Genomic DNA, 144179 nt, shown 5'->3' with positions numbered 1-144179 from the left:
CAAACACGTTTAAGGCTCTCATTGGCGTGGCACCAAATGGTCTTCTTACGTTCGCATCAGAACTTTTCATGGGGTCGCTCTCCGACCGCGAAATAGTGATCAGAAGTGGTTTTCTGGACTTAAACTTTGCTCCCGGCGACACTGTCATGGCCGACAAGGGCTTTAAGATCAAGGATCTACTTCAAGAAAAAGGGGTCGGCCTGAATCTGCCACCTTTCTTGACACAAAAACAATTTGAGGAGGATGACGTGCAGCGGACACAAGAAATCGCTTCACTCCGAATTCACGTCGAAAGGAGAATACAACGAATCAAGTGCTACCACATCTTTGATAAGGCAGTACCACTTTCCCTGGGTCCGCTGATTAATCAGGTATGGTCAGTGTGTGCCGTGCTGAGCAATATGCAAAGCCCTTTGATCACCGAAAGCGAGTGACTGGTGGGAAAAACTGCTTTATTGCTGCTAACTCTTACAAATAGATTTGTTTATTACAAAAGCTCACTTGTCTTTATTGCATAAATGTTTAGCTCTTCATGCAATATTCATGTTTTCACCTGCTGTACGAAGAATGGGAGCAGAGTGTCAAAATAAAAATTGTCTAGCACATGAACCATGTCGTTCCACTCTTTTTCGGCGAAACGCACGCGCTGCACTATAATAAAGTGCGGTCCGAAGACAACGAAGTCTGCCCACTGTGTGCGAGTTATCCCCATCTGTCCAATCACCTGCTTGTAGTGTTCATGGGAAACTTTCAGTTCAGGTTGGCAATCTTCATCAAATGCAACGAAGAAGTCTTCTGAAAAGAGAACCTCTCTCGTGGCATGTCTGAGGGAGTATGGGCATTTCACCTCTACTGTACCCCATGGAAAAGGTTCACAAGGGTCAAAGGTTAGGGCGTCAGGCGATGCTCCAAGCCATGGCCTGGACGGGTCGACAAAAAGGCCACAGTTGAATACTTCAACAGGATGTCCCGCAGTTGTCAAGGTATCCTTGTACCTCAGGAGGGCGTCTTTCTCGTTGGCTATGCCGTACCTGGAAAAGGAATTTAGTGAAGCTTCAGGAATTCGAGTGTACGCCCAGGACACAAGTGCATTTGCAATATGTTGCAAAACTGCGAGTCGGCCTAGTTGGAACATATTCATATTGAAAATTTTGTGCGCAAACAAACAGGGACGAAGAATAGGGGCAACACAAGGACAAGCGCTCGTCCTTGTGTTGCCCCTATTCTTCGTCCCTGTTTGTTTGCGCACAAAATTTTCAATATGCAATATGTTTTCAGTAACACCATGCCTGAACGTACCTGACGGGCTGAACGCGTGACAGGTCCTTCGGAGTCGTCAGGTTAATCAAGCCTTTTTTTGTCCACTTCTTCCGGTTCAGGACCAAACCGAAGTTGGATGCAGTAAGGCGGTGAAGGCGTCCTTGATGCCATGTTAGGCTGTTTCGTTGCCTCCTAGACGTCCTTTCTAGGTCCTGCGCCTCCGCTGGGGTGATGCATATACTCTGAAATGAATTTCAATGGCACATACCTCATGTGTTAGTGTGCAGGGACTGAAACAATTGATTGTTCGAGCCTACATTAAGGCAATGTTGCATGAATATAGAATATAAAACTATTACCTTAAGAAATGCTGCAGATGCTCCATCAAACGTGTCGGGTATTTTCCATTGTGGAACAGTGAAAGCGCCCGTAAACAGCTCCGCACTTGCCCATATTTGCGGCCGAGGCACTTCTAGCTCTTTGGATATGAAGACTGCAAATCCATGAGGAACCACAGACTGTTGGTAGTCGAGAAGGCAGCCCTTTAAACGTGTCCCAAATTTTGTTTCAGTGACGTCTGAGCTGTCTGCAGCGTTGAGGAAGCTGGCGAACTCCTGCATACCATTAATTTCTTTCAGTGCATCGGCGAAGGCCTTTATGTCTTCCTCCTGTTGCTTCGGGTCTTCGTTAGCAACAATGCCTTTATAGAGGCGAGAGGTGCGGGGCAAATCTTGCCCGCCCTCCCCTACTCTCCGCCAGTCTACCTGCTGCAGACTTGTTCCGCGAAGGGGATTGGTCCTTGGCACTCTCCACTGCTGCGGCAAATCTGTCGATGAGAGATGCTCTGGCGCTTCATTGTATCCTTTAACTTGAAGTAATGCCACTAACTTCAGCACAGCTTGCAAATGGTTACATGCGTGCTTGCCAGCAGCGCACTCACAAAGGCCGCCAAGTATGTCTCCCTGAAGCGACAACGCTGCCTTGACTGTATATGGTGAGAGGGTTTTTCGTTGGCTTCTGTAGCAGCTGGCCTTCACAAAGATGGTATTAGCCCTGAAACGAAGTGAATAGAAATGTAGAACAGTCCCGGTTTATGCTGGATTGCCACGCGAAATTCTTTATATCTTTCAACTGCGATGAGAAGCACGCGACCTTTTGTTACCAATCGGGGGGGGGGGGCGTTACCCCTTACATACGCAATGGACCGTGGCTCGTTGGGAAATACGCAATTTTTTCAGTGTGGGCGTGTGATGTAGCATGGCTTTTCAACTGCGAGCTTATGCAATCATGTGCACTATCACATTTACGTCCAACAGGAAGCCGATAGGTCTGCTTCGCTGCAGGGCAGATGAATGACACAGAAGTGCTTCTGAGGGGGCAAAGTTGATTAACATAGTCGGACACACGCTGTGACATCAAGCAATGCTGTAAAACGTGATACCTGAATTCTGCAATGGCCCGGCGCCCACCACATTTTTCGAGTAAAATCAGACGCTGGGTTTCTTACCCCTCTTTAGAGATTTCCATCATTCAACTGCGTTATGGCGAAGCAGAAACGCGAGCATTTATTAGTGCAGATTCACGAAGAAAAGCCCAAAATTTTTGAACAGGTGGTAGCGGGACAACGCCTTTTTTTTTCGGGAGATAAAGTATTTTACGGATTAGTAATCAGCAAGCGGCTCAACAGTTCCACGAGCGTAAAACCCTGGTGAGCGATTCACCTCAACAAAGTGGTTCTTTTCCGTTCGAGCCTGCGTTCACACCGTGTATAAAGCTACAAGTACTACAACAACTAACTTTATTGCCACATTGAAAACATTCAATGACCAAATTCGGTTAAATTAATCGCCTTTCATTCAGATAGCCTACTACATGGCTCCGAACAAGCGCGCGGGGTGCAGGAGCTATTAAGCGCTTCCCAACATGCCCAATCCATGCGCGCACAAATGTATTGGCCTTGCAAGCTTTCTCAGCGCTGTTACTAATGTTATCTATGAAATTGGCATCACTAAGCCGCAAAAACTTACGTTTTGCAGGAGTAGTTCGCGGAGACTGTAGAGGCAACAACGTAGCTCTCTGTCACCAACTTGTACGCCTTTCGTCGGCCCTTCGTAGTCTTCGTCGAAACAAAACTGCTGATTGCCGTCTCCCGGAGTGGCGGAAGGCACGACAAGTCACTCTCCCAACCGTGTACCGGGTAAACGACGTCGCTCATGTCGAAATCAGCGTCCAAGTAACACCTGACAACTCCAACTTACAGCAGCACCTCGTCATAGAACAAAGAACCAACAACGGCGGCTACTACGCTCCCGCAGTGCCCGCGCTCCCCCGCAACATGGCGAATTCATTCCCAGGATGCTTTTCGCAACCGAAACCGAAACACGATTTACTCGGCAGGTGGCGTACTTTTGCAAAGGGTCTATTCTACATTCTTACTTCGGGAACGTCGCAAATGTACGTACTTGTTGACATTCCAACAGCTGCGCTGTAGATGCTGACTGCACCTAATGTCAGCTGTAGAAAAAAGGCAAAATGTATTAACCAAACCCGACTGCAATTGACATTTACGTATTGCGAAGCATGCTTGAATTACATATAATAGTTATGAATTATAAATGTATTCTGCAGCAAAACCCTTAGTGCTCTTGTGACGTGTGTATTTTATGGGTTCTCGATAAATGTACCCATTGTTAGATACGGGACCTTTTCCTGAGCCTCCTTCAAGTTAACCAGACCACATTGAATCGCGCCACAGCTAATTAAGAAGCGCAGAAGCACGTATACCACATTCCCGAGGCGCGGCACGTGCAAACAAGTTGGCGGCCCCCACCTCGTACGCCGCATCTGGAGCTATTCAAAGCTTGACTATTCCCGAAAGTGTAGCGGGAGCCTGGCACGGTTCCAGGTAACGCAGGTCCCGAAAGTATAGCGGGAGCTTGGCACAGTTCCAGGTAACGCAGGTCCCGAAAGTGTAGCGAGAGCCAGGCACTGTTCCATGTAACATGGGTCCCGAAGCAAGACGGCTGTAATGCACCTTGAAGGCCTGGCAGCTATCCCCGATCCGCCTTTGTGAAGGCATTTGCAAGCCAGCGAGGTAATACCGCAGGGAGAAGAAAGCCCTCCGACAATTGGGGCCCAAGGAGCGACCCTCCTCGCCTTGGTGACGGTAGTTGCAGACCTTAACGGCAATACAGCAGAGAGAAGTAAGCACTCGGACAACTGGCGACCATAGAGCGACCTTCTCCGCCAGGTGTGGCACAATCGCACGGGCGCCTACCATTGGCCGAAAATGACGACACATGAGCGGGCTCACCGATTGGCTGAAAATGGCGTCACCTGAGCGGACTGGCCAATTGGCCGAACGGGACGTGACTTCGAGACCCCGAAGGGCTCAAAAGCCAGAGACCGGGAGCATTCCTAGAGCATTCCTTTGCTCATCTCTTTCGAGCTTCCTGCCCCGTGGCGCAGCATCCGTGTTGCTGCCGGCCCGTAGTGACCTTATGACTGTTAATTTCTTTGTACTGCCACTGTACATAGTGTGAATAAACCTCCAGTTTTTCACCCCGACGTCCTCCTCAACTCTTACAATTGGCTGACAGTGGTGAGATGGACTTTGCGACGTGGTGCTGTGACTGCAGTGAGTGCATGGTTCCTGCTTTGACTCTCTAGGCTTCATTTTGTGGATGTTCTGTTTAGAACAGTAGGAAAGCTAGAGTGTTGAGTGTTAGCTAGATTGTTTTTTCCTAGCTAGATTTAGCGAGCAGGATCAAGGCAGTAACGCAGCAATCATGGAGTACTGAGAGACGAATTGTTGATTGTTGGTGAGGAACTGGGCCTAGATGTACGCAAGGAAATGCTAAAATCGGAATTATTGCAGCTAATTTCCGAACAGGCCAGTGAGGAAGAAATTGAAATGGGGTTGGAACTTCTGAAAAAAAAGAGAAGAATGGGACAGAGAGAGAGAGGAACGTGAGTCAAGAAAAACGCAACTTTAAGTTGAAAGCAAACGTTTGGAGTTGTCTCAAGGTAATGAAGGGGCTCTTGGACGATCAAGTGAGGCAGAATATACCGCATGGACAGACTTTTAAAGCCACTTGAGGTCGGGACCGACATACGCTTTTTCCTAAGCAATTTCGAAAGGATTTGCGAGAAGATGAACTTCGGCCCGAGTACATGGCCACAGCGGTTGCTGTCTATGTTGCCGTGTGAGGCGGTGGAAGTAATCGCCAGACTGAGTGCACAGGATGCATATGATTATGCAAAAGCTAAGGCTACTCTCCTGAAGAAATACTGCCTTTCAGCCGAAGCTTTTCGGCAAAGGTTTAGAAGCACAGTTAAGAAAGATAGCGAGGGGTATCTGGAGTTTGCATATGGCTTAAAGGCCAACCTAGTCGAGTGGCTGAAAAGCGCGGAAGCGTACGACAGCGGAGACATGATCATTGAATGCATGTGTCTAGAGCAGTTTTACAAAACCATCCCCCAAGCTGTGAAACTGTGGGTGCAAGAAAGAGGGCACGCGTAAGTGCACGTAAGGAACTTTTACCTTACGCGTCTGCGCACTCAAAGACTGTGAAACGCGCCATTGCTTTGATGTGTTTAGAATCTTCCTTAATGAAATCTTGTCATCACTCTGCGAACATGAGTTTCATTGCACAGTTAAATAGGCTGCAGGCTGCTGGTTACCCAAGTGTGGTGGTGACGACAGTCTCGGAGGTATTGCTTCAGAAACTGAAAGGGAAGCGGCACTATAGTAACTGCATCACACAAAAGAAGAGGCCTGAAGTTGTGCCATGTTGCCACAGAGTGGCTCTCACTCTAAAGAATGTCGCCACTAGATACCAAATTCCGGTAGTGTTTTCTGCTCCTCAGATACTGTCACTGTTGTGCAGCCGTATTTCTAAAACAAATAAAAAACCTGATTGTGAAAAGAGCCACGTGAAGTTTGTAGATTGCAGCGTCGGTGTGGTTTATAAGATTTCCTTGTCATGTGGCAAAGTGTATGTAGGGCAGTCAAGCCGCTGTGTTAACGAGCGCCTTAGAGAGCATGAGCGATCCATACCAACAGGCACAGGTTCCCATTTGGCTCAGCATTGTAAAACATGCAAATGCAAACCCATGTTTCGTGATACCACGATTTTGAAAAAGAGCCGTGACACCACCGCCCGAGAGTTATCGGAAGCATTTTTCATTCAGTCACTGGGGTCACAGTGCATTCCTGTGCCTTCTTTAACCTTGTACAGCGCTGAATTTGGTTTTTTGGATTCTGTCGCATGAGTGCGCTCTTGGGATCGATTGTTGTTGGTGGCTCCACCGCATGGTGCTCACTGCGCATGGTCCTCTGGTTTGAGCGGTCTATAAGGAGTGACGCAATAAAATGATGTCAGTTGAGAGTAGCGCCTTGTCCTGTCGTCTTTCTTGTGTGTGTCATTTTGCGCTAAACAAAGTATTCATACATTCGGGGGCCTAGAGACCGAGGCTGCAGTTTCTAAATTTTTGTCGCTGCAGTACCCTTACATCTTTTCGAATCGTTCAAATCAGTTACTGCGTGAAAAAGAGCTTAAACTGGGAGAGGGCGTAGCACAGGCATTGACACGAAGTCAAGGTCGTAAATCGTGTCGCTTTCAGCCAAAAATGCACAAGCTGCTCTAGCGGAAGTAGCAAACGACATAACTGCAATAACCGAATCCGAGCTAGGCTCGAGTGATGAAAAAACAGCTGAGGAAAGCCTGCCAGCTGACCAGTTCAATGAGAGCGTAGCACTAGAGTGTCAAAGTTCAAGCCTGCAGGAAGAGCAAGCTGACGCACTCACAAGTGAGACAGGGTCGTTATTATCACCGGCCTCAAAGAACTTCGGTCAGCTCTTACGTGTGGATAGAGAGTCATTGGCAGCCGAGCAAAAGATTGATGAGAGCTTAGCTAAATTACATCACACAGCCAAAGAAGGCATTGCTAGGCGCAACGTGACGATACAGGGGAGAGGAGGATTGTTGTATCCTCACCACAGAGATCGAAAGGGTAGGATTTTAGATCAGTTAGTCGTACCTACTAAGTATAGGGAGGACCTTTTGAGTCTCTGTCATGTAAATGGGTTGTCCAGCCACGTAGGCATAAACAAATCAAAGGAAAGATTCCTTATGGAATACTACTGACCTGGCTGTTTCAAAAACCTAGAAAACTTTATAAGATCATGCGACGCCTGCCAGCACTCTGGTAAACCAGGAGAGACATGGAAAGCCCCACTAAAGGTAGTGGCCTAATAACAGAACCCTTCAGACGAAAGAGGTATTGCCTGTGAGATTAGCGGCGCCTTCATAGGCGAAGGGAAAAGGCTAGCTGCTAACGATGCCTTAGTGGCTACAGAGGCCAAAAAAGGCCGTCGTGAAAGCGACGAGGTGCTGTGCCAACAGAGCACTGTAGAGACAGCTCGGCCAGCTGTGAATGAATTGTCACAGTCACCGCGCGTGTGCGTCGCAGCTAATGTGAACGAGTTAGTTAACGAAGTAGAGAGTACCGCTGACCCGATAGACACGAGCCCCCATGTCGAGATGACTGTCGAGTGGGATCTGCGTGCCGAAGTGCAGTGCCAGCTGGACGATGCAGTTGACGGCAGCTCTCAGGAATGCGAGCTACGTAGCTAAAGAGCAGACAACTGCATTGTTCAGGTATCGGTGCAGTTCTCCGCCAGTCTAGGTATAGAAGCGTCTGTGCGCCTGTGTCGTGTGGTTCTTTCTCTGTCTTGTTCTTTTTTGCGCAGTTTTTCTTTGTTCTCATAATGACAGTCTAGGTAGCCAAGGGAGAGTAGATTTAAATGAAAATCACTCACACTGTGCGGTAAGAGACGGATCCGGGCCGACAAAATGTGTACCGGCCAGCACGAGGCGCCAGAGGACGGCATAAAAGGGAATTCCAAGAGAAAGTGCCACAGAAAGAAGCGCCCTAAAGATCGGAATGCGGTGGCTAATGTAGCGAAGCCAAAAACGGCGACGGGCGCGAGGAAAAAAAAAGGGGCGGTCGTCGTTGACGATGTTGACGCTTCCAACACGTTTGACCCACCGGTAAAAGAGAGACCGGGAAGCACGTTCTACACGGACGCGGACAAAGGACACGGGGCAGTTATGTTCCTTGTCGGTCCGTCGTTCTTTTCGAAGTTCAGCGTGTAGTACGAAGAAGCGCAAGGTGGCAGGACGAGACGAAGTGATAAGGAGTCGCGACGCGGTCAATCGAGTTAGTGAAGACAGCATGGCGCCAGGACACAAATTAGCAGGAGACTGTAACGTCTTGGGGGAGCTGATAGTGAGTAAGCCCTTTTGTTATTCCTCGGTAGCCAGAGTAGCTTTCGAACCGTGACCACCTCGAGCACGGCTCAAAAGTGAGTCAGTCGAAAACGCTTGGAACGGGAGGCAAACATAGCTCCCGTAGAAGTGCAACGTTCTGTTTTGTTTTATTTTTGAGCACTTCAAAATTTTCGCGATTTGAGACTAGGATTTCTTTGAGTATGTAAAGTAGGAGCTTTGTGTTTTTGTTCGAGAAGCTCCGAGATTGGAAAGATGTGTTCTATGTAAACATGTACTTTCGCGAGTCGTTCATTAATCAGTAGATAGGCTCTTTTTTGTGTGTGTGTGTGAGTACCCTGAGTGTCAAAGTTATCGGTGAGAGGCCTATCGTAACGCGTGTGTGTATTAGCTAACCTTCCTATTTTTAAGTGTTTTTTTATTTTCTAAGGTTATGCGCATAGGTTGCGCATGTTCAATGCCATGAATGTTGCGATCATGATGCTGCTCTGTTTCGGTGCTGGATCTGTGAGAGTGGTTCTCGCAGTGTGGTGTGGAATACTTCCATGTTGGTGAGCGGCAGACGAAATGGCTGCCCGGTCTTTATCCTGTCGACTTTTGTTACGGGAGGAGGAGGTTGCGGACGTAGAAACACATGGTCTCCTGAACACTACTTTTACTCTTTGTCTTTCTTCACTTCGATCTACTGTCAATCTGTACACCGTTCGATTGGTATAATGTAATTCAATGGTACACCGTTACCACTGAATTACATTGGTTCACTCTAGTGAAGTTTGAAAGATAGCAGAAGCGGCGATATTCCAAATGTCTAAACATGGTTGCGACAATTTTCCGGAAGCGCTAAATTCGTACAATAAATATGTCCACTTTAGTAGCTCTCGCGGATGTAGTTTACTGAACTGTGATTACCGGATCGGGTACAGATGTACACATAATAGACATCGCACTTCGACTTTTTTGCACTGTTTCCTTTTTACAAATTTCTATTGAAAATTGCAGGTTGTCAATAAAGGCTTTGCTTTGCAGTCCCTATACTGTTTCTCTGAAATGCGATGAATCTCATTTGGTCCAGTCTTCTTGTAAGAAAATTATTATATTTACATGCATCTTCCCCTTAAAGCTATTAGCTGGCGGTGAAAGGCAGAGGCATTCAAGAGCTTAACTGGGATGTAAATTAAACATGACAGGGATCTCGGCAGACAGCCACCAGCAGAATGCGACAGGAGCAACTGTAAGCAAGCCTAGAATCACGTGATACGCACCCAGAGCCTTCTTACATCGCAGAAAGTTGGCATTTGACATTTACTTGTGCGCAGAAAAGTAACACTAAGCATGCGTTGTCTTTCTTTTTCTATAATGTCTAGACATTTAGAAAAGTTAAGTTCGGTTCTTCTAACAGCATTGTATATTCACAATGTATCCGCAAAGCAAGGTGTTGTAGGAGAGATACTCACACTGAAGAAGAAGTAGATGACGCAAGCCGATATTCCTGTTGCATTCCCAAAGCGCATCCTCAGATACTGCAGAACAAAAAGTGGAAATAAAAAAAAGATCACGGTAAAAAAGTAATTGTTCCTTGAGATGGCTCTTGAAGATCACAAGACGAGAATTTATGAGCTAACGATAAGGTCTTAGCTTGAAAAGATCTGACTTCTCGAAGGCAACACTATCACGGCAATATTACATAAATACGACCCCCCCCCCCTCCCCAACATTATAATTGGATTTTGGCATCGATGGTAGTGCCCGAAGCTCAAAACACCCATGCGACACGAGCGAGAGCTTTAGCTTGGCGAATGTGAATCTTCTCGGCTCCACTTTGCTGCAAATACAGATTGGATTCAAGTTTAAAAGGTTAGGTAACTTTGTTGTGCGGGTTGCGCACTGTAGGTTTTCTTCACATGAAGAATGGTTTACAGTGACGATTAGATCATGAAAGTTTCCTGACCAAAAATTGTTCAGCGCATTTTGGCTAAGCCAATGTAGAAATAATGTTGTAGAATATTATAGGCTCCTGCATGTAAAAGATTTGCAAGATACGGAGAACTTGTGCACTAATTTAGATTAATTAAGAATAACTTCTTAACTACTGTTGAAGGATGCTGTTGTTGGATGGTGAAGATTTGTTGAAGGATGGTGGGCAGATTGTTCTAGAAAAACTGTCCACCCTGTATACACAGTGCCTCCTGACCTCGACCGTGCCGGAATCTTGGAAGGACGCTAACATAATCCTAATCCATAAGAAAGGGAACGCTGAAAACTTGTAAAATTATAGGCCGATCAGCTTGCTGTCCGTGGCTTACAAAGCAGGTAAGGTAATCGCAAACAGAATCAGGAACACCTTAGACTTCTGTCAACCGAAGGACCAGGCAGGATTCCGTAAAGGCTACAATAGACCATATTCACACTATCAACCAAGTGATAGAGAAATGTGCCGAATATAACCAACCCTTTTATATAGCTTTATTGATTACGAAGAAGCATTTCATTTAGTCGAAACCTCAGCAGTCATGGAGGCATTAGGGAATCAGGGTGTAGACGAGCCGTATGTAAAAATACTGAAAGATATCTGTAGCGCCTCCACCGCCACCGTTGTCCTCCGTAGAGAAAGCAAAGAAAATCTTAATAAAGAAAGGCATCAGGCAGGGAGATACGATATCTCCAATGCTATTCACAGCGTGTTTACAGGAGGTATTCAGAGACCTGGATTGGGAAGAATTGGGGATGAGGGTTAATGGAGAATACCTTAGTAACTTACGATTCGCTGATGATATTGCTTTGCTTAGTAACTCAGGGGACCATTGCAATGCATGCTTACTGACCTGGAGAGGCAAAGTAGAAGGGTGGGTCTAAAAATTAATCTCGAGAACATTAAAATAATGTCTAACAGTCTCGTAAGAGAACAGCAGTTTACGTTAGGTAGAGAGGCACAGGAAGTGGTAAGGGAATACATGTACTTAGGGCAGGCAGTGACCGCGGATTCAAATCATGAGACTGAAATAATCAGAAGAATAAAAATGGGCTGGGGTGCGTTTGGCAGGCATTCTCAGATCATGAACAGCAGGTGGCCAATATCCACCGAGAGAAAAGTGTATAAAACCTGTGTCTTACCAGTACTGACGTACGGTGCAGAAACCAGGAGGCTTACGAAAAGGGTTCTACTGGAATTGAGGACGACGCAACGAGCTATGGAAAGAAGAATGGTGGGTGTAACGTTAAGGGATGAGAAAAGAGCAGATTGAGTGAGCGAACAAACTCGAGGTAATGACATGTAAGTTGAAATCAAGAAAATGAAATGGGCATGGGCAGGACATGTAATGAGAAGGGACGATAACAGATGGTCATTAAGGGTTACGGACTGGGTTTCAAAGGAAGGGAAGCGTAGCAGGGGCTGGCAAAAAGTTAGTCGCGTGGAAGAGATTATTAAGTTTGCAGGGACAACATGGCCATAATTAGTACCTGACCGGGGTATTTGGAGAAGTATCATCATCATCATCATCATCAGCCTGGTTACGCCCACTGCAGGGCAAAGGCCTCTCCCATACTCCTCCAACAGTTCTGGTGCAGAGCGCCGAGGAGTCGGCGATCGTGAACAGCGTGAGAAGTTGCTGTGGCGAGAAGTTGCGTTCCCTGTGGGCGGGCAAATGTTGGGGGCTGGGGGGGGGGGGGGGGGTTGCGCAGGAGGTGCTGCGTTGTTGGCTGCACAAACTTCAACCTTCGCCATCTGCACAAACAGCTTGTGCCGATGCCGATCGCGTTTAGCAGCGATAAAGCCTATACGTCAAAGTAGCGCAGTTTGCGCGTATACTACTGGCGGACCTAAACGACTGCCCTGAAGTTAAATAGGCCATTACGATGAAGACAACTGCTTCTGTAGTTCAGTATTGACCGCACGGATTTAAAATAAACCAGCCTCATTTTGTACATCGAGAAGCGACGACACGCGGCAGTATCGACATCAGTACGTTGCAGTTTTTGACGGAAAGCTGTCAGCCGCACTCGTCGGCACTTCCCTCAATTTAATGCGACTACGATCACGGGTGTATTTTTACCAGACTCATTATTTAGCTTCCGAGGTTTGCTGTTTTCCTCGCATACCGAATGGACAGCAAGCCTAAGCCTCTTCAATACAACAGCCTAAATAACCACCTCGTTCAGCTGCCAGTGGTGTCAATACAGGCATCGGTGTTTCTGCGATAAAAGTACGCGTTCTCTAAATGAGCGGTCATACGCGCAAAGCGCTGATCTGTGTCTACTTTACGCCAAATATTGTGCCCACAAAGTGAATACGACGAACGATAAGTAGCCAGCATAACACTTTTGCCCTTTTTTTCTTATTTAAAATTTTTCTAATTTGCGACACAATTCTACTAGCAGCAGCAGCAGCAGGAGCAGTAACAGGAAAGTCGTAGGAAGAGCCAAAGAAAGCTTCGTTTTAAAATTATGTCTTCATCTAGCCTACATGAAGAAGTGATCCATGGTCATATCACATCTGCTCAAATTCCTTCGAAAAGAAATGTGGAGCCTATGAGTTCGCCAACAGCAGCATGCCAGGCCTGTCACAAGGTTAACTTCTCCCAATATACTTTCAAACTCTCCCTCTCCACATCTCCCTTCGGTGGACAGTTTTAGTTCCCAGCAGACATAGTTCTCACATCTCGAGCACTCTTATTAGTATAGCGCTGAGCTAAGTTAATTGAACTTCTTCCGTTTACACTGACTAGTTAAACTCTAAACGCATAGGTATTATCACACAAAAATTCGGATTACTAATGAAAAATTATTTGCAAATTAACTCAATATCAAGATATCAACGAAAGAACGCCGCAGCATCATGCTGTACTCGAAGAGTATACGTGCATAGACAATACCTAATACAGATCGAAGACTACGTGCATACTATACACGATTGGAACGCTTTCAACATGAACGCTGTTAACAGTTCATCACTAACTGCCGTTATCACGCTTGTTGAAAATGATCTACTTACATCTCAGTTTTTCTTTTTGTTTATTCTCAGTATCGCTTTGTTATTACCTTTGTTTTGCATTTTGTGGCACAATTATCTGTCGAACCCAAATCTTGCAGCATTGAACCTCATTATATATATTTTTACTCCTGCTGATGTATAAGTTTATTCTATGTATTAATGTGTATTTCTAAACCGTTTCTCATTGCCATGTTTGTATGCCAGTGTACATTTTGAATGCACTTTCTGCTACGATCCCTCACAGGATTGACAGTATTGCATAAATAAAATAAATACCTGTCAAAGTGCGCAATGAAGATGCACGTGACAGACCATGACTTCATTGAACAGCTGAAATAATTCAGCTGTTCCCTAGATAGGCCTCCTGAAAAACTTCCGTAATGAACATATGTAACCTTTTGTAGCGAGAAAGATAGCTTCACATGTGCGTTAAACAACATGACCAATAGGCATGCCCACAAAACGTACTTCCAACGTGATATTCTTTTCGCTTACTTCAAACCTATGTAATGTTTAAAGAATATCGATTTGTTGTGGAGCGACAGGTCTGTAAACGAATTTTTGCATGTTATGTCAATTTCTAATTTCCATAATTTTTTTCTATAATCTGTTTTGTAAATTAAAAGTTTGATACTAAGAGACACTGCATTGGAATGCGCTGTAACCTTATTTGAATTTGTGCAATTGGCTCGTAAACATCTGGTTTTGAAACAATTATGATCCTTTTAGGGGTATTTTACCAGAAAATTGTGGTTTGGCCACAAGTACAATCGCATTGATCATTAAAAATGTGGGAGAACCGGGGATCCAAAATTAAATTGTTGTAAGGTTTTTCATATACCTGTATACCTATGGTCTGAGACACGGCGAAGTGGAGGACTCCTGAATATTTTATTTAGCTGTGGTTCTTTAACGTGCACCCACTATATGGAACATGAACGCTTCTGCACTCCGTGGCCCCATCCAATGGAACGAGACCACCGCCGCCCAGATCGCACCCGCGACCTTGCGGTGAGCGCCGCAACCCCGTAACCACTCAGTTACCACGGCAGGTAACTAGGGTGCAGCGCTTCTTTAAAACACGACCGACCGTCTTCTTACCTGGAATACCGACGTAACCTTCAATCGATAAACAACTGGCAGGAAGACGTAGACGATGAAGGGTGTGGTGAATGCCATGGCAACAATGTTCCAAACAAAGTGCATGCCATATGCATACTGATGCGCCTACAAGCTGACTACGCCGACACTCGTTGCCACCGAGGCCAGCAGAGACACAGCGAGAGACCACGCAGGGAGGGTGTGGCCTCCCAGGAAGACTTCTTGCTGAAGTCCAGAGTGGGTGGAAGCAGGACTCTTTGGGCCAGCCCTTCTCACGGAGAAGTACAGGCCAAGGACAAAGCTGAACGCCGTGAGAAGGCAGAACACTGCGTAGTCAGCTGGCTGAAACCCCATTGCAGGTGACCCGCTTTTGGGGTAGAACTCGAACCTCGTGGATTGGGCGTTCTCGAAACCCTACGGAATAGCAATGGATAGTGGTATATAAGCGATTTGAAAAGGTTTATCCCGAAAAAATAAAAAAAGGCACTAAACACGAGCAAAATGTCTCAGATCAATAAAGCTGAATGCGAATTACCTGTGCGCCTGTAGTATCAATCAGCAGAGCCTAATAGTTGGACGTAATAATTCTGCGGAAACCCGCAAGTTGGAGAAAAGTAATTAGGAAGGGTAAAATGAGACATCCACCCAAACGTAGTTAAGTGCTGCAAAGGAAACCTATAGGGGTTCCTCGAAAGAAAATATTCGCACTTGAAGGAAAATTCGTCCTGGTCCGAGGCCACTGCCTTTCCGGGGCAGCCGCTCTGCCATCTGAGCTAACCAGGCTGGTAGCAGATGGCAGGCGAAGTCATATTTCTCAACAACTCGGAAGCAAAGGCAAGAGTTGAACGTAATATTTCTGCGGAAACCCGCAAGGTGGAGAGAAGTAATCAATGATTACATTAAAGCTTAATTAAATACTTGCGGGTTTGCGCAGAACTATTACGTCCAACTCTTGCCTCTGCTGTTGCGTTGATAAATGTGACTTCGCCTAGTATCTGCTGGCCGCCATATTAGAGCGAGTGCCCCAGGAAGGCGATGGTCCTGGGTTCGAGTCCCGGACCAGGACGAATTTTTCATCAACTGCGAAGCTTTTCTTCGAGGAACCCGTATGGGTTTCCATTGTAGCACTTAGGTATGTTTGTGTGGATGTCTCATTTTCCCTTTATTAAACCTTTCAGGCGCCACATTATTTAGTTGATTGAAATGTTGCTCTCTTGCATCTTCAGAATCATAGAAAGTGTACAGCTGCAGAAAATATTAAGAATTTTCAATTTCTTAGCGAGCTTTGTGAAGCTTACAAAATTTCGACTCCATGCGAAAACTCACTACAGGAACACAAATTATGAGAACATGTACTATTTCGTGTTTTGAAAAGCTTGAAAAGCGCTTATCCAGCCACTTTAAAACTATACCTGGTGCATGACATTGCAAAAAGCAATGAAAGAAGTGAACCCGCTATATACAAAATACTGACACAGAGTAAAAACACCCAGCCGTCTACCTTCCCACTTATTTTGCTAAAACATTCTGCACGTGATTCAATATTGCAGCACAGTTACAATAATAAGTGTTTCAAGATGTATAAAACACATTTCAAATACCATTACTTTAATCAGTGCTTTTGCTATGGATGCACTCTCCTGCTGTGCATAATTGTGCAGACAGCGTCTCAAAGGGTTAAGAGCCTAATAGCCAAGTCACTGTCGATGGCTCTAATTTTTTGCGTCTGGTGTTCTCTCATTTTCAACAAGTCGATGTAACCAGGAATTACCTGCCTCAGATCACTATGTTCCACTTCTTCAAGAGGGCGACTTCCAGTAGTGCACATCAATTGGATGAAAAATTACTATAATTAAACGCTATGAAAATGGCAAGCAATTAAAAATTAGTATAAATGTGTTACTTACTGAGTGACAACGTTTGGCTCGTTGTTACCTAACTTGTTTACGAGGATGCATTGCGACCAAGTTATCTTATTGCAGGAATAGTATATATTGAAAGTGGGAACCACTTTTTAATGGAAATGTTCAAACTGTGTATTACTCTTTTTAGTGTTTTAGTTTATTTAAGCATCTGTCTGAAGTGTACTTACAAGGAAGTAGTCTGCATATGCTAAGGCAGTACATGTGTGCGTTTGTGTTTATTTATTTTTTCAGCTGGATCATCATGTTTGTTTAAAAACTACATACGCGCAATACCTGCATACTTGTGATCGCAACTTTTTAGGCCTGTATACCTGCATCTACCTCATTACGTTGCCTGCGCATTGAATCCATTGATTTTTGCAAAGCGCACTACGCAAGCCACTGCAAATGTTAAGGTGGCGGTCCCACTCCGGCGGCAGGCGCTTCTCATTTTAGTCATTGCTTACGGAAGCAGTGTGCTTTCTGCGCTTATTGGACGGATGTGAATTGCATTGTGTTATAAGCTTGCTTTTAGCGCTCTCCAATGACTACTAGTATTATCGCATGGACTGACTCGTTACCAGACGGCAATCAAAGCAGTGTCAGCAAAAAACGGAATTTTTGATGTGCCAGACTGTTTGAACTGCGTTTCCGGCAATGCTATTCAACATAACAATATGGACTTTACTGTATCTTTAAATGAATTCTTGTGCAAGGTTTCCATGAGGAGATATTGTATATAGAGCAATTATAACTTTATATAGACGCTAGTTAAAATGTGCCAAAGAATAAAAGTTGATGAATTATTATATTTTGTCTTTTTCAAGGTTGAACAACAATTTTTAGTGGTGTTTTCTAGTCCTCAATGCACTTATCATCTATGTGAGGTTGTATTGTGCTAAGAGAAGATACTGTATATAAAGCAATTAGAACTTTATATAGATGCTAGTTAAAATGTGCAAAAGAATAAAAGTTCATGAATTATTATATTTTGTCTTTTTCAAGGGTAGAACAACCATTTTTAGTGGTTTTCGAGGCCTCAATGCACTTATCGTCTATGTGAAGTTATATTGTGTTTTGATGAAAAGTGCGCGAGTTATTATTAATTTAGTTTGGCAATTAATGGCTATACTTGGTCGCGCATTACCGAAGATTGTGCAAAAGTATTCAAGCTGAAACTTTTGCCAGGAAACGACTCTCTCGGAAGCCTGTCCTTACCGCCCACGAGTGCCTGCTTCAGCTTACACACAGACATGTGTGCCAACTTGACGTCATAACTGTGCAGAAATGAGGCAGCAGCAGTCATAATCGAACCCGCGACCTAGAGCAGTGCCATAGCCGCAAAGTTGCCGCGACAGGCCCAGAGGTGTTGATCTAACGTGCGACAAGTTGATTTGACTGATTCGACAAGCTGTTTACTTTCGTGCGAACCTGCACTATATAGCTGAGTAGACCGTAAATATGTTCTCATTGGCTTGAACAAGGAAGGACGCAAGTGACAAAGGGGAGCGCCATTCCTTTCCGTCCTTTCTAGTTTGCGCCAAAACGATCATATCTAGGGCCTCCTAAATGATATGAACTGACTCGTCTAGCAACATGTACATGTGTACTATGCAAGTTGTAATTACCGGAACCGGTGCTATTATATACATCAGGCAGAGCGGTACGATGAGGCTAATGGAACAGTTTCACACTTTTAATGCTGCTAATGAATTGAATGAATAATGAAGAATAACTAGTAGGTTTCAGTTATTTTTTCTTTCATTAGAGTTTAAGGCACTTAGGGTAGGGAGTATGATGCGCGCCATGGTTAAGGCAGACTTGACGAAAAAGTGAGCTCGCCTAAGCGATGTTCTGTTTGATAATTATGTTGGTACTGTCTTGCAGACATTTGACGCGGAAAACTTAGCAAAAAGAACAATGGTCAAGCGAAGAAAGAAATCTTTCTGGGGCCTGTTCTGAAAATTGAGGCTAGCATATTCACCATGCAACAGGGATATATCATAACTTTTCCTGCGCGAGCTTCCTGAAAGAGCTCTCGCATTGCCCACAATGTGTGGTTTGAGAGAACCAAAGCAATAAAAAACTACCACTCAGCAAATAAAACAGTTACCTGATCACTTACTTTTCACTAAGAATGGCTGAATGGTGTGGCACTCTTTGGCTATTATATTGGAGTCGCTACTACGCATTTCGTTGAAGCCAGAATTCAGCCAAAAACGAACATATCGACCCTACACGCAACTGCACAATGTTTCCTCTGTCCCTATTGAGGGCACACACTTTTCTGCATCCTACTGTAGGCCTCCCGTGGGGGTTCTTGCGCAGCTGGTGTTTTGACGCTCAAAACGCATCCGCTGAGAATTTATTCCAGCAGCTTCACTCTATGGTGACTCAACCTCAAGCTTTAGTTCTGAGGTAAAAAAATGCAAGTATGTAACCTAAGCTCGTATGCAGGAGGCAGCTGGTATTAAACAGGCGCTCTGGAAATCATATTTTGCAGTGCTGCGTCAGAGCTGAGTGAATTCGTTGCTTGTATATTACAGGCTAAACGTCCACGGCATGTACTTTACCTGACTGGGCTGGTACGCTCTAAACTATGATAGCATTCTTAAATTTTTTTTGAGGTGAGGTCGTTACACACGTCTTTTTTATTGACGTTTTATCCTCGTGGCATGCTTAGTCACCGTCAATGCGAAGTTGCAAAGTAAAGAGAATAAATTGACGCCAACACTTGGCAGCAGTACTAAAACATGACCCTAAGGCTCGTTTAATAAAAGTTACTCCTTTCTGTACTCCAGCAAGCCGTGTTTCCCACTCTGTTTCTATTGAAACAACGCTTCAGATAGCTTTCACTGCCGCTATGTATAAACCTACTATTTTCATAAAATATTCCTTACCATTATAAGCTATGCGCACATTATATCTGCTAGATTAAACAATTGCTATTAGGTTCTTTCACAGACGGTGACAACCGAGCAACCATAGATATGCACGAGCTTGCTTGTTGAGTAAAGTAAAACTGCCCTAAACATAGCCTTCTTAGTATTTGTTTTTTTTTTAACGCATTTCGCGTTCGTCGACGCCGCCCAAAACGGTGTGTCCGACCGGTTCCCGGCGGCCGTGGTGGTTCACAAAGCCAACCTCCTTACCGCCGCCTCCGTGCCGGGCTGCGCATTTACATTCGCTCGCCTGTGCAGCCGGTCGACTGCAGCGCCGCCCCCGCGGCACCAACGGGAACTATATATCTAGGTAACTTTTCGCTCTAGGGGAGTCTAGGTCCCTGGTCGTCGTGTAAAAAACGCGCCTAGCTCCTGAAATACCCTAATCCCCATGCGCGCAGCGCGCGCGGGGCCCATAGAAATATGCGCTAGCGCAGGGTTTGTGCTAACTCACCGGAGAAACAGGGTGGGAGGTTCATTGCGCGTGCACGCAAGCAGCACGACCACGAACGAAGCGATACAAGGTGGAACAGCGGGTTTTACGGCAGTCGAAGCTGTGTGTGTGTGTGTGACGCGCTTGGTGTGCGCAAAGAGCAATTAAGTTCCGTGTGTGACGAATGTGTATGCGCAAAATAGCACGACCACGAACGAAGGTGGAACATCGCGTTTTGGCGTTTGGTGTGCGCAGAGCAATCGAGGTGCGTGTGTGACGCGTTTGTTCGCGCAAACAGCACGACCACGAACGAAGCGATGCAAGGTGGAACAGCGCGTGTTGCACAGTCGAGTTGTGTGTGTCCGTGTGTGGGACGCTTTTGTGATGCGCAAACAGCACGACGACGATCGTCTTCTAAAACTGCGCCAAAGCAAGCCGATTGTTGAGTACTACATACGTATTGCGCGGGCGTTAAAATTAGAGAAATACGGGTTTGCGACGCGACCAGCCGCAGTGTATAGGACTGTACGTACGTACGTACGTTTTTGTAATGTGGTCAATCTTAAAAGGACGATGGCATTTCTGCACCGGCGGAGAAGTGGGAAATCGTGATTAAATTCGGCCGATCATTGTCAAAAGCAAAAGCTTGCCCTTAATTAGGGGTTATCCCCTACCTTCTACTGAAACTGCAGCCTCTATTAGTCTTCATGCACTATTGTAATCATGACACCATACGACGATACCCTCTGGCGTGGGGCCCAGACTACTGGAGAGCTGGTTGATCAACCTTGCTCAATAAACTTGACCTTTTGTTCTTTGATTATGCTACAGTGCTAGAGCGTAGTTTCTTGCTATTAGAAAACAGGCTAAACAACAAAGCAATGCTACTCTACTCCTGTTGTGGCTCTTCAGTCAATGACACTAGAGGGGAAAGGAATCGAGATCCAAGCCAAGGGGCAAATTGTGTTTAGTCAGTCTTAAACAACCTTAACTCAATGTTTTAAATGCCTGTGTGGTTGATACTTTGTCTAGTGGAACTTCTTGCCATCCCCAAAATGTGCATAGCACCAGAGGTATAGTCTCACAGCTGTAAGCAGTGCAATTAAGGGAGTGCAGTACCTGTATTGCAGCTTTACACCGGCTAAGATATTGAAGCATGGGAATATGTTCATATTTCTCATCTATAGTGGGGCAAGAACTTGTAATCCGCCCTCAAGTTCTGCTGGAGCACAAGCTACTGTTGCTCTTTTGTGCAGCTAGTGTCAGCAGACAAGCTTGCAGTATTGCTAGGTAGAAAAGCACTTAGCCTTGATGATGATGATGTATGGGGTTTTGTGGCGCAAGGGCCAGGTATGCCAAAGAGCGCCATGTCTGTGCTAATGAGTTTGCGATGTAACTATGATTACTATGAAGTTCGTGTGAGGTGGCTGTAAAGAGGCCTTAAAATAGACGCTCTAAAGTGCATAAAATCTGTATGATAAATTTATGGCGATGACTTATGACTTGTACTATGAACATTTAGATGCATTTAAAAAGAATGATACTATAGCTAAAATGTATCTGATTGTAAAAAATCCTAGAGCACTACTGCCTCCTTAGAGCCCTTGAAACACAAGGGCCTGGAGGCATGTGCTATGCAAAACAATTATCGCAGTGGCATCCTCTCGAGAGAGGAGGCGCTACGAATTCATGGGACTAATAACATGTAAGACCACATCTTTCAGAAAACCTAGCACCGTGTCTGTATTAAAAAGCAGTTCTGGACCAAGAAGCATTGCAGGATGAAGAGGAATGTGCTGTCGGTATGCTAATGAAGAATGTCTTTTTCTCCCAGATTCGGCTTCCCGACACTCCAGGAGGACGTGGAGTACGGTCAGCCTCTCCCCGCATCTACCACAGGTTGGAGGCTCACTTCCGGTGAGTAGAAAATTATGGGTGCCAAATGTGTGTCCTATTCTGAGACGACAGAATAGGACATCTGTTCGGCGCGATTATGTAGTAGAGGGACAAAATCCTGGCAGTGATTTTATCAGGTGGAGCTTATTATCCGTTTCCGCATCCCACGTGTGTTGCCAGTGATCACGCAGCCTCCTTCGCAAGAAAGACCTCAGATCTGGGACAGGCACCGCAGCGGTAGGGTTAACAGCTTGCAATGTGATTGACGTGGCCGTCTCGTCCGCGAGAACGTTACCTTTGATTCCCCTATGGCCAGGGACCCAGCATATTATGATATTCTGATTTGATGAGTACGCTTTGCACAAGACCGAATATAGTTCATTAAATATGGGATTTTTATGTTTGCTGAGTGACATTAAGGCCTTCACGACGCTGAGAGAGTCTGTATAGATCGCGGCTTTTGGAAGTTTCGATTTTCTTATGTGCTTTACAGCAGAGAGTAATGCGTAGGCCTCGGCCGTAAAGATACTTGTTTCCGGATGCAGTACATCGGATTCCGAAAACGATGGGCCGACGGCTGCATAGGATACCCCGGCATTTGACTTCAAAGCGTCTGTGTAGAACTCTGCGCAGGAGTGCTTGTGCTGGAGTTCTAGGAAATGCATTCGGATTTCGGCCTCAGGAGCGTGCTTTGTAACTTTTAAAAAGGATATGTCACATTGTATCACCTGCCACTCCCAAGGAGGTAGGAGCTTGGTTTGGTACATTATGCGATGCTCGAGGAGTGGGACATGCATTTCATCGCTAAGCTGCTTCACACTCAGCGAGAAAGCCTGTCTTATGGAGGGACGATTGCTGAAAAGTGTAGCACATGTCATATCGGTAACGGTATCAAAACATGGATGTTCAGGATTAGAGCGTATTTGAAGGAAATATGTAAAGCTGATGTATGATCTCTGTAGGTGGAGAGACCATTCATTTGATTCCACATATAGACTTTGTATGGGACTCGTTCTGAAAGCGCCAGTGCCCAGTCGGATTCCTAGATGGTGGACTGGGTCTAGCATCTTTACCGCGCTCGGGGCGGCAGAGTTATATACCACGGCACCATAATCCAATCGAGACCGAATTAGGCTCTTGTATAGGTTCATTAAACACTTCCTATCACTACCCCATGTAGTCTGGGATAGGAGTTTCATTAAGTTCATTGTTTTCATACACTTTTCTTTAAGATGTTTTTGTTGTGTGGGACGAAAGTAAGTTGATTGTCGAGTATAACACCTAGAAATTTGTGCTCTTTGTTTACAGGTATCTGATGTCCACACATTTCCAAGCAACGATCCGGAACCAGGCCTCCCTTCCTTGTAAACAGCACACAAGAACTCTTTTGAGGATTGATTTTAAAACCATTTTTCTCGGCCCACCCTGACACCTTGTTCAAACCCACTGTAGCTGTCGCTCGCATACTGCGAGGTTACAGAATTTGAAGCCTATTTGAATATCGTCCAAATAGACGGAATACAAAATGGCCGAGGGTAAGGAAGCACGAACCGCTGTCATCTTAACAATAAAAAGTGTGTAACTGAGCACGCCTCCCTGGGGTACACCAGTTTCTTGTGTAAAAGGACGTAACAGCACATTGCCGACTTTCACCCGGAAGGTACGATTGGACAAGTAGCTTTTTATTACGTTGAGCATATTGCCATGAATGCCCATTTCCGATAAGTCTCGCAAGATCCCGTATCTCCACGTTGTGTCATATGCCTTTTCCATATCGAGAAATATCGAGAGGAAGAACTGTTTATGTATAATTGCGCCCCGGATATTTCCTTCAATACGTACAAGATGATCGGTTGTGGCGCGCCCTTCTCGGAAGCCACACTGATAGGGATCAAGCATTTTGTTCTGCTCAAGGAAATGGATCAGTCGCCGATTTATCATTCTTTCAAATACCTTACACATGCAACTTGTGAGGGCTATCGGGCAGTAGGTTGCGACTGAAGAAGGGTCTTCGCCTTGTTTTAGAACAGGGACCACAATGGCTTCTTTCCATGCCGTTGGAAGGTACCCTGCGTCCCAGATAGGGCTGAAAAGTGTAAGTAGTGTCACTTGCGTGTCACTTACACTTAAGTGTTTGAGCATTTCATACATGATTCTATCGGATCCCGGTGCAGAGCTCTTGCATGCGCTCAAGGCAGCTTTCAACTCGGCAGCACTAAAAGGGCAATTGTACGGTTCATTCTGTCGGCATTTATTGATGAGTGGCTTGCATTCTTCTATTTGTTTATATTTTAGGAAGGATTGCGAATAGTGATTTGAGCTTGATACACTCTCAAAGTGCTCCCCAAGTGACTCGGCCTGATCTTTCAGTGTATCGCCCTGTGTATTCACTAGAGTTAGTGAATATGTTTGCCGCCCTCTAATCATATTAACCCTGTTCCAGGCTTTGGCCTCATCTCTAAACGAGTTAATAATGGATAAAAACTTGTGCCAGCTTTTTCTTCTGGCCTGCCGGCGGGTTCTCCTACCTTGGGATTTTATTTCTTTAAAGTTGACAAGATTCTCAGTGGTGGGAGAAGCTCGCAGCAACCCCCACGCCTTGTTCTGATTCTTACGGGCAGTCCGACATTCACTGTTCCACCACGGTACACGTGGTTTGCATGCCAAACCACTTACTTCGGATATGCATTTCGATGCGGCATCTATTATGAATGCTGTAAGATAATCCACAGCAGCATCAATTTCTAAAGAAGACAGGTCAGCCCATGAGATGCTAGAGAGTGTTCGAAATTTCTGCCAGTCGGCTGTGTCTATCTCCCACCTAGGAGCTTGTGGAGGATATTCGTTTTCTTTAGATGTTTTTGTCAGTATGGGGAAGTTGTCGCTTCCCATACTTCCCATTCGAGTTCAGGCAGTATACACGGGGAAACTAGGCTGAGGTCAAGTGAGGAAAATGTTCTGTTGGCGAGAGAATAATATGTGGGCGCCTTCTTATTCAGGAGGCATGCACCACAAGAGAAGAGGAACTGTTCAACAAGACGACCTCGCGCATCTATACGAGAGTCGCCCCAGAGGCTGTTGTGCACATTGAAATCCCCAAGTACAAAGCAAGGTTCTGGCAATTCATCTATGAAGGACTGAAATTCATGTTTGCTTAGTTTGTAGTGTGGGGGTATATAAATCGAGCAAATAGTGATAAGTTTGTTTAGCAAAACAATTCGAACCACCACTGCTTCAAGGGCCGTTCGTAGCTGTAAATGTTGATAGGCTATACTTTTATGAGTGAGAATCGCAACACCACCGGATGATGCGACGGCATCATCGCGATCTTTGCGAAACGTAACATACGTTCGGAGGAAGTTTGTGTGTTTGGATTTTAGGTGTGTTTCCTGTAAACACAGCACCTTTGGATTATGTTTGTGGATGAGTTCTTGCAAGTCATCGAGGTTTCTAAGGAGTCCTCTGATGTTCCATTGAATAATTTGTGTATGCATATTTAATGTAAATAAGTGCTGTGTGTACGGAAAGGGAGGTGATGCCTTAGGTTACAGAGCTCTTTCGAGGCCCTATAACGAGGGTTCTGCCCTTTCTGGAGCGTTCGAGGGAGCCTCGCCGCTCCTTAGGCGCTTGGCGCGCCGTGGGGATAGGTGTAGTGTCCATTGCCTCTTGTGAGGCGCCGGACACGTGCTCTTGCGAGCGAGAAGTTTTTCAGAGAGGGTCCCGCCTTGGAGCGCAAGACCCCTGCGCCGACCAGCCCGGAGGTCGATGGGGCTCCCTGAGGGATCTGGCTGCGCCGGTTGTTGCCAGCGCTGGATGGGGCCGGGGAGGTTGGGGTAGCCTCGGCGGCGCCCACCTTCGGGGTCAATGGCCCCGTCTGCTGTTTTGGCGCAGCAGCATTAGCTGCACCCGCCGAGGGGGCGCATGGCGTCACTGCCGCCTAACTGGGTGTGGGTCGGACAGCAGCCGGAGGACTTTGTGGCGCTGCCCCCTGACGCGCCACTTAGGCATATGTGTTCTTAGGCAGGTATGCGACCCGCCTGCGCGCCTCCTTGAATGATATATTTTCTTTCACTTTGATCGTGACAATTTCTTTTTCTTTTTTCCAAGATGGGCACGACCGCGAGTACGCGGCGTGCTCTCCATCACAGTTTACACAATGCAAAGAGTTCGCACAAGCTTCAGACGTGTGTTCATGGGTACTGCATTTTGCACACGTTTGGTGGCCTCGGCAGCTCTGCGAGCTGTGGCCGAAACGTTGGCATTTGAAACATCTCAGGGGGATTGGCACGTATGGCCTAACACGGAGCTTAATGTACCCTGCCTCGATTGACTCTGGCAGGACACTCGAACCGAAGGTGATTATCAAGTGTATCGTTTGGAGTTCTTTTCCATCTCGCCTTATCCTAATTCTTTTGACGTTTATAACATTCTGCTCACTGAAGCCCTCCAAGAGCTCAGCCTCAGTGAGCTACAGCAAATCATCGTCCGAGAAAACACCGCGGGTGGTGTTCATAGTACAGTGCGGGGTCACTGTTAGTTGGTTATCCCCAAATGACACAAGCTTAGACAGTTTCTCGAATTGTTTCTTATCGCGGAACTCAAGGAGGAGATCACCGCTTGCCATCCTTGTCGCCTTATAACCGGCTCCAAAAACATCAGTCAAAGTCTTTGATACAAGGAATGGTGAAATAGTGCGCACTGGTTTGCCGGGTTTTTCCGAGTGAACTACATGGAAACGTGGGAAGTTGTGGACTTGGCGTCCGAAAAACTGAAAAACTTCATCGGTGCACCCTCTTTTCTGAGGGCGATCAGGGAATGGAGGAAAGGAGCTATCCATAAATATATGTGAAATTTCGGCAGCAGCGCTAGCCACCCACCATGGAGTCCAACAAGGGGACGCTGCAGGGCCTGTAAAACAGGGCCTGCAAACGCCAGCCATACGTTGCCGCTATAACCCAATATGATATAACCAAGGTTGGCTGCTCACACAAGGTTAACCCTTGCTGCCAGGAAGGTCGGAAGTAATAAAGAATTGAGAAGGAGACAGGAAAGGTGGGAAGTAAGGAAAAGACGAAGGTTGTAGGGAGAGAGAGACAGGAAAAGGCAACTACCGATTTGCCCCGGGTGGGTGAGTCCGGAGGTGCCGTCTATGCGAAGCAGATGCCAAAGAGGTGTTTTGCCTCCGCCGGGGGGCCTTAAAGGTCCAAACACCCAGCTTCGGCTCAACCCCCAGGATCCCCTTTCCCCAGACACGGCTAAGCCGCGCACGGCTACACGCGGGAGGGTCCAACCCTCGTGTGCTCGGGTACGTGTTGTCGCAACACACCAAACGCCTGCTGACGCAGACGCCCCTGCGGGGAGCACTTAGCCTTCACGACCATCCAAGTCATAAATGAATAAGTGCATGGCTAGAAGTTGTAAATTGCAAGAAAGATTTCAAATGCTATTGAGCATAGTTGCGCTATTGCAATGTATCCTTCGGAGCATTGTACGAGCCATGGTAGTTCCCACATTGTGTTGAAGTGCCACGCCAGTGACATATGATAATGATGCTAGTGTGATCCAATGTGGCTGTACTTTGTTCTATATAAACTTTTCATGTGTTTCAGATTATATTTAGTGCAGTATCTGAAAGTTTATGCGCAGAAGATGATAGTTGACCTTACAGCCATTTTTTTTCTATCCAGTCCTTCACTTTCCATCAAGTTCAGCAAATCATTGAAGCCCCAAAATAACACATGTAATATTGGTACTCAGATTGAACAGTTTCAGTTCTATGTGTATGTTTCAGAGAACTGGACCAAACATCAAGAATGAAAATTTAGCTACCTATTGATGCTGTAGCTTTAAGCTCTGCAGGAACCATTTACCCGCAGCACCCAACTTATCCCGTATTTGACGGATCATGATAGATGTGTGAAGAAGCACGAGTGTTATGCAGAACAGTTTTCAAGAGGCAATGAACCTCCACCATATATTTCACAAATACCTGGAAAGCTTCTCCTAAGGAAATGTTCGTGCTCTGCACTGTAACATTGACAAGTCCTTCCCTAGGATAAGGTGATAAAGAGAGCTGGTTTTATGAATCTGTTGTATTTTCACGATTTTAACATGGTATAAGTGAGGCCCAAGGCATAAATGGGACTGCGTGCTGTTCTGTATGCGTGCTGCGCTTATTGTACAGATCAATAGTAGCCAATCAATAGCCATTTTATTGAAGATGCAAACTGGATCATATCCTAGGGCCAACTTACTGTAAATGAAAACTGTTATACTGGCTTCCTGCACTGTTTATTGATCATGAACGTCTTTTTGAGGTGCGAATAAAGTCCCTCAATATCTTAATCGATGAATTGCATCTGGGAGAACGTGTCCATCCATTAGGAGAACACTTTTTGCATTTAGCTCTCATCGTTGTAAACAGCTTCATAATGAGAGGAACCTCAGACGAAATGCTTATTTTTTCCTGGCATCCTTCTTGTGCCTTCTTTGTAAGCACTAACTATGGACATATAAACAAGGTAATCTTGCATTTATCCTGCCTACAAGTGCCTCTTTAGCATTCATGCCTGTATTGCCTTGTCAGTGCCACTGAAGAGGCAATACTGGCCACTGAACCACGGAACAGTAATAAATCTGAACAGTAATGACGAAAGCATTGTGCGGAAATATGCAAGGCGATCAGGAAATGTAAAATGAGTCATACACCCGACTGTAGCAAACTGTTACAGAGAAAACCCATGCAGCTTTCTCAGAAAGTCTTCACAAACCTACCACATGCTTCAGACTGCTCCTGTGATTCATATGTCTGCGATAAGACGTAAAAGTAGGTTCTCACGGGCCCATCTATTCTCTAGTTCATGAAGTCTTCATTCCAGAGAGCCTCACCATGCCGTAACACGAACCCCCGTATTCATAAATACATCTTAACTTGAAGTCCATGCTTGACTCGATTTAAATGACGCCTGTCGTGAACACACCAAAAATAACGCAGTGAGCATCTTGGGCGCGTTCACACCATGCGTCATTTATATCAAGTCAAGCATGAACATCAAGATGTATTGCTGAATACGGCGGTAAGACTTGATAAAGGTTGCTATTAATTATTTGTCCAATGTTTCAGTTTTCTCATAAAGAATATCTAGCTTTTTCTGAATGCTACCGATTTTTGCTTCATTCTCCTTTTCACGACATGTGGTTCATGGCAATATCTTTCATCTTTCCATCCCTTCTCCTTTCCCATGCTGTTCGCCAACGTGCAGGTGTCGTCTATGCGCTAGACTGTTACGATGTGGTCAGCAGGCTTTGGATTTATCTGTCAACCAATTTCTCTTTTTGCTTTTGTGATCAAGTCCGCCTGACCCTTAGATTACTGTATACAATGAAAGCAAAGCCTTTTTTTCATGAAATGGGCAAGCACTTGCATCTCTTGCAAAGGATCTTCCAGTAAAGTTTCTCGTTCCTGCAATCACACTGAACATGCACGTCCATCATTATTCTTATGTATCTAAAACGCACGGCCAGAAAGAGTAACAAAAATGAGCTATATTTTCCGATAACACTTGTGGCTAAGAAAGCGAACCAAGACCAATTATGGATGGTCTCCATTTTTTTTGCAACCTGCAAGGAGCATTGTGCACACACCTCTCAAGCATAAAGGCAGCACGTATGAGCCATGATGCCTCAATGGCTCCCATGTATTATCACCCAAAGAAGGCAAGCCAAACATATAATTTGTTTTTGTAAATTCCGTTTATTATAGCTAAAATGTTATCTTGAAAACACAAAAAGTAGTCTTCATTTCAAGACCGTGCAACCTCTGGCTGTATTTTGCAGAGCATGAAAACATGAAAATATACTAAATTGAAATGGCAACAGCAAAGAAACACTGGCTTCCATCTTCTGGAACGCAGAAGAGAGTGACACTGTACACGGTAATCCAAAGTATGGACCCAGCTTGGTCGTAGCATCGTAGCATACATGCTCTGTGCTGATGTAACTTTAATTAGAACTGAAGTGTGGAAATCCACTACTCGCCTGTGTCGTCAAAGGCCATTTCATGTTGCCACACATTCTTTATCCGCTATCTGAAAAGATTGCATTACACCATGAAGATGACAAAGCTCACATGCATTAAAGGAAAATTGGTTGGCTATCTTGTCTCCCATACAACTCCGCCAAATACCTGCAATTAGTGTAAGTATGCTAGTTCCTTGCACTGTTTTCCATAGCATCTTTGTTGAAGGTACTGGGTAACAATATCTCAATCACTTCACAAGCTATGGAGATAATTGTTAATTTTTAAAGCGAACAGCTTTATTTGCCTTTGCCTCCGACAGCACATGGCATAATTTGTTTAACGTAAAAGGTTGAAGCAATTCATTGGCATGTGCTTCACAATGTACCTTGCAGAGATTCCTCATTAACGAATATACTGTTTCGAGAGTTTTCATTTCAGTTTGCTGGCACAATGACAAGAGACAGGAGGGAAGCTATGAAGCTGCTTGTCTCTCCACACCAAAAGCCAGCACCTATAGACTCTGCTAAAGATGTACTTCTGAAAATCTGGCTACTCCTTGACCAATCTGTGCAAAAATGTTAAATACGTGAGCCAGAAGTTATGTCAATCAGGCTGCTGCCACTCAGAGGGAAAGCTCCTTGAAACAGCAAAGCTCAAAAAAGAAGGAAAGAAGAGCACGCGTGAATGTTTCATGCTTTATAATGTAGAATAAAGATTTCACCAACGCCAGGAATGACACGCATCAGTGCCAGTGGGAACATCGTCTTGAGAATCGCTCCTTGATTTGGATTACATATTTCAACTAACAATTCTGCTGTATTGATTTACAGGTTGTATTTATGAAATCAGCAGCACTTCTGCTCGTACAGTTTGAGAAATACGCCAAAATTGATGCATGGCTCTTTCACATAAGAATTTGAAGGATAAATTCTAGGAAGCGTTACAAAGGGAGAAACAGTGTTCGAAGGTGTCAGAATGAGGGCCATGAAATGAGGTCCTTGACTAACCGAACAGTGCCGCTGTTGCAGACATTTTAAGCATGAAATGCTTTTAGCTCCTGTTGTCAGCCACCTTCAGTGAACCAAAAGCCAGCGCCATTATCCTGGCACTCAAACCAGCTCATCCGGGCAAGAAGTCAAGACTGCAATACATATGCTAGTTACTTCCCAAACATGTTACAAAAAATATTGCTTCCGAGTTTTAAATATTTGCTCACAATATCACTCAAGCTGTAACTTCTAGTACGTTGAAGTTTTATTTGTCACTTCTAATAGCGACGTTAAGAGGCAGATACAAGGCACTGTACACTTGATTGTCATTTTTTGGCACTGACGCACAGTTGCTTGTGCTCTTTTCAATGCCAGCAGTCCGCGATGTCCACGGCCCATATGGTGGACCGAGACGAGACTTGCAATGGGCTTTTGTCTTTGACAGGAAATTTGCTTCCATATGGACAAGTGTAGAGTTGCGTGATGCAGTGGGGTGGGGTGTGCCGTTGCGAATGTGCGCTACACCCATTTTAAGATTGTGGCTAGTATCATCTACAATCAATTTGCGTTGTCGGCAGCCATTTCATGCTTACATCTACTCTCGATTACAGGAGAGCCAGTATTTTTTAGTGTCACCAGAACTGCCTGAAAATACTCATACAGATTTCTCCAAAGAGTGCAAGCGCTTCCGAGATTTTTTAGTCTGTACATTCCAGCTATCTGAAATGAATCCGAGAAAGTAGTGGATGTTAAGGATATGATCATAGAGCTATGGCCTATTACTTCGAGCTAGATGAAGTGGTACACGAAGATGTCCTGTGTATTCTATTTCAGTGATAACATCATAGTACTGTTGGATAGTGTTCAGGAGAGATTCCGCGCTACTGCAGCCAGCATCAAGTGCAATCAAAATGTGGCTTTGCTGTTGTTCAAAGCAGATATTGCATTCGCCCTACAGCAGAAAGGAAACGAAGCAACACCTTCAAGAAAGCAGTCCCCAAACAGCGAAAAAACAAGGTTGGAGGACACTTAAGCTGCGCCTTTAAGAGTCCTGGTTGCTTCTCACGCTTCCGAGCAGCTGCAGCTTATGCTTCTGTAATGTTTCCCTGGAAATGCTGGTGGCAAACGCTATGCACGAAGGCGAGCTTTCTGGGGCGTGCCACTCCTAAGACAGACCTGAAATGGCAGCTGGAAAAGGGGTTTGTGTTTGAGTTTCCACGCAACAGAATTATGTTTTCTCGCATATTGAAATTACAATCCAACGCTATCATGTCTCAAAGTTGTGTGCAAGTCACACTTTATGAATTTTTGACACATCCCACTTTGAGAATTTTAATTAGTTCAGTAACGCCTATGTGCCACGTGGAGGGCCTGCGTAAATCGGGATGCATGGTTCGGGATTAATTTTCTCATATGGAAAAGGTCGCCAACACCACTGCTGGATTTTCAGCGACACGGGGCCCTGAACGCTATGGCTGTTAATGCTATTGTGAATCAGTTCCAGGCCAACAGAACATGTGCCATGCACAAAAAAATTAAAGCAGATGCACGTGGGCACTTCCGAAACATTTTTACAATAAAAGCAGAGCAAAAACCTTCCCTGCTAAGGCATCAGATGAGTAATGTGTAAAACATGTAATATAAAGCTTAATTGTACACCCGACAACGACTACATTGTAACGTAGATTTAAGACAGAGTCTTGCGAAATATACGCTTCTCTTTAGTGGCGGGCCAGAACAAGAGCGTGCAGCTTACGCACTTCATCGTCTTTAGTGGCACCGACCTTTGCGCGCGCAGTCCTGCGGTGCGGGAGCCCCACAGCTTTGTGTCAATTACCTGCCATGAAAAGAGTGACCGTCTCGGTTGCGTCAAAAAGTTCTTTCAGCTAAATAAGAAATGGAGCTCCTCAGGTGCATCTCAGCATTCAGGTACGCGCATAGTATGGTCTCATGCACGCTACACGAACAACTTCAGCGGGAGGACGACGACGGAGTGAACTCGGGTCAGAACGGCAGGGGACCACTTCGTAGGTCACGTCACTGAGGCTGCGTGCAACCTTGTAGGGACCAAAATACCGGCGGATCAACTTTTCTGAGAGTCCACGGTGGCGGATGGGCGTCCAGACCCACACGCAGCCGGCGGTATTGTAATGGATGTCGCGTCGACCCTGGTTGTATCGAACGGTGGCGGTATGCTGGTGGCTCCGGATAGGATGCCGAGCAAGCTCGCGTGCCTCTTCGGCTCTTTGTACGAACTTTTCTACGTGTTCGCTTGTCGCACTATTATCAGCCATATGCACCATGGCGTCAAGTGTTGACCTGACGTAGCGCCCATATACAAGTTCGAACAGCGTAAACTGTGCAGTCTCCTGTACAGCAGCGTTATACCCGAAATTCTCATAGGGTAAGATCGCGGCCCACGTCTTGTGCTCTACGTCGACATACGTGGAGAGCATATCAGCCAGTGTTCTGTTCAGACGTTCCATTATTCCATTGGTTTGAGGGTGATATGCAGTGTTCTTGCAGTGAGAGCTATGCATCAGCTGGAGAACATCCTGCATAAGTTCCGCTGTAAATGCTGTACCGGGGTCAGTAATGAGAACAGACGGTGCACCATGTCGTAGGACGATGTGGCGTACAAAGAACTTGGCCACTTCATATAAATTTACTTGCGAATTAGCTTCGGTTTCGGCGTACCAGGTTAAGTAGTCGTAGCGACGAATATCCATCTGTTGCGCGAAGAGGTCACTGGGAATGGCCCAAGTAGATGCATTCCTATTTGTTGGAATGGTGCTTGAGGAAGGTCCGCAGGATGGAGAAAGCCAGTCGGTTTAACTGGTGTTTTCTTGCGGTGCTGACAATCATGGCAGGTCTTCATGTACCGTTGCACAGAATAATAAAGCCGAGGTCAGTAATACTTCTGTCGTATCCTTGCCTAATGTCTTGGCGAATCCCAGGTGTCCCGCACATGGCTCGTGATGGCAGGCTCGCAAAATGTCGTGGCGTAGCGCCGATGGCACGACAAGGAGGTATGTATTGAGGCTACTTCCGCCATTTTTCCTGTAAAGGACGTTGTTGTGCAAGTAGTATGATGATAAGCCGCGCATGAGCAAGCAGGGTAAAACACCTTCAACTCCTTGGAGGTGTTCGATCCGCGGCAGCAGCTCAGCGTCAGTGCGCTGGTGCTCAGCCATCATTAATGTTGAATTCCAATGGCGGAGTCGGAGCAAGTTTTTCTGCACGTTTCGGAGCAAGTTTGTTCCAATGACAGAGTGAGGGCGGGAGTAAGGTGTTCCAATGAGAGAGTCGGAGGGGACTTAGAGCGGGAGTCACTCCGTGGAGCAGAAAAAGCTGCTCCGCCAAAATCGGCGGAGTGGACCGGAACTCTGCGTGACGTATTTCCTTTACCACGTTTGCCTGCTGGGAGGCGCCACCGGTCACGACTCGCGAGGAAGCAAAGGCTGCTGCACGCTTGGCGAGATCTACTTTTAAAAAAACAACAGGTGAACGGTGCTGAAGAGACAAGTGACCGGTGCGGCGGTGCTGGGAGCAAACAGCGGAATGAAATCACAAAACGCAAGGTATCCTGGGTAACTCGGTGATAGCACTTCCGCTTCCGCCTTGGTCCGGCGGCGCAGGTTGTGTTCCACTCGCGGACCTGGAGGCGTTGCTCTGCGCCAGAGTCGAGTGCTCGCTCGCGGAGTCCGTCGGCTGCTCCGACTCCGCCATTGGAATTCAACATAAGGTGTCGATAACTAATGCGGCGACAAATGGCAAGTCATGGTCAGGGTCCAATGAGGTCGTAGGGAGTGGTGCACGTGACAAACAGTCAGCGTCACTGTGCTTCCTGCCTGATCGGTAGACAACTGTAATATCATACTCTTGTAAGCGAATGCTCCAGTGGGCTAGTTTGCCTGAAGGATACTTGAGGTTGGCAAGCCAGCACAGGGCGTGGTTGATCGCTGACAGCGTTAAAGGGTCTACCGCACAAGTAGGGTCGGAATTTACCAATTGCCCACACAACCGCTAAGCATTCTTTTTCAGTGGTTGAGTAGTTTTTCTCAACCTTGGTGATACTGCGGCTTGCATAAGCAACGGGGCGTTCCGCACCAGCTTGCCACTGCACAAGCGCCGAGACTCGCATTGCTGGCATCAGTATGTATTTCAGTGTCAGCGTCTTCGTTGAAATGAGCAAGTATCGGGGCCTGTTGCAAACGCTTGCGCAATTCATTGAACGACTGCTGCTTCTCGTCCGCCCAAATGAAAGGCGCATCATCGCATGTAAGCCCTGTCAGAGGCTCAGCAATTCTAGAGAAGCTTTTGACCAAGCGCCCATGATATGCGCACAAACTAAGGAAGCGTTGGACAGCCTTCTTGTCTGTGGGTGGTGAAAACTCAGCCACGGCAGCTAACTTGTCGGGGTCTAGTCGGACGCCTTAAGGACCAACGACATGGCCAAAAAATTTGAGCTCTTGGAAGCCGAAGTAGCATTTTTCAGGCTTGATGGTGAGGCCGGCAATAGGAGTCGCAGTGAGGACACCCTCGAGTCATGCAAAATGTTCGTCAAACGTGCTCGAGAACACACCGACATCGTCCAAGTATACGAGGCAGGTTTGCCATTTGAGTTCAGCAAGCACGGTATCCATCGTCCGCTGAAAGGTGGCATGTGCGGAACAGACACCGAAGGGGAGAACTTTTAACTCATAAAGCCCATCAGGTGTCACAAATGCTGTTTTTTCACGACCGTGTTCATCAACTTCGATTTGCCAAAATCCTGATTTAAGATCCAACGAAGAAAAAAACTTGGCATGTTGTAGACGATCCAATGCGTCGTTGATGCGTGGCAATGAATAAACATCACGCTTGATGACATGGTTCAACTTTCTGCAATCTCCACATAAGCATAGTGTGTTGTCTTTCTAACACTACAGGGGAGGCCCACGGGCTGGTGGATGGCTGGATCACGTCGTCTTGGAGCATGTGTTTCACCTGATGCTTGATAGCTTCCCTTTCCACTGGAGACCCTCTGTAAGGATGCTGATGGACAGGACGTGCAGACTCGTCTGTTATAATGCGGTGCTTTGTGATGGACTTGCACCGCACTTTGGATGACGTTGAAAAACAGTCCACAAATTCATTCACGAGACTCAGTAGACGGTCTTTCTGATGGTCTGGCAGAGCGGCGCTAACGTGAATCCGTTCTTTTAGGCTGGGGAACCCAGATTGCTGAGACGATGCGGTTTCCAATGTGGCAATGTCATAATCTTAGTGATTTCGTGAAGAAATGAGCTCAGTTCAGGCATGTCGTTCCTCGCGGTACATGCCGATACTCGTTGCTAACGTTTTTAGCAAAACAAGTGAACTTTGTTTTGCACCTGAAGAAGCCCTCTGGCTATACAAATGTGGTGCTCAAGAAGCAGGGGCATGTTTGCCACAGCAATTCCTTCGGCGGCGTCCTCCATGTCGCATTGGACAAGGGTAAGCACGCTGCTCTTGGGTGTCAACATGATGTGATCGTCAGTTACGCGAAGCGCGATGTAACGGTCGTTGTCATTACTGTTCACTATGGCTTGCGAAGTAGTGAACCTGACTCTAGACTCTTGCAGGTCGATGATGGCACCGTTCGCCTGAAGGAAATCCACGCCGAGTATAAGGTCCTTTGAACATTCAGGAAGATTGACGAAGTCGCCGATGTACGTGAATCCCCGAATGTTGACTTGTGCCGTGCACCGGCCCATTGGAGTTATGAGATGCCCTCCTGCAGTACGAATCTGAGTTTCGGTCCATTGCATTGAAACTTTGTTCAGTATACGCGCGAGATTCTGGCTCATAACAGACGTGTCTGCACCCATGTCGATTAACGCCATGACCTCGTGGTTATCTGTGGTAACTGGCACGTCGCAGGATACTGACACGGAACTACACTGCTGTCTGCGTCTGATTAATGTCATATAGCGGTCGTTGCAGTGGAGGATCTTCAGCGTTCGCAACATCAGCGACCTCACCTCCGCAAGTCGCTGGACTCAGTTTTCCCGGGAGGCTGGGCTGAGTAAGCGACGTCTCGTTGCTCTCAGCTTGAATAGGGGCTGGAAGACCGATTTCGGGCGGCTGACGCTGACAGGGGTTCACGAAATCGTGGGGCAAACGAGGTCCAGGCATCCGCGAGGTATGCTTCAATCTCCAGGGCGCATTCACAATTGCGCGGGCACGGCGCATTCGGTGAAAATTTACGGAGCCCAGCTCGTTGGTAGGGACACACCCTGTAGAGGTGATCGGCTTCACCGCAATGAAAACACAAGGGCCTCCGGTGTGCGGAGCGCCATACGTCGCTCTTGCGAGGTGGGTGTGTTTCAGCCATGAATGGCGTGCAATGAGGCGAGTGGCTTGTTCAACAGCGCGCACACCAAGAAGGTCCAGGACGTCGCTCACATCACGAAAAATTGGGGACAACGAACTTCGTGCAGCTTCCGTATACGACATGTGAGGTTGTGGCTGCCGTACCTTGTGCTGTGGTGTCTCGCTTCGCTCTGGGACTTGGACCACCTGCCTCATTTCTTCCCGGACGACCTCAGCCAGAGCAGGTCGCTGTACCGATGCTGGAGCCACCTGAAGCTTTTGAAGCTCTTCTCGAACGATAAATCTAATGAGCTCCCACACGGCATTGATATTGTCCAGGGATCTAGCGAGAGAGTCACGCGCTAGGGTCGACACGTCGCGGTTCTGCCTTGTTCGCTGCTGCAGTGCCTTTTGCATCGATACGGCTTCCGCGAGAAACTGTGCAACAAAAGATGGCTGTGGCTTAGCTAAGGTTAAGCCCAGGATGCGAAGCATACTAGCCTTTCTTTTAACGCGACAGCGTTAAGGAGCTCATGTCGCAGAAAAGCCGGTGTCGTCGGCGTCGGCTCAGGCGTGCGGCGCTTGCCCAGGCGCACATTTCGTTGTCGCGCCGAACGCTGCGTTGCTCGACGCTCACCGCGTCCGATGCGGGGCGCGTAGTCGCTGCGCCGTAGTAAAGCCACCTAGAAACAGTCTCTGTAGCACGCCGCAACCTTCGCTTCTCATTCCAACGAGCAGCTCTGTCTCCAGGAGGCATCTCACCTCGTGAGTGTCTAGCAGAGGCAAGCGCAGCTGCTTATATACCGCCGCGACGCCGCGAGCGACGGCGCGAGTTGGAGCCCCGTTTCTCCTCTGTCGTGACGTCACGGTGTCACGTGGTGAGCCTTGAAGGCGACGCCGCGAGCGACGGCGCGAGTTGGAGCCCCGTTTCTCCTCTGTCATGACGTCACGGTGTCACGTGGTATTGAAGGCGACACCGCCGCGCCTGAGGAGCTGGGTTGAACTCTAGTAATATGCTTCGCATAATATTTGGTGGGTTGCGTATTAGGGCACCGAATAACTCTTGCTCGACACTGCGCATCACGTTCCTTAGCTTCTTTTCTTCCGGCATGGACGGATCCGCGCGTCGGGAAAGTCGGCACATATCTTTGAGAAACATTGCGACGCTTTCGTTCGGCCTCTGTACTCTCGCCTGAATTGCAGATTCAGCTCGCTCCTTGCGATCGAGGCTGGCGTATTAGCTGCCATCAGAATCCGTCCCATGTCAATAGGGCCCTGCCTCGCGGTTCTCAAACCAGGTCCGTGCATAGTCATTGAGGGCAAAGTAGGCGTTGCGTAGCTTGCGCTCTGTAGTCCAGCCGTTGAATTCTGCGACACGCTCAAAGTGATCGAGCCAGTCCTCTACATCCTCAAAGGTCTCCCCATGGAAGTACATGGGGATTCACGGCTGGTTCAGGACGACTTCGGTCGGGGCGGTCGAGGAATAAGGTGGAACCGATGTATTCATCCTTCTGACTTGATTGCCTAGAGGCTGGTGCTCAGGCGGCAGTCCTTGAAGTCGGCAGCTTTCCGTACCTGCACAGGGGTCAGCTCGACGGGTCTTCGTACTGGGCTTGTAGACGGTGTTCGATCTGGGAGTGGTAGCACGTACCCCACACCTCCATCAGAAAAATGTAACGTAGATTGGAGACGGAGTCTTGCAAAATGTATGCTTCTGTTTAATGGCGGGGCAGAAGAAGTGCGTGCAGCTGACGCACTTCATCGTCTTTCGTGGCGCCGACCTTTGTGCGCGCTAATCTGCAGTGCAGGAGCCCCACACCTTTGTGCCAATATGTACAAATTGCACACAGAATTCACGTCGACTTGGGGTGAAGGTCGCTTTCCGAGTTCTGCCTGGTGTTGTCTACAGGCAACAAACGCATTGGTGAAGAAGCTTACACAAACATTTTTCGTTGTCCCTCACGGTCTTTAGTCTCTGTGTATTTTCTACATATCCACAAAACCTAAATATTTTTCTTAGGGTTTTTCATGTTTCATCCCTAACAGTTAGTGCCCATTACAGTGTTGAAGATGTTTGCATGCTTTTTTCTTCTACGCAAAGCACTTAAAGAAGAGCCATCCTGTCAGTCACCTAGGTCTACTCCTTTTGCTCAACTACATTTTTAGCCCAATGATGAGAAAGACTTCTCTAGCATACCTGAAGGTCCTGAAGAAGTAGAACAGGATTACCGGCTGCGTGAGATAACTGAAGACATACTAATGATTTTTTTTCAGATAAGATTCAAAACATGAGTTGCAAATTTATTAGCTTTCTTTTACCATTTTTATAAGGCTATTGAGTAAAACCATCTTCATCCTCAATTACTGACTGAATTCATCTTTGATAGCAGCAACGTTCTTGTATCATATAGCGTGTGTTGATGTTGGGCAGTGCTTCCACAATACCAGCCTTTAGAGAGTTTTTATCTATGTGTAGCTGTTCGTTAGTCGCCTTCCCAGTAACCCCCACCATACATAGTGGCATGCAGATTGAAGTATTTGCAATTAGGGATGCTACATCGAGGTTGATGTGGCTTCAGAAATTTACTGCCGGACCCTCATGAGCCATGCAGATGTGGAAGCAAATAAGTTATATAGGGTGGTGCCTAATGATATTTTGCCCAAAATGCTTTAATATGTCACCTGGGACTGCTTGGCTAAGGCCATAATTGGCTTCTCAGGGTTCTCACTCGTATCACCCCCTACCTCCTGGAGGAACTCCACCACTTGAATGGCACCTTACCACAGGCATCAGTTATCTCTTTTTGTCACAGATGATAATTAGACACTATTTCTTGTCTCATCCTGAAAACAATGTGTTTCGTGACATTTCGAGAAGGTGGTGATCTCCAAGTTACTGTGGTCAGTGTGTAAGGCGACTAGCGCAACATAAAGTTCCATCTCGTGCATCAGGCAGAATGCTGCTATTTCCAAATAAATTTGCTAAATAGGTCACAGAGGTGATTGTGAAGCTGAAGTCGAGTGCTTAGACAGATTGAGAATGTTAATGGTTGTGGCGATTCAAAGCCGCATCCTCAAATACTTTGCACAGCTTGCATGACAATGTTGAAACTGGCGCCTGTGTCCTGTGCACTAATATTTCACTGTTTTGTATGGCTACTTTTGCAGAAGACGAAAGCCAAACTTCTCCAGGTTTAAGACTGGTTTTACGACAGCTATGACAGAGCCAACTCCTTGGTGCATGCTTATGGTAGTAGTGACTAAGCCATCAGGAGCACTCCACACTTTTATGGATTACACAAAAACTGCACAAGCAAGCCCTATGAGCATCATATCCAATTCCTGCAGTATAGCATACCCTTCAGATACTACGAGTCACAGCTTGGTATATGAAAAATTGATGCCCAAATTCAGGGTTTTGGCACATCCCTGAGAAATTACAGAAAGTAATTATCACCATTATCAAATTACCACCTTTACAGCACCGTTCCGTTGGTTTCGCTTTAACTGCTCATGCGATTTGGTATCTGGTGTGCCCCGGATCAAACACAGTGTTATATGAATTATATTCATCCAGACCTTATATGTATTGCTTGTCATATGGTCGAGGTTATCAGTTGGTGCTCAACTAAACAGCAACACAACGAACTCTGCAGTACATTTGAGGGTACCCACTGTGCAAGAGCTGCCATCCACAAAGAGAAATGTAAGTTTGGCATCACAATAATACCCTACTTGTGGCACATGAACGAAAACAAGCTCAAAGCTGTCACAGACATGCCAAGACCATCCCCCAGAACTACTGCTGCTAATGGGCATGACCACCTATCTAGGTTTATTCGCTCCTAACATGACAAACACTACACCCATTGTCCAGCATGCTGTTTTCAAAGCATGGTTTGTCTGGAACCCACACAGGTTCCAAAATTCTCAAAATGGAAAGAAATACTTTCTTCAGATTCAGTGCTTGGCTGGTGCTCCTCAAAATGAGAGACCAGCTGCTAATCACAGCTGATTCTTTGTGCTGTTGTCTAGTAGCAGTGCTCGGCCAAAAGCAAGACGATGGGCGACATGTTACTAGATGCGCCTCAATATATTTTGCAGAGACAGAATGCCTGACTATGCCCAGATATAGAAAGAAGTGCTTTCTTTCTTGCAAGCTCGAGATAAATTCTATAAATGGGGCAATAATCTGTTTCCCAATTTATAAAGTGTGCACATGATTGATGCATTATGAGGCATAATGTACATCTTAGGCAAAGACTTTCCCGCAGCTGATACACTGTGAAGATCTCATGTGCAGGAGAATAACAGGCACCACAAGGGCCTACCAAGTTTGAAGGCTATGCACGCTGCCTCTATCCACCTTTTTTACAAGAACTGAAGAAAGAACAAGTGCTAGAATAATGCTTGTTCCAACTTTGCATTTTCATTCGAAAGAGCTGGACAAGGTGTTGCAAACTCTGAAAGAATTCTGGCTTTACAAGCACAATGTAGTCCAAGACATGTTGATATTTTGGCAATAAAACCATCGCGCCCAAGAAGCTACAGGAGCTTACCCACCCAGCACTTCTCACTTGAAGGCCACTTTGGTATCAATAAATGCCTAGCAAGACGACAAAGTACTGCATCATAAACACATACAAGCAGCAAATGTCTTCAAGTTATGTCGTACGTGCTAGCACCACAGGAATAAGAGAAGGGTGACACTCCTGCAATTGGGATTCTGCGAAAAGCTGTTACAGAAGTTCACTGTGGACATATTTTCTATTGGAGGGGTGTGGTGGCTCATCGTCACAAAATACTAGTAAGGGTATCCTGAGCTAGTACTGGCTAGTTTCACAGGGCCTGTGGTTGCGACTCAATGCCTCTTTGTTTTCACAAGGCGTGCAATAGTGTAGTGGTCGTGAACCGCAACAAACTGTAGCTTGCAAAAGGGCGCAGCTCGCTGTTTGCAGAATTCATAGGAATTCCAGCAAATGGCGTGCAGTCCACGCTACCAACAGCGCAATGATTTCACAGAAGCCACCATAAACATATCGAAGAACTCCCTTGAGACGTCAGGTGATGCCTACAAGACACCCGATTATAGACTGAGCCTTCTGAAAAATAGCTCCTCGCTAATGCAAATGCTTACGAGCCAAAGGCTTAGGACTACACTTCCAGCTACTGCAGACAGCTTCTTTCCACAACTCCTACAACGGAGAAAAATGAAAGTGCATGAGCAAAAGTGCTGACAGAAACAGAAAACTTACTCTGATGTTGGGCATGGCATACATGATCTACCCAATTTGTATCCAGACATTAATGTCCGAGTAGTTGACCTGGAAAATGCAGGCATACTTCAGCAGCCTGGACACAATCCCTGGTGATAGTGGATAGACACGGACAAAAAGACCATTCATCTCAAACAGGACACAACGAGTGCCACTGCCTCTGGCTGCATAATCGAGGATTCGGTGAAAGTTCGGCTTGTCAGGCATGGAAACGAAAAAAATGTGATCTAAGAATAGTCACACGACTATTATTTGCCGAGCATGCGCAGGAACATAATTGACTGGGACAATGCCACTGTTGACTGGGACAATGACTGGGACAATGCCTGAGACAATGCCACTGTTGTTGCCAAAGAATAGAACATGTCATCCCAGCGGCTGCTAGAATCGCTGATCGTTCAATTGACGCCAGCTACGATGAACCGGACACCAGGGACTATGCCTGCCATTTACGCATGTTTATTACATCACATGCTGGCTACATAAGTGACGACGTTTTCCTGTCCAACTCAGTGAACGAGGAACCCGTGTGTAGTTCCGAAACGTCGGGTTATACATCATACTTGGTCAGTGACCGTGAACCCCCCTTCACGCCTCTGGCTAGGGGAGAAGAACACAAGCAGCCACACGACTGTACCGAAGAGGTTCCGTTTTGTAGAGATCCTGTGCATCAACACCATAGAAGTGGACAATGCCTAACACGAGCTAAGCAGTAAGCAACATGACCCTTTTTATACAGGGAAGGATGTGCTACAAAGATGCTCGTACTACTGTAACGCTAATGTGCTTGCCTGTAGAAAATGACCACAATAAAAAACTCACCTCTTGCCTTGTGCTCAATGTTGACGTTACCATTCTGAATCACAATTACTTTATCCCACCTAGCTAACCGTTTGTAAAATCTCAACGAGGTTTTAATAATAATCTTGTCTCGACTACCCGAAACGCCAGTCTGTGTAGTAGTGTTACACATTGTTGGGTGCAAATCTGCCATAATCATGAATCCGAATGAACTTGCCCAATTTCAGTTATTCTGCAAAAGTATTTGGCATCACATCGTTGCTTTTATATGCACTGAGGCAATCACAGCTGTTAAACACATTTAGGTCGTACTGAAGATGTCAAAGACCAGGTAACATATGTGCTGAAAGGAGCAATGACAACTTACGACATTGGCAGATGCCATTCAGATGAGCGTTGCTGTGCCAGTCGAAATTCCTGCTTTTACAATGGCTAAACTAGAGACAGAATACCATGAGGCAAAGTGAAAAGAGAACAAAGGTGCATTTTTCAGCTACATCACCTCATTGCTCCAATGCCCATGCATTTGATAATTCATTCATACAATGCGACGGCCTAGGCAAAGCCACGTTTGGATGAACCAATGTCTGCTTTTAAACATCACAAAATTCCACTTTTTCAGGCACTAACGAACAACTGGCAGGTTTGAAGATTTACGAGTGTCAAGAATTATTGAATCTGTCATTCATGTGTTTACACTTTGTCTCATTATCTTCGTATGATCAAGTGTATGCTTGAAAGCGCAGACACTACTGCTGGCTTGCTAGCTAAACGCACTTTCAAGTGGCAGCTGGTGATAAAAATCTTCGAGCATTTGTCTATAAAAACCCTCGCGTAGATTTCGCGGTATGCTCATGCGCTTTCAGTGCAACGCACTGCGTGACACCTGCCTGTGAGGCCGAGCAGGAGAGCGCCAAGGGACGAAACATCAAATTGTTCATTTGGCACTGTGAATACGTATGTCTCTATTATAGTGTGCCTGTATATACACTTCGACGACGGCAATGATGCCACCGCTTGCAACAGTCGGCCAATTTAAAGAATGTGTCACAGCGTTCGCTTTCCATGTGTACAATCTAACAGGGTGAGTCTCTTTCTTATGCGAAAGCAGCCTTCTGGATCTAAAAGCATTGATATCGCGAGCGCAACAGAACAAACGGGTGGTAGTGCGCATGAGGTTAAAATCGTAGTCCGCAAAATATTGGCTATAAATACCGGCTCAAACACGTTACAGATGGGTGTCAATTTAAGGCGTGCAGTGCATTTAAAGCGTACTTTCAGCGAAAACTTCAGGCGGCGTGAAAAATGATGCCTAAGCATGCATAAATAACACACGCAAATTATGTACGTCCCAGATGAGCTAAAGTGGTCGCGAACAGCTACCTTACCTGTCTATGTGAATGACAAGTGCAGCCTCCGAGCTTCTATACGATCCCTATTCGGTATTGTATTGGGTACAAGAAAGAGTTATTACGCGGAAATATAAGGAACAGGTGGGGATAACCAAAAAATCAGAGATGTACGATTGAAGCTCCCATGCTACGCTCACATCCAATTGACAGGAAGCCGCCATGGCACATTTTGATTACCGGAAATAGGTGGCGCTTAGAGCCTTAGAACTAGAGTTGCATTAAAGAATGTTGAAACAGTTTTTCTTTTAACATATTCTACGTGTTGCTTACTTTAACTGCCAGTTTTAGTTTTCGTCTCTTGTCCAGAGAATCGTCAACAAAAAGCGCAATTTGCGAACTGTTTATTATCACGAATAGCAGCGAGAACCGAAACCGAAACCAGGGCGACGCGGTCGTTGCGGGTGCAGTTTTATTAACCTTGATCAATGCCTCGATGATAGTGCGCCGAAGCCAGCACATGCGTAAAAAGGCGATGGATGCTACATTCATGAGGACAATATCTCGACATCGGTCAATGCTGCATAACATAAGCTTGCAGCTGTAGTTTTCACACATTTTTTACACATGGTACGCTTCGGTTCTTTTCGCATTTACTCTTCGACACATTTTAAACCGTGCCACTACGCACATGCCAACATTTCGTCACAATTTCTTCAAAGCGGCATTTAGTTCATCGAGTACACCGACTAAACATGCGTGGAAACGCTTTCGAGCACCTGTCTCAGCAATCCCCGCCGCCCTCCGCCCCCCCCCTTTTTTTTTCTATACCGCCGCTAATTATTGCACCTATGAGTTAACCTCCACATACAAATCACTCGTGGCGCGTCCCTTATTCACTCGGAATTAAAAGTCGGTGCTGTAAACTTACGTACGTACAGTGCTATACATCGCGGCTAGTCGCGTCGCAATCCCGTGTTTCTCTAGGTTTAACGCCCGTTCAATACCTATGTAGAATCCAACAATCGGTTTGCTCTGGCGCAGTTAGAAGACGATCGTCATCGTGCTCTTTGCACACCACAAACGCGCCACGCACACACACTGAACTAGATTGCGCAAAACGCGCTGTTCCACCTTGAATCGCTTCGTTCGTGGTTGTGCTGTTTGCGCGAACGAACGCATCACACACGCAACTCGATTGCTGCTTGCGCACGCCTAAACGCGATTTTCCACCTTCGTTCGTGGTCGTGCTATTTGCGCATACACATTCGTCACACGCGCAACTAAATTGCTCTTTGCACAAACCAAGCGCGTCACACACAGAAAACTTCAATTGCCGTAAAACGAGCTGTTCCACCTTGTATCGCTTCGTTCGTGGTCGTGCCGCTTGCGTGCACGCATAATGAACCGCCTACCCTGCTACTCCGGCGAGTTGGCCCAAACAATGCTACCACATACTATCTGCGCTATGGTATATTTATATGGGCCCCGCGCGCGCGCGCATGGGGACTCGGGCGTTTCAGGAGCTAGGTGCGTTTTTTACATGACACCTAGGGACCTACGCTCCCCTAGGGCGAAAAGTTACCTAGATATATAGTTCCCATTAGTGCCGCGGGCGCGGCGCTGCAGTCGATCGGCTGCACAGGCGAGCGAATGTAAATGCGCTGCCGGGCTCGTCCCTGGCACTGGCGGAACAGGTCGCGGTGGCCCTCGCCCTCCGGAACGGGATCAGACCGCAGGTGGAAACAGATACCCGGGCGGCGGTCAGGGCCTTCACCGCGGTTTCGTTCTTGAGGGAGGCGGTGGGCCTGGTTTGCGTCCCAACGTCAACGAGCTGGCCCACGCCCGCGCGCGCGAACTCACCTACCGCGCCGGAAAGGCGCCGCTCGCTGGCGCGGATGCGGACCCGCGGCTCCACAAGGACGTGCTCCACAAGTTCAACGAGATTACAAAGCACTATCAGCTTGGCAGGAGCGCCTATCCCCCACCCCACGCCTAGCCCTCTAGACTTTAGTCTTTCCACCCATCGCATTCTGCATACCGGGTCCTGTCCAGGCCTAGCCAGGGTCAGGCGGTACGCGGACTCGTTCGAGCCCGATCGTCTGGATTGCTGAGATCCCTTCTGCACTTTAGAACACATGCTCTGGCGGTGTCCCTCGTTACTGGACCACAATCATCTTACCACGGAAGAGTGGGAGGAGGTGTTTAAAAGCTACAACCTCGCCGCGCAGCTACGAGCCGTCCAGAGCGCATGGCCTGCCCGTTCTGAGGTGGGAGCGGCCCGCGGCAGCTCCTGCCTCGTAGAGGGGGGGGGGGGGGGGCTCTGACGTCGCTCCTCAGGACCCTAATGAAGTTAACTACCTGCCTGCCAGCGCTTCGAGTACATAGGTTTCTCGCCAAGCCAACCGTGCCGCTCCAGGAAGCGATGCAATCAAATCTGGACCAATTTAATAGTAAAAGCACTTGACGGCACTGCATGGCGGGTATGACCAAACTTTACAGCTAGCTCCATTCAACACACTGCTGGAAACAGCATCATCAAATGCGATGAAATGGCGGAATACTCGTGATAGCAGTGCAATATGTGTATTCTAGTAAGGGTTTTGAAGCAGCATGTAATCCGGGCACACCTTGGAGCCCGTGCAATCTGACTGGGTGGACCGAAGTTGATGACTGTCGTGTTTACAGAGGCTTGGAATCTATCAGTATACGGACCTATTGCTTCGCTGCCTTCTCCACGTTTGGCATCAGTGCCCCGCGGAGTGTACGCAGACGAAGGGCCTTGGCACAGCTGCCGCCTTCACATGGGAACGGCGGAACAAAAGCATTTCCGTCGAGAAGCGCAGATTGACGGGAAGAGGTAAAAACCTGTGCCGTAGAGCATTGCTATGAAGAACAGCTCGGACGTTAGCGGGGCTGAGTTAGGAGCGAAGCGCTTGCATAGTATTGGTGTGTAGTACGTAACATATTGCGTTCGTATAGTTCGTAATCATATATCATGATCATCAATATTTTACTTTTAATTCCACCTCAGGACGAAAGTCTCTCACAGCTATCTCCAATTAGTCCTGTCTTGCGCTAGGTTTCTCCTGTAAATTTCTTAACTTTATCGCCCGATATAGTTTTCTGCCGTCCTCGACTGCGCTTCCTTTCCCTTGGCACCCATTCTGTCACTCTAATGGTCCACCTGTTATCTTCCCAACGCTCTATTTTTTTTCTCTTAATTTCGGTCGAATAGAATATCGGCTATCCCCCTTTTCTCTCTCATCCGCACCGCTCGCTTCCTTTGTCTTAACGTTGCCACCTCATTTGTTTCGTTCCAATGTTTTTTGCATGGTCATTAACTTGTTCTAGAGCTCCTGTGCTAACCTTCACGTTTCTGGTGCATTTGTTAGCACTAGCAGAATGCAATGATTGCAAACTTTTCTTTTCAACAACCCTGTGGTGATTCATCTAGATACACATACTCATGTACTGACTCAAGAGGCTCACTGGCGATTTTGTAGTCTTGTTCCCTTTCCAGGCTAATGAGCATTATCTTTGTGTTCTACATATTAAACTTCGATCCTGCTCTTACAATTTCTCGAATAAGGTCCTCAATAATTTGTGGTAATTTGTACCCAGCGTCGTTGAGCCGGCAAATGCGATCTGCAAACCGCAGGTCGCTGAGATATTCACCGTGGCTACTCAGTCCTTAGCCTTCCCAGTCTAATAGCTTGACTACGTCTAAGTTTGCAGTTAATAGCTTTGGATCGATTGTGTCTCTTTGCCTGACCTCTTTCTTGATAGTAACTTTCTACTTTTCTTGTGGAGAACCAGTGTAGCTGAGGTATATTTGTAGATATTTCCAGATATTTGCGTATCTCTCCTGTACTCATTGATTACGCATTGCTTCCATGTCTGTTGGTATCCCTGCAGAATTAAATCCCCTTTCATAATTTATGAAAGCCATGAAGAGAGATTCATTGTACTCTGTAGATTTCTCAGTTACCTGACTGATGATACGGACGTGATTCATTGTAGAATATACGTTCCCGATGGTAGCCTGTTCTCTTGGTTGATTATTTGGTTGAGTGAAGGCAAGTGCTGCTCAGATTGTGTAGGAAATTATCTTGATGAAAATTTAAACAATACTGAAAGCAAGAAAATGCGCCTTCAATTCTTCAATTATTTAACGTGTCGCTTGTCACAGATATTGTCATGTTGGCGTTCAGCCAGCAATGTGGTACATTTGAAGTCTTGAGGCATCGCGTACAAAAAGACGCAAGCTTTTCAAGCGTGAAATCTCCTTCAAATTTGAATAAATTCATTCCCATTCCATTTTTTTCTGCCGCTTTCCCCCGGGTCTTGCATGTCTTGCAAGACATGCAAGAATGGGCCTGAAGTGTCCATATAGCTCCTCTCATAGTGAAAATTCTGGAGCATGACTGCAGAAGATGATGAATGGTGCTGAGTGATTTCACAAAAAAATTGTGGAATATTTACACTGACGATATTACAATCTACTGTCGCACATGCAATGAAGGCCAGAAACACCTATTACGCGACCTGTAAGCATTGAGGAAATGAAAATTGAAGATTAACAAAAGAAAAAGTAGGTTTTTCAAGAAGGAAGTTCTTGTCGGGACAATATTCGACTCTCAAACCAAAACTACGAAGGAAAAGTCTACGCAGAATAATATGAATCCCACGAAAGTTCACCTTTTGTATTCGCTTAATCTTACTCGGGCTAGCGGGCCATATTTGCACTTAAAAAAAAGACTACGCTTCTAAGAGCCGGCCTCCCTCCATGCTTAGTCAGAAAGACATACCCTTTACATTGAGCAAGGATTGTGAGGCAGCTTACCAGCACTAAGTCCAGAGCATTATTCCGGATCGAGTCCTCGTGCTGGCTGACGTCAGCAAGTCTTTTGATTTATGCACCGGTGCTTCACACTATGTAGCTAGCGCTGTCCTGTACTCATGCGAGAAAGAAGGGCGGAAGTTACAAGTCATCATCATCATCAGCCTGGTCACGCCCACTGCAGGGCAAAGGCCTCTCCCATATTTCTCCAACAACCCCGGTCATGTACTAATTGTGGCCATGCGGTCCCTGCAAACTTCTTAATCTCATCCGCCCACTTAACTTTCTGCCGCACCCTGCTACGCTTCCCTTCCCTTGGAATCGAGTCCGTAACCCTTAATGACCATCGGTTATCTTCCCTCCTCATTACGTGTCCTGCCCATGCCCATTTCTTTTTCTTGATTTCAACTAAGATGTCACTAACGTTACAAGTAACTGGTTATTATTTGTACGCGTTCTCAAAGGCGCAGTAACACTATATGACGACCGAGAAACAAGTAATGGCAGTTCTCACGGGACTGAAGTATGTTGAAGCTATCCGGAAGGCCGCCGCTTTAGACTATTTACCGACACTCTGGCACTGATTTACCTCTTAGGGCTAAATCAGCTAAAAGGAAGGCTCGTGCACTGAATATGATACACCAGTTTACGTTGCACGTTAATCACAAGCCCGGCGATAAATTCCATTTGCCGATGCGGCCTCGAGGCCTCAGTTCAAAACATTCAATGACGGATTGCACAGCGAGTAAAAATCTTACGGGAAAGCACTGACGATATGAAATTAGAGAGTAAAATTTATTGTTTCAGAAAATCTTGTTCCGGAAATTCTGCACATGAGACATGATAGCCTCGACTGAGGAGGGTGTGGGGATGCTCTGGAATACTTACTAAAAAATTAAGACCTGGCTTCATTGGAGAAATATGAAGATATATATGGCAGTAAGTTCAAACGTGCCGTCATTGTCAAGTTACTAAGGTTGAGTACTGCACGAGAGGACAGCAGGTGGCTATTCCTGCTTATTTCCAAGTCCCCTACGAAATTATGCACCTCGACTTTGATGTGATGAAAAAGTGCGAAGCGGGAACGCACAACTCAAGCCTTCTTAGTGGCTATACACGTGTGTACTATCGTGAGCAATATGAGCAGGAACACGTGAGCGCGTGGGAAATAGCCTCGAAACCGACGTGGGGCGGTGCGTTGCGGCCGCTGTAGGAAACAAAGTGGAAAGGGCGCCGCGGTTCCGCCGACTGTCGGCACTCCCGCCTCACTAGCGTTACTGCGTAATGGCAGCTGATTGCGTGTCACCGGGCGCTAGCGATGATAAGGCGGTTATGTCATGCAGAGCGTGGACCGTGCTGTCTGTAGTTGAGCGCAAAATATCTCTAGCTTTCTTTTTATCATACTTGCGGATCGTATCGCAATGATACCGGCGTGATACTGTGGCGCCTGTAATAGCGCTCGCACGCAGGAAAAAGGAGGGCTGTTTTGTTATGCGTGTTTTTCTATGTCTCGGTTATTGTGAACAAAGAAAAGTTGTACGCAGCAGTGAATTTAAAGGTTTTATTAGACGATTGCTTAATGGTAACAAAATTTTCATCCACACAAAAAGTATCCCAATACATCAGTGTTACAGCTTGACCTTTCCTTGCAGGCTTCATGCGTTAATAACGGGTCATGGCTCCGCCTGCTTGAATGACGGCCTCCATTCTTTTTGGCAGAGACACGTAGAGAGCCTCGATGAAGGCTTTGTCATCTTGAAGATGTTTCCACTCGCGCTTTATGGCTTCCCACAGTTCATCACTGGTCGTCGAGTCCAAGGAGAGTCTTGAAAGGTTAGGCTTCATACGTGCCCAAACATGTTCTATGATGTTCATGTCTGCACCCTTCGCACACCACTCCAAGCTCCTTACCTCTAGTTCGCCTAAAAGACGTGCCACGACCTTTGCTGTGTGAACGGGAGACAAGTCCTGCTGGAATAGATAATACCCATCCGGGTGTGGACCATTCAGTGCATAGGGGATCATCTCGTGCTCCAACAATGTGCAATATGCAGATCTCGTAAATCTCCCAGGGATTCTTACAATGGGACTTAGGCCATCCCGCGAAATAGCCGCCCACACGTTTACTGACGAGCGTCCACTTGCAGCCACCTGCTTGACGTGCTGCGGAGAGAAGCGCGTATTCTCCATGCGCCATACTCTTCTCTGCTGGTCCCAGCGGCTTGAGAACGTAGATTCATCAGAGAAGATGACATATTGCCAATCCTCGACCTTCCAGCTGCGGTGATCTACAGCGAACTTTAGGCGAGCAGTCTTGTTGGCAACTGTGAGAAGGGGCTTCTGAGCAGCGATACGACTACGGAGGGCGGCTTCCCTTAGCCTTCGCCGCACCGTGCTGTCGCTTACATGTTCCAGGGCAAGAGTACTGCGCACCTCCTTCGCATTTAGAGATGGCTTCTCGTTGACTGCAGCAACAATTTGTAGGTCTTGATCCGCCGACGTGGCGCGAGGTCGCCTCTCGTGCGGCGCATCCTTAATGCGTCCTTCATCTCGGTACGCCTGCACTATCCTGTTGACTATGTTTAACCGGCAGCCCGTCAAGGCAGCAATGTTTCGCTGCGAGTAAGCTTTCTTCGACAACTCAACGACTTCTTCCCGCTTATACAACGGCACTCAAGACATCGCAGGACGCTGAAACGCACTTCTAACCGCGGGCAGTCGTGGTCTCCCTTATAAGCATTTGCCACGAAAAAGAAATTAAAGATGCGCGTCGGCCGTGACGTAGCGTTTTTACTTCTTTTCTTGTACATCAAAGATTCGAACGTTTTCATGAAAGGTGCGACTGGCCTTACGATAGACCTTTTAAGAAGTCGGCCAGAAAATATTCTCTGTCGCATGCTTGCAAATATCTAAGAGTCGGATCTGACCGCTCCACATACGCACACTCAGGCAAAGAAAAAAGGAACAAAAAAGGTTAGCAGCGGTATTTTGCGCTGAACTACAGACAGCGCGGTCCACGCTCTGCATGCCATAACCGCCTTATCATCGCTAGCGCCCGGTGACATGCAATCCGGTGCCGTTACGCAGCAACGCTAGTGAGGCGGGAGTGCCGACAGTTGGCGGAACCGCGGCGTCCTTTCCACTTTGTTTCCTACAGCGGCCGCAACGCATCGCCCCACGCCAGTTTCGAGGCTATTTCCCACGCGCTCGCGTGTTCCTGCTCATATTGCTCACGATAGTACATGCATGGCATTCAGCGCACACAGGAACCGAAGATGGGAAGTTCGTCATCTCGATTTTGGAATTACGCTTATTGAAGAAAACGAGCGTTAAGGTATTGGAAAACGGAACAGGGTTTCCGCATGTAACTCAAGCAATGTGCTTACGACAAAGGCATCAGATTTAAATTATCTGCTCTGTGTCACCCTGAAAAATAAAGACAAGCCTAGAGGCTAACGAGGGGCCTAGAAACGTTCATCACATTGTTGCCATCATACCATTGCGAGCAGAAGTGCACGTCAGCAGCTGCTATCAAACATCATAATCACTCCTACCTGGCTGCCTAACATGCGTTCACTATTTGCCGTATGAAGTCAGGTCACACTGCTGCCGGTCCTTGAGAGCCGTTAACCGATTATACCAAATCACAGCCGCCACATTAAACCGTCATTTCGGGAATAGTCTACTCGTCGGAATAATGGAAAGCAGAGGAGCAACTCGCACGCCACAAATCCGCCACGAAAGAAAGTACTGGTCAGCGGTCCTATTCTAATTTGCCATGTAGTGATCTAAACAGAAAGTTTTGTCAGGAATAGTTTATGTGGACCAATATCTGCATTTGTTTGAACATCTGCAGTCATAAAACAGTTACCCACCGTGGTTGCTCAGTGGCTATGGTGTTGGCTCAGTGGCTCAGTGGCTAAAGACGGTCGCGGGTTCGAATCCCGGCTACGGCGGCCACATTTCGATGGGGGCGAAAATACGCGTGTACTTAGATTCAGGTGCACGTTAAAGAACCCCAGGTGGTCGAAATTTCCGGAGTCCTCCACTACGGCGTGTCTCATAATCAGAAAGTGGTTTTGGCACGTAAAACCCCATAATTTAATTTTTAATAAAAACGGTTTTCAAACGCGGTATAAGGCAGGCAATTCACTTTTTTAGACAATACGGCGACCCAGAAATACCAACTCTTGGAACCATTGTGCATTATTATCTCAGACTAGATAACAATGGGAGCCCTGTGAAATGTGAGGTTTCGCACAGAAAAAGGGAATGATATGGGTCGCATATAGAAGTGGAATAAGACGGGATGGGTAGTAATCAGATTTGTCTGTAAATAATTGATGTAATGACAATTCATTCTACAATTGAAAAGCGCCCTCAGCTGCCGGGTTCATTTATTCAAGAAGAACCATTAAACACTCGCTATACAGATGTGAACTGTGTACGGCGTGACGTATACGCCACACGGCAGCTATTTTCAAATAGGTGAAGGTGAAGCCAATATGAAAAACTCAGGCCACAACGAAATTATTACGGAGCCCTCCAGCATGTGCATTTCGCACGGTGTTGCTTTGTGGTTAAATCACGGCAGTTAGTTCTGATTCTAAGCTTCGCAATAATCCTATGGTTTCGACAAAACAAAAATCTAACGAGTCAAAATACTTCCTAATAAACTCTTAGGCGTCTCCTTGTCTGTGTGTTTAAGAACAATGGCTGTTATTGACCCTAAATGGGCTGAGAATTCTGACGACGTTGTTATAATTCTTATAAAAAATCCTCGTATTTATCAAGATATTCATCAACAACAGCCAATTTTTGTCCACACTAAAATCAAGGCATCTGTCACTGATTTGTGATGATTCCGGGCTTGGGACCACTGAGACCATAGTTTGTGGGATTATTTCTTAATTTAGTCTTGCTACCTAGCTAACCATCATTTGTTGTCATTGCTGCCACTGTTTATCTGCCCTGCGCATAATATGATGTGCGCAAATCCACCTAATCATCTTAATATCAATCGGAATGTCAGTTCTTATTCGAACGCTAATTACCCTCACCGTCCTCCTCTATTAATACGCTTTTTGTTTCCACTGCACGGTTTTTTTTGTTACCCTCCAATTTTCCGTATGATATGTTAGTACTGTGTCAAGAATTGGCGATTAAGTATTTTACACTGTCCGAAATGGACGTATGAGGCGGCAACAAACCCACCCCGCGTGCATTTAGGGGTGATGCGATTGCTAACTGGCGATAAGGTTCACGCCTGACCGACCATGGACCAGAGGCATGAGACGGGACGAGACGAGAAAATAGATCCATCAGTTTAATAAAGTCATGTCATAGGCATAAAAAAAAAGATCCGCAAACTACACGCAGACGGTGGCACGCTTCACTGATGGCGTACGAGTCACAAACAAAAAAATCTTGACCTGACGCGCAACACAAAGTTGACTATCGTCAAATAATATAAAAATACAGTAAAAAAGACACGTGACAATAAAAGCGCCAAAAAATTTACTAATAGAATATTCAAAAAGGAACCTGCGATGATTAAATAAATGAAAGATGAAACGCCATTAAAATCTTAGTCACTGAAGTATCCTTACGTAATTGAATGCAAATGCACAATGGCTTCTCTAAGCTATCACCTTGCGTTAAAACTCCACCTTAAACCACATTGATCCACCCTAATGCAGTTCAATCTACCTTAATTCCCTTATTACACTATAATCAACGTTAATGCACATTAATGTACCTTAATACACTTTAATTCACCTTAATCCTATTTTAGAGAGTCGGCTAGCTCAGTTCTTTAGCTGTGGGCCATGGCGTGTGTCTGACGTCGTAGCTGTTCAGCGTGGGATTTCACAGTGCGAGGCAGAGCAGGTTCAGCGCCAGGAACGTGACGCCATCGCTTGGTCATTTGGGTTTTGGTACCATCGGATGTTAACGCCGGGTGGACGCCGGATTTTTTGCTTCATAGCGCGTATAAGGCTTTTGAATTAAAAGTGTCCGGCTAGAAGTTTTTAGAGCAGGTTGAAACACGAGCCTTATGTGTGGCGTACTCGACAAGATCCAAATCTGACAGGCATCGGGCTGTGGATACCTCGCTGCCGAAGGTCCTGACAGATTGTACCATCTGTCGATCTACGCGGCAAACTTCGCCCTGAGGTTTCAGCCTGCCGACCACATCTTCAGCTATCTCTCGATGCACCACCACTCCGCTCTGCCCTCCAAACCGCTCTGTCTGGACGCCTCGGCTATCCTGTCCCTCTTCACGCGCCGGCCGCTCACAAGACGAACAGGTCCGGTGAATTCATTAAAAATTGGGCGCTTCCCTGCCTTCCGTCACGTAATGCGCTGCGGCGGCTGCGGCAATGGTGGCCATGTCGTGAGTGACAGGGACAAGAACTTTATAACGTTTTGACATAGTGACATGATTGTACCAAATGTTATGTTAAAGTGAAACCACAGTGATTTCGCAATGTAACACAACACTGTGTACATATTGCTGTTCTGGAAAAAAGCATATTTGGCAGTATTAGGCGCTCTCCAACATTTCGCCGTGTTAAAGGTTTGCGTGTTTTATCAACAAAACCCATTTGACTGCGTGCCTAGTGGTCATATGCTACGGCCGTACTTATGCAACCTATGTCGTCTATGACGTCCTAATCGCCCAAAGCGCCAAATATCACGCAGCACTCTGCTATTTCTTCGCAGTGTCTGTCCTAGAAGGATATAAATATATGCCCATGATGACTTCACGGTAATGTTAGTAATTTAGTAAGACAGTTGAAATTTTCGTCGTAAAACACGTTGTGGGGCAAGTTGGTGCATGGCTTTCAATAGGTGAAGCGCCAATAGTGACGACACACAAGAAGGAATACAGACAGGACAAGGTGCTACTTGAACTGTTTATTGAAGTCACAGGTGGCTGATTATATAGCCATGAGGTGAGGGGAACGAAAAAAGAGGGACACTGACCATGTGAATGCGCACGTGCGAGAACACTGTAGATATGTATGAAGGGAATCACGCTTAATCTAAATCTAAAACTTATCTAAAAACATGCTTTCATTCGTGTATATATTCACAGACGGGGTCTGACGGGATCGTGTATATATTCAGAGAAGGGGTGCTGACACATTTGTCCCCTCTTTTCTTAATCTCGTTGGCCTCCAACAATTCACGCGCCACAGAATCTTTACTTTTAAACATGATTGTTGTGTCATAAAGCCTTGCTTGACATACTTGTTCATTCTCATTCCCACAGGCCTTCCAATGAAGCGACAAGCTTGAACCTTATCCATTTTTCAATGAAAGCTTATGTTCCCGCAAGCGTTCATTATTACATCGGCCAGTTTGGCCAATATACTCTTTTCCACACTCCAGCGGTATGTGGTATACGACCACATTCTTCACACTTAACAAAAGGGTTCGTATGTTTAATAGAACACCCTACTTTCTTCTTGTGTGTGGTCACTATTGGCGCTTCACCTATCGGATTTTTTGTGTTTTAGTCCTTTTAACTATTTTTGTTTATGGACTCTTAAGGCCTTTTTGTTACGTTTTTAGCAGCGCACCAATTCAGTATATGAATTTGTGAAGTATCTCATGGGGCTTGCGCTAAATTAAAGGTCTCGGCCCATTTTATTTCCCTCCTTGTATGTTTTTGCATTATTTTCGTCGTGCCGAAATTCCCCGTGGACTCCCTTAACGAAACGATACTATACTTCCACGACAACATGTAGACAGTGTCCCTTTAACGGCATTAACTTATACTGTAACCCAGGTGTTCATAATGAGTGGTTACCTGGTTATGGACGCCATCAATCAGTAGTCGACTCCTGAAGGTACTGACACCTGCTACTACGCAAGCCACATGCGTCACCGATGAAAGCGCTGTTGACGTCCCTACAATGTTCAAGTCAGTTGGGTCAGTTGGTCCGACATGTTTAAAGAGGAAAAGAACCGCGATTTCAGACGGGACGTAAGACAAAGAAGTGGACAGGACGAATCGTATACCGCTCGTCCTGTCCACTTCTTTGTCTTACGTCCCGCCTGAAGTCGCAGTTCTTTTCCTCCCTATAATGTGTACTGCTCATATAAACATCGCCGAACGCAACGTTCGACTTCTTTTTACGTAGTTGACCCATTTCCCCTATGGCTAGACTTCCTTACGGCAGATTCCGCTCTGATCGACCCTTACGCCGGTACCCACTGCCTCAAACTTCCTCTTTTCCCGGATATTTGGGCAGAACTACCCAACAGCTTCAATACTGCCACCTGCATCTTCCTGCAGCCAAAAGCCTTACCTTTCACAGATTTTCTGTCTCCTCTTCCCGTGCCCAATAGTTATTACGCCGTTCCACCTATCCCTGATATCCTTTTCATGCGATCTATCACTGTGCCTCACTCAGTCAGTACCGTTGCCGATAACATGAAAGGCTTCGCCGTTGTCGATTTTGGTGTGACAAAGAAAGATCTAGCAGAAGTAATATCGGCTGCCAAGCTGCGTGCAATAGCAGATGACGTTTTCAGTAGACGTCTGCTCTGAGCTTTCAGCATGTCCGCAGGATGCAATTTACCTCCAGACCACATTTAGTCCCATAATTGCTGCAGACCTATCGTATGAGCAAGCAGCAGCTTTATGCCACCATTTCGCTTGCTACAGCGACAACTTCAACCTCAACAATCAAAAGTTGGGTGAGGCTTCACTGATTAATCTTGACATAAATAGTTGTGGTGCTAGTCCCATTCATCGCTAGCCCTTACAGTTGTCTGCATCAGAGCGCAGGGTTTTCAAGATGCCGTGAACAAGATGCTTGCCAAATACATTGATGAACCTCGTCTAGCCTTTGGGCGTCGCCCGTTGCGCTTGTTAGTACGTGGTGTATTTGCGTCAATATTACCATCTAAACCAAATTACAAAAGAGCCCATTTACGCCTTACCTCGCATTGATGAGGTAATGCACCGTGGTTGTCTACACGGTGCCAAGTCTATTCATCAATAGACGTTCGATCAGGTTATAGGCAGATCCCTTTGCATGAAGAGGACCACGGGAAGACCGCGTCTTTTACCCCTGACGGTTTATATGAATTCAATGTTATGCTATTTAGTCTATGCAAGGCCCCAGCAGCGTTCAAGTGTATGATGGACACTTCTTTCAAGTGTTCAAATGGTTATCATGCCTTTGCAACCTAGACGACGTACTCTTGTTTACCCCAACATTTGAGACACACCTTAAGCGCTTATCAGTTATTCCAGTCTTCCAGAAGGCTGTGCTCCAAATAAATTCAACAAAGTGCCACTTCAGCCGTCTCATCGACGCTTGCGGTATTCAACTACGCCAGGAGAAAATTCATGCCGCCGCGTCTTATCATGTACCTCAGTCTGCAAAAGACGTCAGAAGTTTTGTAAGGCTGAGCTGTCAGTGCTGACGGTCCGCGAAAATTTCGCAGTGATTTCCAGACCACTTGTAGTGAAAGACGCGCCCTTTACGCGGGGAGACACTCAAGCCTGCCCCCACCTCCCCACCATTCTCACTGCGCCGCCTATACTGAGACAGTTCCTGCCGTCATCTCCTACGGATGTCCGTACTGATGCCAGTGGTCACGGGATCGGAGCCGTCTTAGTCAAATGCAAACTAAAAGAAGACTGTGCGGTCGTGTACATCAGCGGCCTCAACCCAGCTGCGGAGTGCAACTATTTGATTAGAGAGCGCGAATGGCTTTCTCTGGTCTGGGCGGTTTCCAAATGCCACCCGCATTTAGACGGCACGCCCTTCTCTGTAGTGTCGGACCATCACTCACTGGGCTTGGTTTCGTAATGCAAGGGTCCTGCCGAAGGCTTGGCCGCTGGGACTCAGCTGCTACAAGGTTATTCGTATACAGTAGCGGAAAAACTGGGCCGGCATTAAAAAGACCCAGACTGCTAATCAGGCTGTACAGTGGATGCGCCACCCGCCGTCTTTGGCACCGGCACCGTCACTTGCGTTCTTTCCATTCATCAACTGCTCCACGTGGCAGACGAGCAAAGCCGTGACGCTTCTTTGTGCGCCATGATTGATTCCCTGGATTTTTCGCCTTCCACTTCGCCCCTTCAGTTGTTTGTCTCCAGTGGTGGTGTATTATATCACCACAACGTTGCCCCAACGGTCCTGCCCCACTCCTGGTCATTCTCAAGCACCTCCGGTTGGATGTTTTTCATGAACTTCAAGACTTACAAATGCCGGTCACCTGAGCGTCTCCCGCGCTTATGAATGGATTTGCCGACGCTTCTTTTGGCTAGGCCTTGCCCGCGGCTCTGTCCAAAACTACGTTACGGTGTGCGAGATGTGCCAGCAACGAAAGACATCATTGAGGCTCCCTCCTGGGTGCCTTCAGCCACTCGACGTCCCGCTGGGGCCGTTCTCTCGCTTTGGGTTGGACTTAACACTTGGCTCTACCCTCATCTCCTCTACCCAAATCGAGCAGCTAGTGGAAGGCTGTGCCGACAGGTTACGCCACGCGCTACGCAATCGCGAGAGCTTTTACAACAAGCTGTGCCACGGATCTAGCCTATTTTCTTCTTGACGACGTGATTTTACAGCATTGAGCTCCAAGCGAACTGCTCACTGAGCACGGCTGGACATTCGCGCTGAAAGTCATCGCCAACATACTGCAGCCCTGCTCAACCAGGCACAAACTTACCATTTTATTATCTACAAACAAATGGACTGACAGACCGTCTGAATTGAACCATCAGAGACCTGCTTGCAACGTATACCTGGCCCTACCATGTACTTATTAGGACCTTGCTCTTCACTATGTAACATTTGCATATACTTTCGCGCGCAGCGATTTTGCGAGTTATTCCCCGTTCTTTCTGTTGTTCAGCCGAAAACCAACATTGCCCACCAAACACATCTCTTCCATCCGCCACAAGAAGGGCAGCAAATATGCTCTTGCCACCAATACCAGGGCGGCCTTAGGACGATAAATGGCCCACCCTCGCCTCCGGACCTCTCAAGAGAACCAACGCATTTCTACGATCGACAACACAGGGACGGCCACTTTTCGCCTGGTTCTCTGGTACTGTTGTGGGCCCCAACCCATCACCTTGAGCTGTTAGAAAAGCTTCTGTCTCGGTACACATGTCCATGCCGAGGGCTGCATACCATGACACCAGTTACATATGAAATCGCCCCAGACTGCATCATTGCTTTATGTGCTCCTCAGCGCACGAAAACTTGTAAACGTCACACGCCGCAAATCTATTAACATGCTTGCTAACGTCAATATCTGACGCACCGGGACGGTACTTATGCCACCTGGGATAGTGCTACATGCATATTGCGTGTTTCTTTTGAATAATGCGCACGTAGCCCCCGACGAAGAAAAACTGCTCCTTGGTCTAGAACTTTCGGCTGATAAATCTTGTAAATAGTCTTCACTGTGAAAAATGTCCTGACTCGTTTCCGGAACGATACATACATGTATTGGTCCTACGTTTGATAGACACATTTTAGTCTCGATAACTCAGGTATTCCTAAAGATGGCCAGAGGTGCTTGTTTTCCGACTTCATATTTCGACCGTTGACTCGTCTTCGCAGGAATTAATTTCGGCGCTATGACATAAATATTATTGAAATGAATTTGAACAATTAAAACATAAACTGTTAAACTTCCGAGGTACTCGTCACTGAGGGACTTTTCGATGCATATCAAGTGTGTTGGCCTGTGGCCATGAGACACTGTAAGAAAAGTTAGGGCGCATTCTTTCACAGCTATCGCTGTACATGCTCTGTTACGCACTTACGGGGATGCAGCTGAAAGATATGCCAAGAAATCGTCATAGTTAACATGGTAATGAAGAGTCACAAGCTACTTGCAGTTGGTCGCAATGCATCGCTCCTCGCTAGAACCAACAAGTTAACGTGAAAAGATACCGACAACGATGCCTGCCTTTAAGTATCGATTAGCCACTATGCATGATTACCGAGATAGGAAACACATTGAACTAAACGAGACATATTGATAGCTCAAATGCAGCTGCTTCCGTCTCCGTCGATCGGTCGTCCGTCCAGAGAACCCGTGTGGAATTAAACTTTCAAGAGAAAGCTTGAAAATCGCTATGGTCAAGGCATTGCTCATATATAGGCCGAAGTGTTTTCGACCAAATGCCATTAGACGTTCTTACCTTTTCAAAGGGACTTGACACCTTGTTACGCATCCTATGCTATGCAAGGTCGCGCACGTTCCCGGCTATGTTCAGTTAAGGGAACACATAAGTGTACTAGTGAAACGGGCGGCAGTGCTGTTGAAGTTTTGAATAAAAGCCAACACATCAGGGCGACGCTTGTGTTAGGGGTGATATCGGCAAATAGTGAACATCAAAAAAACATTGAAATTGCACAAAATCGAATATTATTCGGACGTTTGTTTTTTATTTGTGGCCGATCTTTACAGTTACTCATCAATCACGATTTAGTGCCAGCGACATAAACACTGCCGCGGCCAGGTTCGTTCCCTCCTATTTCACAGAGACCCCAGCTGCGCCGGTAAGTGACTGTTGATTGACGTCATACGCTCTCAGTGACACAACTGCGCTGCGGCGAGTACGAAAGTAAATGCGGCAAATATGTGATAGTCACAGACATAGGACTGTGTTATCTGAGTGAGTCATCGCTGGTGAGCGGAGAAGAATTGTCAGGCGCTTGGTTGAGCAGCGGGATCGCAGGCAGTTCTTCAGCGCAGCCGTCCTTGAAGCTCAAATGGCCACTGCTGATGGGCATCTGCGAATGAGATCATCATCACCACCATCCTCATCATCATCATCATCAGTCTGGTTACGCCCACTGCAGGGCAAAGGCATCTCCCATACTTCTCCATCTACCCCGGTCACGTACTAATTGTGGCCATGTCGTCCCTGCAAACTTCTTAATCTCATCCGCCCACCTATCTTTCTGCCACCCCCTGCTACGCTTCCCTTCCCTTGGAATGCAGTCCGTAACCCTTAATGACCATCGGCTATATTCCCTTCTCATTACATGTGTTGCCCAAGCCCATTTCGTTTTCTTGATTTCAACTAAGATGTCATTAATTCGCGTTTGTTAAGATGTCATTAACTCGCGAATGAAGTGTGCAATGTAAAAATTGAGTTGAGATGTATAGGGTGTGGCTCCAGTGTAAGCTGATAAAATTCTAACGATTGCAGAGACTTTCGCGCATCCAACTTCTTAACTCCAGATTTTAGGTTAGGCATCTCAGCTCATGTTGGACAGATAGCAGTTTGTTTTTTGCTAGAACAGTATTGGTAACAAAAACCAGTTAACTCGGAGTTCCCTCTTAGGTAATAGCCAATTACACTGCGGTTATGTTCGAGTTCGCTGGCTCCTTGAGGTAGACGGAAAAGAAAGATTAGGTGCAACGTACGCTATACGAATTTCAGCTACGCGGTAGGCAGCTCCAAATTTAGCAGCATTGAACGTCTACTACAGCTTTACGATAGTAGCAAATCAGGGTAGATATAGAGTTAGCGTACTCGTTATTGAAATTTGTGTTTGTTGCATTCCATCAAGCAAAAAAACTTTCTTTGTTGAAGCTGTATTACACAACATAACACTTGATCTATAATAAAGCAGCCTGATTAAAAAGCACCAATGCAAACAATTTGCATGAATAGTAAGTTTCATCGACCCCATATGAATGAATGAATGTTTATTTCATCTTGAATACACTTTCAAGAAAGGTGCAGGGGCAAAAGGCGCACAGCGCCTGACAGGGGCCCCTGTACCCCCAATATAAGTTGTTATTATACATTATTTAGTGGTAATTCATTGGCAGTGAGCGTTAGCGATAGATAGATAGTGAGCGATAGTTATCACACCCGAGCTGTAGTAGATAATTGGACAGAAGTCAGCGTATGATGGACAACCTTAGGAATACGGGCGCTATTCCTATTTGTTACGAGAACGTTTTTTTTTAGTTATCGGTGGCAATGTTTCGAAGTCCTGTTTCTTGAGATAGATTACCCTTAGAGGCCGACATCACTTGCATTAGAAACCATAAAGAATATTTTACAGATTACAAATTTCACTGTTCATGATTGATCGAGTAAAAAATTCTGCCAATATCACAACAGATCACAGAGGGGATAACTTATTTATTAGATCCAAATAACATTACCTGCAATGTACGATTTATATATCCGGTGACTTCGAATGTCTAATCCACTTGGAACAAATTCTGAGGATGACACCAGTTTTCAGATGTGCGTTCCCTTATATTCCGAAGAGTTGCTTCGGTGCCCGAGCAATTTCTGACATTTATTGCATAAAAGTGCATTATGTCATGATACTAAGTGAAATAAGTTTCAGTGTGCTTACTTAAAAATTGGCGCTGGCTTCGAAATTTGTTCCAAGTGGGTGGACCTTGTGACCTAACTGGCTTCATTCATGTAGGGCAATGTGCGCTCCAAGGTCTGCTGGTTAAAAATTTTATTAGTGATATATTGTTTATTAGTCTATTAGCATCCTGATTTCAGTCTACGTATGTCGGCCACCTCTTAGGGTAATTCAGATCAACGAGTAGATTTCCTATATACCTCTGGTGATATTGAAGAGGTCGGTTAATAGTAAAATGAAACGCCCAGCTTAAATTAGGATGAGTAAGCCAGAAACTACGTATCGTCTACGTATAAAAAGACGTGCCTAACTCCTTCTCGACTTCCAATCCTCTCCTCAGCATTATTCTTACCTTTTGGCGAGGGGGTTATAAACAGCTATGTGTGGATTTTCTATCGACGTGATGTTCACCTCGTGAAATTGCAGTGCTTCTTCTGTTAGTTTCCGATTCTTCACATGCGCGGCTGCCAAAGCAAGCTAGTCTCGCCCAGGCCAATTGTAACAAAAATGTAAAAATACACTGTCGATAAGTTTCTTTACAAAGTGCAAGCACGTTCAAGAAAGCATGCCTGTGAACACCTGCGGAAGTTATGTATTTTTACATTTGGTGATTAAGTGCCCGATTACGCTATCATCCATGACTAGAAGGAATAAAAGAACCTACACAGGTAATTCGGATCGGGGGAGCCGTCTATGAAAAATCTCAAAGGAAAGCGAACGAATTGTGCGGGCGTTACTGCTTACAATCTACTACACGTGTTCTGTATCGCATACAATATCTATTTAAGCAATCAACTTGAAATATTGCAAAAACTCCCTCAGGGTCCTTAAAAATTTTGAGGGGCTCGTTGATGCGCTACTTCCATGTGCATAACAGCCTACTCAGGGATATTTTCATAACCCATTGATGCTAAGCTCAGACTGATAGGCGCAACCATAGTTCTCGTACTCTCTGAGAAAATTCTCTAAAATAGAATATCTAATTTCACGAGCAGTTACTCTATGTAAAGAGTTGCCATACTAGAGTGCCATCGTTTGTCGGAGTTAAGGCAAAGCTATGCAGGCGAAGCACACGCGCTACAATGGTAGCTACAATAGTCCCAGTGCCTCGTTCGCACACGTTTCAGCTGGGAAACAGAAAACGTGAGCACCTTACACACTAGTGGGATTATTTGCTATAATAAAACAACACACCACTCAGTTTTATCTCCCAATGCATGTTCGATCTGTTCCTTTCCCCTTGTTTCTCTTACGACTCGTAGTAATCTGATACATTGAGGTGCCAATTAGCTCAAATGAACGCTTTGTTTCACTGTCATAATTTCATTTAAACGTATATTTTACGCATCTTACAGGCGATGATTTTAGGTCACTTTACGGCCACGCTACATACCGCACCTCACATTCCCCACTACAGCGAACACATCATATCATTGGCTGGCGCTCTTCGTCATTCGGTGACCCCTGCGCCATAATACCTCATGAATCATCACGATCCATATTAAAGTCGTGTTTATTTTCCGTCCGTCTCACGAAGTTTGTAATATGTGAAACCTTCGCAAGTGTAAGTATAGCTAAATCATTATCCTCCCCGGCAAACTGAAAAAGAAAAGTGCCTTCAGACTCAAATGCATGAACAGGAGCTCCTCCTCTCCAGTTATTGCTGCAATGCCGCGGCAAATTGTCCGCGAATGTGCCAGCCCCTTTCTTCTTGGACCACAGAGACTGGATCCGGCGTAAGTGTGCCGAGAGGAACGTGGTCCTGTGTGTGCTCAAACCCCTCGCTAGGTGTGCAATAACACTCACCACTGTCGAGTCGGGAATCAGTCCCAGTCGTGACCACAGCCTCAGGAATAGGGGACTGGAAAGACGCGCGTTTCTGGCCAGCGCCTCACGATGTCCACCTGTTTTGAACGTGTGCGAGAGGCAGATAACACGATCACCGACGTTTTTGCCACAAGTATTTGCGCTTTTTGCCCTCGATAAGTGGAAAGCGCCGGCGGCATGCACAGAAAGCCTGCAAGCAGCGTTTCCACTGTTGCAGTAAAAACAGAGGTTAAAATACTGCCAACAGAGCTGTCACCAAAAAAGCAAGAACTGATACAGGATAAGCAATAAATACACCTGACTATACGTGAGCAAAGTGCTATTTCTTTGCTACTACAATTTCTGGCTACGTTACATTTACCAATCGGTAGCGGTACGTACAGACGCTATTTGTTTATTTTCATTTCTTTAGAATATTCGCACGGTCTCTGAAAGTATAATTACATCACCAGTTTTACACCAGAGCACTGCTGCGGTTCGACATGCCCATTGCGCCTGACTAAAGTTTGATATTTTAATCTAATATGGGTACCTACAAATTTCAATTGTTGATCCGCTGATCTCCAAAAAGTAGCAACTTTTTATTTAATCAGCTATTCATTGACTCAACTCCTTTCAACGATGTGAGATTTGCGTAGGCTATTTGCGGTTACTGTAAAATAACATGGGAACGATAAGAAGCAAAATAATGGTGCAGCACCATAGCGATGTCAAGAAAGAAAACTTTCTTTCCTGACTAGAAAACAAGAAGAAGGCAAGGTATGATATTAACAAAGAAAAGTCACGTGCAAGTGCAAAGGGAAACTGTTTCGTCGTTTCAGTTTAGTTTATTGCTGTAATAAGGAGGAGACATATATGGTTACACAAGTATACAGAAGGAGGTCCCAGAGCATGTGGCTGAAAGGGGACCTCCTGTCGCAAGGAGGTCTCCTGTATATATATATATATATATATATATATATATATATATATATATATATATATATATATATATTGCCACCTGGTGTTTTGAGCCAGCGCTGCGTGCCAAGCAAAAACGGTGATTGAAGACGACGAAGTCAAGGATCTTGCGCCGGCTGGTGAACCATCCTCCTTGTGTCTGACATTTTCGTGTCTGGCTGCTGATCCTGCTGCTTATTCTTGCCTTAGCGCGTGACAAACTGGTGGAGGTGCGGGGTAATCTAATCTATGCACCAAACCCCTCCGGGAAGCAGGAGCTCCAGCCCCGTACCGGTGGTTACGCCTGTACACCGCGCCAGCAGAAGGATCCGTGGACAAGCCCCTGAGTTTGGACTCCTCCCAGAGAAAATGGCAGCTCCGACCACCCCAACCGGTATGGAAGGCACCATGCCGATTCATTGTATGCTACTCAATCCGCGAACGCCGAATCCCTTCCACGGCGCCATACATGAGGACGTTGAAGATTGGCTGTTGCACTATGAACGTGTTGCCGCGTTCAACAAGTGGGATGACGCAGACAAGCTGAAAAATGTCTATTTCAGCCTTAACGATGGCGCACGTGTATGGTACGAGAATCGTACAGATGCCTTAACTTCATGGGCAGAATTCAAAAGGCGGATTCTTGAGACATATGCGAGCCCTGATCGCCGAGAGCGAGCTGAGCGTGATCTCCAGTCCCGTATCCAAATGCCGAACGAGAGTGTCGCAATGTACGTCGAGGACATGACGCGTCTCTTTCGACGAGCCGACCCCAGCATGTCGGAAGAAAAGAAGGTGCGGTACCTGATGCGCGGAGTGAAAGAGCAGCTGTTCGGCGGTCTCGTGCGCAGTCCTCCCAAGACTGTGTCAGAGTTTCTTTCCGAGGCCATCACCATGGAGCAGACTCTTCGCCAGCGGACACCATCATACGACCGTCAAGTGAACACTGCCTCACCTACGGACTTCTTCGGAGCTCTCGGGGGTCACGTCGATTTCTTTCGAGAGCTCATTCGTTCCGTGATCCGCGAAGAACTCCAGAAACTGTCGGTACCTTCACAGCCGACGCTCAGCTCCTTGTCCAGCGTTCTCCGTGACGAAGTTCAGCATGCGCTAAAAGAACCACCCTTCAATACAGAAGCTCGACCGCTAAGACATGACAGCCCACATATGTCATATTCGCAAGCTTTGAGGCAACCTGCCCCACCTCCCTCCCCGCTTCGCGCCGCGCGCCCGGCCATGCTCGAGGCCGTCCAAGCTGCCTCGTTTTACCAGGACCACCGACAGGCCCCGAGGAAATCAGACGTGTGGCGGGCACCTGATCGCCGTCCCCTTTGCTTTCACTGTGGCGAAGCTGGGCATGTCTACCGACAGTGCTCCTATCGAGAGCTAGGACTACGCGGATTCTCAGCAATCTCGCCGCGACCTAGGTTCGGCCAGCGTCCTCCTGAAATCGAAGAATACGTTGCCCAGCAGCGCGGATCTCCATGAGCTCGACACCAGTCACGCTCCCCTTCACCGCGGCGGTTTTCTCCGACTCGCCGTACGTATGCAAGCATGGTGCAGGGTCAGTCGCCCAGCCCACGACGGGAAAACTAACCACAGCGACCTTTGGGGGCGAGGCCGCTCAGTCTGGACGTGCTCAAGGACCCCCACCGACGCGTACGCGGACCGACGATACATCGACGATGACAGTACCTGCTGATTACAGAAAAAGAATTTCCTTGGACATTCCTGTACTGCTTGACGGTAGTGAATTGAGTGCTTTAGTGGACACTGGAGCGGATTATTCTATAATCAGCGAAAAACTGGCCACCCTTCTGAAGAAAGTGACCACGCCTTGGAATAAAACGCCAGTTCGTACAGCTGGCGGGCACATCCTCACACCACTTGGCATGTGCACGGCACGAATACAGATTCGCGGCTCTACGTTTGTTGCCAGTTTGAGCGTTCTCCCTCAGTGTTCTCGAGACCTAATCATCGGCATGGACTTTCTCAGGGAGCACGGCGCTATAATCAACATTCGACAACGCCTCGTCACTTTCTCGACAAAAAGCGCCACAGCGACGACCAACACCATCCACCCTCGAGCATCTCTTCGTGTCATCGATGACGCTGTCACGTTACCACCGCGTGCAAGTGTCGTGGTTCAAGTGGCATGTGACAAGCTCATACACGGTGAAGCAGTCGTAGAAAGCAATCGGTCTCTCCTGCTTTCTCATGGTGTTTGCGTAGCAAGAAGCCTTGTCGATCTCCATGATGGCCACTGTGAGGTTCTTGTCACCAACTTCAGCTACGAACACCGGCACCTTTTCCCCGGTACTGTCATCGCCTACGCCGACCCGATCGCCGATGTCACTGAGTGTTTTGTTTCCGAGGCAATCGGCACTGCTGACGCACCTCTACGCAACGTCGACATTAGTCCAACGCTTCCTGAAGAGAACAGACAACCCCTGCGCGAGCTGTTGCTTGAGTTCCACTCTTGCTTTGCACGGTCGTCGAAGGTACGTCAAACATCGATTACGAAACACCGTATCATCACCTATGACGACGTGCCCCCCATACGGCAACAGCCTTATCGTGTTTCCCCGACGGAACGACATGCTATTCAAACGCAGGTGAAGGAAATGCTTCAAGACGGCGTAATCCAGCCTTCATGCAGTCCCTGGTCATCGCCAGTCGTTCTTGTTAAAAAGAAAGATGGCACGCTTCGATTCTGTGTAGACTACCGGAAGCTAAACAACGTCACAAAGAAAGACGTGTACCCGTTGCCTCGTGTCGACGATTCTCTGGACAGGCTGAGGCACGCGAAGTATTTCTCCTCTATCGATCTGAAAAGCGGCTACTGGCAAATTGAAGTAGATGAGCGTGACCGCGAGAAAACTGCTTGCGTAACTCCGGACGGCCTTTACGAATTTAGAGTACTCCCTTTCGGGCTCTGTTCCGCTCCAGCCACATTTCAGCGAATGATGGATACCGTTCTCGCTGACCTCAAATGGAAAAGCTGCCTCGTCTATCTCGATGATGTCGTTGTCTTTTCCGAAACTTTTGACGAGCACCTTCGACGCCTTCGGAATGTACTCGAAGCCATTCGATCGACTGACCTTACACTCAAGCCAGAGAAATGCCATTTCGGTTACGAGGAACTGAAGTTCCTTGGTCACGTCGTAAGCGCGGCAGGTGTTCGGCCTGATCCTGAGAAGACTGCTGCCGTAGCAGCTTTTCCCGCTCCAACCGATAAGAAAAGTGCGAGACGATTTTTGGGCTTGTGTGCATATTATCGCCGCTTGATTGAAAATTTTTCGAAGATTGCAGATCCGCTATTTCGCCTTACGCGCGACGACACGCCATTCCTCTGGACTGATGCACAACAGACCACCTTTGCGGAGCTACAACGTCGCTTGTCTTCTCCTCCCGTGCTCGGTCATTTTGATGAGGATGCCGACACAGAAGTACGCACTGACGCCAGCAATATCGGTCTCGGAGCTATCCTGGTGCAACGACAAGACGGCACTGAACGAGTCATAGCCTACGCGAGCCGCACTCTGTCACGCGCAGAGTCCAATTATTCCACCACAGAGAAGGAGTGCCTCGCGGTTATTTGGGCTACCACAAAGTTTAGGCCGTATCTCTACGGGCGGCCATTTAAAGTTGTGACCGACCATCACGCTTTGTGCTGGTTGACCAACCTCCGAGACCCTTCTGGACGATTGGCACGTTGGAGTCTGCGACTCCAGGAATTCAACATCACCATCGTGTACAAGTCAGGCAGGAAACATGAAGATGCTGACACGTTATCACGGGCACCTATTAAATCTCCGAATCCTGACGAGGAAGACGACAGCGCCTTTCTGGGAGCCCTCAGCAGGCCGGATCTGCTCGCTAAATAGCGATCGGACGCTGAGTTAAGACCCGTCATCGATCACTTAGAAGGCGGCATCGCGTCCATTCCTCGCCCACTTTCGCGACGGTTGTCGTCATTTTGCCTACGAGGGGGCATCTTATACAAAAGAAACACAGGTGCCGGCGACAAACCACATCTGCTAGTAGTACCTCAAGCCCTTCGCGACGACATCCTATTAGCCTGCCACGACGAGCCGACATCTGGCCACTTGGGCTATTCAAGGACTCTGGACCGGGTACGGGAACTGTACTACTGGCCTAGACTGACTGCTTGCGTCAAACGCTACGTGAAAGCATGCCGTGAATGCCAGCGCCGCAAGTCACCACGCTGCAAGCGTGAAGGCCTTCTACAACCCATCGACCCTCCGCGTACGCCGTTTGATCAAGTTGGAATGGACCTTCTTGGACCATTTCCCTTGTCTTCCTCCGGCAATAAGTGGATCATTGTCGCAACTGACTACTTGACGCGTTACGCTGAGACGAAGGCACAACCACGCGGGACAGCATCTGAAGTTGCCCAGTTTTTTATGCATCACATTGTGCTTCGGCACGGCGCACCGTCATTCATCATCACTGGCCGAGGGACGGCATTTACGGCGAAGCTTCTGAATGACATCTTCAAGCTGAGCTACACGAGTCATCGAAAGGCCACTGCATACCACCCTCAGACTAATGGCTTGACAGAAAGACTAAACAAAACACTGGCAGACATGCTCGCTATGTACGCGGATGTGCAGCACAAGACGTGGGACGAAATCCTACCGTACGTAACGTTTGCGTACAACACTGCCACGCAGGAAACTACACACTTCCCGCCATTCCGCCTCGTTTATGGTCGAGATGTCCAAACTATGCTAGACGCCATGATGCCATGTGAAGATACCGACCAGCTCGACCAGTTAGCTCCTGATGTCGAGGAGTACATTCAGCGCGCCGAGGAAGCGCGTCAACTGGCCCGCGTGCACATAAGACAGCAGCAGTGTACCGATGCAATAAGGTACAATCTCCACCATCGACAAGTAACCTATGAGCCTGGTGACCAAGTTTGGGTTTGGACACCCATTAGACGGCGAGGCCTCAGCGAGAAACTCCTCAGCAAGTACTTTGGACCATACACAGTACTAAGGCGTGTAAGCGCCGTGAACTAAGAAGTGATCCCAGATGGAGACCTGCCATCGTCCAAGCGCTGTTTACTACGCGCAGAGACTGTACATGTGGTCCGCCTCAAGCCGTATTTTACACGGTGAAGTGTACTAGTGAAACAACCTTTTTTTTTCGCTGTCGTCGCATCTTCCTCCAAAGAACTGTGAAGCGTTTTTTTTTTGTTCCCGACCACAGAACACATTTTTCCGTGTGCATTTCCGTATTTGTGCTAGCGCGTTCCCCCCCCCCCCGCATTTTTTTTGTCTTACCTAATTTGTGTAGTTTCCATGTACGTTTTGTCTTTGAGCATCGAGTCGATGCTCCGTTGGGAGGGGGAATAATGCCACCTGGTGTTTTGAGCCAGCGCTGCGTGCCCAGCAAAAACGGTGATTGAAGACGACGAAGTCAAGAATCTTGCGCCGGCTGGTGAACTATCCTCCTTGTGTCTGACATTTTCGTGTCTGGCTGCTGATCCTGCTGCTTATTCTTGCCTTAGCGCGTGACAATATATATATATATATACATGTATATAATCCTACATCGTAGCTGTGAATATATACATTAAAGTCATTAAGCATGCAAACATCACTGGGCTCTTTAAACCGAAACGATCGGAACATTCCATTGGTGCGTGCTAAGCGCACATGACCACGAGACTAAGATCGTTCTGTCGCTGTTTTTCTCACTGCAAACAAGGCCCCCATGTGGCTGCTGGATCATTAACACTACCAAAGCTTTTGTTGTAGCTGTCTATCCTCATTTTTCATGACGTTCTGTGGCGTCCCCAGAATATTTCGCTATACTAAAAATGTCCTTTTTCAAAATTAAAGCTGTCCATGCTTGTGGACCAGCAGAGCTGTGATTTTCCTGTGTTTCCCTTGTGATTTTCTTTCGTGTATGTGTTCGTTTCTTGTGATTATCAGCTCCTGCGTGTTCTTCTCTTGCGAGAATTAGTTGTTTTTTGTCTTCTTATACTGTAATTATACGTTCATTTCATGTGATCATTTATTATTCTGTTATGACTATCGATTCTGTTATTGTGTAATTATTGGTTCGTGTGATTTGCCTCTCATCATCATCATCAGAAGCAGCAGCAGCCTGGTTACGCCCACTGCAGGGCAAAGGCCTCTCCCATACCTCTCGAACTACCCCGGTCATGTACTAATTGGGGCCATGTTGTCCCTGCAAACTTCTTATTCCCACCCACCCGCGTAACTTTCTGCTGCCCCCTGCTACGCTTCCCTTACCTTAGAATCCAGTCCATAACCCTTAATGACCATCGGTTATCTTCCCTCCTCATTACATGTCCTGCCCATGCCGTTCTTTTTTTCTTGATTTCAACTAAGATGTCATTAACTCGCGTTTGTTCCCTCACGCAACCTGCTCTTTTCTTATCCCTTAAAGTAACGCCAATCATTCTTCTTTTCCATAGCTCGTTGCGTCGTCCTCAATTTAAGTAGAACCTTTTTCGTAAGCCTCTAGGTTTCTGCCCCGTACGTGAGTACTGGTAAGACACAGCTCTCACAGCATTTATTGCTAATGTTTATTACTCGATCTTGTCATTTATCATGTCTATCGTTGCGTTGAGCAAGGATCTGCAGTTCCTGTTTCTTAGGAAAACTCAAGAGAACCACAGCCCTGTGCTGCCGTTGGGCCTCCACTTCTGATTCTCGGTGTTGGGTTGGCTGCACTGGCATTTCGCTTCTGTTCCTAAGCGTGAAAAAAGGGATCATTGGCTCTTCGATGGCACTGGCGTTGCCGGGCGAGCACGCGCTGACGTTCTAGCCATTAGGCCTCCACTGTTTCCGGAGCGGGTGCTGGCTGTATTTCACTCACGAGCGCACTAGTCCCTCTCAACTGTTCGGCGTCCATGGCGCCAAAAGCTGTCTGATGGGCGCGCTCTCTCTTATATGCGCGCGCTGTGACAGGATGTGTGGATGGATGGATAGATGGATGGATATTATGAGCGTCTCCTTTGGAACGGGGCGTTGGGTTGGCCACCAAGTCCTTGCTATTATACTGCCTAATGTCTTACCTAGCGTGTTTTAGATTAGGGGACTCATGTGGCTTGCGTCCCCTGAACTAAAGCTCTCTGATAGCAAACTGTCTATCAGCGTTCCACCTACTGAAACATGTGTACCACTAATTGCTTAAACAATTGTTCAGAGGTATGGGTCTTTCCTGGAGAAGGCCATTCGTGAGGCTGAGAAGCTTTTGTTGGATGTACCACCTTTCTTGGGCATAAAACGCTTTCACTGAGCTTGTCCTATGAAGCCAGCAAACAAAGACACCAACGAGAGCATAAGAGAAATTGTTTGTACTTCAAATTGAGTTCCAAAAATGCTAAGTAAACGAAAATTAAAGTGGAAGAAAAAACAAGTGGCTGCAGCTGGGGCACGAACCCACGTCTTCGGATTACGTGTGCGATGCTCTTACCAATTCAGCTACCGCGACACCGTTTTTCCATGCACTTTCTCCGGTATTTATGTTTACGAAATGCTAGAGCTAAACCTGGGTGTGTTAGGCAGTGTCCCCACTGATGGTCCTTGACGGCTGATATGGAACATCTTTTGTGCCGCAGGCGTCATGTGTACATGATCTTCTTGTGTGAAGGCAACTGGTTAATAAACGGACACATGGTACCTGCAGGCACCAATGCTGTCGCATTCGAGGCTTCGCTATCTAATCAGCGAGAAGCGTGGAAACCAATGACCTCGAATCTGGCAATCCGGTAACATTTTTCTCACCGATTATCAGGCTGAACACGAGGCTTAGTAACACCGTGGCTAGGAGGGCGATGAACGAACTCCAGTACGAGGACACGCGATACAGGAGGAAGACATCCGCCTCGCTGCAGTAAAGAGAAAATAACAAGTTGTTTTTCGTTAGCCACGCTTTATTGCCCGAGTACGAGCAGAAAATTTACCAAGCTCCGGAAAATCTTGGTACTCTTGACCGGACCCGTAAGTTAGTGCTCTCGGTGTAGCCCACCAATATCGATGTTCTCTTTCGGGCACACCTTAGGATGCTTCGTAGTGCAAGCTTAAAATATGCTTCCGTTACATTGGGCTGCTCTTTTGTTGTTTCACTTGCTCGCAAGTTAGTGCATTTTTGTCAACAAGTTGTACAGTAAACGTCATGAAGAGTGGTGCAAATTAACAGCATTTATACCTTGAAAACAAGATGTGATCCAAAATCTGCCGCTGTACTTCCGCCTTACATGTCGGTTGTGTAGACTACAAGAAACACAAAATTATATCAGACCCCTAGCCAACTGCTGAACATTTTCCGGATTCGGTAAGTGTACAACGATGACGATCAAAAATGACGCACAGGAAGAGCAAAACATGGCGAAGCATCCGTTTTTTAGTTTTGCGTTGAACTATTCACATCTTCAGTAATGACAGAAGTGTTATTTCACTGTTCTTGTTGAAGATTGAAGTTTATTTGATCTCAGAATGTTTACGACACAGGCGTAAACAGATTCCGGGCTCAACAACATCATTTAAGGCTTTAGAACCAAATCTACTTAAATAAGTACCAAGACATGGACAGCGACATTGGTCCGGAACAGTATGCAAGACAAATAATAACAATACCCTATCGAGTTATTAAGTGACGAGAACAAAGCAATCCTACGTATATTCCAAGATATTCAAGCTGGGGATTTTGCATTTTTCAAGGCCTTCCTCGAGGTGCATTAACAGTGGGAACTATCGCAATCACTTTAAATTACCTCATCACTAGGCAGATTACTGTTGAAGGCCTAAGGGCATTCAACACATCGTCACTATTTAGCTTCTCAATCTGGTAAGCAATTACGTACCTTGTTCTTCAAAACTCTATCAGCTGAGAATGAGTCGTTACGTAATATCTGGCTTGCCACCTACGGTGGTACTTCTGACACCTCTTTGATGTCTCATTCAACCACAAGTATTGGTAATTACAAAACAGAGCCATACTCGTGATTGCTAGCTCTCAAATACCTTACCATATTCCACTTATATGAAAGATGCAGCGAATGGACCCACATATATCTTAAATACATTACTAGATTCCACTTATAGGAAAGATACAGCGAGTGTGCCCGCAAAAAACTACGGCCCAGTCCTACCATAGAGCTCAACCGCCACTCTTGCCATCCTGAGAAAAGCCACCACCACCTCACATTACCTTAGTGGAAAACCTCGATAGCTACAGAACCTGCCGCCTCTTTGTAGCACTGTGCTTCGCTGATGGTGAAAACCCGCGTAATTTGTTAGTTTTCGGCGACTGAAAAGCTGGCACCGAGGAATTTACTGTTATCATTGAGCCTGAGACAACTAGAACAATTGGTATCTGATGTTGCAGAAGTGACACACCACATCTAACAAAAGAGACACTAAGTCATATCTCAGTGATTACCGAATCATTGTAGCACTATTGGCACGAAACGTGCTGATGAAGCAGCTCGATTAACTTACGGAAAAGCCAGGTATTTGCTCAACACGCTTTCAAAGACGGACTTTGCAAAGAAACTTTGCATATTTGCAAGCCCACGTATGCCATCCGATTAGAAAGGGCCCCAAGGCGGAAATATGCGACTGCATACCCTGGGCCTTGAACTAAGTCTCCAGGTTCCATCAGTATTGGCCGGAAGATACGCGGCCATCTTATGCAGAATAGGGTTAGCCGTGGCATTCTCCAATGCCAACGCTCTTCGCATAGGCCTGACCGGCACCACTGTCTATGACCACTACGGTGAAGAGGGAACCATCAGCCATATTTTGAGTCACTGTCCGCTGTATTGTGCACATAGATGCTCATTTAATGCATTTAAACCGTTCGACAGCCGACGTCTGTCGGAAGAAACAATCTTGCAGATGTTATCGGAAGACTGTTAAAACAGTGATGGGTCTTTAGTGATCTACCGGACCCAGTGAACGCCTTTAGTGCTTCTCGTTTTTTCTAGCTCTTTCTATTCCTCGCCTTCATCCTTAGATAGCAAACCCCTTTTCCCAAACCCACGTGCGTGAAGGTTCCTGGTCTTTCGTTCACAGGCAAGTGCAAAGACGCAAGATGCATTATTAAAGTTCAGCTTATTCCGAGTCAAAGTTCCTAAAGGTTTTAAGCTAAATTGACCACGAAATGTGAGTATTTTAGATTATTGAAAACGCTGTCTAGTGCGTTTGTTACTTCCCCTACATTTACTCAAAGTCAGTATATATAGATAAATTATTTACGTGTATACTCCGCCTTTTTTTTTCCGCTGAACAGAAATTTACGCTGATAGGAGGTGAAAAAAATCTTTCAGAATTTGTTTTTAGACGTGTTTGCGAGGGATGAGGTCATAGTTCGAAAATATGCCCTAGAGGCCAATGACATCGAGATGACGTCGCCCGCCGTGGTTGCTTAGTGTCTATTGTGTTGGGCTGCTGAAACGCGAGGTCGCGGGATAGAATCCCAGCCACGGCGGTCGCATTTCGATGGGGGCGAAATGTGAAAACGCCTGTGTACTTAGATTTAGGTGCACGCTAAAGAACCACAGGTAGTCCGAGTTTACGGATGCCCCCACTACTGCATGCTTCATATTTAGATCGTGGTTTTGGCACGTAAAACTTCTGACGCCTCTTTGATGTGTCATTCAGTCACAAGTATCGGTGATTACACAGCAAAACCAGAATTGTGATAATTATAATTCATGACTACGACAGGCCTTTTAAATTTATTTTACAAATACTGCAGTGTCACAAGGGCATTATTGCAGAAGGGGTCACGGGTGGCATTTCTTGAGAGCAGGAAAACATACCAAAAATTGAGATGATTCAAAAAGCACACAGCAAAATACAAACGCTACTTACAAATCTAGAGAACAAAAAGTGCAGCATCAAATTGACTGGCGCATTTACATCATAGAAAAGGCATTTAACTGCGCGAGAAAACAAGGACACACGAAAGAAACATACACCAGACCACGAGCGCAGACTGCCCGCTGTTTATTTTTGTTAAGCAAGCAACATACATAATTTCATTCAGGAACCTGTACACGTGTCCGTATTGTCACTCTGAAATGTGCCGATAAACATAAAAAGAGATTCGATTGTAAGAATGGTTCATGGTTATTTTGTTGCACGATTAACCAGCAGATGACTTTTATGTTTTTATGTTTATCAGCACATGTGAGAGTGACAGCACGGACACGTGTTCAGGTTCCTGATTGAAAATATGTATGTTGCTTGCTTAACAAAATTAAACAGTGGCCAGTCCGCGCTCGTGGTCTGGTGTATGTTTCATTCGCGTGTGATCGTTTTTTTGCGCAGTTAGAAGAAACGTCAAAAGCCATGAACCGACTAGCCCGCCAGAACGTCCTACTGAAGTACATCATAGAAAAGGATGGTTTATCGCAAGAAGCGCAATCGTATACTACGCTTACGACAGGTTCGACTGATAGAAATGATTGAAACACAGAGCGCATTTTACATTGAACAACATTCTTAGAAGCTTATTTCAGTGGGCCGAAGTAAGCAGAAGAAATTATTTGCTAGAAACATCAGTGCGACAGCTTGTTTTAACAACTGTAAACTCCTGATAACATCCCAAATGAAATTAAATGGCAAAAAGTACAAGTTATTGTTTATTCCTGTCATACCGGGGTAAGCTCAAAAAAAGTTCAAATTTTGCTGCCAAGTGGTGACGTGCGAACGTTTGCGAGCCAAGGTTGTCTTGAAATAACTAATTAAACAGGTTCGGAACAATACACCTGAGTATTTAGGAAATGTTACCTAATACACGTCCTCGTGTCGCCACCTGCGCCTGCGTGCAGCCCTCGGCCTTGATCGCCGATTTGTCTTGGGAAGATTGGAGCACGATAGTAGATTAGTGTGGCTAAGTGGCTTTCCTGGTAAGTGTTTTTAAAACGTAGCGTATACAAAACAGTCTTGGCATAACGTACAGTCCGCGTCGCGCTTGTCTAGAGCGCGAGAACAGCGGCTGCCTAGGCGCTCTTGAGCCAGCCAGCGACGTCTAACTGGTTGCTCGGCCCAAATGGGCCAAGCAGCTATCATGAGACGTCCCTGGCTGCCTGAAGAGCACCCCGGAGGCCGAGGTTACCAAGTTCTACACAAAAGTGACGCCGACTGTACCTTTCAAAATACAGTGCTGAGTTCCAAAAACAGACGTCCACTTTCACGGCTGCACTTGTGCCAGCCGAAACATTGTACGACACGTGCGCATCACATGGTGCCATGAATTGTTAAAGTGTTGTAAGTTGACCCTGTGCTGCACGATTTACCTTGAGCGTCCATATTTTTTCGTGCGGTTTAAGAATTTGCATATGTTAAGTGTTTTCATAGCTGCGGAGTTGACATTGTCTCACAGTGGCAAATGATCGCTTCCATGGATGCGTCTCAAAAGAAGTTATTCTCGTTTCAAGAAATGCTTTTCGATGGTAAAACTCCATATCAAACTTTCGTAGCCAAACAAAAACTGAACTTGGCTCAACATACTGTAAATAGGCAAATACTGCAAACATACTGCAACATACTGCAAATAGTTCTCTGCCACTGAAACGTAATCAAGGTAGGCTTGAAGTGTAATAATTATCTGATTGCCGTCATGTTTCTTCGAAAAGCCTCTGGGCCTGCGGCAACACTACACGGAAACCTTTTTATTGTAACGCAGAAGAGTAACCTGCCGGCGCCACAGCACCATCGCTACCGGTATAAGGTCATGGTTGCTGTCCCTGCCGAACGCTTCTGACTGCTACCCATTCGCCTGCCACCGTTGCTAATAAACATCTTAGCAAGTGGTGGACGTGCTGCGTTTCGTGGACGTGCTGCACCCTGGAACTGGGAGTCGCACTCTAACCCCCATCATGCCCGACGACTCATGCACTCCTCCAACTCCTCCAACGGCGCCGGCCATCTTTATCTGAGCTGGTGCCTTGCATCAGCGAGATCCCCCTATCTTCTCCGGCACAGATGACAAAGACGTTGAAGATTGGATCCTATCTTATGAGCGAGTGAGTGCCCATAACCAATGGGACAATGTTACCAAGTTGAGAAACGTCACCTTCTATCTTACGGACGTTGCGAAACTGTGGTTTCTAAACCATGAAGCCGACCTCACTACGTGGTTGGTCTTCAAGACCAGCTTTACCCAAGTTTTCGGTCGGCCAGCATTACGAAAGCTTCGTGCAGAACAATGTTTGCGCACACGATCCCAAGAGGCCGGAGGGAACTTCACGAGCTGCACTGAGGACGTTGTTGACCTTTGCAAACGGATGAACGCGTCGATGTCAGAGGAGGAGAAGATCAAACATATAATACAGGGTATTCAGGACGATGCGTTCCAAATGTTATTATCGAAGAGTCCTCACACTGTCGCTGAAGTGATAGAATTGTGCCAGAGTTACGATGAGTCCCGCAGGCAACGGCTTCACACCCGACGTCCCACTCTGCCCGCCGACTCTCTCTCAAGCCTTGGAATCGACGACAACCATGCTGAGCTGTCCATAAAAATTCAGGAATTCGCTCGCGCAGAGGTCGCCCGGCAGCTCCCTTTGATATCTTCTATCCCGGAACCACCACAGGCTTTTCCTCCTACAATCCGCGACTTCATTCAAGAGAAAGTATCTCAAACCGTTCCTCTAGCCGCTGAGTAGACACCGGTCACTACACCTCTCACTTACGTTGAAGCAGTTTCCCTATCTCGTCCACAAACGCTCTTGCCACCTTCCATGCATCGACCACCGACATTTTCGCCGCTAACTATGCCGCTTCACGACCGATAGCATTTTCCGACTTCTCAACCACGACTCGGACCTTACCCCCACCAGTGGCGCACCTTTGATGACCGCCCAACCTCCTCTAGTCGCCGATCACCATCTCCCCGTCGTCGCTAGATTTCTCCAATGAGGCGCCGTCCCGTGCCCACTAAGCAGGAAAACTGATTATCGCAGTTCCCGACGCACGAACTGCGTCCACGTCGCAATGCCCAAGTCCTCGTCCCTCTCCAGCCAAAGTAATTGAAGTGTCTGTCGAAGGAATCGCCGTCCTGGCGCTTGTAGATACAGGAGCCGCCATATCCGTAATTTCCGCCGCACTCTGCCGCACACTACGAAAGGTTTTGACGCCTCTCTCCGACTTCTCCCTTCGAACCGCGAACGCTCAAAATATAACGCCTCTCGCTGCCTGTACCGCTCGCGTCTTCATTCAAGGTCAACTGTATAGTGTCGAATTTGTCGCGCTGCCCTCGTGCACAGATGACATTATATTAGGCTGGGACTTTCTTCCAAATAATAACGCCATTATTGACTGTTGTCGTGCCGAACTCGAACTTTCTGCACTTCCCGATCTTGAGACTACCGAAAACGGCCCTTTTTGTGCTAAAATGCTTGTGTCCGAAGGCAATGCCGTCCCTCCACGCTCTTCCCTGCTTCTGCCTGTGTCGTGCGCCGTATTTCTGATGGCACAGTTCTCTTTACACCCTCTGAGGTGTTCGCCGCCGATGTTCTCCGCTGCCCTTTGCTCTCCTTACTCTTCCCAGTGACGTCACCAAAATGGTCGTCGATAACCCCACGACCTGCCTTTTACCTTTATTTCATGGTGAATGCCTAGGCCTCGTTCAACCAGTCGACACCTTTTGCATCTTTGACGCTCCTGCCGTTCCTACTTCTGCGGACCTTGGCGCACTTACTTGTGACCCTGTGGTTGATCAGTCAGTCCTCGACGCTTTCCACTGCTCCATCGACGATGGAACGTCATCTTCAGAACGAAGCCAGCTTATCGCTCTCCTGCAGAAGTTCAGCGCTTCTTTCAACAGCCATGCTTCCGGCTTGGGCCGCACATCAACAGTTTTTCACCAGATAGATGTCGGCAGCCATGCACCTATACGGCAGCACCCTTACCGAGTATCCGCCGCTGAGCACCGTGTCATTGACAACCAGGTTGCTTACATGCTCAAGCGTGGCGCTGTGCAGCCTTCCAACAGTCCCTGGGCATCACCGGTCGTTCTCGTTAAGAAAAAGGACGGCTCTATTCGATTCTGCGTCGACTACCGACATCTAAACAAGATAAACCGCAAGGACGTTTACACGTTACCGCGCATCGACGGCGCCCTCGACTGTTTGCAGGGAGCGGAGTTCTTTTCTTCGCTGGATTTACGCTCCGGATGCTGGCAACTCCCTTTGGCACCATCTGATCGACCTAAAACAGCATTTGTAACACCTGACGGATTATACTAATTCATCGTAATGCCTTTCGGCCTGTGTAGTGCCCCAACCTCTTTTGAGAGAATGATGGATAATATTTTACGCGGTCTCAAATGGAACGCATGTCTACGCTACCTGGATGACGTAGTTGTCTTTTCCGCTGATTTCCGAACACATCTCAGACGTCTCGAGCACGGTCTGAAATGCCTTACTGACGCGGGACTTCAACTCAACTTAAAGAAATGTCGTTTCGGCGTCCGAAAGCTCACTATTCTTGGCCATGTTGTATCGCGAGACGGTGTCCTTCCAGATCCAGCAAAGCTCCGCCCTGTCAGCGACTTTCCGCAACCAAAGAAGTTAAAGGAGCTTCAAAATTTCTTTTGTTTATGCTCCTATTTCCGACGTTTCATTCGAAATTTCGCTTCCATAAGGGCACCCCTGACAACCCTTCTGAGTGGCGACAAAGAACTTTCCGCTTGGTCCCCCGCCTGTGATGACGCCTTCACGAAATTACGCCACCTGCTAACCTCGCCACCTATAATCCACCACTTCGATCCCGCAGACCCCAGAGAGGTCCACACCGATGCCAGCGGCGTCGGACTCGGCACCGTACTCGCGCAGTGAGAAGCGGGGTTCGTTGAATTGGTCGTTGCCTATGCGAGCCGAACTCTAACAAAGGCCGAGGCTAATTACTCTGTTACAAAGAAAGAGTGTGTAGCCATTATTTGGGCCCTTGGAAAATTTTGTCCTTATTTGTATGGTCACCCTTTCGATGTCGTCACTGACCATCACGCGCTTTGTTGGCTGCCTACCCTTAAGGACCCATCTATCCGACTTGCTCGCTGGGCCCTTAAGCTACAGGAGTACGACGGTCATGCGGTCCCCCCACGTCCACTCCCGCATCGCTCTCGTGGTTGGCGAGATGTCGGGATTTCCGGCGGGCGCCGCGGCTCGGCATGTAACTCCTCGAGCCGGGGCGTGGGCCGTCTCGTTTCCCGGGAGCGGAGCGTCCGTGTGGGCGGGGGTCCCTTCGAGGAAACTGTCGTTTTGCTGGTATGGAAGCATGGCTAAATTCGGAGCGCGAACTACTGGGACACAAGCTAAGGCACAAGGAAAGGCAGGACACGACGTTACTTGCAACGGAAGGTTTATTTGGAAGGTTAGAGACTTTACAAACCTGGCATGTGCTATGTCATCAAACGTCATCAAACGACATAAAAGCAAAATAAAAAGAAGCAAAAATGGATGAAGAAAAAGGGGGCACGGTGTGTCAGACATGTTTCTATAGTGCATGGTGACGCTCAAAAATCTTTTGTAGATATGACCTAACAGGTGCATTTTTTACCGTGCTAATACCCATTAATAGATAACTTTTTTGTTTATTTCGCTTTTATATCATTTGATGACGTTTCATGACATAGGACATGTGCGGTTCCGAAAGTCTCGGACTATGCGAATAAAGATTCAGTGTGTGTTAGCTGGTGTCCCACTAGTTCTTGCTCTGAATTTAGCCATGGATTATTCAGTATACACAGCTGGGTAGGTTCCACTCTTCAATGAACCTCTCTGACGACAACTTGGGAGGTTTGTAAGCCACAAGGTTTTTGCCGCTCTTTAATTGCAAAAAATAGTTTTCAGTTTCTTCCGTAATAATCGGAATTGAACTCGAGTCCTATTTTTGGGTTGAACTTAGTTAAACTTGTTCATATATATATATATATATATATATATATATATATAATGAGAAGCCAACAAACACTGACTTAATTATCGGGTCCCTCGGTTAAACCCCCTTTCTTCTCGTTTATTACTTAACGAGGGTCTCGAATCCGGCAACATTGATGCCTTCAGGTAGCATATGTGGGTTTATTGACCAGTTGCCTTCACCCGAAAAGATCACGTTCTCGTGACGCCTGCGGCAAAAAAGACGTTCCACGTCCGCCGCCAAGGTCTGTGAGTGGGGGCGCTGGCTAACACTCCCAGGGTTCTACTAGTACACATATATACCCAAGAAAGTGGATGGGGAAACGCCGCCGCGGTAGCTCAATTGGTAGAGCATCGCACGCGACATGCGAAGGTTGTGGGTTCGGTTCCCACCTGCGGCAAGTTGTTTTTTCATCCACTTTAATTTCCATTAATTTATCATTACTTGATTTCATTTATTAAGCACATGCAATTTTCCCTATGTTGTACTTGGTGTCAGTGTTTGTTGGCTTCTCATTATATGACTATTAATTATCGGGTCCCTCGGTTAAACCCCCTTTCTTCTCGTTTATATATATATATATATATATATATATATATATATATATATATATACCAGAGTCTGCTCATTTCTACCCAAATGCGCTCACCTTCCTGCAGATGGCCCTCGCTGAACGATGAAGTGGCTGGCGGTCACTTGCGGTTCAGACTCGTTAGCAAACCGGAGACCAGACAAGGCTGTTGTGACATTGTGGGCGCAGCGTTCCAATGTCGTGTTCATCCTAAGTGGTTCCAGTCTTGACAGCGTTCTACCAATGGTTTGCCATATTTCCAGCAGGAAGACGAGTGAGGTGGCCACTGCCGTTCCCTGCCACGAATATTGCGAAGGGTCAAATTCTGTGACGTTGTAGCAGGGACCTCAACGGAGAAACAACACGGTGCATCACAACCTACACCTTACGCCTTCGTTTCATTTTTGTAACTTTACCGCTTCAAGAACCACCTTGACGGAAAGGTAGGGAATGCGAATATTACAAGCTTTGAATATGACGGTAATAGTTTTGCTATTGGAAATTATTCGAGCATTATACGATTCGAAAATTGCTGCCTGAAATTTTCAAATATTCGTGTCTCTTCAAATATAAGGATTGACAACACTGATAGGCGGCTACAAAAAAAGAGGCAAACGAAGTCAGTACCCATTGATTATCTTGAAAGCGGCGGCTAATGCACTGAGGAACCAGCAAGTAAGGGGATGCTTGGAGTACCTAACATCGGCTGAATAATTGAGAGTCATTAGCAATAATAATGAGGGCAAGAATTCATTCAAGGTTGCCTCGCTTTTAGGCTAGTTCAAAGTTTTTCACACGATTGTAATTAAAATATTTATTATTGATGCAATATGAAGATGACTGCGTCTCATTAAAGCAATGTGTTGTGCTATGTAATTACACCATGCTTCTTCAAGGAACGCAGTCCTCTACGAGCATTGTGGTGTGACTTGCTTTTTTTGCGTTCTACTGTTCTCAATTTGAAGGCGCCTCGCACTTATGTTGCAATCTCTAATGTAAGCTTCTCAGTTTCTATAACGTCCACTTCTCAACATTACATTGCATCTATCGAGCGATCACAATGGAATCTTTACCTTTCGTATTGTTTAGCAAGGAGAAAATCGGTACTACATTCAGTATTCCATTCCTGTCTTTCTCGAAAATATTACACGATTCGATTAGGAAAGTTTGTTATTAGAACCACCAATTTTAAAAGCATGGAGGGGCTTTGCAGTTTACATAGAACAAAGTGTCAAGTTCACAGCCTTCACGGAAGCCGCTTACATATTTTCTATTTAGTGGCTTCATAGTCATTCATGTCCGCACGGGCACGGGCTCTTATGGAGTCCGCTGATCACAAGGAAAAGGTGTGCGTGGTGCATCATTGAAAATAACGAACTGATGACGACGTCAAGTTATAGTTTTGCGGTCTACTTGGAGATTGTCGCAGAAATTAAGCTTGTTTCTTGTTGTTTGCCAGTAAGACCTCTCTACTGAAATAGTTCAAGCCCCAATCCACTTATAACGGCGTGAGGAGCCTTAACCTGCACCCTGTTCATTTGCTATGATAGCTGCGGTGAAATAGATATTTGTCTAGTCGTAGTGTCCGACAATGTGGAGTGTGGAGCCCTGCTTTTTTCAATCTCGTTCTAGTGGCGCTCTCCGAATACTACCATAAACAGCTGATGTTTCACTGAAAGACAATGGTATTTGCACGCCTGCGTCCAACGTGACGCGGCCAGAAGTGCGCGCAAAAACACAGAAAGCGCCAAGCGTGACAGCGAGATATTTTCGCCTGACATGGTCGGCCGATATGCACAGACACACACACAGCTGTGCACAGATATGCACAGATATGCACTAGCGGAACTCACACCAAAACCGATGGCTTTCTGCCCAGTGTGCATCGATGGCCATTCGATTGTGTACAAGAAGATGCATGGGTTCTGAAGTGTTATTGTCAGTCATGGCCTCTTAGAGTCCATGACTGACAAGTGTTATTGTGAAGTGTTATTGTCAGTCTTGGCCTCCCCATCTCTCCTATCTGAAGAAAATTTAATTTTCTTTAGGGATATGTTTTACTCTTCTTTTGACGGCATACACACTAGCACGAATGGTTACACCAACTCCAACAGCTCTACAGGACCAGTGATTGTTCTATTGGACGCTGTCTCTGTGTATTTTAACTTCTTTCACTTTTAACGTCGACAGCAGCAGCAGAACTTGTCGCTCTTGAAGATGCAATAAATTACCTGCTCAAGCAGCCGCGAAATCATTCCGCCATTATTTTGCGATTTGAAAGTAGCACTACAAACTCAGAAGTTTGCCCTACGTCATGGGATACACGAGTAGCTATTGGACTAAGTAAGGGGCCTCCTCAAAAAGCGCCCGAGAAGGGAAACGCCATTCTATTTCATTGTTTGCCGAGCCACTGCAAAATTGCCGGTAACGGCAGCGCCGATGAAGGAGCGCGTTCGTTATTACAAAAACATCAGCGGTTAACTATGCTACTTTCGAGACAGGATGCTACGTGCCAAATTGAATCACTTGCTCGCCACATCACACTTCTGGGTTCCTAACTCACGCTTGAATTCGCTCAAACCTCACTTGCGACTTTGCCTGGCACCCGGAATCTCCCGCGCAAAACAACATTGTGCTTCATGTGGTTGGGCAACGCATTTACCAATATGTCTATTCATTCTTAGAAGGAGTAGCCAGCAGGGTGGCGTGCAACTTGAGCGAATTGCTCTGACAAACGGGTGAGCATGATGAGAGAGCAGCAGCTTCAAGTTTTGTTTTATGCGGACGACAGTATAGTATTAGCTGATAAACAAAGTGGTATGAAACGTCTGGCTAATATCTGTATACAGGAATGCGACAATATCTGTATACAGGAATGCGACAATCTAGGATACAATTTGAGCATTAAAAATCAGGTCTTATGGCACTCCATGCAATCAGTGAACATAGAGGGTAAGTTAAAAAATTATGGGGTTTTACGTTTCAAAGCCACGATCTGATTATGAGGCACTTCGTACTGGGAACTCCAGAGTATTTTCGACCATCTGGAGTTATTTAAAGTGAACCTAAATCAATGTGCATGGATGTTTTCTCATTTCAGCTTGCATAGGAATGCAGCCGTCGTCGCCAGAATTTGATCCCGTGACCTCGTACTTAGCAGCCCAAAACCGTGTCCACTAAGCAACCACGGCGGCTCAAAAAGGGTCAGTACAGAGCCAGGAAATACCTCTGGTAAAAGAATACAAACACCTTGATATATGGATAACCGAGGATAACAGGCATATTGAAAACAGGGAAAAAAATGATAGCGTAAAGTGGCCATAATGATTCACGAAGCACTATTGCACTATTGGACTATTACGCTACAATGGGTGCGAAGTTCTCCGGGGTAGGGGAAAGGTATAATACAGTTGTGGGACTTGCATTTTGGAAATGCGCTTCTTTACTTTAATTTAGAGGTACCGCCAGTACGCGATGGCTGCCAGAGGTAACTGGGTCACCCTGGTGTGGGCGCTCACGGGAAGGCTAGAAATGAAGCCGTAAAGTGTGATATGGGTCGGACAAATTTTCAAGTGAGGCAAGCTCAGGGTACTATGAATTTCGAAGAATGAATGAAGAATATGAAAGAAAGTCTGTGGGTTACGAGAATGTTCCAATATTCGCGCACACTAAATATTGAATCTCAGTGCAGGAAAGGAACTAGGAAGCTCACCAGCAAGTATGGCACTGGTATAGTAAGCAACATGCCAGCAAAAAGCGTTAAACGCAAAGTCAGGGAAGCTGAGAGGATCTACCGGGTGTCGGTAATGGAAAAGAAGCCGGCTTCAAGCAACTAGATGAGGCAAGAACGAAATCAACACAGAAACAATTTATCATAACTCAAAGGAAAGCAGCTTACTAATCGAAGCCAGAACAGAATGCTTTAAAAGGCATAGTTATAAATAGAGGTGGACCAAGGAAGAAGCATCTGCGTGCTGTGGTAAAGCCAGCGAACTGGTGAAACAAGTTTTATTTGAATGTGAAGACATATACCGAGCTGTCAGTTTGGGCTCAACTGGCCCCTTTGAAGCCCCTGAGTTCAGGGAGCAAGCAAAAGTGAACATATCCTCAAAAGAGATTTCGAACAGGCTATTAAGGGCTCGGTAACGGAAAAGTAGGTAGACCACAAACAAAGTAGGCGCACATAAACGAAGTTCCCAATAGTGGCTATAAGAGTGTGATGCTAGAAATTTTTTGTCGCGGAAAAAAGAAACACTTGTAAAATATCAGGCAAAATACGAAAACAGCTTCGTGGGGCGACTCACCACCCTGTTTGAAATGGGACGCTCACAACACCCACCATACCACCCATCCATTCATGCAACGAAACAATAGAGCACCTTCTGTGCCACTGACCATTCTCATGATGCTCAGTGATGTGTTCTACAAGGTAAACTCAGCCATTTGGATAATAGAGCGCTCTCTGAGGAAAAATACTGAGACCATGGTCTACGCATTCCTGCATGCACAAGGACACAAAAGCCCTCCTGCACGGTTTCAGGGTGCCTGAACAATACGAAAGCTTCTGACAGCGGGAATTCCTCTGTGAATGGGTTCACAATGACGGACAATGTATTATTTTTGTTTTCTTTCCTTCTGATCTATTATTCCCCAGATTACCCTTCCCCAACTGTATAGTTGGGAACGGGTAAACTCCCTACTTTTGCCTCCTTTTCCTCTCACTCTCAGTGACAACGCAAGTTACTCGCGAGGTAATATCGTGTTGTTTTCCAATTTATGACTGCCAGTCTACGTGTACCACTGGTTCTGCTTCTTACTAAATCTGTTATACATTCTCTATTAGAAGCTCGTAGTGTATTTCCGAAATCATCTTAACTGCAAGAGCAGCCAGGAAGGAAACTATTAGTAAGCTCACGGAAAAGCAAAGTCATGTGATAGCCAACTTACAAATTCATGGAGGAAATTTGAACAGGAAATCTCAAGTGAGGCTGCACGCTTCATAGAGATCAGTCAATTGCGCCGAAGTTTGAGGGCCTTCAGTAACGCTGAGAAGGCTTCGATGATAGGGGTGGCTCCCGGGCTTTCTATCAGGGTTTATTGCAACTGTGGTAGTTCTTGAGCAGCCAATCCGTATTTTGACTGACTGTTCACGTATGCCCTTAGTACGAACACAAGACTTAATTAAAGCATGAGAAAATTCTAGATACATAGTATCCGTCGTCCATGGTGATCGTTTCAAAATTGTCCACATCTTGCTGCTAAGTAAACATGCAAGAGTTCTTAACGGCTGACGCCAAGCGACTGCAGTTTACCTACCATTCGTTCACAGGACAGCTATGGCCATTCATGCCAGAGCGTCGCGTTTTTATATAAGGTGCGTCAGCTAACCTGTGCCACACCTTAAAACATCCGTGTGCGCGTAAGGTGAATGAAGCCAACTTGGTATTGTTAAAATGTCCTCGCTCGTGTCTAAGAGATATTTTACTATGCAGTTATTTACAAATAATTGCTTCAGGAGCTTTTTGAGCATCAATTTAAAATCACAATCTTCAAAGCGGCAGTTGCAAAGCACGAATGACAAGTATCAAAATATTTTTCCCGTTGTGTTAGCTGATGTAGTTCGAATTTTGCCGGGCTTCAAATAAATAGCAGAAAGATTTGAACAATGCCTGACGTGAATAGGCACGTCACAGAGACGTTTCCCTCAAACGTACTGCTAATGCATCATCAATGCTGCACGCAGACTGAAAGCATGAATGGGCCACAAGCAAAAACGAAAGCCGATGGCCACACTCGTCCTTTCCGATATGTCGCCACGAGCCGCCAAAACTTCTTTGGCGTTTCTGCAGCTTGTTACAAGATAGACGCTGACAGAGCTTAAAGAATCGCGATGCGTTACTTATCGTATATCTCACGGCTACACTGTTGATACATTGAAGTGTATTTCCGTCATCAACAGACAAGACCTGTCAGCAAAAGCGAAAGCTAAGACCACTGCATTCGATTATTTTCATATAAGTTTTGTCAGTCATTTGGTTCTGTGACATGATGGAGCGCTGTGATGCAAGGCAGTGCTTTAGACATGAATGTGAACAACTGCGGCATTAGACACACATTAGGCGCAGATCATTCTCAGTTGCCCAAGGCCTGCTCATGCATTCAGTGTGCATGTAACATAGATCAGTTGTTTGCAGCAGGTTTTAAGGCACTAATTCCTGGTAATGAGTCGTTTTTCCAAATCTCGCACATTTTTGATTGAAGCACGGAAAAGTCATACCCTAAGCAGCCATAATGACGAAAAAAATTCGAGCACACCTAAGCACTCTGTGTGAATTGAGACTTCGACAGCATTAATGTCCAACTGAACGCCGCTGAGCAGTTTTCGAGTTATGAAAGACACGCAGTCAAACGAGCGTGTTGAGACGCCCAGCGAACGCATCCTATATAGCACAAGGCTGGTGCGCTTCGATCCCTGACATCATGCTGCCTCGCCCTACTGCAATAGAATATAATGGGGACGATACCTGGTAAGCCACTGTGATCTTGACGTCACCGATTTCGTCACGCAATGAAACTTTCGGTCCAAGCAGAATTATGTCATAAAGCAGAGGGCACAGGCATGCTATTTCAGAACTGCTGATTTAGACCAGTGGGCAAGACGTTTGGCTTTTCAGCGCGAGGTTATAGCTTCGAAACTCACTACAAGCAGCGCTTTTCCTTTAGAACTTGTTCTGTTTTTTCATACATCGATTTCTTCATCCCGATTAGCGAGATGAAGTTAGAATGTAGGCGAAAATTTGCGCGGCAAAAAAACGCGCGGATTACGCAGGTTTTTAAGAGCGTGAGCGAGGGTGACATGACATCGTGATGATGCCCTCTCTCATCACGCAGCACCTGACGCTCGAGTGCGGCAGTGAAGTGCCTTTCACCCGCTCTGCTATGTCCGGGCGAGCATGTGACGTGGCGCTGCCGCCAATGAAAATTTAGGGATCATTTCTCTGCTAGAGACGACGGATTTTTTGCTCAGTATTCCATTCGGTGCTTTCGCATAAAAAAACGTGTTTATATAACACTCCTTTATAGTTGGTAAATACGCATTACGTTATTTTGTTATATGTAATATGTTATTAAGGTTACAGTAAACCCATGGTAGTGGAGCTACCAGTCGCGCAATCCACGCGCAATCCGCATAATAGAACAGCCATGACAAGCACACATCCCTCGAGCATGGACAGCTACACTAAGGAAATCAAGGAACTGCTAGGTGGTCCTGCGACTACCGTCGCGTCACCGAAGGAAGGGCAAGACAAACTTGCGACAACTGTAGGGACCCTCAAGGAACGTTACGACAGGATAACGCTACAAATCAGCCACATGATGAAGACGATCAACAGCCACGGGGCAAGGCTCAACGCGCTAGAAATGGCAGACCACCAGTCTGTCATATCACAGTCTACTATCACCAAGCTACCTCGGACATTGTCGCTCGATAGACAAAGCAACAACGTGGCCTCACAAAGGCCAGCCAACGCCAACAAGAAAGATGGCAGTGCAAACTGAGCCGTTTCACCTTTGGCATTGGAATTATAGGGGCTACGTCCGCAAAAAGGCTCCTCTGCAACAGTACATTCGAGCCGAAAAAGACAAACCCTAAGTCATTCTCCTACAAGAGACAAATACCGCTACACCCTCGCAATGCGGTTATGACGTGACACCTACGACACCAAAACACAAATGCAGATGTACCACCACGTTGGCAAGCAACAAGTTAGCCCACACGACCCACAAGATCAATCACGACCGCAGCAATTGCGAATTTAATATTACGGAAGTTTTTGCTAGGGCCAAAACACCAAGAGCATATTCATCCTAAACGTTTACAGCAGCCTGAAGCACAGAGCACAAAAATTTAGGCAAATACTCCAGCTCGCCCGCAGCCGCGCCGGCGACAACCCCATGATCGTGGCCGGGGTCTTCAGCGCCCCTAACACGACCTGGGGATACGTCGCCAACAGGGCCAAGGGCAAGGATTTACCAAACGACGACGACGAACTTGACCTAATGCTCATTACGAACGCCGCATACCCCACAAGAATGGGTAACTCGGTCAATCGCGACACAACGCCAGATCTCAGTTTCGTCCGCACCGTTCCAAACCATCAGTGGAACAACTTCGAGGATCTGGACAGCAATCATCACATTGTTCAGACAACGAGTGACGCCCCATCCAGAGAACCCAGAAAAATGACGTACGTCGACAGGGAAAAGTTTGGCGACTTAAGACACGAACGCCAAACAAGCAAAGAATCAACGGAACAATAGACGTCGCAACTGAAGGCCGACATTAAGGCGTTCGCGAAGGAAATAGAGAAAGATCTCCCCGTTCAAAGCATGGACAGCCAATTTGCTCACATGCTCGAAGCGAAACAATCGCTCACCAGGAAATGGAAAGAACAAATGAACAATCGGCGGCTGAGGAAAATAATTTCTTACCTCAACCGGCTGATTGCACAATATCGCACACAACTCTCTAACCAGCAATGAAACGAAGTGTACGACGCTGCGGACGGCCGCATCCACAGCGGGACGACGTGACACCTGCTCTAACACCTTTTAGACAGAACTATGGCCAAAGCGGACCAGGGTCGCACGCTGAACAAGATCGTGCATGATGAACTCAAGATTGCCACGGAAAATGAGCTCTTTTACTGTCTCGCCGACAAGTACCTCCCGCTGGCCAAAACATGCTTGAGGCACGACCGCCGAAGCATAGCGCGGCAATGCCAACCCAGAGCTAGCTCGGGACTTCTCTACCGAAGAGATACGCATGGCACTTCAGAACCTAAACAGCAAGTCAGCGCCGGTGCCGGACGGTGTAACTAACAAGTCATTTAGAAACCTAGACGACATCTCCATCGAAACCCTCACAGAGAAAATCTACAAAATCGGAAGGAATGTAGCACTACCCGAAGACTGGGAAATGGCGCTCATCGTGCTTATCCCAACGCCTGGCACTCAACATTAATAACCTCAGGCCGATCTCGCTGACGTCTTGCGTCTGCAAGGTAGCCGACCCGCGGTCCTAAATAAGCTATCGAAACATCTCGAAAAAAAAAATATCTACCCCGCAACAGTGATCGGCTTTACACCCGGGCTATCCACACAAAACGCCATGAAGCTCCTCATATATGAGATAATTCACGCAGACACGAGAGACGCGAGAGTAATCCAAGGGCTAGACAAGGCCTTCGATAATTTATCATGACTACATACTCGACACGATCTCCAACCTCGACGTCGGTACGAGACTCTAGGCTTATAAAAGAACGTTCCTGAGCGACTGAACGGCAACCCTCCGTCTAGGGTAAATCAAATCTCAGCAATACAAACTCGGCAGCAAGGGCACCCCGCAAGGTTCTCTCATCTCTCCGACGCTTTTTAACCTTGCGCTAGCCGGCCTAGGCAAGAGACTGGATCAAATCGAGAACGTCAAATACACCATACACGCAGATGGTGTAGCGCTCTGGATCCGCGGAGGTAGCCTGGGATCAGTTGAGAACGCTCTACAGCAAGCGATCAACGCGATCGATGAATACTGCGCTCCCACGGGCCTGCGATATTCGCCTGCGAAGTCGGAGCTGCTCGTGCTCGTCTACAAACTATCGAGAAGCGGTTCTAAGCCAAAGAGCAAAATCAGAGACACACACGCCATTACTCTCAGAACAAAAGACGGAGGAAACATTCCACACGTCAGCAAAATCAGAGTCCTCGGGGTGCTCACCTAGAGCCACGGCTCTAACGGCGCGTCAGTGGAGGAGATCGTGACAAAGTCGAATAACGCCTTGAATCCTATACGACGCCTAGCAAACAGACAACACGGCCTCAAGGAAGAAAATCTCCTCAAGCTAACACACACCTTTGTTGTATGTAACTTCACGTACGAGGTGGCCATGCACAGATGGAAGGTAGAGGAGAAGGACAAACTCAATGTGCAACTGAGGAAGCTAGTGAAACTAGCCCTGGGAATCCCCAAGAACACCGAGAGAGCTCCTGCTGCAACTGGGGGTACAGAATACACTTGAAGAAATTGCCGAAGCTGAAGAACGGGCTGCTTTGACAAGACTCTTTGGAACCAAACCGGGTAGATAAATTCTAGCCAAACTAGGTCATGACACCACTACAATCGAGAATCTATACCAAAGCGTTCCGACGGACACACGCAAATACTACACGGTTCGCCCACTCCCGCGGAACATGCACCCCGCGCTCCATCAACCCAGAAGGCTGGCACGCGGATCGTTCATCCTGCACGAAATACGTGATAAGAAGATCCCACACTGTTTCGTAGACGCGGCACAGTACCCGTCCAGGAAAGCTTTCGTTTACACCACGGTCAACACGCAAGGTTAGGTCACAAACGCTCTCACAGTCAAGACCTAGAAGTCAGAGGTAGCAGAACACGTCGCCATCGCACTCGCACTCACAGACCCGACGACCACCTACGTCACAGCTATTCACGCTCGGCCGTCAGAGCCTTTCATATAGAAGCCGTTGCAAGCCAAGTACTACAAATAATCAATAGCTGCGCACCGTTGCAGCATCACACCATCTGCTTGTTCCCGGCACACCTCGGAGAGATCAAGGACACCCGCCTCCCTCAAATCTCAATGAGATGGTTCACAGGAGCTTGCGAGACCTAACCCTTTCCTACACCACGTATTCTGGTCGGGACCATCCCAGTGAGAATCGGGACTCTCCCTGCACATATAACGAGACCACAAAGCACTTTTATCTAGACCGCACAATATGCAGCACACCTCACAATAAGCTCACCAGGCCTCAAGCCCTCACGTTCTCAATGCTTCAAACCAACACGTACCTCACGCAGAACAGACTACATCACTACATGCCTGAGCTATACACATCATATTGCGAAAATTGCCATAGCAGACTAGACGTATATCAATTGCTCTGGCCGTGTGGTCGGACCCACGCAAACAAGTATCAAGACTCCGCCGCGCTACAAGAAGCATTACGCAGCACGCACCTGGCGGTGCAACTTCGGGCTGCCCAGCGAGCCCACGATGCGGTCAGGGAGTTACAACTCCCAGTCCCAACGTTGGAATAGCCCGTTCTATGGGGCCTTGCGCCCTGTAGCTCGTAGGACCTTTCATTAAAGTTATTCCATCCATCCATCCAGTAAACAAATACCGCGAGTAGGGTAGCGAATAATGCTAAGTTTCTTGGATTCCATATTGCGAACGATAATTTATTTAGAGCATGGAATAATTTAGTTGAAAAACGCTATGTAGTGGTCACATGATGCCATTTGTCGTGTTTATAATGGGAGAGGCCAGAACATGTGAGATGTTGGTGGAAATGAAAGGACAATAATTGATAGTGATAGAATAAATTGTACTGACATGATAGTGATTGAGCTGATTGCGTTCAGCAGCAATTAAAATTTTACATTTGCACGTAAAGTCACAACAAATGCTAAGTTGAGCGAAATGACGGTGAAGCTTTGGTACTTCGGATGTAGTATATAAGAGTACTTTGCGCAAGTTCACTGGTATTAGGTATTTCAGTTGCTACATTATTAGGCATCTCAGCTTTATTACACTAACTAGCAGCGCTGCCTTTGTGGTTACTTGCGTAGTTGCAGAGTACCACGACTTCTCTGGTTTCTGTGAGATACAATATGCCATTGACTAAATGTGCTTTAAATGGGTGCCACCACAACAATAATAAAGCGCTACTTGCACTTCTTACCACTTAGCTTCGCTTGGCTAAAAAATAAAAAAAAGACTCATTTGCAGCCAGAAAAGTCATGGCCTTCAATATTAGCTTCTGTTACTCGGAAGTGACCGTCACTGGGGCGTATAGGTGCCTACCACGTAATATTGTAGAAATAATTTCACAGCCCACACAACATGGCCTGCATGATTTTTTGTTTGATAAACAAATGATTACCTTCTTAGATTAGTGCCGCTCTTATCTGGATCCCACTAATGCCGGCATATAAGCACTGTCGCGCTTACTGCTCAACACTATGAGCAGCATGGCCTGTACGGACAATCTCTCGTGCGGAAAATCTCAAACGAAGCGAAGTGTGGCACGACTGCCCACTAATCGGGAGACCGCGAGAACAGCGCGTTGGTGACGCATGGGCGCGATTCACAGCAACTGCCGCGGACAGGCTTCCGTCATGCAGAGCTTTCTTTCCATATATACTGTCGGCGGACACGCTCGTCAGTGCCTTACAGGTGGCGTTATCAGTGAGCAGACGACGCCGTTCTGCTCTGGCGCCATTGCATAGCGGTCGTCGCGGCAGAGTCCGTCTTGCGAGGGACTACACTTTTCTTCTCAGGCTTTCGCCATAGCCTCTTCCTCCGCTTTCCGCCTCATGCTACGGCTGCACCATCCTCCTCCGCTTTCCTCCTCGGGCTCTCTTCGCTTTGGACGTCTTTCATCACCTGCTGCGTTTTGCATTCGCTCATTCAGCAATAGGCGTCATGGCAATCCTAGGCCTAGACCTAGGAAAGGCCATTGATAACATACGGCGGTCCTTCATTCTACATCAATCTCAACACTCGGACTTGGTCAACATCTCCATTACTAAATCTGTTTCTTCCTGAAGGAAAGGCAGGCCTCGCTATGAGCCGTCTTCGGGCAATCGGAGCCAGTCGTACTGGGCGACAGGTGTGCCCCGCACGGCTAGGTGATATACCCTAATCTCTTCAACCTGGCCATAATAGGACTGTCCAGGCAACTGACTCGAATCGAGAACCTCCAGCATACCATCTATGCAGATGACGCAACCATGCGGTTGGCAAAGCGGAGCGAAGGACAAATCGAGCACACTTTACAAAATGCGATCCGAACTACTGAGGAGTGCCTCAAACCAAGAGGCCTGCGGTGCTCACCGAGCAAGTCTGAGCTGCTGCTATATAGACACAAGAGACGCCGGCCCAAACCGAAGGGATGGGACACAGGCGCCGACCTATGCGTCCGTCTGTATACCGCTGAAAGCAGCACAATTCCGGTGGTCGGTCACATCAAGATGTTGGGCATGAAAATAGAGGCGAATGGCTCGAACACCATCGCAGTTGCCAAGCTCACCATGAAGGTCGAGAACGCCACATGCCTACTGAAATGAGTAGCGAACCAGCATCACGGGCTCAAGGAGGACAACCTGCTTAGACTGTCACAGGCTTTGGTAATAATCACTTCGTGTTCATCGGGGCCATGCACAATTGGTCTAAAGTAGAGAGAGACAAGCTTGACACGCTCCTGGGTAAGGTTGCCAAGGGAACCATGGATCTAGCCATGAACACGAGCACGGAGGCACTGGAAGCATTGCGCATGTACAACACGCTGAGCGAGATTACGGGCACGGGACGGGCACAGATCACCATGCTGTCCGACACACCTGCTGGCAGATGGATGTTACGAGAAATCGGCATTGCGCCTCGGGAGATCCAGTGTTACAGCCATGGGCTAACAACCGATCAGAAAAAAAGATCAGGGCAGCCCCCTACACAGGAATATCAACCCAGAGCACAACATCGATAGAAGACTTGCTCGACCCAAAGCACTCCTCTGACAGGCAGCCGCTTCTGGGAAAGCATGCTGCTTTAAAGACGCAGCCAAATATCCTGGCAGACGAGCCTATGTGGCAACGGTGGTCAACAAAGATGGCATGGTCATCAACGCGTGCACGGTCCGCACTGATAGTCCTGAGGTGGCCGAGCAAGTGGCCATCAGCCTTGTACTTCTAGAAGACGACACAAGCTTGGCATGCTGCGACTTCCAGAAAGCAGTTCTGTCCTTCGGAACAGGGAGCACACCCCTGACCGCCGGCAGAATATTTAGTACTCAACACCTTACTCCACACTACATCATTGGTTCCCGGCACACATGGGACCATTACAGGGGCGGCTCCCTAACCTCAACGAGACGGCACACGAGGCCCCATGAGATCTAACTCACCTAGCAAGTCCAGGCTCCCTCTCGGCAGGATGGGAAGCGAGCGCGACTCCCTCGTCACTTACAACGATCTCACCCAGCACTATAAGTTAGACAAGAGAGCCATGCCTCTACCTCACAAAGCACTCAATAAATCACAAGAAATCACGTACAGGCGTCTTCAGAAGGGCACCTACTCATGCCCGGCCTTCCTGCAGAATTTTTTTCCGGACGCGCACCCTCACAATGCGTGTCGCTTTTGTAAAGATATAGCTAGCCTTGCTCATATGCTCTCGGTTGCCCCCTGGTACCGTGGGTCACGACCACCAAGGAAGAGTGGGACCGAGCTTTACGCAGCTCGGACCTTGAAGCACAGCTCTGGGCTGTCCATCGGGCCCGCAACCCGGCGGAGAGGCATGGTGTCTCTGTCCCGACGTGGGAGTGGCCCGCTGTGGGCTAATCGTGCGCACCGAGGTACCTAAATAAAGCTATCCGTCCGTCCGTCCGTCCGTCCATCCATCCATCCGTCCGTCCGTCCGTCCGTCCGTCCGTCCGTCCGTCCGTCCGTCCGTCCGTCCGTCCGTCCGTCCATCCATCCATCCATCCATCCATCCATCCATCCATCCATCCATCCATCCATCCATCCATCCATCCATCCATCCATCCATCCATCCATCCATCCATCCATCCATCCATCCATCCATCCATCCATCGTTAGCTGTGCTCGTTCGCTCGGTTACGCCGAGGGACGTAGACGCTCAAAGGAGGAACGGGGGCATAAGAGCGGCGCTTTATAATGGGCACAATAAAGTGTGTTGTCAGTACATTTGACAGAATGAACACTACCTCTGAGACTAGATAGAAAAAGTGTTCATTGTCACTTGGAATAATTCACAACTTTTAGGAAATAAATTTCGCAATTTCTTCATAATCATGATAATCGTAATCAGAGGTATATGCAACTGCCCCTCCTGTATACTGCAAAATATGGCATTACTATAAAACAGAAATGGACTTACCTTAGTGTTGGTCCATGGAAGGCAAATGGCCGCTACTACCATGCCTGCAAATGGTCCGGAAGCCCCGCTGTACAACGACATGAGTATCTGAAATGGTGACCAATATTTGCTAAACATAACATCTGGTAAACCCTACAGGGGATCGCGCGAAGTATTATTTAAACAAGAATCCTAGAATGATACATATTTCTTTCACAATATCGTTTCGGTGGAAGCACGAAAAGTGTAGGATATTCAATAAATAGAAGGTGTTCAACATTCAGCGAGAGTAATAGCGCTACAATGAGTCATGGTGGGAGCGCAAACGTATGTGCCCTACTATCTAGTTGGATAGCTGGAGTCACCGCGAATCACCCTAACATAGTTTCACCTGCTCGATCCGCCTCCTCACCAGCTCCGCTTAACAATGGCCAATAACCCGACACGCTCCGAGTTCAAAGTGTGGCAGTGGAACTGTAGGGGGTTTCGAAAAAAAGAAAGCACACCTCCAGCAGTTTCTAGCCTCCTCTGCTAATCTCCCAGCTGTCATTGCGCTTCAGGAAACTTCCCAGGTTATAATGTCTATCATACCAATAAGGTCTCCCGGCCCGATACGGCAATTCTTATGCAAAAGCACCTCACTGCCAATCACTCCCAATTCGACAGCGTCGATATAGAGCACGATTTTCTAGAAATTATTCCTCGCAAAAATAATGCATCTGGCCTTTAAATTCTCAATATCTATAGCCGTCCCCAAGATAAACATCAGTGCTTTGACTCCCTTTTCGCTCAAGCTATTGCCAATGCCACCCTTCACCCCCTCCTAATTACTGGAGATTTCAGCACACCCAATCATTTGTGGGGGCACTCCCTTTCTACTCCTAAGAGCAGAGCTCTATGGATCCACATGCAAGACCACAGACTCACATTACATAACGATATCGTTGCACCAACCAGGCTAGGCAACAGCGTAGCTAAGGACACTTCCCATGATTTTACGCTTACACACAGAATCCAACACGTAACATGGCACAACTCACAAGTTAACCTCGGTAGCGACCATTACATCATTATCATCAGACTACAATTCAAACACAAATCCTTTGGACCCAAATGCCCCAGCCTTATCAATTGGGACAATTTTCGAGAGGCCCGCCAGATATCAGCTCCCACAAACATTCAAGACATTTCAGAATGGGTTCAGCAACTACACTCAGACAACCAGATGCGCACTACCACTCTGCCCCCCGAAACCGCTCTCACTACGGTTGATTCCAAGCTTCTACACATGTGGGACGCCAAACAGTCTCTTCTCAAACGGTGAAAGAGGCAACAGTTCAACCGAAAACTAGGACCCAGAATTGCCAAATTAATCCTCCAGATCCAGGAGTACGCCATACAATTGGCCTGCCAGCAGTGGGGCCAGGCATGTGAAAGCATGCATGGCAACCTCGATAAAAAGCGCACATGGCAACTCTTGCGACGCTTATTAGACTCTATCACATCGCGCACACACCACAACCATAGCATAAACAAACTGCTACATGCATACAAAAACGATCTCAACGGATTCTTCGACGACCTCCGCCATAAACATCTGCCTCCCGCTCAGAAGTATGACATGCCAAAATATATTGGTGAAGCCAGCGATCTACTTTGCGCCGCTATCACGGAAGAAGAGGTTCGCCATGCCATCACCACCCTGCGCACAATGTCAGCACCAGGCTCCGACCTTAATAACAATAAAATATTCCGCAATCTAGACGACAACTCTGTCACAGCCATCACGGCGTACTTCAATCACTGCTTTGACACTGGCACCCTCCCTAGTTCGTGGAAAGATGCCAGGGTAATTTTTATCCCAAAGCCAAACAAACCACTCAACACTTCTAATCTCAGGCCTATATCATTAACCGCTTGTCTAAGTAAAACACTCGAACACGTCATCCTCAACCGACTCTAAATACATGGAAGACAACAATCTTTATCCATTAGAAATGGTAGGTTATCGAAAATCTCTCTTATGCCAAGATATCATGCTTCGAATGAAGCATGACATCATTACACCCAATAGCAGTCTAGATACGCAAGCAATTCTCAGTCTGGACCTCCCCGGAGCCCTCAATAACGTTTCACATTCCGCCATCCTCCGAGAGGTTAATCTCATTGCGGCTGGCGGAAAGACATATGACTACATACGTACTTTCTTATCCAACCGTACCGCAACGATACACATAGGCACAGAGCAATCCCTTTCGCTTTAGGTAGCTACGGCACGCCCCAAGGCTCAGAGCTGCCCCCTTTTCTTTTTAATCTTTCTATGATGCCGATGGTGCAAGCGTTGCGGTCTATTCCCGACCTCAAGTTTTCACTTTACGCCGATGACATCACCCTTTGGACGACTGGCGGCTCCGATGGAGATTCAAGACACTCTACAGGCCGCAGCAGACACCGTCGTGGCTCGTGCCGGGGCTATGAATCACATGGTCCCCTCAAAAATTCGAGCTACTTCTGCCATCCCCTCGGAGGGCTGGAAAACACATGTCTAGTGTGCAGGTCATCCTAAACCACATCCCCGTTACTAGAGTGGACAGGCTGCGGATGCTCGGTTTACACATTCAAAGCACCCGTCTCAACACCTATACCCTACATACACTCCACACCACAGTCGATCACACCCTGCGCCTTTTAGGGCGAGTCTCCAATAAACATGGTCGACTAAAAGAGGCCGAACTTCTCCGCTTAATCCAGGCCTTCGTTATCAGTAAGATTACATTCGCAACACCATATCTACATTTCCTTAAATCCGAATCAGATAAGATCGACACTCTTTAACGCAACATATATAAATTCGCTCTGGGGGTCCCCATACGTACCTCTACAGAATGGCTAATGCTTACTGAAACTTCCAAGACACTTACTGAACTCACAGAAGCCCACCTCACATCCCAATATAGCAGACTTTCTAACACCGCAACAGGTCGACACATTGTAGAAACTCTTTCTATCACTCTGGCACCCATCATCAAGACTACATACACAATTCCACATCACATACAGGAGAACCTCTGCATCCCCCACTTCCTAAAAACATGCACCCTGTACACCACAAACAGCGCAGGAGGCAGCGAACAAAGGCTCTCCAAAAACAATTCTCCACCTCAAAAGACGTGCTCTATGTTGATGCCGCCGAATATGGGAACATAAATCATTACGCAATATCAGTCATTCACTCTCACGGCCAGGTCGCTGCGGCCGCCTCCATTTCTGGCTCTTCCTCGGAGGAGGCGGAGGAAGCGGCCATTGCCCTGGCCCTCACAATCCGATATTCATCAGTTATCGTTAGCGACTCCAAAGCAGCCATACATAACTCCGGAGCGGGTACGATTTTTAACCCAGCCCTTTCTCTCCTCTTGGCTCATCCTTTCCATCCAACTGACATTATTCTGGACTCCCGCGTATGCGGGCCTTGCCAGAAACGAGGTGGCTCATGCCAGTGCCCGAGGATTTACAGTCCGGGCTCAGGCATCAGATGTGTCGGACCTCGCCATGGAGGAGGCGCCGTTTACAGCACGGGATCGACTTATTTACTGAAAAGATTTTGCGCCAAAAAACAACACACACAAGAGAGACGACGACACCACGGGCGCTACTTCAACTGTTTAATGAGGGTGAAAGCACTAGACATATATAGCCCTCCACAACACCGCGCATGCGTACAAGGGAACATGGAGTACAATGTTTTAAAAGAGTAGGCGCGATAGAAACTTCAGCTCAGCATCGTAAAGAAACACCGACGTATCACTAACACAGTTCGGGCCCGCTTTCTTGATGTAGAAGGCTTCCAACGTTCCACGTGATGTCTGATGCTTGCCTCTACCCAAAATCCTCGCATCGTGGAACCGTGAAAAACAATCGGTGCAAGCCCTGCAGTTATCCACAAGTCGCTCATCTTCATTATTCTTTATACCTTTTGCATGTTCCCTAATCCGGTCGCTGACACAACGCCCCGTCTGTCCCATGTAGGATTTCCCGCACGACAGAGCCATTTCATATATCACGTTTGTGGCACACTTTACGAAACGCTGAGCATGCTTCTTCTGACAGCCAGGCATTTGGCTTTCGCAAGTTATGCGACGGCTTAGCTGGGCAAGCTTTTGGGGAGCGCAGATTACCACCGGTACAATATACCACTTAGCCACTTTTTTCAGGCTGTGCGTAACTTTATGGATGTATGGGACCACTATAGGCCACTCTGTTTTCTTCGGCTCTACCCTACTAACACCAGCCTCCAACTTCTTCAAAAGCGTTTCAGCCACGGGGACCAAGACCGACTCAGGGAAGCCAGCTGCAACGAGCCTGCCCAATTGGTTGTCAAAACTTGCTTGCATCTCATGGACACACGACTTCCGGAGCGATGACTCAAGGCAGAGGTTGGCAATGCCTCTTTTCACTACCTTTGAGTGGGCCGAATTGTACGGCAAGAGCCCTTTTTGCGCACGAGGAGAGTAAGCCCAACAAATGTGCCCATCTGAAAACTTTAACTGTAAATCTAAAAACTGAAGCAAACCATTATCCGGTAGCTCATAAGTGAAACAAAACCCTTTCCCCAGGTTTCTAAAATCATATAAAACACTGCTCACTCTAACCTCATTCGAAACGGAGCACTGCTTGTTTAAAACCACTGAAAAGTCGTCCATGTAACGAAACAGTTAAAGGACCTTGTCATTAATAAAATGGTTAAAACGATCATGTAAAGAGCGATCGATAGATGATAAAAAGATATTGCGAAGTACAGAGGCTATGCAAGAGCCTATGCATATGCCTTTCTTCTGCAGGTAAAGTTGCTCGTCAAACAAGATAAAAGTACTTCGGAGATAAAATTCTAAAAGGACTAAAAAGTTATCAACAGTGATACCAGCGGCATTTTGGAAAACCACCGGGTCGCTCTCGTCTATGCAATCTTTAACAGAGGCAAACAGGTCCGGATAGGGCACTGAATAAAAAAGGTCTCCTACATCAACAGAAAAAGCATAATCTATATAATTCTTTTCTTCGAAAAAATGGGCTACTTCCCGTGAACTTTTTGTACGAAAGGTATCCAGGTACCAGCTGTAAGGTCGCTCTGATTGTTCGGGTTCTTAAGTCTCACGAATCGGCCTCGTGCTTTGTGTATAGAGAGGGGGTTCACTTCCCCCCATGTCAGCGGGGCGACAGTTGCTGTGTTATGTGGGGTCACAGGCAACGCGCAGGGTTGAGTGACGCGTCGCGGCAGGTGCCAGGTGGGCGAGTGCCGATTCCTGGAAGTCGGTATTGTGCGCACGATGTTGGCAGTCCGCCGACGGGTCACACAGACCAGCCTTTACAGGGTATTGTGGGTCTGGCGCCCGCGTGCGTGACTAATTGGAGGCGCAGCCGAGGTTAAGCAGGACTTAGCAACTCTGACCCCGTACCACATGCACTGAGCATGGACCTAATCCGCTACGCGTCCGGAACGTAATCGCCAGCCTTGTTGTTGGGTGCGACTGCCTGCGTGGTGTCGAAGGCCAGCTTACCGTGCACGCTGTAGGAATGCGGTGCACACGTAAAGAGTTCATTCAGACGACGGCGTCTTGGAAACACGCACTCGGAGAACTTTGTCTTGTAGACAATAAGTTTGAAGGACAAGGAGGGTCATCCGTCTCCCACACGGCCAAACTTTGAGTACAGCGGCACTTCGTGGTGCCGGTGCCCCTGCTTCCGAGACATTTGCGGCCTAGACGACGTTGGGATTTGAAACGGTCTACCGATAACTTGTTCGGGCCTGGCGTGTTTTGCTGAGCCCTCACTAACTACGGAGAAATGAGAGGGCAACGGAGTTTTGGCGAAGAAGGAAAAGAGCTTTGTTTTCCAATATGTTTATTTTTAAGAGTAAGCCCATCCCTGTGGGTTGTGGCTTAACAAACGGTTGACTCTGATTGGCAACTGAACCTGTGGGACGGGCCAACGGCCCTACCGCCTTTTCTTCTTTTATATTTGGGCTATAAAAATCGGGACGACAGGCTGTCCCTCAGACTTGGCTGAAATCAGGATTGCTGATAGATCAGTGAGCCTCCGTACTATGTACGTTAAAACGAGTCTGGGCTCTAACAGTCATTGAGACAGTAGAAGAGTGAGACTTTGTTTCTCAATTGTTCAAGTTTGTAATGTATTTGTTTTACCTGCCATGTATATAGAAAAGTTTGCCTATAAATATTCCTTGTACATCTGACCTCATCGTTTCCTGCCTGCGTTTGACCAACAACTGCCGATCATCGTCCGATAAGCTTCAAGTTCCAACGGTGAAGCGAGGACGGAGAACGAACGAAACATTACTGGCGCAGCCGACAGGATCGGCAAGCCCCACAACGAGCAACGAGCAGCGAGCCAGGCGCAAGGAATCAGAGGGCCACCAGCGAATTCCGCAAGGGTTGCAATTCATCTGGACAAGGACGTCAGGCGGCGCCCCCAGCAGCAACGGGTGAGCGGGATTCCTTGCGTTTTGTCTAGGTTGGCATGGCTGTTGTTCAGTGAGGTTAATGGTGTTCACGCGCAGAACAGCAAATGCGAGTGAGGCTAACGTAAACATTGATACGGCATCGGAACAAAGAGGGGGTCAGAGACAGCAGGAACTACAACGCATCGGAGAGACCGAGTCTGAAACGTCGGATACTGAAATGGATAGTGAGACGCAAGGAGCTTCGCAGGCTCCGAGCTTGACAGATCCAGAGGCCATGGCGGTGAGACGCCTGGAGCTGGAGCTGTAAAAGGTGCGCCTACAGCTAGAGTGCGAGCGCATTGCTCTAAGGAGAGTGGAGCTCGAGCAGTCGAGCAGGCCGCCTTCGGTGTCGGAAGGAAGCGATCGGCGCGGTGCCATCACGGATGGAATAGCACAATGTGCTAAAGTGCTTAAGGCATACCGGTTGCCGTGTGACGCTGACGTTCCGATATGGTTTGATGAGGTCGAAAAGTTGTTTACATCTTTTCAAGTACCGGCACATAGCCGGGTACATTTGATCATGCCTGCGCTGGCCGAGCGGGTCCGTTATCTGTTGCGTGGCCTTAATGACGAGGAATGTACAGATTATGAGACTGTAAAGAAGGCAGTATTAGATGAACTTAAGCTCACGCCAGCTAAATACTTGGAGAGGTTTGAAAAGGCATCTAAACGAAAGGAGGAAACTTGGGCTCAGTTCGCGTCCCGCGCGAGAACTTATGTGGCCTATTACCTTCAATCTCGAAATGCAAACACCTAAAAAGCTATGACGGAGCTTATGGTCGCTGACCGTATGAAAGCCAGTCTAAGCTCAGAAGCCCTTGAATATGTTCTTTTGCGGGAGGGCGAAGATTGGTTTAAGCCAGTGGAGGTGGCGAAAGTACTCGAGACTTTCGAGCAAGCTAAAGGGAAAGGACGAGCAACTAAGCCAGCCCCAACAGCCTCATTACCGCAGCACGCAAAACTAGCTAGCCCGCAGAGGACAAATTTAAAATGTCACGTGTGTCACATACACGGTCACCTAGCCAGAGACTGCCCAAACGCTTCAATTAAAGAACAGCCGGGGAATGCGCCGACTGTTCAAAAACAAAGGGTGCAGATGGTTGCTGTTGTAAGTGAAGAACCTCCACCAGAGCAAGAAAGGGTGCTAAGCGCTAGAGTACAAGTTGTAGCTCAAAATGCTAGTTCAGGGAGGTCAAAGCTGGATCTTATCCCTATCATGTGTGGGGATATTGCAACGGAAGCTGTGTTAGACACAGATAGTGAGATAACGGTCGTCCGTAAAAGTATGTTGCCCGTCGTTTTACAGGAGTCATCAGGAACAGTAAGACTCGAGTCGGCATTCGGAAAGACCATTCGAGCTAACCTAGCTACGCTGCCCGTAGGCATGCATCGCCCGGGGGCTGTGATACAACCGCAGAGGATCGAACTGGTGTGCGCGGTTACAGACGAACTTGCAAACGGGGTTGACTGCCTGCTGTCAAAGGAAGATTGGGAACTACTACGGGCGCAGGAAAAAGAGGAGTTTGGAGAGGAAAATATTCCGCGGGTAGGGGTCCGATCAGTCGAAATGGTCGATAACACTGAGCCGGACTGCGGTCTAAGTTTCGAAGAAACGACAGAGCAAATGCCTAAGTTGCAAGAGAATAGTTTCATACAAGATGTCACTGGGGTGCCCAGTCAGCGGGAGCTAGAACTAGCCGAGAGTGTAGCTGAGTTGACAGGCACCGAGTGCCAGAGCAAACATGCTCTAGTTTACAATAGGAGGGCACGGACTAAAGAATTTAATGTCGGGGACCAAGTACTCCTCTTTGACACAGGTTGGGCAACCAAGATAGCTGCCATAGAAGGTCTTGTGCCACCTCACACAAAGAAAGAGTTGCGAAGTCTGTTGGGGCTTTGTGGGCATTATCGGGACTATGTCTCAAACTACGCCGACGTGGCGAGCCCGCTTACAGCTTTGACAAGGCGAGGGGTTCCTAATTCAATTCCATGGTCGGAAGAAGCGCAGTGCGCGTTCGAAAGTCTGAAATTAGCTCTCTGTCAGGCTGTCGCCATGAACACGCCTGAACCTCATCAGCCGTACCGGCTATTCACTGATTGGTCGGCGACGGCGGCCGGTGCCTGTTTAGCTCAAATGTCAGCGGACGGAAAAGAAAAGCCGATCGCTTTTGCTAGCCATCGCTTTAACCCGACACAGGCGCGCTGGTCGACTACAGAGACAGAAGCCTTTGCTATTATTTGGGCACTCAAGAAATTTGACTACTGGCTTTTCGGAGCAGTGGTGAATGTTGTCTCTGATCATAACCCATTGTCATATTTGACAACCAGCACCCCGCAAGGGGCCAAGTTAGCAAGATTGGCGCTTTCACTACAGCGCTACAATGTAACGGTGCGTCACCGGAAAGGAACATGTAACGCCAATGCTGATGCATTGTCAAGGCTCTCGAATCGTTCATGGGAGCCAATCTAGTAAAGAGCAGAAAAGAAAGGATAGACAGAAACAGCCATGCCAGCTGGGACAGGCGTGAATGTTCCCGTTCACCCGAAGGATGTGTGCGTGGGACAGTTCAGCCTTGGTGGAACTTTCTGTGGCTGTTGTCGTCTATGTGTGTGAGGGTTATAAGACTGTGGACATACTATGTATATAACCTGCATATGTTACTTTGCTGCTGTTGTGCCGTGCAGTGCGTTGGGTGTTCCTGTAGATACATGAGTGTTTCTTTTGCATGCTCACTGTCAGGAATGTGTTGAGCTTTCGCCCTTTTCTTTTATCGCTGTGAGAAAATTGTTTTTATCCGCGGTCCTTTCAGTTCATTTTCCTGTTCCTTACGGACTCCGCAGCACCCGTGTGGGGCAGCGTATGTCAATTTTCTTTGACGTCGGAACCTTCAGAGCCTAAATCTTACGATACAGCGCCCTTTGGCTCTTGTAGTATAGCTGGGAACATTGTGAGCCCAGTATACTCTTTAGGAGGGACGTGTAAGGTCGCTCTGATTGTTTGGGTTCTTAAGTCTCACGAATCAGCCTCGTGCTTTGTGTATAGAGAGGGGGTTCACTTCCCCCCATGTCAGCGGGGCGACAGTTGCTGTGTTATGTGGGGTCACAGGAAACGCGCAGGGTTGGGTGACGCGTCGCGGCAGGTGCCAGTTGTGCGAGTGCCGATTCCTGGAAGTCGGTATTGTGCGCACGATGTTGGCAGTCCGCCGACGGGTCACACAGACCAGCCTTTACAGGGTATTGTGGGTCTGGCGCCCGCGTGCCTGACTAATTGGAGGCGCCGCCGAGGTTAAGCAGGACTTAGCAACTCTGACCCCGTACCACATGCACTGAGCATGGACCTAATCCGCTACGCGTCCGGAACGTAATCGCCAGCCTTGTTGTTGGGTGCGACTGCCTGCGTGGTGTCGAAGGCCAGCTTACCGTGCACGCTGTAGGAATGCGGTGCACACGTAAAGAGTTCATTCAGACGACGGCGTCTTGGAAACACGCACTCGGAGAACTTTGTCTTGTAGACAATAAGTTTGAAGGACAAGGAGGGTCATCCGTCTCCCACACGGCCAAACTTTGAGTACAGCGGCACTTCGTGGTGCCGGTGCCCCTGCTTCCGAGACATTTGCGGCCTAGACGACGTTGGGATTTGAAACGGTCTACCGATAACTTGTTCGGGCCTGGCGTGTTTTGCTGAGCCCTCACTAACTACGGAGAAATGAGAGGGCAACGGAGTTTTGGCGAAGAAGGAAAAGAGCTTTGTTTTCCAATATGTTTATTTTTAAGAGTAAGCCCATCCCTGTGGGTTGTGGCTTAACAAACGGTTGACTCTGATTGGCAACTGAACCTGTGGGACGGGCCAACGGCCCTACCGCCTTTTCTTCTTTGTATATTTGGGCTATAAAAATCGGGACGACAGGCTGTCCCTCAGACTTGGCTGAAATCAGGATTGCTGATAGATCAGTGAGCCTCCGTACTATGTACGTTAAAACGAGTCTGGGCTCTAACAGTCATTGAGACAGTAGAAGAGTGAGACTTTGTTTCTCAATTGTTCAAGTTTGTAATGTATTTGTTTTACCTGCCATGTACATAGAAAAGTTTGCCTATAAATATTCCTTGTACATCTGACCTCATCGTTTCCTGCCTGCGTTTGACCAACAACTGCCGATCATCGTCCGATAAGCTTCAAGTTCCAACGGTGAAGCGAGGACGGAGAACGAACGAAACATTACTCCAGCTTCACTCACAATGGTACGGAAGGGAGCTTCGGGTTTATGCGTTTTAACGGAAAACAAAACATTCAACGCCACCCTCTCACTCGTAGTTATATCTTTAGCTAGTCCTTGCAGATCTAGGCGCTTACAAAGGTCAATCGCTTTGCTCTTAATTCTCGTTTGAGCTTTTTTCACAATCACGAAGTTTTTGTTCACCGCCTGTGCTGCTTTCTCTCTATAGATGGTTTTAGGCAATGCTACGAAGCCGCCTATCTTATCTTTCTGCAAAAGGCAGAGATCATTATCCGTGAAGAAATTAACTAGAAAACGCAAAGGGGCTTTAGAGCAGTTCTGTTCAGTCCGCGTAACACTCTTGGCAAGACAGTTCACTCCGTCCAAAAGGCAGCGCTCCCGATCTTCTTGTGGGGCCTTTTTCGCCATAGCCCTGTTTAAGACCAGTTCGTGGGGTGGGACCGATGGCTTAAGTCCAAACTTAGGGCCTTTGCATAGCCCCTGTACTTTGCAATATCTTTTTATCATCTATCTATCGCTCTTTACACGATCGTTTTAACCATTTTATTAATGACAAAGTCCTTAAAGTGTTTCGTTACATGGACGACTTCTTAGTGATTTTAAACAAGCAGTGCTCCGCTTCGAATGAGGTTACAGTGAGCAGTGTTTAGATCATTTTAGAAACCTGGGGAAAGGGCTTTGTTTCACTTATGAGCTACCGGATAATGGTTTGCCTCAGTTTTTAGATTTACAGTTAAAGTTTTTACATGGTCACATTTGTTGGGCTTACTCTCCTCGTGCTCAAAAAGGGCTCTTGCCGTACAATTATGCCCACTGAAAGGTAGTGAAAAGAGGCATTGCCAACCTCTGCCTGAAGTCATCGCTCGGGAAGTCGTTTGTCCATGAGATGCAAGCAAGTTTTGACAACCAATTGGGCAGGCTCGTTGCAGCTGGCTTCCCTGAGTCGGTCTTGGTCCCCGTGGCAGAAACGCTTTTGAAGAAGTTGAAGGCTGGTGTTAGTAGGGTAGAGCCGAAGAAAAAGGAGTGCCCTATAGTAGTCCCATGCATCCATAAAGTCACGCACAGCCTGAAAAAAGTGGCTAACCGATATAATGTACCGGTATTGTTCTCCGCTCCCCAAAAGCTTGCCCAGCTAAGCCCTCGCATAACTTGCGAAGGCCAAATGCCTGGCTGTCAGAAGAAGCATGGTCAGCGTTTCGTAAAGTGTGCCACAAACGTGGTATATGAAATTTCTCTGTCCTGCGGGAAATCCTACATTGGACAGAGAGGGCGTTGTGTCAACGACCGACTTACGGAACATGCAAAACGTGTAAAGAATAATGAAGGTGAGTGACTTGTGGATCACTGCAGGTCTTGCACCGATTGTTTTCCACGGTTCCGCGATGCGAGGATTTTGGGTAGAGGCAAGCATCAGACATCACGTGAAACATTGGAAGCCTTCTACATCAAGAAAGCGGGTCCGAACTTTATTAGTGATACGTCGGTGTTTCTTTACGATGCTGAGCTGAAGTTTCTATCGCACCTACTCTGATAAAACATTGTACTCCATGTTCCCTTGTACGCATGAGCGGTGTTGTGGGGGGCTGTATATGTCGAGTGCTTTCACCCTCATTAAACAGTTGAAGTAGCGCCCGTGGTGTCGTCGTCTTTTTTGTGTGTATTGTTTTTGGTGCAAAATCTTTTCAGCATGCAAGATCACTAACTAGCCCAGCACTTAGCTCTTCTATCGACTTACTACTTACCACGACATCTGCACACGCTACCGATTAGACCGCTGAACCTTTCCGCCATTCATGGGCAAATCCCCGTGTAGGTGTGAAGTTCTGTGGCGACAGCTGCAGACTCGCACATTTCCGTCCCCTTACCTCCTCCACTCCATTCATGCCGCCATTTACTTTTCTCCCTCTTGTAAAATCTGTGCCTGTCCCAAAGCAGACTTAAACCACATCATGTGGGGGTGCTCTAAGTTTCTCCCTTTCCTCAAGCAATTCATATCTAGTGAGGAGCAGTGGGAGGCCGCCTTGCGCAGCTCCAGGCCTGTTCTTCAGGAGGCCATCCTGGAGTGGGCTGAGAGGATAAAGGAGGCCTACTTCAAGTAGTTCCTCCCCCCACCCTCTATTCCATTGTCCCCTTCCCTTTAAAGAGGGATAAATAAAGTTGTTCGTCATCATCATCATCATCATCACGAACATCTAGTTGGGTATAAGCAAATAAAAGAAAGAACTTTGGCATTAAACGTCAGCCGTCTTTTTAAACATGATAGCCAACAAATCATATGCTGAGGCACACGCTCTTATTCTTCCTAATTTGCAACCTAAAAACTGTGTTTCCGAGTCAGTTCTCGATTAGATCTCCTTTTTCTGTCGTTCGTAATTGTGCACTGTTCATGGTGATTAATAGTGAGTTACGGCCCAAGGTCCACAAAAGGCCGAAGAGCGCCAAAAGATGGTATGCTGTATTCAATTTAGTGGTCAATGTCAGTGCTATATACAACATGTCTGATAAGTGATTTAATAAAATTCCTGTAGAATACGTGCAATATAGTTTAAATAAAATTAAGACAGTGATTTATGGGACGTAGACTGATACATTGGACGAAAATAAAGATATGTTACGAAAAGGTGATGTACTAAATATGTGACTATCAGGATCGCTACTCCCTAATCAGGGCCCTTCTAGAGTAAGAGCCTAGAGGCGTGCGCTGTACCAAACCACGCTATCGGAAGAGTGGCTTCTCGAGAGAGGCCGCGCTTCCTTTTTTCGGTGGTTTGATCTATATCGGGCAAACAGGTTGTGGCCTAAATGTCAGACAAAGAGAGCCTAATAGCTCTCTGAGGGGATGTGCATACTCGCATTTGTCACTTCATTACCGTGATTGCAGTTGCAAACGCTTTTTCAAAATACCACTATTTTGTTTAAACACCAAGGTAAAGTGACAAGGGATATTGTGGAAGTCTTCCATATTAATTAAAAAGAAAGGTTCCGTGTGCATTAGTCAACCGTCTTTATCGTTACTCGAGTGTCACATTTAACTGTTATATGTGGCTTGGGCATACATGCGTGTTTTTTTGTACTAATCATAACTATACGCACTTCACGTGCCACTGTTCTGTAAATAATTTGAACTACTCAATAGAAAATTGTGAAGGAGAGGGCTGCCATTATGCCACTTATTGCTGATGACGTTTTGTTTGCAAACATTCTGATGCGCAATGCTTATATACGTATATACAGTTTTGCTTTTTCAATAAACTTCAAGTTGCGAGTTCAACGCCGTGTTTGTCGTTCTGCTTCGTCCTTGTAGCTTGCGCTGCCACTTATCACAAAGAAAAATAGGTGACTGCGTAAAGAACGCGGTAGCGTCGGTTGTCGCAGATAAAGATATGGGAACGAGCACGGACAGTTAAGGTGGTATGTCCGTATTCGATACCCACTGGCCTTGGCGGCGTTATTTGCAGAACGGTCAGGCAACGCGGAATCGCAGAGCGAGAAGAGCCCAACTTCTGCCCCGGCAAAGTCGATAACGACACGATGGCGACAAGAAGTCCCAGCAGAGGATGATGTCATGTGAGCATGAAGACAGCACGAGAAATTCGATGACATAGGCGATGGTGTGACTGACCACCCTGTTGGTGCATGCAGCCAGCAGTGCTATGTGGTGCGTGCTTGCGGTGTGAATAGCATACCAGACAGCCGCATGATGACCTTATGAGGTTTGCGGCAAAGCTTCTTGTCTACGGCAGAAATCTTAGCCCACGTACCAATAAGCTCACTTGTGGTGGATCTATGAATGACAACGTCCACTAACGTGCGTAGTTATTCTGCAGGAATTGCGGAGATCGCAAAGCTTGCACTTCGTGCCTGCATGAACTAGTTACCCTCGATCGCTGTATGCCAACGACCTAAGAAAGAAAGCGAGCGATGGCGTGTTGACGGGAAACGATGTTCGCCTAGATGGCGTCGAGTAGACAGCGAGTGTGTTTGGAACATGACAACGTTGTGTATGTCGGCGTATCCAGGCGTTGCGGTAACCTGATCAGGAGGCGCCATGTGCGAATGCAGAAGCATGGGACACGGCTAACGAAACACACGCGAAGCAAATGTGCCAGTTGTCGCGCGTGCGCCACAGGTTTTGGGCGATCTTGTTTCGAGCTGGAATCCGAGGCAACGCCGGGGGGGGGGGGGGGAGGGGATGGGAAGGTCGTTTAGAGGCGCATAGCCGCTTGAAACGCGAATACCGGTGGCATGGGTCCTACTGCGAGTGCGGTGTAGGTGAGAGGTACACCCACGGGAGGGCAGTGGTGATCGAACGTTAGCGAGGGGGCAAGTTCGTGGCGAATTACGTTCTTGATTGGACCAGCCAGAAATGAATCTAGCCGTGGAAGTTGATCGCTGAGATGCAGCGCAGACAGTTAGCGCGCCAGCTGTTCAAGAATAAAGTCCGTGAACTGGCTGGACAACGATGAACCGGTCGCGAGGCTCGAGCCAAGTGTCTGGCCCGAGAGGGAGTCAATACATAAGACAGCGCTGCGTGCAAGGACCCTTTGTCGACGCAGTTCAACAAAGCTTTGGCAGAGAGTGACGACACAATGAAAGGGGTTGGGTTCCACGCGAGAAGCATTTGAAATTCGTCGTCCTCGATGCCTTTGTGGATATATTAGACAGTGTACTCCTCACTGATGGAGGAATTGAATTGGACGCGAATGTCCACAACATGCACTATGCACCTTGTGTGGGTCTCACATCGTTATTGAGCGCGTTGGCGTAAGCGCTATTCCGCGCGGAGTTTTCGTAGAACCGAGAGCTACAGGACTGCCGCGAGCCCTGACTTGAAGGTGGACCAGATTTGAATTTCACGTTCACGATTCGCAACGTCAGCACGATAAAATATGACTTTGTTTAGCTTCGTTTCATGCTCCCACTTGATGTTAGCCCTGGCTTGCTTGTAAGTAGAGTCAATCTTCCACATCAGTTTCGCCTGTTCCCCTGAAGAGAAAAGGGTTCCGCTGCCGGTGGACAGCACCGCACATGATGGGAGTGGCGTGAGGTTCTGGCCGATTTTCAATAGAGTCGGTAGTGGTGGCGGTTGAAGCAAAAGGCACTGTTCGGCTGCGGAGTTCCAGCATGAGGCTTGGGATCGCAGCAACCTCCACCAGATATTGTTGAGTGAATTATTTAGGCAACAGAGCAGCAACAATATTTGCGGCGGTACTGGCCAAGCAGGAGCACTGATTTAGTAAACGGGGACAGGTCCAATGCACCGTTGATTGCTTTTTTACTACAGTTACTTTGCTATTAGTAAACAAGGAATACTTCTCAAATCACCTGTGAACAATCTACGTCCTATACTGGTAACTACAGGCTCGCTCTCTCACCCGGGTCGCAGTCCCCACGTGAGGCACCACTACTGCAAACGCTGTCATCAGCGCACCGCTGCCGAATTCTGCGAGGTGAGGTATGGAGGGGCGGGAAAACAGATAAAGCACAGGTTTGTAACTTTGTGATCCGTGTTTGTCAACATTTCACGGGGATCACTCGAAATAGAACTTCAACATCAAAAATAAGTAAAGAAATAATTTTTAATTCATCATACACAATAGAACTTGAACATCAGAAATAAGTAAAAAAATAATTTTTAATTTATTTCTTTGAGCGCAACTCCATGGCTTAACGCTGTGAATTCTTGGACGTCTCCAAATGTATGAGCTGTTTGTCATCAGTTTTTTTTATCAACTCCTTACCGCATACCTGATCTTTCCCGTAGCCCCAATATTGTTTATCCTTGACATATTTATTTTATTTGTTACCACTTAGCTCCACATGGCGAATAGACGGTATAAAAAACAATATAGCGTGGTATATTCTTTACAATGAACATAAAGGTAGTGATACTAGAAAATTTATGTAAATCCTACAGTAGTCGCTTACCTAGAAGATGTGTCACCCAGACCGCTTGTGTTTTACTCAGGTCTACGTTCGGGGAGACAATGTCCACGTAGAATGTGGCAGCATGTGAGTTCACCACTGACGAAACCGTGCTGGAAGGAGGGAACAGAGCATTGTTGCAGCGAAGGTAGTGATGCTCGTGCCTTCATTGTCCACGACCCGAGATCTAGATTATACGACATCTAGATTATAGCACGAAGTTTCCACGTAGATTTGCCATATTTTGATATTAGTGCGGGTTTTTTAATTTTAGTGGCGATTGAGCAATTTGTGGTTCTAGTGACAGAGTACCGCACGGGATTGAAGGACTAAAAAGCAAGGCTAACATACATCTACATATTTTAGAGACATTCATGAAACTCGAACGCCGATTACCCATAGTTTTGCAGTCACACGGAAATTTTCGGTCGGGTGCTTTTGTAAAAGTAGTGCGCGTCACTCAGGGTATTGCTTGAGATCTCGTTTACTTATTTATTGAAATCGCCCGAGTGCCCTTGTAGCAGGATGCGTTCAGAACACCTCAGACATGGCCAAACATTTGGTGAGCTTACTTAGTGCATGTAGAAAGCTGTACATCAACAGTCTTGCTTCAACTTCCCGTTAACATTTGCCTTCACTTCTCCTGCGATTCTTCCCTTGCTTGACATTTTCTCATGTGAGTTTGCGCCCTCTGGACGTCCTAGCGGCTTTTGGCTGCCTAGCAGTGCCAGAGTAGACTTCTTCTCTTTGTTTTGTTCATTTTAAGCCTTCGTTTCTAGCTGCATATTGACCAAGGCAGGGCAGGATATACCGAAGTAGGCATTGTGCTACGCCATGTTTCTATCATGCAGCAAGCGTTAATTGCTGTAGACGTGATCTTCATAAGTAGTAACGTTAGTTTTGCCATTGTTACGCTAGCTAACTAGCAATGCACCTCCGGAAAATAATAGCGCTGAGGACGTCAAGCCTAAAGCGGCCAGAAAACAAACGTTACGTGGTCGGCTTGGTAGACAGGTTCCACTGACAATGGCAATCGCAAACAAACTAATTTCTTAAGAAGAATGTTGGACGTGTTCAAAGTGTTTTGAATGATTTGTAAGAGACTTTCAGTTGTAGCGGGAGTTAAAAGATTCTGCAGGTACCTCCATGGCGGTTGTAAATATAACAGAATAACCCGGATGCATGAACGAGAGGGCGAGGAGTAGGCAAAAAAGGAGATCGAACAAATGCTTTAGTGGCTCAACCCTATCCCCTGCCATCAATTCCCAACACTAAAGTGGCCAAAAGAGGCAAATAAATCTATTCACGTTACAAAAATTTAGCAATGAGCTAAATCATAGAGTTTTAGACTTAGAAAGCGAAGGCTGTTGTAATATACTGATTTTCTTGCTCAAATATATGCCTTTGTGTCGTTCACCACTCAATTTTTGCTGATCCTGGGGCGCTATAACGTAAAGCTGTTCGGGACGTTTGTTTTTCAATTGTGCAATAAGTCCTCAACCATTAGCCAAAATATTTTCGAATCACCCACACATCGCCTGTCTGTAACGCGACGTCACCAAAACCACGAAAGCACCTCATCCAATCAGATGTATGCAGGATGATTATGCATGATTAGAACAAACGAAATAAAGATAACTATACCTGATTCGAAGCCTATTTCACAGTTAGCCCTCCGCCATGATCAAACCCTTTCGGACTCCGCACACTTCGCCTGTCCGTTAGGCGATGTCAAAAAACCGCCAAAATTCACCGTGTCATAGTGACGCGTACGCCCTAAAGAACCATTAGTCGAACAAAAAAGTTGTTTTTTTTTTCTTAATAGCTGCAGGCTTCCCCATTCCGAAATAAACAGAAGATGGCTGCCCGCCGATCGCTCTGGCAATGGTTACTCGGAGTTGCCAGGGAGCACGGATTTATTTGCGTGTAATACAGAGTGACATTCACATAAGCATTCTCACGTGATTGGAATGTGAAAGCATTAGGACTTTTCTAAGTTATAAGCCTATACTAAAGTTCGACACTAATCCACTTTGCTTTAATTTGTACCAGCCTTAGTGCACCTTTGTCCATATCAACCCACCTTATTTCACCTTATTCCATTTTAGTCCACCTTAATCCAATTTTGGAAGTGGGCCACTGTATCCGTCCGTCCCCGTGGCTTTTCACCGTGGGATTTCGTAGTGCGAGCCGCAGAATGACTAGCGCTGGAATGTGGCTTAAGCACTCGGTCACATGGGTTTTGGTACTGTCGGATGATTACAGCGGACACTGGATTTTCCGCTTCATGGGGCATATAATACCCTCGCATTAAAAATTTTGGAGTGGCAGTATAAGGTTATGGAGCCCTTTCGGCATATAGATGCCGTCACTGTGCCAAATCTTCTTTGCATAGGACCCTTTCTGGCTGTATTTTTAGTTTTTCTCTCCACGCCACCGCAATTTTCGACCAGCCACCGCAAGCTAAGCGGAAGCAGACCAATCACAGACGCTGGAACTACCCTCTTCATCCGGTTATTACTTTCCCTGTACTGGCTGGACATCAGCGATACCCTCTAAACATGAGCTTGCTCCACTCCTCTAGTCAGCCAGTTAGATAACAAAAGCTGGTCTATATAGGCTATGGTCTTCGCTTTGGAAGCAAAAAAAGTGACTAGTAAACGAGGAGCACGTTTGATTGGGCTTTTTAAACAAAACTGCGGTTTACCGCCCGATGTCAAGAGGTTAATGCCAAGAGATTAAATAGACATAGACTGGAACAGCTTAACGTTGCTTCAGATGCTCTCGTTTAACTAGAGCATCTGGTAATGGCGGTGGCGGAGTCGTACTGGCAGTCATGGTGAGCCCGAGAAGGAAATGCACTAGAAAAATTTGTTACATTAATCCCGCGGTCCGTGATTTGCCTGGGCGCGCAATGGGCCCAATTTTTGTTAATCACAATGATAAGAAGCCCACAGCTCATGAAGCCAATTATAACACAGGCGAATGGATCGGTATTGTCATTTGAAGTGTAGAATGATAAACGCGAATGAAAGTGGTCGAAAAACCAACTTGCCGCCGGTGGGAGCCGAACCAACAACTTTCGCATTACGCAAGAAACCTCACGTCTCCTTCGTTATCTTAAGGAAGTCCTTAATATTTATTGCATACGGTACCTGATGGACGCTCCCACGAGACCGGAGAGAAATAGCCCTCGGAGACCGGCGACGTTCGCTAGGCTTTCACCTACGTAGAAGGGAACCAACTGGAAAAAGTTAAACGAGCAACGCCATAAGCAACTCTTTCTCGTAAGAGCGAAGTTGTTACGCAGAACTCCAGGGTGTTCAAGACGCACTTAAGTTACGTTACAATTTAAGTGCCAAACCGAGGGCAAAGAAATTTCAGTCTGACTGATTTTATTGTGCATGAGAATTGTGATGCTATCCAAGGAATCTTAGAAAAGCTCTAAGAATAGCAATTGTCCAAATTTCATAAAACCAGCCTCTGAACGACTCCTAAGCAGACGACGTGCGCAATTGCTGAGCAGCATATAAAGTGTAAATTCAAGCACGTCACCAACCATAATTGTTGTTCTTCTCGCTGGCAGCCGGGCGCTGCTCCTTATCTTGAAAGCCATACCCGAGGTACTACGCAGCTTTTTAATGTTCTCGGTCATTGCGTCACTTCCGGCGCGCGGTGATGGCGCTTCAGTCAGCCTCAATATATAAACATCTATAATTGCGAGTTTTTTTTAAATCATTCGCTCGTATAACGAACGTAAAATTTTGCGTGGAGGCTGCTGCGTATCTACGCTACCCATAATTAGGCTTTTTACGTGGTCAAAAGCTTTGCTGGTGTTGCTCTTTAAGGCAAGCTCGAAAACTGCAGGTTACATATTCTAAAGAGGTCAGTCTTAACGTAGGCGGCAGTAAGTAACGCCCACTCGCAGCCATTTAAGAGAGAGAAACGGGGTGGCAAAGACAGGGAGATGCTCAGAAGTAGGCAAGGGATAAACAGCACACAAAAGGAAATAGGAATCACGCAAGTACTCCACCCAAGCGACTTCTGGGAACTTTCATAAACACAGGCCAGCACAAGAAAATGCCACAGCACTCGAGACGTGACACTGACACCTAAGCACAGTGGCGTGTCCACAAAATTCGGAAATGGGTATGGTATGGAGAACTTTATTTAGGTCCTGAGGGATCATTCTGGGACTTATGCGGGCCGCTCCCACGTCGGTACAGAGAGGCCGAGCCCCTCTGCCGGAAATGGGTGTTACGATTAGGTTTCCTTTAACCGTAATAGACTTTCATCGGCCGACAAAATGCAAATTATGTTTTTAAAAGCACTGTAGGAGTTGAAACTGATTTATTGAAGTTTATTAGCTGATGTTGATAACGAACATGTAACCGCAGGGCTAGTAACACCTGCGGCCATTTCACGTGATAAGAAACTGCAGTTAGAATGCAGGCTTGTGTACAGCGTGACTCGCTGAGCTGGCTTAGACACAGAGGGACTGGCACAAGGCCATAACTTGTGTTGGCCAATTGCTGCCTAGAGTGTAATTCCGTACTGAGCAAGTCAGTTAGCGCAAGGTTGCTTTAACCAACTCTTGCTAGAACTATGACGCGATCACAAAATTGTGCAGCTTATCCGCTACAGGATGAAAGTGTCCTAGACCACCTGTCGCCGTCGTGGGGTTCGCTGTGCGCCTGCGCACAACCTTAGGGGTAAAATTGAAACGCGATACTCCAGCTATCACTGATCACAAACTTAGCGCTTGCATTTTGCATTTTGTATAGAATGGTATGCAGCATCTCTTAATAGGGCGGCCTCACAGGTAGAAGTCAGGGTCAAAATTCCTAGCCTCTGATAATGTACGCAAAGTAAATAAGGAAACGCAAGCCGCACGCTCATGACCAACTGAATTATGTGTATCTGCTTCAGCTTCCTTGAATGCCCCATAGAAACTGAAATTTTATAACAGACACGCAAGCTTTTTTTTTCAAATACGGTATGAAGATTGAAATTCTTGCTCACCGACAACAATACAGCCTTGCTAGCAACTGGTACGAAAGCTTATTTGAATTTTTTTATTTGTTTATTTGTTCTGTAATAACTACTGCACATATCGATTATTTTCGTAAATTCCTATGACCTTTATAGACCGACGTAAGAGCGCGTATTGTGCAAAATAATTTTCGATTTCCTTTTCTCGCTCTTCGCCATGAAATTAGGCCTTTGTTACCGCAAATACAGGCCAACCGCTGCGACCTATGACAAAAAATCTAATTTTATCAAATGATAAGAATATTCTCACCTAATAAGGCCCCCGCGTATATTTTGAAGTTATTTCGGGACCATAAAAACCAACAACGGCCTGTCCACTGTTTACGCGATAAATGGCTGGGTAAACAGGAGCAACGCTTTCTGTTAGAAGTCGCGCGATTTTGCGTCTCACTGGCTATAATAAGTTCGCTCGTAGTTGATACCCTAAAATATAGGCCCTACGAGAGAAACGGCTCACCTGGTCATAACGCGTGATGGCTCCTGTCAGCATTGGATCGCAGTCCCTGTACCAGTAGGTCAGCGCCAGGCCCGTGAGCGACGTTGACAAGATGAAGAACGCCAACATGGAGGTGCCGGCCCATACGACTCTGCCAACAGCAGCCCGCAAGTAGACGCATATATCTCAAATCTGAAACTCACTTCCGGCATCAAGTAGCTAGCATACGCGTCCTGTGTTTGGTGTTGTGGGAAGTTTGGGAGGTGGGGCAACACACATCTGCCCACCCCACGCGCTGGCCCCATTGGTTCACTCAAAGTTAATGCCTAAGTTATGCATATGAGTTTCTGCAGAAAGCTGTTGCGATTTAGCGATCATTTGCAAGTAGAGACCACACAACCCAGATGGACGTTTCTACTGCATGGGCACCACCTGAATAAACGTAAACTTGGTGCACTGCTACAAGTTTTGTTTTCGCGCCTGTTATGCACGTGGCACATACGACAACGATCGAAGGATTACGACATCCTAAAGGTGACGGTATGATCACGATAAAATGACAACAAAGGCATGAGCACAACGGCATGACGATGCTGGAATCACTACGACAAAGTTACCGCGATCGGACAATCAAAACGGCATAATAACGACTGCAAAGACGACCATGGGAGGACGACGCAGCAGTGATAACATTCGCGTTACTACGAGTATATGACCAACAGGGGACTACAACGTTGCGCTGACTACGGTGATGTGATGGTGACTGCAGGATGACCACGAAACGACGAAGCTGGTCTGACCACGATGCGGTGACGAAGAGAAAGGCCGAGCTAGAATGACGACTACCGCATCACGACAATGTACGACGACGATTGTGCGACGCCGATGGCGAAAAGACAGTGGCATGATGGCAGTGGAATCCCTACGAGAAAATGACACCGATGGAACAATGATGACTGCATATGGCCACATTATGATGACGGCGCGATCACGACGATAGAATGGTGGAGACGCACTGGTCACGGCGCAATGACGACACAGCTCGAATATGGTGTCAAGATGACTACGACATAACAACGCAGTTTCATCGACAGGGTGAAAATGGCGGATAGATGACGATGAAATGACAACGAAGGAACGATCACAGTAGAATGAAGGTGAATAAACGACAACAGAATGACGAAGAGGGTGGGACAAGTACGGCGCGTTGGCGCTAGAGCTCTCATCCATGCTCACTTGCATTACTAGCACCCGCCCAGTCTTTCGTTCTTGTCATCTTATTTTTGGGTTGTTTCCCTCAATGAAGCAGCACTTGCTTTCTTAATTCACACTATTTGTGGTTCTTGTTTGAGCCATGTTCGATGGTGTTGAATTGGGCAACCTTAATGAGCATTCTATTTGTTTTGTTGGCGCTATGTTCGGCACAATGGAAAAACATAATTCGCTCTATATCTAGGGTTTCCATGCACTACGTCTAATAATATGGGCGTCTTTACTTGGCACTTATGAAGTACCAGCGCTGAAGGTTCAAGATGCCACACAGCATCCCTTTGTAGACATCGCGTGCATTGTTTAGGAATAAAAACAGAAGAAAACATTCAGTGGTGGTACGGTTGGCGATGGGCAAAAGCCATACAAAAGAAATAAAAGGGCTTTTAGGGCGTCATAATTCCTGCGTGAATAATTTGCAGAGCTAGAAAAGCTGTAATATAGTCCTATCATTTTACAATTTTTTTGGTGAATACTACGAGGGCGAACGACGGCGACGCTGGATTCTGGCAGGAGCACTCGCATGTCTCATTTATTTCTACAGCTTCTTCGGCGAAATATCCCCCTGCATTATATTTTATTAAAAGCCAAAATGGCAATGCTTCTAGAACCAAAATGCATACGTGTTTTTAGTTCAAGAATTTATACAGCCGTCATTTTTTTCCAGTGCACCAGCGCTCGAAATAATCAATGCCAGCCAGCGTAGAAACGCCCACCCACGGTGTTCCAGTGGCGCATTGTGCCATCGACAGTGCCTGGTGACAAAAGTAAACGGTAGAAAACGACAATGCTAATCGCACAATCTCGCAGCTAACCTAAACGGATAACAGAAATAGCGAATCGACGCTGCACTGGTGCGTCACCGCGACCGGTGGCACGAACATTGGTTATGCAGCTTCTAGTCCAAGCAAAATGATGTAGGCTTGATTAAACTGAAGCGCAAAGTTTATTTTACTTGAACCACGCTCACGGTAAAACGTATAGCACCAATGTGAGTCCCGATGCATGTTCAGTTGCAGTGCATGGCTACCGACGGCGCACAGCGAACCGGCGCGTCCGTGCTCGCATCGCAGCTGACCGCGTCGCGAATATCGGCATGCTTCCTTCTTCGTGTGAAATTCATCATCATCACCACCACCATCATCATCATCATCAGTAGTAGCAGCTGCAGCAGCCTATTTTAAGTCCAGTGCATGATGAAGGATACGTTAAGGTGGTAACTACGGCAACGAGACACTGCTGCTTGGAAGCGTTAGCGGTTTGTTCCGAGGCGCCGTCAGCTACAGATTCCATGTGAATCAGAAAAAGGCCTAGCGATGACATGGTGGCGAGCAATCAGGTGAGGCTGCCGGCGGCGCCAGAGCGTAGCCGCGCCCACGCCTCTGTAGCTGAATGGCCACCACGTCGCTGTGCCGCAGGGAGATCTTGCAGGGATATCTGAGTGATAGGCAGATCTCGTCGTTCGCCAGCAAGACCGCCGTAAGCCGGCAGTCTACGAATTGTAAACTGGATACTGAGGGATGGCCGTCTCCCAAACGGGGACGCGCCTTCAATCAGATCCGGCGCCGTGGGTGTCATAAGCGGCTCCAGCGAATCAACGACACGAAATCAAGGACTTGTCACTATTTGCGTCTGGAATATGCAGAAACGGATGAAATGATAGCTTATTTGAATTCCGATGGCGTTTGTAGCTCCTTTTTACACTTGAATGGTACTCCGCTAGACCGCTGTTTTCAGATATCGTTTTCTGAACGTAGAGAACAATTTACTGTGTGCAATACTCGCCATTTTCTTGTTATATTGCATGAAGGAACTCTTACGGTGAGGCGATCCTTTTGAAACCGCACGGCAGCACGATCGGCGATGTGCGCTTGCGGCTGTTGGTGCATGGCTCTCATGCAGCTTTCTGCGCAAGACACTTACTTCTAGGTCGTTTTTCACAAGTAAATTCGTCCTCGATGATCGTCCTCTTAACTGCTTCTCAATACCCACACTGAGAGAAACGAAAAAGAAAGCTACGCCAACCTTGCTAAGGTTACAGTTTCGTAAAACTTAATAACAAAGGGACCCCTGCGACCCCATGTACGTTTGGGAGGCTAAACGTTGTGGCGCTTTGTTACTTACGGCGCTGCGGGCCGTTTACACGCGCGCCCTGGGCAGCGCTAGTTTCAAATGCGGCGTTTGTTTGCAAGGTGTGTGGGGGGGGGGGGGGGGGGGAGACCGGGCTAGTTGGTATTCCATATTCATAAAAGAGCGCAAGAGCAGACATAGAACACAAAAAGAAGCGACACGGACAAGCGCTTCCTTCCAACTTGCGTTAATTAGAAAGTAGCATGAATATATAACCTCGCGCGCATGATTACACGCACATATATTTCTGCACGTTATCAAGACTTCTACTTAATCTTGAAGAAAGCACCAAGCCTAAGAGGCCCGCCACTTGCCCGAGATGGCTCTAAGTAAGCAAATTGTCTATCCGTCAGTGCTAACGAAGGTTTTTCTGATGCAGTAGCCTGTGCCAGGCAGGAGCTTTTCCCAGAGAGAAAGCTATCAAGAAACTTTCAGTAGTACTGACGTTGCAGTTTGAAGCATGAGTGTGAAATTCTTGAGTTATTATTTAACAAAAAACAAGAAATAAGTAGTGGTATGGTACGCATATGGGCACCTCTTTTCCACAGATAATTGGCAGTGAATAATAAAGGAAAAGCTTATCAACGTTTGAATACCGGTCGAGATGATTTGTCGTAGGTAGGATCATCATTGCGAGCATTTGCGGTGAAGGTAGCGCTACTAGACTTATTATTTAAAAAGTTTGAGTATAGATTCGAAGAGACATTTCATTCCACCGCCAGAATTTTAAATTATTCCAATATTTCTTTTGTTTGATGGTTTACTCGTGTCGAGTGGCAGCGTCTCTTAATGCCTACTTTTTGCTGACAACGTCCTTATGCTGCACAGTTCACCGGTTGCAATTCCCTGTTGCTCCCGTAAAAGCAATTTACTGTTCATCAAAAGAAGCCTCGTAGATGAATTCTGGAAACTTACTGATGACATCAGAGGGCGGCATGCACCACAGGCTTTCTTACCTATGCGTTCAAGAGTGTCAAAGCTTGCGAATGGCAAACACGTGCCCTTGCTGAACAAGATAGTGGTGTCATCTACAAGGTTATTGGCGAATATTGGGCCTAAATTGGGGAAACACTCTATCTAAAACATTGCAAGCGGTATCAATGACGATGCACACGCATTCCAAGTGAAATAAATAAAAATAATTATAGCGCCAAACGCAAGAATTATTGTAATAACGCCATTCTCGTATTGGAATGAAATTTCTCTTCTCCTCGAAAACTGGCATCCTTGATAGTTCCGACTGCTAAATATCTCCAGAGGACTGGCGATGTGAATTACGAATGGTATATTCCTCATGTTCTTACTGTAGTACCCGATGAGGTTTAATAGCAGCGAAGGCACTGAGATAAGAGTATACAATACTTGATAATTGCTCCAGAACGCAGTTGCTCTGTCGGTCGTCAAGGAAACTGATTTCCGGAGAATCCCACTCTAACAGTTTTTGCCGGCAAATGTGAAATAGAAGGCACATGACACTAGTGTGTTGCTGTTTGCTTTATTTGTTGGAGAATGAATACCATACTATACATGTTATGGTCAGACGTGTCATTACCTTTAAACAAAAAACGGCTTTCACATTTTTCAAGGCTGTATTGAAGTGTTTACGGCGTTTAATTTAAAACAACGACGTTCACAACTCATACTAACAGCGCTCTCCCAAGCCTTTATTTTTATCGTATGGAACCGCACATAGCTCTTAAACTATTTGAAGGTGATTGCATTAGAGTTTTGTCACATGAGATAAATTTATTGTAGAGCTTAGGCGTCGTAACTGTATTACAGCGGTGTACTGGTGTACTGGCGACAGCTTGAAGTAACTGCAGCTTGTGGTAATATAATTGCAAATGTCATAATAATGTACCTGGTAGTGCACAGGCATCATCAGCAACAATCGTTAGGGTACCTTACTTTCTTCTACTATGGAGTATGCATACTCCACCACATTGGAATATGAAGTGTGGTGTATTGCAGGGTATTCTCCTGCATAAACTTCATGAGGATTTCTCCTTGTCTGCGCCACCGATCATCGATGCTACGGCTGTAAAAGCAGGGTGCCTGATTACAGCACCCGTTGAGTATAGTCTGTGAATCTTTAGTGAATAGTAAACATATTCAATATTGAAATAAGTTTAGTGGTTTTCAGCGAACTTAACATCTTTTGCCTTCAACTTTGGTGTTTTTTTAAATTCTAACATTGGCACGGCTGCACAAGTTTTGACTACAGGATATCAATTTACATGAAAGAGTGATTCTGTGTGTTTTACACCTTGTCGGCGACGTTCGGGAGCACAGAATGTCACGACTTTTCTTATGCATCCGTCATTATCTGATATAGCACTCCTTTTGGAGTTGGAATGCAACATTAATAAAAAAATAGCATTTGATGTTCTAACAAACATAATCGAGCCCGCTCATCCTTTTATTCTGCTCAATTTTCGCCTAGTGTTATAATAGCATGATTGACACTGTGAGTGTCAATGTGCTGTGTAACCATTTTATGTAAGCGAAGTTTTATAATTTAGGAGCTTTTTTCGATGACTTGAATTATTCTGGGCGAATGCTGCTTGTTTCTGTCACTGATTGTAACCAAACTTCACTTTGATTGTTACAAGTATGATGCAGTTTCCTAGCACTCCTGACAACCTATACAACATGAAGACAGCTGTGTTAAAAAGGTAGCTAATATAGTTTGCGAGAAACTAAGGTCTATTGAGACCATTAAATTTTAGGCTCAGACCTGTGGATGGTACTGCTTAATGAATGTTCACCCAGTAGAACTACTGATAATATTTTCTTCCAATAGAATAAAATTCAAGTTTTGAACAGGTGAACTTACACTAGTTTAAAGAATGACTCATTTCATTGTTCAAGTAAGACAGAGGTTCAACAAGCAACAGAGAATCTTCAAAGCGCGAAGAGTTGTAGTAATATAAACAGTGCTCGACTTTGCGAAATCTTGCACGTGGTTATTATATTGCTCATCCCATTCTTCTTTTACTGGGAGTATTCATTGTTGCTTTATGGTGATACCCGGTTAACTTTTGATCTCCTTAGTTGTTTATTATTAGGCTAATACCCTTTGCTTGATTGGCTTTCGACAAAATGTGTATTCGAAATCCGCCGCCATTTGCCATTTCTCCTGATGTTAGCCAAACACATCTTGATACAAAATGTATTTTCCTAGGTCTTCTTTCCTTGTGTTCCGAACGTCTAAACTGTTTACCTTAATTCCTCTTTTGATTTCTGACAAGACTAGGTATACTGGATCAACGCTTGCTTACATGTGTATACCTTTTTCCCTTTTGGTCATTCCTCCTCCATGTAAGAGCTGACAGAAGTGCCTCTACCCGCTCCATCACAGTCACTTCCAAACACACTCTTCCTGTTTGATTTTAACACTTCGCCTTCTCTTGACCTACTATATGGACCGGCTTCACCGTCAACAATAAATGTAAGGGTGAGTGAGCTATGCACAGGTAAATACGCTGCTGAGGGAAATAGTTGATGCCCTGATGACAAGTACATTTGTCGAAACATGGACTGCAGCTACGTCCCCTGTTCCAACAATGTTAATCGATATTTATGTTTTTCTAACGACGAGTATTCGAAGAAAATAAAATTGCTTCTGTGATCTCACCTTTTCACTTATGTCAGTGTGTTGGCTTGACAGTTTCCTCAATAGCCACCTGCTGCTCCTGGTATGAAGTGCCTTCATAACGGTTGCAATAAAGGATGTGGGCTATCGAAGATAATATAGGCCAGGACACGCGAGTGTCGAGTGAACTGCATTGCTGCGCTATCAGCCTCATCAGCCAGGCTATTATCTGCGTTCGAGGCCACATGAAAGCACGGGTCACGTAAGCACTTCCTGAACGCGGATGTTAGTGTGGCTGATCCAGGCAGATAGCATAATGTAAAATTCGGTTTACGCGTCCTGGGCATGTTTGTTCCCGACAGTACTTCATCCAAAGAACGAATACGTTCGTTAAAACATAATACATGAAAAGTTACTAATATAGCTGCTGGATCGTACAGCACAGATTCAGCATACACAGTCTTCTGTTTTGTGAATACGGGAAGCAGCTCTATTTAACGGTGGAACCGTATACTAGAGATACCATTTTCTAAATTTCTAAATTCATTCCATTCATTCTTCCTTTTCTTCCATTTTCTAAGTACGAAAACACTCGTATTTTGTAAACCGCTCTGTATCTTACAGCTGCTCGTTCTACGGAAATGACCTTTATTTACGGAAGTGTTCTGTCGGAATTGCTAGGAACTTTTGCCGTAAGACGACGGTAATTTTTTTTACTGTGCACTATCTAATGTAATGTCCTATGAGACAGTTTAAATTGCCCTGAATTTTGGAACATTTCTGTAACATTTCTATTATAGTTCAGAATTATACTGATAAATGAGTCTCTGACCTGCGGCCGCTGCGAATGCTTCTGGCTGCCAGGAACCTTTGGGCTACCATTTGGTCCATTCCTTCTCGCACTAAGTGGAAAGGCACGCTGGCTATCGCGCACGCCCACACGGTCTCGTCGCTGCTCACGTCCGCTTCCAATCTGTTGAAATAGTGGAGGAAGCAAATTAAGCCCGAATGATATTGACAGTCCGTATACCTTCACATTCGCTGATGACAGCAAGCTTCTTGTCTTTTGCTCCGCTATTCTAATGCATTTTAGACAAAACGACTAATTTTTGAACACTTGCTCTTCGTAGTTGCAACCGTCAACCGATGTACGCGCGTCTGCTCGTCCGTGGCTTCATTAGGGTGTTTGCTTGGTACAAGGTTCGTGGTATTTACCGTCAAACTGGCAGTTAAGATTTAGTGTTGTTCCTCATACATTTTATCAGCACGAAATGCTTTGAGCCCTTGTCGTCGGCGACCTTCGAGCGACCTTGTCCCAAAAGTGAGGGCCGTTATCGGGGCATTCAAACTAGATCATGCGGGCAACCTGTCTAAACTTAAAAACATGTTGTCTCTGGCTCCCAACCCTTGACCCTGAACCGCATTATATGCGCTAGCTACTGCCCAAAAAACTTTCAAAAAATATTCTTTCCAAGTTATTCCTTATGTTAAGAATATCACTTAACTGTAACACCTAGTACGCTGAAGTTTAATTTGTCATTTCCAATAGCGACGTTCAAAAGGCACATAAAGGCCTTCATACACGTCGTTGTCATCTATTGGTACTGAGACAAGGTAATCTCTGCTCTTTTGAACGCCAGGGGTCCGAGAACTCCTCGGTGCGGGATTTGCGCCACCTCGATAGATGGCGCTATAGGCTCCGTAGGTCTAAAACCCCTTGATAACTTGAAAGTAGCGACACTCTCCTCCTCACGGCGCTTTCCTCCTCGATTCTCCTCGCCCGCCAGCTGCGCACGGCGCGCTATTCCTCCTGGGCTCCCGCGGACGGGCTGCAGGATTCTATGGGGGTGGGTTATTTTGGGCCAGTTGCGCGCCCCAGTGGGGTTGAAAATTTTGAGAAATGCTAATAACAGCATCAATAATGCTGGAGGCAACGTTTATGAGGAGGTTGGTTTTTTCTTAAAGCCGTATGAACGGGGTATACTGATTTAAAGGGAGCTTTGAGGCGAGTTCTATATTCCAGGCAATTTTTCTGCCACGTGATCAGATGCTTTACTTCGTGCGTCTGGTCTAGTATTGCTTGTGACACATCCCTTTGTGTGTGGCTTATTAGGCGAAAGCCTTAGCCCTCTGTTTCAAGGTCCCGTTGTGAGTGCAGAAAATATCACGTGACCGAAGGAAGGCGGGAAGCGAACCAAAGCATGTGCAGCCGCGTATAAGACATGATTAATGATTACCAAAGTAATGATTGATTAGTGATTGGATTGTTGTTCATGCACCCTAATCCACCCCAATCGGTCTTAATACCCTTTCATCAGCACTTCACCTTAATCCACCATAATCCGCCTTAATCCTCCTCCACGCACGTTAGTCTTTATTCATGCATCTTAATCCTTCGTAATGCACTCTAATCTACCTTAATATTCTTTAATACACTCTAATCAACCTTAATCCTCCCTAATCCACCTTATGTCAACCACTAATGATTCATTAATTAACTTGGGTAATCGTTCTCTTATACAGGGGTGGACATGCTTTGGGTCCCCTCTGGCCTTACTTGGGTCACGTGATACTTCCAGTTTACAACGCGACCTTGAAACATCAAGATCTAAAGGCTTTCACCTTAAAACTTAAAAAAAGCACAATTTTGCCTAGTTAACGCTCATCACCTACAATACTACGGGGATACTTATCACTAATTTTTTCAGAGCGCAAAGTAGAATCAATAATACTGCGCTTCCGACTGAATAACAACAGTTAGTGACGTGCGAAGTGATGGAGCTGCCCCAGAATATGAAGCATACTCAGGACAACCACAACAAAAACGCTGGTGAGTAGGCCGGAAGAATGAAAAAAAAAATGCAGCATTACGGGATGCTTTGCTACGAGCTATAAGAATGACTCCTCAGCTCGCAAACAACGCTGTTCTTTGTTAGCACATAGTTGCTTCGGCCAATGTCATGCAGCCACTGCTTCCTACGCAAGCCGTTACGCTTTCGTAGTGGTATCATAAAAATGGCATAACCATCTTCAGGCTTCTTGCTGCAGTTATATGCGCAACAGCCCGGCATAGCGCTAGCACATAGGCCAGAAACACTGCGCACAACGTTCGCTACGCCGAGCTAAAGCGCCGAGCCAGCCGTGCTCAGGAGGAAAATGGCGCGAACGAAAAAGAAAAACACAAGCAAAACTCAAGATCCGCGTGTTTCCAAGGGAAACGGCAGGAAGACTAATCGTCGTGCAGAAAAACGGGGGCTAAATTGGTTGCCGCGGGGGAACGAGCAAGGGGCGAGGAGGAGGCGAGGAGGTCGCGCGGTGGCGGCAGAGTTCAAAGAGTGTCGATACTTTCAAATTATCAAGGGACTTTACGTAGGTCCTCATTTAGGCGCTTTTGTTTATCCAGCTGGGCAGTTCTCTCTGTCTCCCTTGCCCCTCTCGCTCCCTGTCGTGCCGCCTTCAGCCGGTTTTCGTATAGCTGGGCAACGTTCACATGGACCAGTGCACAGTATAGCGCGGTGCGATGCGGTGCGGCGTGATGGAGTGTTCCACCCCACCTCGCCACACTGTGGCTCTGGATTGGGACTAGTATAGTCCCCAACCAATCTGTTTTGCCGGTTGCCTTTTGATGCAAACATCTATTCTCAAATACGGAAGATCCAGCAATTCTTTTCAGGTGAAACACTGTGTTATCCAATAAAGCGCTCGACCAAATGTATATTATAGCAGATTTTGGGAACGATTACATTCAAACTAGGGCCATCCTGAGATCCAGAATTTCGCTAATGAGGAAGTCTGCTATAACGCAGCGTTAAAGCCGACTAATTAAGTGTCTTAAAAGCTGGCATTATTGCAGATAAGTAGCCTTTTCGCATTACTAACTCAACTTTTTTACAACTCAGCAGATGTGATAAAAATAAGTTTTGAAAATGCTCCATTTGGCTTACGCAAAGTTATTGCGGGGAATTTCCACAAATTACCGAAGGGCAAATCTACGGAAGTCCTGGAGATGTTCTAGCGGGATATGTAGCGAGATATCTTACGCCCTGCTTTCCTTTAATTTAGTGTTTTAAAGCACCTACGTTGTTAACGTATTGAGAATTATTGCAGGCGAATATTATGGCTGAACTTATCTCTCTATGATCGTCGACGTTAAATCAATGACCATTCGAGCAACGTAGTGACACACCGTGTTAGTGAAGGCGCGCTTCTTTCAAACTTGTAGCGATGGTTCTGAGACTTACATCGCTTCGTCTATATGCGACATTCAATGTCTGCAGTATCGGTCCTATTTTGTAGGGTTCTGCTTGCTAAGAAACAATTGAGCATGACGGCATGACGTATCACGACGGCAGGACGATAACGGGATATTTCTGAAGCGATGATGACCATAAAACGACAGTGTGATGACGTTGGCATGAATGCGTAGGTATGACGACGATGATGTGACGACGACAGTATGGCGAGAGTGCGTTGGCAAATTTAGAATGCCGACGATGGAGCATCCATGACGGAATCACGACGACGGTACGATAACAAATGCATAACGACGTAGGTATGACCACATCGCAATGATGAGAATGGCATGACACTGTATGAGGCCAAGTAGAAGACGAAATATTTGGGGTAACGGTGGCGTGGCGACAACTTCATCACGAAGATTGTACAACGACAAAGCTGTGACGACACCGCAATGCCGAGTCAGATCATGAAGCTGAAATGATGAGGGTAGAATTATGATTGCCTGACAACTGTATGAGGACAATGGAAGCCAGCACAGTATGACCACGACGGTACGACAACGGATACATGATAGTCACGTCCTCACGGCAACGAAATCACAACGATGGCATCACAACGGCGACATAATTATGACTAAATGACGGCAGCATGATTTCGCTAGAACGATGAAGACGGTATCAGTAGTCACAACTGTGAAAGGATAGCCTGAAGGTTACGACATTTATATATTGGCATGAAAAATGTGTGACGACGATGGCGGGACGGTGACGACATGATGAGAATGGGATGAAGAAGATAAATTGACGTTTATGGAACGACCTCGACGGCATCACGGCGACGGTATGACAACGAATGTGTAATGACTATTTATGGTGACTCAATGCCGACGATCACATAACAGTATCAGGGCAGTAATACGACAATGAGTAGGTGACAATAGCAGCGTCACAAATAGCGTATGACGAGGCAGCGTGACGATGACGGTATGAAGAGTAGGGTGAACGAAACTGAATTGACTATGAAAGAACGACCACGATGGCACCATGGCAGTGGCATATGACAACGAATGTCTAACCACTGTATGACAGCAAAGGCATAACGAAGACGGCATGGCAAGAGTAAGACGACAAAGCTGGAATAATTGCGATAGAACAACCACGACCATATCTGTTCTCACCACGCCGAGCACATAAATAGTGATTGAAGTTGGTGTGAAACTGACTTTTGTGTCGCCGTAAAAAAGTAAATGTGTATATGGATAGATGGATAGATATATGGATGGATGGATGGATGCATGGATGGATGGATGGATGGATGGATGGATGGATGGATGGATGGATGGATGGATGGATGGATGGATGGATGGATGGATGGATGGATGGATGGATGGATGGATGGACGGATGGATGGATGGATGGATTCAGAACTCCTGAATTAGGCAAATAATGCTTATTGCATTAATACCCACTTTCCGGCTCCTGCATCTAAGCCCCTACACCTGAGAACTTTGGCAACTGCGTCTGAGCCCGAATAGATTACTTTGACCTCTGGGTAGGACAAATAGGCATGTGCCACACAGTATGCACCACTGGTATGTGCCCAATGTCCGTCAATACCACGTAATGTGTTTACGCCAGAGTACATAAAAAAGACATTAAAGTTTCTCCGTTACTGGGCGGCTTCCAACCCGCGTCGCGCGGGTTTCTCGTGTGCAGCAGCCCGTCGCTTTAGCGTGCGGCACAACGAATGCGCGCGCACTGCAAGGGATGCATTCTCAGCGTTCTCAAGCACCGATGCCCCACGCATCTCGGAGGCCATGCGAGAACCTTTCGGTGAGGACAAGCTTTGAGACCGCGCCAGTTGGCGTTCTATGTGATTGTGAATTATAGCGCACATCCAGACAATGACAGGAAATGAGGAAGACAAACGCTGGTGACACCCATAAGTGACCGAATTTGTCCAGAATGAAGCACAAGAAAGGACCGCGGCTGCAGTTCAAGCCTCATATATCATGCCTTTCGGAGGAAGCATAAGGTGTCGCTACACTGCTTCTATGCTGATTGCATTAACGTGCACATTCGTTACGAGATGAAGTCTGCCGGAATAAAATTTCGTTTAGCATCGTTCAGGTTGGGTTGCAAATGCGAAGGAAAACGTGCGCAAGATGACCCAGTAACTGGAATGAATTAGGAAGTACAATAAAATTTCTTAATTACCGGAGGGCAGCTGTAGTATGCTGGAGTTAAGTTTAGCACTGGAAGAAAACAAGCATAAGCATTGGTATTGTGCAACCATTACCTTGTCCTCAATGAGTGATTTTTAGGTAATAAACATGCGCAAACTAAAGACTTCCAAATGAGCTTTCTGACTGTCAACACTTTGCTATCTCTCAGACTCTGTCATTTGAGCAATGTTAAAACAGACTCAATTGATATACTGAAAATAGTTACAATAAGACCTCCTTTTCAGACAATAAACACTTGTCTCACAACACACTGGCCTCTGAATGTGAAAACAATTAGTTTTCACATTTATAAGGCCACAAAACCAGACAGAAAAAGATGATGAGTCTCAAGACAAAAACAAGAATCACTTAGACTAGCTACATTTTCGGTGAATCGTAGCTCTCGTTAATGCCTTCTTTTTTTGTCAGCGCCACCTTTATTTCTAAACTATTTGTTTGCATAATCAGAAACCCATTTCTTGCTATTATACTTTACATAGCTGGCCGTGAAATCATCCCGCAAAAGTAAAACTGTAAAGCTTTTGATAGGACTTTTTATAGTCGAGCATACCTACGAGATGACTACGTGTAAGAAAAGGTTATTACGACATTAAGCTACCATAATTTACTTATAGTGCTTGTTTTTGTTCTTTGCACAGAATAATGTATCCTCTATGTAACTACCAAAAATCCTTTCACAATGATTGTCCACGTCTAGCTTCCAAGTTCTCATGTCAGGCTCGCCTTCATTAACAATTCCTAAATAAAAATAACAGATTTTCGCAGAATACGTAATACTTCAATTTGTTAAAAACTTCACTCTGGAAAACCAGCTAATGATCTGTATTCTTCCCTGAAATAAAAAAGCAACTATCTGGGCTCGAAATCATAGCTTAGGAGAAGGCAGGTCTTGAAGCATTACTCAAGCGAAAAATGGTCACTTAAATTGGTAAATGGAAGAAAAGTAACGTGCTGACCTTAGAAATCCCTGCGTCGTGTCTAAATTGCTCAATGGCTTTAGCGGTATGTCTAGATGTGCCGAGTCGTAGAGTATCTTGCCGATGATGACAAACGGTGCCGCAAAGAGCACGACGCCTTGTACGCAGTCGGCCCACACGACACCCCGAAGTCCGCCCTGCAAAAGTAGCGCCTTGAAGAGATGCTGAAGACTTTGGCCAGCATACAGTTTCTCTGTAACGTTGCAAGCTGTGAAAAGAGGGTTCGACTGGATTGACAGACATAAAAATTGTGGCACTTTCGCTCGAAGCTGAAGTATTGGAAGTGATACCACAGTTTAGCTTCGTAGTGAGGGCAAGGTAAATGTACCTGGTAGCGAAGCTTCCATAGGAGCCCATACGTTCAAAACATGGCGGTCCATCGCCGGTTCATGGGGCTTAGCGCCATCTGTATTTGGTGGGAACACTTCCGGCGGAAGAAAAAATAACGTCACGCCACGTCCGTTAAAAGCAGAAGTGACGTCATTTTGTTTTCGGAGGCGCGAAATTTGTTTTGTTGTTCTTCCTTTGGAGATATATATTCAAATGCCCCGCCATTCGACTTGATGGGCATTTCGAGCTTTCAGCGTGGAAAGCGATGCACGAAAAGGCCAGCCGTACGGTTGTCGAAATCGCATCCCTGCGCAGAACATACTTTCTTTGGAGGCCGACGAAAGCTTTAGGTGTAGAGTGCTGATCCTATTGTCGGATGCCAAGTCCGTCGGCCAGCGCAGTCGCACGAAAACAACTACACAATTATCTGGCGGTCGTAACTCACTACTTTTGACTGAACAGATTAAGAAGCAATGAAGCTACCCGCTTCACCAAATTCAGACAAACTTCGACAAGCAAGAAAGCACAAATTGTGAGGGGGGCGTGTTTCAACAGGTGACACGAGTGCGCCTTTCTGCCCATTTCAAGACGTGCATTGCACTGCGACTGATAGTGGCGTCAACGCCCCCTGTAGCGATGGGCGCTGAAAAGAAATGCATTTACTACTAATAATAAAATTAAACGTATTTATTTAACTCATCACGAATATATAAAATTGACTAGGAATTTTATTTTCGTTCAATGAATCTAACTGTGTCTCGTTCGAATTAGAAAAGGCGTTTTTCTTTCCCAATGTTTGTTCCCTCCAAACATAGTCGCGCTTCGATCGCTGCTCCCATAACCCCCCATGCTGATGTCGGTGACAATCTGTACTGAACCGCTTTTCGCCCGAAGCTTCGCGACCTATTTGAATCGGCCTTGGTGAGGGTGTCACCGCTTGCTGGCGTAATGAAGGATGCCGCTAGTCGCGCTGCTGGCGCCCCACCTGGATGCAGCACGACCTCAGACAGAAGCCAAACCATGGGCGTTTGACAGCGTCCAATGAAAAGATAGGGTTATACCTGGACTTCCGCTCAGTCCAGCATACGCACCCTGGCTTTGTATATGCAAACAGGTGCTCAGAAGCAACACAAATGTAAGTGCGCCTAATGCTCGTACCACCAAGTGGACGCTAGAAAACTGCACTGGCTCTAGCAGAGCTGTCCGAGCACATCATGTCGGTGCGTCATTATCTTCTCACTGCACGTTTCGAGAGTGCCCCTAAATCTACAGGCGTGAGCCGCACATGCGCATTCATTGCAGGACAGTTCGACAACGCCCATGGTTGCGGCTGCGCGAATGCCCCTGAAGCAATCGTTTATTTACTCAATATCTCAATAACCCCGATTATGCATAGTAAGAACGGTGCAAAAGCGTTTACAAAGTAGCATTGGAGAGCCGGAGGCAGGGTTAGATAGTGCTGTTTTGGCAAATATTCATCCACCTGATATAGCTACGATATGAGCACAGTATAGCGCAAAGTTTGCCTACGTATAGAGTACTGTATTCTTGAACACACGACCGAGTTTATCAGGTCAAGCTGAACCCTTCCGGACAGTCCTTAAACAAGGATCAGGCTACGAAATATCAGCACAACAGGGTATAAGCGATGTTCAGAAGGTCTTCGCACTGATATAATTTCACGTTGTGTTGATCTAACCAAAGTAGTTGCCTACATAATGTTGGAACTATAACCAATGTACAGGGTGGCCGGGTACAATGCCAAAAGCTTAAAAAAAAGACAGATCATCCTACACGTAAAAAACGAATCTCATGCTTTTCATACTCTTTAAATAGTGCCAGAAATCTTTTGTTCTAGGCATTCAATTAGTTATTGTTGTGGATATAACTAACATTACAATATCTGATTCAATTTTCATGGTTTCAAAGATGCCAATAAGGTAGTTGTAAAGATTCGTAAGACCCGTGAAATAAGTTCTTACCAACACGATAAAAAGTGCGTGTTTATTATTTTTTTTTCACGAAAAGAGAAATTTCATGGAGTATGAAAAATAATGTGAATACTGCCTCTGCTAGTGGAACAGCAGTGCCATCATGCAGTCTCAGTGGCAGAGCAAGCGCTTCATTGTTACAGCGTCGACTGGCGACGATAGCAGAACTGGCATTCTTCTCGAAGGCACCAGCGATTCTCGGTTAATATTGCGTACCGACATCAAGATAACGCGCTTCTTCGGGAGGCGACCCTTTGAGGAACTGTCTGATTTTATGTTCCTTATATATATATATATATATATGTATTTCGAGTTCTTTCTGTATGTGTCTTAAAAATTGACACTAGATGTACAAGTTGTTTGGAACGTTTCGTTGTGACGTTTCTTATGCTCACCTGCAATGTCCAACTTGACTTCTTAACAAGTGGAACAAAATGACAAAGTAGACATGCGTCTGTAAGTAAGTGATTCAATGCCATGGCGAAAAAAAGAACACTGTCAGAACGGTCTGCCTTCTTTTAAAGTTCGCGCATGATACACGGCACAGCCTGTATATGGCAAAAAAAAATACAAAATCACAGAGTTGGACATATTCAACACGAGGCTTGAAAAAATAAAGAACACGAAGCGGTACTGACACTGGTGGGGTAATACTGATGGGGTAATGAGACGAATGCCAGGCTTATACAGATCAGACACCAGCGAACACCCGAAAAGCTGCGTAAAAACGAATTAAAAGTGCACAGCGACCTTAAACAATGGTGCGATACAATACCAAGATAAAGGCTCACAGACTACTGAGACACCGAACAAGCGCGGATCACATGGAAAGAAACAGACGTTTTTTCTGAGAAATCGCGCCTGACGGCGGGCTAACGCAATCGCCATCCTTAGAGCGTCGCATGGCCACTGCGCCTACAATCTTTCTTTCCGGCTCGCCATTTTTTCTGCCGATAATCTCAGTCTTGGAAAACAAAGGAGAGCTGCCCAAGCAACTACGCCAATCGATTGCCAAGTTCGAGCCTTCAGCAGCCACCGGGAACGTTGACGCTCACGCAAGGGAATGTTAATGCACCTACCGGTTTGTCCAGTTTATTATCTGCCACACTTTAGTGGAATATTATATATGACACGTGGCACGCAAGGCCCATGCAAATATTTATGCTTCATTTCACAGGAGACCCAGCCCATGGTTCCCCGTTAGCTCGCCGTGAGTTGCGGTTTCTCAGAAGTAATCTTTGCTTCTTTCCATGTGGTACGCGCCCGTTCTGTGCCTGAGTAGTCTGTGAGCGTTTATCTTAGTATTTGTATCGCACCCCTGTTTACGGTTACTCTGGGTTTTTATTGGTTTTTTACGTTGCTTTTCGTATGCACACGTGTGCCTGATTTATATAAGATTGGCGTTCCTTTCATTAAACCACCACTTGTCAGTACTGCTTGGTGTTGTCTTCCGCTTCAAGTATCGTGTTTTGCTTGCGGTAAGTTCCCAAAATCATGAATCGCCGACTGACCTACAGCCACACTCGGCTATGCTTCGTTAGGAATACACGAAAATGAACATCTGAAGCACCTAACTTGACAAGTGCGAAAGAAATACCTGTGGTTTGGTGCTCTAACATTCCTTTGTTTGGGTGGACTGGCGCCAAGGCAGACGCACAAAATATGCAACAAAAGGCACTAAATTGATGCCTGCACCCCTGTTTTATGTCAGTACTGTGGCAAACAGTTCATACACTTGCTCATTATCCAACAGCTAAAGCCCTACAAGACATTGCATTTGCATTGCATTGCAATGCAAGAAATGCATTGCATGCAATGCATTTAGTACCAGGACACAGGCGCAAAAGAAGACGACTGTCCTTTGTAAACAAGGGGGATGGGCAGTTGGGACAAGTTTTAGGCTTGTCACCTACATATTACCAGGCGGAAATGACAACAAGTGTTAGAGCCATCCTAGCCCGAAGCCTCTGAAGACAAACTTGCTCCCTTCCAGAAAAGTTTCAGTGAAGGAAGCACACATACAGTGGTTTAAGTGCACATGTGTCCCGTAGGCGAGGATGGGTGTCAGGAATACAGGCCATACAGGACGCTATTGAATGTTTCAGCGTCACAGAAACGTCACAGAATTATCTGCAACTTGCCTACTCTGCTATATGCATAGACGTGCTCGGCGCATTGAAGGAAATACAGAAGTAGAAAATGCAGGAAGTTACGATTGCCTGAAGATCTGCCATATAGTAGCTGAAACATTTGTGACCACTTACCAACGACGTGTAGGTTGTTCCAAGGATGCCGATTGCCACGTCGCAAATGAACAAAGGGATATTGAGCACTTGAGAGAAAGAAAACAATATGAAAGAAATATTCAGCGTTCCGTCCTTTTCTCGAATTATTTCCAAATTTTACGAAACGCGTGTCGGTATGATAACACTACTTTATGGATTGACATAATTATTTTTCCAGACCCACATTTCTTATCCACACTTTGTAGCTTCACCCGAGCATACTTCTTCGTGACTGTGGACTTAGCGAAATACCAAAAGGTGTTTTATCATAATGTTTTAAGAAATGGAGCTGCTAGTTATATAATGGCTCAGCAGCTTCATTTGAAGGATCTCAATTTTTGTATCGTTTATTTTTGGCCTCATTTAATGTGAATGTGCAAGCATGCCAACTAAAACAGCACTTCATCATATTCATTTCGAGACACCGTTTAGGCATTTAGGGGGCTTGTCTGATCGTAGGAAGGAACAAGGCAGGGCTTGTACTGACATCAGCCACGTCGGCTTCCTCTTTTATAGGGGCAGAAATCCAGGCTGCATACCACCAGACTCCACGGCAAGGGGTCGGCAGTTCTGTGGAACTTTGAAGGCTGTCAGTGGATTTGTCGTGGTGCCCTGTGCGCCCGTACTCCTCGCTTCGACCCACGGAAAAGGTTCGGCAGTTTGGTGGAACTTTGAAGGCCCTAAGTGGATGTTCAAAGCTCAGCGCAGCGGTAAACACTTCACAAGAAAACGGAAGTAGGGGGCGGGTGGATCAACGCCCGTCACTTCGATCATAGGCACGCAGTGTGGCACAACGGCACCCATGCCGCCAAACAATCCATAAATAATTTGAGCTGCTCGACGCAGCCCGGAAGATTGGATCCGCTAGTTGGGCGACGTCGTTGAATAATTGAATGGACAGGCTTTGCCACTTTTTCCACGGGTGGACTTCCCTGCTGTTCGGGCCTGAGAAGGTCCACTGGAACGACGAAAAATCCACAGCGCCAGACTACTCAGTCCAAAGCACGCACCCTTCTTATGCTCTTTGAACCGCCAGACCAAAATCACTGAACAAAGGCTTTGTGACATCTGCCTACGTTAAACAAAACAAAATAGAAAGAAAAAGTTATCGTAGAACATCAGACACGTATCCGAGAGGAAATTCGAGATATGGACTTTTCCTTAACTGTCAACGCGTGACAGTCAGCTCCTGACTGGAATCTTATCATCATCATTCAAAAGAAATGTGTACAATAAATGCGTTTTACCGGTGCTGACATATCGGGCATAGACTTGGAGACTGACAAAGAAGCTTGAGAACAAGTACTTCGCAAAGGGCGATGCAACCAAGAATACTAGGCATAACGTTAAGCGACAGAAAGAGAGTGGTTTGGATCAGACAGCAAACGGGTGTAGCTGATATTCTAATTGACATTAAAAGAAACAATGGAGTAGGGTAGGTCATGTAATGCGCCGGTTAGATAACCGTTGGACAATTAGGGTTACGGGGTGAGTACCAAGAGAAGGGAAGAGGCAGTCGAGGACGGCAGAAGGCTAGGTGGGGCGATGAAATTAAGAAATTCGCAGGCGCTACTTGGAATTGGTTGGTGCAGGACAGGGGTAATTGGAGATCGCAGCGAAAGGCCTTCGTCCTGCAGTGTACATAAAACAGGCTGGTGGTGATTATGATGGTGATGGCAGTGTTAACCAAATTGGAATTGTTTCGTAAGTGACTCTCTACTGCAATGCGTGCAGGTAACAAAGACAAAGGTTGCCGGAAAAGGCCTTATTTTACCCCCGAAAGCCACAGCGGAAACGTTGACCGCTACTAATCTGCGCTCGGGCGCCTCTTTGCCAAAGTGCGAAATGGCATCGACAGAACTAGTACCACACATTTGGAAAGCCCAGAAGCGGTATACCAAGTTAAACAACAAGTGCTGAAACTCACGCGAACAGCACAAAAGCAAAGGTGAAAAATTATGTGCACACGCTTACTACTAATGCTCATGACACATAAATCAAGTAACAATCAAAATTAAACATTTAGGTTCTTTCTAGCCTACATACGCGTGAACACAACAAACGGAAACACTGGTGCTTTCTTTACTCAAGTATTCGGCAATAAGGTTTTAGCAAAAAATGAACAACAAACCAAAAAAAGAAATTATCGTCCCTTCCACTCCGTGAAGATGGTCGAACAGCGAAGCTGTGCTAGTTACACCAAGCGTTACACCATGCGAGTGAAACTTCGCAAGCAGGAGTACGCACTGATCGTAGCCTTCCCGTAGTTGTAGCTGGTATGGAATGCGCAGAACGATTAATCCAAAGCTGCCCATATTGGGCGCAAAACCTATCACTAGAGATGCGGGTGCTGCAACCGCTTTGACGATTGGTTGGATTGGTTTGACGATTGACGAGGCTGCCGCCAATTCATGCTGGCGCAAGAAGTGCGGGCAGCTATGCCCTCCTAGTATCGCTTTCAACTGCTTGGTTCTGTTGGTTGGCTGCAAACCACCCAGCATATCATTTGTTTCTTTCGTGGCTGGGTAGAATCGATCGTCGATAAATTCGATGCTGATCTGGCTCGATCGCCCAACATGCACCGTGTGACAAGCGTATAAGATTCGCGTATAAGATATCAATGGCACAGGAGGAAAACGGTCGCTACAACCCCTTTCCCCATTTTGAACTCTTCCTTCCGTCTCCCGCTAGGCCACGCGGCACCTTTTTAGCGAAGTCCGGCAACGACAGCACAGGGTCCGCATAAACAGCTTCACTGTAAAATTGCTGCTGATCGCGAACAGAAAAGACTTTACTCCATCCAATACTTTGCAGTCAACGCTGTGGAGGCTAGAGAGACTTCTTGCAGGTGCTTCGTTGGTACTAGGATTTAGTTCGATGTATTTTGACGGCAACTATGTGCAGCTGTATTTTATGTAGGTTCATTATTGAATGAAACGAGTTTTAATCTTTAAAAATAAACGCACTGTAGTATACGGCTGGTAATGCGTTGTTTCAGTTAATTTTTGTTGTTCTTTTTATGTCTTTTTTATTCGCAACCCGTCGCGAGGAGCCTCACCTGCATGCTCGCGCCATTAGCTGTTGGCGCACAGCGAAGCGTGGAGAAGGAATTCGCAGAGGCAACGCGCTTAGTGATAACTTTTCTTGGCCGAACTTCTTGCGTAGCCTCCACAGCATTGACCGATATTTATGGAAGAGAGTATAACAGCCTAAAACAATGTGCTGTTCTTCATATCACAACCATTTCAGACGAGCTCGTATGGGTCAACCATTCGTGAGTCTGCGCACTGTCCAATCACTAGACAAGAACAAAACCGAGTTAACCGAAGCACTTGTGACTTTCGACACGCGGCCTCCAAATATTGAGAGAGCGGCGCAATCACGGACCCGCGTGCACGTTATCCCATTGTCCGCTACGCAGTCGCCTTTCTTTCACCCAGGAAGGGAGCGGCTGTTGAAGTAGACTTTCGAGCATACCCGACGCGTCGCTACGTTTATCTGCCCTATGCCTTGCCACCACTGATAACAGGCGAGAATTGCGGCGTCTGAATTTCTGTGAAATTATTTCCTTCCCGACGTGCATCACGTTCATTCGAGATTTGGGCAACCACCTAATCCCACTTGGCCTTTTCCTAACGTCTTGGTGGTTGGTACGCTTGACCCTGTCGGTATCACCACCCGACTCCGACTTTCTCGGCTTGCGCCTTCGTCGTTTGCACTCGGCGCAGCTAGCAATGCTTGTGGTGGTGGTGAAAAACTTTTATTGATGAGAAGGCAAAAAGTAAAAACAAATGAAAAAGTAGCGTAGTGGGCGGCCTTCAGGATGCCGGTTGTGGCGTCCAGGCCATGCCTAGTCGCGACGTCCTCCAGCCAGTTCACCAGCCGGAGTTG

At 46.6% G+C, this 144179-nt stretch overlaps 2 protein-coding genes and 1 long non-coding RNA gene across 3 annotated transcripts in view; 1 reads left to right on the top strand and 2 right to left on the bottom strand.

Annotated features, from left to right (window-relative positions):
• Nucleotides 1-799, top strand: part of LOC135908343 (uncharacterized) — a 10739-nt gene extending 9940 nt beyond the window's left edge. Inside the window, exon 6 of the mRNA XM_070521045.1 lies at nt 735-799. Coding sequence (XP_070377146.1) covers nt 735-799 — 65 coding nt within the window. The remainder of the gene's footprint in view (nt 1-734) is intronic.
• A 19-nt stretch (nt 800-818) lies between these two features.
• On the bottom strand, nt 819-1817 carry LOC135908331 (uncharacterized). Its single transcript, XR_010566290.2, has 3 exons — nt 1620-1817; nt 1300-1502; nt 819-1031 (listed from the first exon to the last, which is right to left on the bottom strand). It is a non-coding gene; the product is annotated as an uncharacterized lncRNA (long non-coding RNA).
• Nucleotides 1818-61859: 60042 nt separating this feature from the next.
• On the bottom strand, nt 61860-135970 carry LOC135908332 (putative sodium-dependent multivitamin transporter). Its single transcript, XM_065440089.1, has 11 exons — nt 135662-135970; nt 129054-129194; nt 121249-121378; nt 118895-118983; nt 115743-115852; nt 115190-115257; nt 99084-99170; nt 84175-84392; nt 74379-74482; nt 65629-65726; nt 61860-62211 (listed from the first exon to the last, which is right to left on the bottom strand). Exons 2-11 carry the CDS (start codon nt 129110-129112, stop codon nt 62086-62088), a joined length of 1089 nt encoding a protein of 362 aa, XP_065296161.1. The 5' UTR covers nt 129113-129194; nt 135662-135970; the 3' UTR covers nt 61860-62085.
• Nucleotides 135971-144179: the final 8209 nt, after the last annotated feature.

The sequence above is a fragment of the Dermacentor albipictus genome, chromosome 6 (assembly GCF_038994185.2).
Source record: "Dermacentor albipictus isolate Rhodes 1998 colony chromosome 6, USDA_Dalb.pri_finalv2, whole genome shotgun sequence".
NCBI classification, from domain to species: Eukaryota; Metazoa; Arthropoda; class Arachnida; order Ixodida; family Ixodidae; genus Dermacentor; species Dermacentor albipictus.
Note: the sequence above shows the minus strand (reverse complement) of the source record. Positions and strands in the feature narration are given on the sequence as shown.

What these genes read in the sequence shown, in the direction of transcription:
- LOC135908332 (XM_065440089.1), bottom strand. Translation starts at nt 129,112, where the DNA reads ATGGACCAAATGGTAGCCCAAAGGTTCCTGGCAGCCAGAAGCATTCGC. An exon ending in CTGGGTGACACATCTTCTAG is followed by an intron (nt 115,258 to 115,742) that starts GTAAGCGACTAC and finishes CTCACCTCGCAG; the next exon opens with AATTCGGCAGCGGTGCGCTG. An exon ending in TGATTCCCGACTCGACAGTG is followed by an intron (nt 62,212 to 65,628) that starts GTGAGTGTTATT and finishes TCTCATTCGCAG; the next exon opens with ATGCCCATCAGCAGTGGCCA.